The following is a 144,179-nucleotide window of genomic DNA, read 5'->3' on the forward strand; positions in this document are numbered from 1 at the left end:
GCACATATTTTGATCTTCTCTCTCCATGCTTTCTTAAAGGGGACAGTCTGACTTTCCAAAGCACTTTCTCCCCCAACTCAGTCTCTCTTACTATATTTGTTATGAATGGGATTGATCAAAGGAACACCAAATCGGTTTCTTGAATTTACTCAAGAGGGAGTATGCTTGCTTGTTTCTTTCCATAAGGTTCTGAGTTCTTCATTGTTTAATTCTGTGTGGGTGTTATTGAACCCTTTAGTAGTCTGGTTAAGCCTATGGACCCCTCCTCAGAATTTTTAAATACATAAAATTACAAAGGAAAAAATTATATTGAAATGCAATGATCAAAATAGATTAAACCACAAACAAAATCTCCATAAATAAAACAAGATCTCTCCCTCTGTTAGTCTAGTCTCCCCCCAAAAAACAAAACCAACCAAAAAACTCCTGTGTGGTTCAGAAATGGTGAGGGGGTCACCATTTAAAAAAAAAAAAAGCTGGAGAGATCTCTAGAAGCAAAGCAATGTTTATTATACATTCTCGCAAGAAGGGTGTCCCACACATTGAGCAGACAATCGAAGAGGGAGGGTCAACACTTTTAACCCCCTCCCACCACTGACCCTCATCTTTATTGGCTGAGGATCTTACATTCTAAATGGGGGAACTACCCAAGAAATTGAACTTGACCATTAAGTACATAGCTGCCCATATTTGACGGAAGGAGACGCTGATGTCATGGGAGGATAGCAGGAAGGGCACTTAGGTAAGTCCTTAAGGTCTACTCAAACTCTGAAACAAATGTGGAAATAGTTGTAAAAACCCTTAACATAGTGTCTGGCATATAGTAGGTGCTTAATAAATGCATATTCCTTTTTCTAATGAAAAAGACAAGCTTCAGAATATCAGAGGGTTGAGCATGACTTATAAAAATGATTACCTAAAATACCCCGTAATGAATCTAAGGGAATGTAAGAAGGGAATCTAGAGCCAAAATTTTCAATGAGACTGTTGTTACATGACATTTTCCCAAAACCATACAATCAGAGTTGGAAAGAACTTTATAGGCCCTCTCCTCTCTGAATCATATTTTCCTCTTCTTTAAAATGAGGGAACTGGACAAGGACACTGAATGATAATGAGAACTAGAAAGAAGCTTAGAGATTATCTAATTGGATTCCTTCATTTTAGAGATGAAACAGGTAGAGATAAGTGTAATAACTTGATACTAATGTCCCATATGCTTTAAAAGCCTATGACTAATTCTCTGAGATAAGGGAATTGGTATTAGCATTGTGTTCATCTCTCCTCAAGTTAATAGCTCTTTAGTGGCCTGTGCAACAAATCTCTGGAAATTCTCTTAATTGTTATTATTGCCTTATTATATTGTGCCAAGTTACCCAGATCTTGGGATGGTTAGATATGTGCCCTAATGTCTAGATGAAAGTGAGAAAAAGGGAGCTTGAGCTTAAATTGTGACATGTGATGATAGAGATTGTCATCTTGAGCAAAATTCGTTCTGGATCTTGGTTTCACCACTATTTTATTTTGGGACCTTGAAGTTGAACAAAAAACTTCTTTTTTTTGCTCTGATTGGAAGCTGAGAAACAGCATACAATGAACACAGACAAAGTTGTTATAAATCAAAGGTGACTGGGATAATTTGGGAAACAAAGTAAGACAAACTTTCTCTATGTAAAATACCATGGATAATCATTTTTTAAAAAAGGTGCTTTCACAGAAGGTAGTTCTTAAGATAATAATTGCTTCAAGATTTACAAGAAAATCTTTTGTTTTTCAGAAATGATAGATTTCCAATGATAACCTATTATAACTCAAACTCATTATTTGTAATTTGATTTTTTTTTCTTTTTTTTTTTAAGCAATTTCTTTAAAAAAGTGCCAAAGTGTGACAGAAGAGTATCATGTCATCTGTGAGAATTCTTATTGCTATTAACAGACTACATGGAAAGGGAATGTTTTCTGTACTCTCCAAATTAAGGGTACTTATTATCTGTTAACATATTTTCACTAATTTCCCTTCTCTTAAGAACCAACTGAGAAAATGAGAGAAACTTATTGGAGAATTCAGAAAGGATAGAGAGCACACTCAAGCAGAAAACTGCTTTTAAAATCTTTCCAATGTAGAGGGAATCACCTAGTGGCAGGAATAGAAAATACTTAAAAAAAAAGTTTTATGATCTCTTTTAGTTCATTCAGTTCATGCGACTGCTTGATCTTTTTCATTCTCCTAATGGAGTAAATTAATTCTTTCAATGAAATGAATGAAATATTTTTCCAATATTTCAAAGTACAGGTCAGTGAGCAAGCTAAGTTCTTGCGCAAATATGGGTGTAAATCCCAGTGACATCAGACGCAAGTTACAGAGAATTTATCTTGACTCAATGATGCTATTTTCTCTAAGATGAGTCTATTTAAATCTATTTAAGAAGATGCATTTGAAGTATTCTAGCTGGGAATTCCATGATGATAATTCAATATGCCTCTAGATTTCTGCTACATGAAGTGCTTGAGTTGATTTACTCTTAAAATCTCTGTCCTAATTAAAGAAGGTCCTGGTAGGGAAGGCATTCAAAGTGGAATATTTCTTCCATAACACTTTGGCCAAAGTAGCTACGAACAGCAGAAGTCCTCTGATTCTGTGTGGAGAAAGGAGGGAGTCTATGTATACTGGCTAAAGTGTTCAATCAGTACAAGGATATTGTCCATGTACTTCTTTTTTGTTTTAAAGAATTGTCCCTTTATTTGCCTCTGTATTCTATATCTTCTTTAAAATTTTTTTTACAATTAGGTATAAAAACAACTTTTAATATTTATATTTTACATTTTGAGTTCCTGAATGTGTCCCTCCATCACTTCTTCCCTCCTCACTCCTTGAGGAGGCAAACAATTTGATATAGATTATAAATGTGTAGACATGAACATCTCCTTCTGATTCCTTTTCAGAGTAGTCTAAGTACAAAGCCTTCAAAGTTTTACTAGTCAGTCAATAAACACTGTATGCCAATTATGTACTAAACACTAGGGATATAGATAGAAATAAAAACAAAGATAGTTCCTATCTTACAGGAGCTTACAATCTAATGGTAAAAGACAACACAAAGAAACTGAAAAATTGGGGGGTGATGGGGCTCATTCAAAGTAGGGGGCATGTTGGAGAGTTCTAAAGAAGTGTAAAAGCAGTGTAGCAATGGAGGGGAAAAAAAGCCCTGTCCTTAAATAAAAGCCCTGGAGCTAATGGCCCTGCCCATTAGTTTGAGGGGCAGATGGTACTGATGACTTATGAATACTGGGCAGATTCATTCTATTTAGTACTACTGTTAACAGTCTGGAAAGGCTGGGCTAACTGCCTCCAAGAATACATACATTTCTGAACAATGTATTTTGTTTAAGCTGAGAAGACTCCTGTCATGGAATCATGATAAGAGGCAGCATGAGAAATCAGTCTGGGAGAGTGGAGCTTCTGGTAAAGGGAGACTTTTTAAAGCTCTCTTTGATGGATGTGGTGGTACATACCTGTAGGTCTCAGTTACCTGGGAGGCTAAGGCTAGCTGTTATCTAAAATTAAGTAGAATTAGTTCGTCATCAAAATGGTCCAATGGGAGTTGGGGCATCGAGTAGCCTAAGGAAGGGGAGAGCTCTATCAGTTTGGAAATGGAGTAAGTCAAAGCTCCCATGCTGATCAGGTAGTATAATTGGCACATGCCCACAGGTTCTGCATTTCCAGTCTGGGTAAATTGGTGAGATTCAGTCCTTAGAAAAAGAAAGAAATGAACTGATGCTGAGCAAAACAAGTAGAACCAGGAATACACTGTGTACAATAACAGCAAGAATATGCAGTGATCTTCTATGAAAGATTTGGTTCTTCATAGTGGTTCAGTGATCCAAAGCAATCCCAATAATTGGGATAATCCCAATAGACTTTGGACAGAAAATGCCATTTTCATTCAGAAAAAGAACTATGAAGACTGAATGTAAATCAATACATGTTATGTTCACTGTTTTCTTTTTTTTTTTTCTCTCCTATGGTTTTTCCATTTTGCTCTGATTTTTCTCTTCCAATATGATTCATAAAACAATATGTATTAAAATAGATGCATTTTTTAAAAAAGAAAAAATCTTTCCGGAGAATGACGAAAAAAGACTTGGAAAAACTTTCTAAGAGACTTTTTTTTTTGTCTTAGCATAGACATTTACTAAGAAAAGCTCGTGAAAATCGTAGCTATAAAACCTCTATATTCTTCTTTCCCTATTCACATGTGATTTCACAAAATGATTCTAGGAAAATTACTTAATTTCTCCTTTCCTCAGTTTCCTTATTTATTAAATAGGAAAAATAATAATATCTACTTCATAGGATTGTTTTGAGATAAAATCAGTTAACATTTATAAAGGGATCTGTTAAATAAAGTGCTTTATTGCTATTTTATCATCATTCTTTTGAATAAGATATATATCCATCCAGAAGCATGTTATAGTCATGAGTCTCATCTCAAGTCTTAATGATATTTATGAGATAAAATTTGCTTCCTTATGTTAGAATCTTCAGTTTACCTTGCTTATTATCTATATAATTTCCTCATCTACTAAATGAGCTGGAAAAGGAAATGGCAAACTACTCCAGTTTCTTTGTCAAAAAAATCCCGAAGTTGTAGTCTTCTTCTGAAAGTGAACAGGGTTAAGGGATCACCTTTAGATAGTGTCTGAGGCTAGATTTGAACACAGATCTTCCAGATTCCAGGGCCAGCACCCTAACTTATTGTACCACCTAGATGTTCTTCCCTTCCTTTTCCTCTTAAGTTCTAGTCCTTTAACTTCTCTTTAAAGATGCAAAAATGTTTTGTCATTCCATTCAATTCCCAACCTTATTTACAATTTCAAAATCATTTAAATCATGTTCATAACTTTTTTTGAGTTTACATCCTTTTTCTTTTTTTTTACTTTTCCTTCTAGTACTTTCTGTTCCAGAAATTAGAGATAGAACTCTTTAAGAAGATGGTGTCTTTGACTACAAAATAGTACTTATTAAAACTACCTAATCCTTGATTTTTTTTAAAAAAATAGCTTTTTATTTTCAAAATATATGCAAAAATAATTTTCAGCATTCACCCTCACAAAACAATTGTGTTTCAAATTTTTCTCCCTCCTTTCCTGCTACCCTCTCCCCTTGCAACAAGTAAACCAATATAGGTTAGACAGGTGCAATTTTTCTATACATATTTCCACATATATCATGCTGCATAAGAAAAATCGGAAAGAAAAAAAATGAGGAAAAAAGTAAACAAACAACAAAAAAGTGGAAAGACTATGTTGTGATCCACATTTAATCCCCATAGTGCTCTTTCTGACTGCAGAAAAACTGACTTTCTCCATCACAAGTCTATTTGGGATTGCCTTGAATCATCTGGCTCTTTTAAGAGCCATATACATCACAGTTGATCATCACATAATCTTGTTGCTGTGTTCTTAACATTACCATCAGTTCATTTAAGTCTCTCCAGGCCTTTCTGAAATCATCCTGCTGATCATTTCTTATAGAACAATAATATACCGTAACTTATTCAGCCATCTCCAACTGATGGGCATCCACTAAGTTTCCAGTTCCTTGCCACTACAAAAAGAGCTGCTATAAACATTTTTGCACACATAGGTCCTTTCCCCTTTTTAAAGATCTCTTTGAGACACAGACCCAGTAGAGACACTGATGTGTCAAAAGGTATACACAGTTGGATAGTCCTTTGGACATAGTTCCAAATTGCTCTCCAAAATGATTGGATCATAGTAGTAAGATTTGCAAAACTTTCACTGTTTCTTACCATATCATGGAATTACTTCGGCCATTTCACCCTTTAACCAGCATTGTCCCTTTATATTTTATGGAACTCAACTGCAGGCAGGTCAGATAGACCCAGAACATAGCAAGTATTTTGTTTTTGCTAGGTAGTGTCTTTCAAATGGACTCCAATTCTAGCAAATTTGCAAAATATACAAAGCTAAAAAGGATAGATGACATCTAGTCTAACAGTAAGTTTCTTAAAAGATTTCATAAGACTAGAAAATTGGGTTGAATTTGCTACAATCGAATTAGGAATAAATATCACTATCGGACACTAGGTGTCACTGGTGAACAAGGCAAGATGAAGTGTCAGTTCCCTGATCTGGAAGATTTGCCTGAAAGCCTGGCTGAACAATTTGGTCCTTCTCCCTTTGAATGGATGGAGCTTCCCTAACTTCCATTAAGGTTATTTCTTTCCCTTTCAAAGTTACTCGTTCTCCCTTTTGTGGAGTTATGGCTTTATTTTCATACCATGTCAGCCATATCACTATAAGCAGGGAGGAAAAAAAGAAAGGGAAATAATTTTGTTTTTGCAACCTAGGTTTATTAAAAGTTCTTGATTTCAAACTCAATATTCCTAGAGGTTTTTTTTAAAGATATTTTTTTGGGGGAAAGTTTGTAACAGTTCAATCTCATCTCCTCCCCACCTCCAAAAATATATATATTTTTAAACTGGGACAGTTAGTGTAGTGGATAAAGCACCAGCACTGAAGTCAGGAGTACTTGAGTTCAAATCTGGCCTCAGGCAGACACTTAATACTTCCTGGCTGTGTGACCCTGGGCATATCACTTAATCCAATTGCCTCAGCCAAAAAAAAACAAACAAAAAACAAACTAAAAGCCAGTGTGCAGGAGCCAGCTAATACTGGCTCTCTTTATCTGATTAATTTTCAGTGTAAGTATTTAAACCTTAGAATTTGGCAAATGTTATAAATTAGGGCTTGATTTATTGTTATATTTATTTCTACCTATTGATTTCTAATTTAAGAAAATTATGGAGAAAATGTAAATAATGTAATTCAACTTAAAAGTGTGTCATAAGTTTATAGAAAGCCAGTTACCAAGATGATTCTGATTCAGGTCTCCAGCCTAATTTAAAAAAGATCATCTCTAGATGAATTTGCTGGGGTTTTCCCCCCAGCCTTTTTCATTTAAAAGCTTGGGCACCAAGCAAAGCTGTTTATCATCATCATCACCATCATCATCACTATGCATTTTCACAGCTAGAAATACTAGAAACTAAAGTAAACCTTCAAGGAAAAGACATGAGAGAAGAGGAAGAGGAGGAAAAAGAGGAGGAGATGGTGGTCATGATGAAAAAAGAGGAGGAATAAAAGGAGGAGGGCATTCGCCTTTTTTTGCTACAGATCCTAAGTCAGCAACACAGAGATTCTCAAGTTTCTGTGGATTGCAATCTGTTCTGATCTGTCCTTCTGTGTCATCCTGTTCATCATTTTACAATCTACTTTTTTTCTTTATTTTTTGCTTTCCCATTCCATCTCTTTCTCACCTTCCTGGTTCTTCTGTCCTCAAGAACCTTTTCTGAAGTTTGGTGAGCAGGAGGAATTTGAGATTCAATTAGTTATCCAGTGGCCACAGTTACCAGATTCCATTTCTTCCAATGTCTTGAATTATTGTTATCTGTGGACCTGACCAAAAGCTGCTTATTTACATAAAGATTTACTAAGGATAAAAAAAAAAAATCAACCTCAGAAGTTAAAATAGGGGAAAGGCTTACCTAGAAAGTCCAGAAGGCAGGTATTGTGGATATAGTACCTGCCCTAGAGTCAGGAGGACCAGTCACAGACACTAGCTAAGTGACCCTGAGCAAGTCACTTAACCCTGTTTGCCTCAGTTTCTTCATCTGTAAAAAGAGCTGAAGAAGGAAAGGACAAACCCCTTCAATGTCTTTTGCACCAAATCAGTGAACGAGATGAGGTGAGATCTTTCAAGACAGTTGTGAAAATCAAGTAACACTTCATCTATGAATTTCAGAGTTTGAGTAGGCCTGAAGGACTTTCACTGAGTCAAGGGCATACTTAAGTTCCCTTCCTGCTATCCTATGACATCAGTGTTTTCCTTTTCGGTCAAATATGGGCAACGATGTACTTATTGGTCAAGTTCAATTTCTTGGGTAGTTCCCGTTTAGAATGTAAGATCCTAAGGATCTTACTATAAGGATGAAGGTCAGTAGTGGGAAGGGGTATTTGCGTTAGGGATTAAAAGTGTTGACCCTGCCCCTTGAGGTGCTTCCTCCCTTCCATTATCCGCTGGATGGGTGGGATGCCCTTCTCAAGAGAATGTATAATAAACTTTGCTTTGCCTCTAGAGATCTCTCCAGCTGTTTTTTTATTAAATGATGACCCCCTCACCATTTCTGAACCACACACCCCCAAATGGGCTTATAGAGAGTTGAACATAACCAATTGACTAATCAATAACAAAATAGCTAAAAAACAGTTTGTGTGTGTGTGTGTGTGTGTGTGTGTGTGTGTAATTTCAAGGTTTTAGGAGATGGCAAACCCAGTATGAGTCAACAATATTGATGAGGACAATACAGCCTCACCCAAAAGAGCCTCTACATTCCCTGGGAAAGACTCTCTTCCCACACATTATGTACCTTTTGGATGCAAAACCTACATTCCCTGTGGAAGACTCTTCCCACACCCTATTTCAGTATGTTCCTTTCCGATGCAAAACCTAAATTGTTTTGTTTCTGTATAAAAATAAGCACAGAGAAAATGTCTCTTTGCAATTCTTCGACATTGCCCACTAAGTGAACATCTTAGTGTCTCTCTCTTTAATAAAGTGCCTTTTCTTATCACAGCCTTTTGTGTAGCGTTTCTCACTGTGAACCTGCCCTAACTTGATATTCTAGAGAACTGGGAGACCAACCCATATTCCTTCCACGATCCATACCTCATCAATATGATATAGAAATCAAGAGAGTTTAATATGATTTTATGTTGCACTTTGAGAGTCTAGGACTAGGCAGATATGTTTCCTCCATATTCTACTGTGATCAAACTACACATGAATAATGATTTCACATCACTTATGAGTATCCTGAGCATAAGAAAGGCACTAATAAACTGTAGAATATCCATCAGATACTTATAAGATAAAGAAGAGCCTCAAGTTTATGCCATATGAGGACTGAAGGAACTGAGGATGTTTCTCCTGGGGAAAAAAGAAGACTTAGTTGTGAGAAGGGACATGGTAGATATTATCATATTATTTGACATAGATTGTTGGGAGGGTTTTGTTTTGTTTTGTTTTTTTGGTCCTAAAGTGGCCATCAATGGGTGAAAGTGGCTAGGAGGAAGGCAGACTAAGCAAGTTCAGTAGGGTTTAGGTGGGTGAAGGTAGGCACTAGTTTCTGCTGAAAAAGCATGGAAGTAGCTCCCTTCTCTCTCTTCAAGAGTTGTTTTTTAAAATTCAGTGGAAAAGCCCTAGTAACTCTCACTGAAGCAGTGCTTCTGATTTCCTGTCTCTTTTATCCTGAAACAAAGAAGCATCTAGGGAATTCTGAGGCTTGGATACAAGTCTAACACCAATCCCTTCACTTTCCTTGTCATCTCTTTCTGAATATCAGCCTGACCCAACTTGACAGAAAATACCTCATCTCTAAAACAGAGAAATTTTGTTTCTCATTACCTTAACTATCTTCTCTGTGTCTCTGTCTCTCTCTGTGTCTCTGTCTCTTTCTCTGTGTCTCTGTCTCAGTCTCTGCTGTCTTTCTGTCTCTGTTTCTCTGTCATTTGTCTGTGTCTCTCTGTCTGTCTCCAACATATAGAGTGCCAGGCTTAGAGTCAGGTAGAACCTGAGTTTTCTGACCTCATTTACTAGCTGTGTGACCCTGAGAAAGTCACTTAACCTATGTTTTCTTTATTTTCCTCATCTACAAAATCAGAACAATAATAGCAACTATTACCCAGGAATGTTATGTATGCTTGGGAGATAGCAAGTGCTATATAAGTGTTAGCCATCATTATTATCTGTCCGAATAAGCATTAAATAAAATACAGTAATGTAGGGTTTCTGCTGGTCAACACATTTTATATTTTGAAAGTTCAAGAATGAAGGTGAACCTTTAGAGAAAACATTGAAACTTTCCTAGTCTTTTTAGCTGCCTCTATTGTCTTTGATGGTAAGATTCTGAGGGGACACATGTATCATCTTTTAGTTAATGCAAACAGTTTATCCTTATTTATTTGCAAGGCAATTGGGCTTGTGACTTGCCTGTCCCACAGCTAGTAGTAGGTGTTAGGTGTTGGATTTCAATTCTGACTTCAGGGTTGGTACTTATTCACTGTACCATCTAGCTGCCCCAATTTATCCTTATTTAGTTATCATTTTTCATTCATGTTTATGTTTTCATGTTTCCCTTCACTCTTCTGTTTGAATTGTTAGTACACAGCTCTGGTCTTTTCCTCAGGAAATCTTTTCAATCAGGAAATTTCATTAATGATTCCATTTTTTTCCTCTTTAGGATTATAGTCAGTTTTTCTAGATAAGGTATTCATGATTGTAAATCTGTATCCTTTGCCTTCTGAAATATTGTATTCTAAGCTTTCTGCTTTTTGACAGTGTTGGCTACTAAATCACATGTGCTCTTGACTGTAATGTCTTGTAATAGGAATTCTTTCTCTTTAGTTATATATATATATATATATATATATATATATATATTTTTTTTTTTTTTTTTTTTTTTTTTTTTGCCTACCCCTAATCCCTACCTAACTTGGCTTTGCGTATAAAAATATTAGTGGTTTACTGCTGAACTCAGCCACTAAGAGGTACCTGGGAAGCTCTGCTGGTTCAGGGTGACAGAACCAAAAGCTTCCCTTTGGTCTAGGGATTCTTGATATTTTGGCCAGTCAGAAGCCTGGAGTCTAGATGTGAGACTTGCTCCAGGGGTCCAACCCACTCTGCTGCTGCTTATTTCTGAATTTTCTCCTTGCTTGGTACATAGCACAGCATCTGCTACTTCTCCTTATTCCAGAATTCCTGAGTATAGGTCCTTTCCTTAGTCTGCTTTGCATCTGTTATCTGGGACTTGATTAGTGATTCACTGTAATTTTTTTTTCCCCTTGTATTTTCTCATCCAGATTGGATCTGTTGTTTTTTCCAGATCTGTTTGGAGGAGTTGGGGCAAGGGATGAGGAGGGATGGGTCCATACTCATTCCAACCTACTCTCTAACCCTTTCAGTTCCATCAATAGCAATCATAAACAATCACATCAAAACTATAATTCTACTATTGTTATGCCAAAGGTCCCTTTTAATGGGGTGACCAGTTCCTCCAATTGTCCTATTTCATAATTCTGCCTTAGGTTATTAACATCCCCCCCTAATGGTTGAGATAAAGGTTTTATAGCTATTCCTTAATGTTCGACAAGATAAAAGTTTATCCATTTCAGATGTCATTAGAATATTAGTAATGTCATTATTGTTGTTATTCCAGAAAAGGCTTGCTGTCCCGATACTCTGGGCTAGATTCTTTGAGATGATGAGTCTCATCTAGTCCTGGGATCAACTGGTCCCAGTATTTTTCTCCATTTAATAAACTATTGAATTGGTCTCTAATCTCTGCCTTGCTTAGTTTCTTCTGCATTTACACTATTGCCTCTGGAAAAGATGTGGCAATAGATGCCTCATCATTCCTGTGACCCCCAAACTGAAATACCCTTCTCTGGTAACACTCCCTTAGGTGTATGGTCTTGATGAAACAATAGGTCAAGGTAACCTCCTTGAACCAGGGATTGTTTCCTTTGTATTTGTATTTCCAGCTTTTAATAGTTTTTGGTACACAGTAAATCAATTCCATTTGTTCTTTCATCCATTTCATGTGCTATGGTGATTTAACCATTTAAAATTTTTATTCATTAATTGAACTCTCAAGCGCCTTCTTGCCCTAGAGTTTCTAGTTCTTTGGATATTGCTTTGCAAATATTAAATCATCTTGCCAGAACAATACTACTTTTCCAGTGTTTGAAAGGGAAGATAGGTGGTTCGGTGAATAAAGTGCAGGGTTTGGAGCCTCAGATGCCTCTCAGTCTCATGTGTACCTCAGTTTCCTCAATTGTAAAATGAGCCGGAGTAGGAAATGGTAAACCATTCCAATATCTTTACCAAGAAATCCTCAAATGGGTCTCAAAGTGTCAACTAGAAATGATGAATAACAAGAGCGTATGTGAAGTGAGGGCATAACAGGAGACAGCTGGCAAGTCAGAAAGTAACGCAGCACAGCTTTGTCGAAAACACAGCCTCGTTATATGGAAAGTGCTTTGCAAATCAAAACATTCTACATTCAACCCTAAGTTATTATTTTGTGTGACTTTAAAAATGACACAAGACTGTTCCATTGGAAATGATTTGGTTGATCTCGTTGCTGAGGATGGCCTGGTCCATCAGAACTGGTCATCATATAGTATTGTTGTTGAAGTATATAATGATCTCCTGGTCCTGCTCATTTCACTCAGCATCAGTTCGTGTAAGTCTCTCCAGGCCTTTCTGAAATCATCCTGTTGGTCATTTCTTACAGAACAGTAATATTCCATAATTTTCATATACCACAATTTATTCAGCCATTCTCCAACTGATGGACATCCATTCAGTTTCCAGTTTCTAGCCACTACAAAAAGGGCTGCCACAAACATTCGTGCACATACAGGTCCCTTTCCCTTCTTTATAATCTCTTTGGGATATAATCCAGTAGTAACACTGCTGGATCAAAGGGTATGCACAGTTTGATAACTTTTTGAGCATAGTTCCAAACTACTCTCCAAAATGGTTGGATTCGTTCACAACTCCACCAACAATGCATCAATGTCCCAGTTTTCCCGCATCCCCTCCAACAATCATCATTATTTTTTCCTGTCATCTTAGCCAATCTGACAGGTGTGTAGTGGTATCTTAGAGTTGTCTTAATTTGCATTTCTCCGATTAATAATGACTTGGAGCATCTTTTCATATGACTAGAAATAGTTTCAATTTCTTCGTCTGAGAATTGTCTGTTCAATATCCTTTGGCCATTTTTCAATTGGAGAATGGCTTGATTTTTTATAAATTAGAGTTAATTCTCTATATATTTTGGAAATGAGACCTTTATCAGAACCTTTGAATGTAAAAATATTTTCCCAGTTTATTGCTCCCCTTCTAATCTTGTCTGCATTAGTTTTGTTTGTACAAAAACTTTTCAGACAAAAAAGAAACTGAAATTTAAGGTACTTGTTCATGGTCAAGCAGCTAGATAACTAAATGTCTTAACCATTGATCCTAATTTTTATGCTTTGAAAATGAAGGGAAAAAACCCCAATAAAATTTTTTTGGCATACACTTTAAAAAAAAAAAAAAGACACAAAAATGTCAGAATATGCTTTTATCCCAACTTTTTTTTCCCATTTCTTTTCAATACTCCACGAAGCCAAAACAAAAACAAAAACAAAAAAACAAAACAAACAAAAAAATACTCCACGAAGCCAAAAAAAAAAAAAAAAAAAAAAACCCACAAAAACAAAACAAACAAAAAAACAAAACAAAAAAAAATACTCCACGAAGGCTTCCCGAAGCTTCCATTTCCCCACCTGCCAAAGGATATGGTTGGATAGCATCCTTACAAGATTTTATAAATTAGTCCATTAGTAAAAGGGACAGTCCCTGGTTTCGTTATCTTAGCTTAAATGTTGCAGTTATCATGTGCAGGGGGGGGAAATGCTAACGCGGATGAGCCTCGTGGGGGTTTGTCAAAAGGGATTTAAATGGGTCAGAAATGATAAATCGGAAGGGCAGAAGGAGGGCGGGAGCGGGAAAGAGGGGCTACAGGCTCCGCGGCCCGGGAGCCGCCAAAGGCTCCCCTGCTGAGGATAAAGGTCCGCGTCAGCCCTGAGACCCCGACCCCAACCCGCCGCCGCCGCCGCCACCCAGCGGCAAACACAAGAACAACACCCGGAGCGGCCCGGAGCGGCCCGGAGCGGCCCGGAGCGGCCCGGAGCGGCGCGTGCCGGCCAGAGCCAGCCTCCGCCGCTAGGCCCAGGCCGATTGTTTTTTAAATCCATACAAATGCGCCAATCAGAGGCCGCGCTCCGGGAGTGCGGAAGCGGATTGGCTCGGCCTCGGAAGAGTGGGACCAATGGGCTACAAGATCGCTCGGCGCTCCGTACGCCGCGGGGGGAGGGGGGTAACTGACGTAGCGGAGACGGCGCCGGATTTGACTGTCCAAGTTTTTGTCTCGCTTTTCGGGGTTAGTGTACGCCGCGCCAGAACTTTCAGGGCCTTTGTGGGAGGCCCTCTGCGCTGGGGAGTCAGGTAAGGAGTGGGACGGAGGTTGTGGAAGTCGTCGTTTGCTGTCTGTGGGAAACGTGCCGTTCCCCCCCCCCCCCTCCCCCCCGGTCGTTAAGGAGGAGTGGGCCCTGGACCCTAGGACCTGTGGAGTGGGTAAGATAGTCGTCTCCCACTAATTCCCCGCGCCGTGTAGTGAAGAAATCCCGGCCTCTCCCTCCCCTGAATGTGTGTCCTTTTTCTCTCCTCGTAATGAAGTATCGCTGTTGCCCATTCCTCCTAATGAAGGTATTCCTTCCTCTGCCTCCCATAATGAAGGTATTCTTGTCCCTGCCCCCCATAGTGATGCCCCTCCCCCATAATGAAAATATTCTGCCCCTCCCCCCGTAATGAAGGTATTCCTGCCTTTGCTCCCCATAATGAAGGTATTCCTTCCTCTGCCTCCCATAATGAAGGTATTCTTGTCCCTGCCCCCCATAGTGATGCCCCTCCCCCATAATGAAAATATTCTGCCCCTCCCCCCGTAATGAAGGTATTCCTGCCTTTGCTCCCCATAATGAAGGTATTCCTTCCTCTGCCTCCCATAATGAAGGTATTCTTGTCCCTGCCCCCCATAGTGATGCCCCTCCCCCATAATGAAAATATTCTGCCCCTCCCCCCGTAATGAAGGTATTCCTGCCTTTGCTCCCCATAATGAAGGTATTCCTTCCTCTGCCTCCCATAATGAAGGTATTCTTGTCCCTGCCCCCCATAGTGATGCCCCTCCCCCATAATGAAAATATTCTGCCCCTCCCCCCGTAATGAAGGTATTCCTGCCTTTGCTCCCCATAATGAAGATATTCCTTCCTCTGCCTCCCATAATGAAGGTATTCTTGTCCCTGCCCCCCATAGTGATGCCCCTCCCCCATAATGAAAATATTCTGCCCCTCCCCCCGTAATGAAGGTATTCCTGCCTTTGGTTCCCATAATGAAGGTATTCCTTCCTCTGCCTCCCATAATGAAGATATTCCTTCCTCTGCCTCCCATAATGAAGGTACTCTTGTCCCTGCCCCCCATAGTGATGCCCCTCTCCCATAACGAAGGTATTCTGCCTCTGTCCCTATAATGAAGGTGATTCCTTCCTCTGCCTAATGATTCCTTCCTCTGCCTCCCATAATGAAGGTAACATTAGTGCCCCAGCCACTCCATAACGAAGGTATTCTCTTATTTATTTATTTATTTTGAAAAAAAATGTCTTTACATTATCCCTTGCACTCACTTCTGTTCCGACTTTTTTCCCTCCCTCCCCCAGATGGCAAGCAGTCCCATACATGTTAAATGTCACAGTATGTCCTAGATACAATATATGCGTGCGGAACCGAACGGTATTCTTTTATTTTTTAAAAGTATTTTATTATAGCTTATTTACAAGACATGGCATGGATAAATTTTTAGCATTGACCCTTGCAAAACCTTCTGTTCTAACTTTTCCCCTCCTTCCCCACAACCTCTCCCCTAGTTGGCAGGTAGATCCATACATGTTGAATATGTAACGAAGGTATTCTTGTCCCTGTCCCCCTCTCCATAATGAAGGTGTTAGTGTCCCACTCTTCCTAACCTCCTCCCCATCAAGATATTTTCCCCGATCCTATCCGTATTTCCTCTTTTCTCCCCCTCCTTCCCCTCCACTTCCCACCCAGGAATCTTTTCCTCCAATCCTCCAAAGTGATGGAATCCCTGTTGTTTGAACTTCCCTTACTGTCCCCGTCCTACCCCGCATTGGAGTAAGTTTGTTGACAGTTTTGTGGGTCCCTGTTCTCAGAATGAATTCTGGCCCTGGCTTTGGATGTGATTGGGAGTTCAAATTCTATTTTTTTTTTTTTTTTAATTTAATAGCCTTTTATTTACAGCTTATATGTATGGGTAACTTTACAGCATTAACAATTGCCAAACCTCTTGTTCCAATTTTTCACCTCTTACCCCCCACCCTCTCCCCCAGATGGCAGGATGTCCAGTAGATGTTAAATATATTAAAATATAAATTAGATACACAATAAGTATACCTGACCAAAACGTTATTTTGCTGTACAAAAAGAATCAGACTCTGAAATATTGTACAATTAGCTTGTGAAGGAAATAAAAAATGCAGGTGTGCATAAATATAGGGATTGGGAATTCAATGTAATGGTTTTTAGTCATCTCCCAGAGTTCTTTCTCTGGGCATAGCTAGTTCAGTTCATTACTGCTCCATTAGAAATGATTCGGTTGATCTCGTTGCTGAGGATGGCCAGCTCCATCAGAATTGGTCATCATATAGTATTGTTGTTGAAGTATATAATGATCTCCTGGTCCTGCTCATTTCACTCAGCATCAGTTCGTGTAAGTCTCTCCGGGCCTTTCTGGAATCATCCTGTTGGTCATTTCTTACAGAACAATAATATTCCATAATATTCATATACCACAATTTATTCAGCCATTCTCCAACTGATGGGCATCCACTCAGTTTCCAGTTTCTAGCCACTACAAACAGGGCTGCCACAAACATTCGTGCACATACAGGTCCCTTTTCCTTCTTTAGTATCTCTTTGGGATATAAGCCTGGGAGTTCAAATTCAAAAATTGTGGTTTACAACTCCATATAGGGTCTTGGTGTTCAATATGGGAATCTCGAAGTTAGGATTTTTTTTATCAGTATCAAAAGTTTGAAGTAGGATTGAGAATCCCAATTTCAAATCAGATTGTGAAAGGACTTTTAAACTCCCAATAAAGGCATTTCTGTTTTATCCTAGGGACAAATAAACACTTTTTGTTTCCCATGCTAAGTATAAAATTTTATTTTGTTGGTGGGATAAAAGTATATTCTGATATGTTTTTGAATCTTTTAAAATAGCACAAAATATTTGCTGTTCACAATATCAAATTGTTTTTCTTAATTTAAAATTAAGCATTTAGTTTCTCTTCAAGTCTATATCCCCAATAAAATAAGAAAACATAATCATTTTACCAAATATAAATAACCACACATAGTCAAGCTAAAAAAATTTCTCCATTGGTCATGCCCACAAATGTTTGTCTCATTCTACAATTTGTGTTCATCAGGTCTTTCAAAAAGTGGGTAGAATGCATAATCATTGACTCAGGAATTGTGGCTGGTCACTACACTATATCAGTCAGAGTTTTTTAGCCTCATCCTCTGAGTTAAGAGTGGATAAGGGACACCCAGATAAGTGGGACAAGATCCCAAAGGGCCCTTCCTTAAACAGTTCCTATTCTCCTCTCCTAAGACTGAAGAGAGAGATAAGGAGCTGAAAGGAGTTTTCTATTGGTTTCCTCTTTCTTCCCAATAAGCAACAGTAACTCTTCTCTAGTGCCTGATTAAAAAAGAGATGATAATATCAGTTTGTTTGACTCATTGGATGGTTGTAAGGAAAGTGCTTCACAATATTCAAATCTCCTTATGAAAGTGGACTATTATTATAGAAATGGTGATGAGGCCTGAATTGTTGACTGCTCCTAACAGTATCCTTTTCCAGTGTTACTGACCTAGTTTATATTCCCTGTTTCTAGAAAAGGCCAAACTTGTAAATAATAGATTTGTTCTACCTGTGACTTTTTTTTTTTTTTTTTTTTTTAAAGTCAGCATTTTCTTAGGATCCTAGTGATTTGGGGCATTATAGGTTATTTGAAAAATGTTGAAGTTTTTGGGTTCTACTGATTGTATCTCATCAGGGTAGATCAGCTTGGTTGGAAGAAAAGGAAAGATGGAGCTATACTTTTTTTTTAGGGTTTGATTCTTAATGAATGAGCTTGGTTCTTTTATCTCTTATGAGTTTTGGTTCTTTCACCATTTAAAAAAAGACTTGTTTCAAAATTTGATACGTTTTGTTTAGTCTCAACAAATACCCAAATAAATCTTCAAAGTACAGAAGGAAGCTGTGTGGTTTTTAATTTTTACATTTTAGTGCCAACATAGATTTAAAGTATTTAGTATAGTATTTAAAGTTTTATTTCCTCTAGATAATTTATTTACATTGTTGTCATTGAGTATGTCATTTTTTGGCTTGACTTTCTTCAGTCTGTCATTTCACAAGAGTAATCTCATGTTTTTTTTTTTTTTTTTTTTTTTTTTTTTTAAATTACTCTTGGTTCTATTTTATAGTGAAATATCATGGAATTTGAGAGTTAGAATGGAACTCAGTAGTGGAGGACTAGTCCAACCCCTACACAAAAGTAATCCCTATCTTAGCAAATTGTACAATTAATTATTCTATCTTTCTAAGTAGTGTATTCCAATTATGCACAGCTCTAATTGTTAGAAATTCCTTTCCTGACATCAAAACTAAATTTGTCTTTCTGCTGCTTCTGATTCTGCTGCCTGGAGCTACATAAAACAAATTTAATCTCTTTTCTACATGACAACTTTTCATATACTTGAAGTCAGCCATTATGTCTCCCCTGAGTCTTGTCTTCTTTAGGCTAAACATATCTAGTTCTTTCAAATAATTCTCTTATGTCATGAACTCAAGGCCCTTAACTGTCTTGAGGTTGTCCTCTGGATACTCCAGCTTATCAGTGTTCTTCCTAAACTTTTGTACTTCTAATGAAATGCTTTGGGTGATAAGCTTTGATGAGGGCAGATCTGGTATATCTCCCTATTTTTAGAAGCCATCCCTCTTTTTTAATGAAGCCCAAGATTACATTAGCTTTTTCTTGGACTGCTATATCACACTGTATATACATTCATCTTGCAGTCCAGAACTCTTAGTTTTTTTCAGAGCAACTGCTGTCTATCCATATTCCCCCATCCTTTATTCATGAAGTTAATTTTTGTACCTAATTAAATTATTAGATTTAATTTCTTTTTTTTAAATAGCTTTTTATTTACAAGTTATATGAATGGGTAGTTTTACAGCATTGACAATTGCCAAACCTTTTGTTCCAATTTTTCCCCTCCTTCCCCCCACCCCCTCCCCCAGATGGCAGGATGACCAATACATGTTAAATATATTAAAGTATAAATTAAATACAAAATAAGTATACATGTCCAAACCGTTATTTTGTTGTATAAAAAGAATCAGACTCTGAAATATTGTACAGTTAGCTTGTGAAGGAAATCCAAAATGCAGGTGGGCAAAAATATAGGGATTGGGAATTCAATGTAATGGTTCTTAGTCATCTTCCAGAATTCTTTCCCTGGGTGTAGCTGGTTCAGTTCGTTACTGCTCCATTGGAACTGATTTGGTTCATCTCATTGCTAAAGATGGCCAGCTCCATCAGAATTGATCATCATATAGTATTGTTGTTGAAGTTTATAATGATCTCCTCCTGCTCCTGCTCATTTCACTCAGCATGAGTTCGTGTAAGTCTCTCCAGACCTTTCTGGAATCATCCTGTTGGTCATTTCTTACCAAACAATAATATTCCATAATATTCATATACCACAATTTATTCAGCCATTCTCCAATTGTTGAGTATCAACTCAGTTTCCAGTTTCTGGCCACTACAAAGAGGGCTGCCACAAACATTCTTGCACATACAGGTCCCTTTCCCTTCTTTAAGATCTCTTTGCGATATAAGCTCAGTAGTAACACTGCTGGATCAAAGGGTATGCACAGTTTTAGATTTAATTTCTAGTTTCTAGTCTGTCATGATCTTTTTGGCTTCTGACTCAATCATGGTGTTAACTATACTATCCAGTTTTGTGTCAATAAATTTATTGAACACTATCTATCATATTATTCATTTCATTGATAATAACATTAAACAGCACAAGGCCAATCACAGATATTGAAATACTTTTCTAGAGATCTTTTGTAAAGTTGACAGTGACCTATTAACAACATTTGGATCCAGTCATTCAAACAGTTCTGAATCTATTTGATTCTATTCTTCTAAGGTCCACATCTCATATCCATAGCATGGGGTAATCCTTTCAAAAAAGAAAATGAAGTTAATCTGTGATGATCATTTTTTTTTATAAAATAATAGCTTTTTACTTTTCAAAATACATGCAAGAATAGTTCTCAACATTCACCCTTATAAAACCTTGTGGTCTAAATTTTTCTGCCTCCCTTCTCCCCTCCCCTAGACAGTAACCAATCCAATATAGGTTAAATGTGCATTTTTTTCTAAACATATTTCTACATTTATCATGCTGCACAAGAAAAATCAAAACAAAAGGGAAAAAATAAGAAAGAAAGAAACACAAGCAATAACAAAAAGATGAAAATATTGTGTTGTGATCCACATTCAGTCTCCACAGTATTCTTTCTGTCTTCATCACAAGACCAGTGGAACTGGTCATTTCAACTCATTGTTGAAAAGAGTCATGTCCATCAGAATTGATCATCATGTAGTCTTCTTGTTGGCATGTACGATGATTTGGTTCTCCTCACACTTAGCATCAACGTTCATGTAAGTCTCTCCAGGCCTCTCTGAAATCAGCCTGCTCATCAATGATGATCAATTCTTGAGGAAATTATACTGATTATAGCCACTGCTTTCTTTTCTAGGTATTTGCCAGACATATTTAGTGAATTATTCTAGAAATTTCCTGTGAATAACAGCTAACCTCACTGGCATATAATTTGTGGACACTTCCCTTTTTGAAAACGGGGATATTGTCTTTTTCCAATCTTTTGATACATCTCTTATTTTCTTGATCTTTCAGGGTAGTGTCCCAGCAATCCCCTTTGCCAGTTTTTTAGTACTCAGGGATGTCTTGGCCAGATGACTTGAATTCATCAAAGAAAGAATAAGTATGCAGTTTTAATAGCTTTATTATCTTGGGCATCACTTGTTAATCAAGTGTTTTTTCATTTCTATATTTCTAAGTCATTCTTGGTAGAGAAAGCATCAACACAAAAGAATTGATTCTTTCTTTTTTCTGTTGTGGGTTATCATGATCCTGCTCACCCCAAGCAAAGATTCTATCTCTTGTTTTCATTTTTCTCCTCTTTTACAGCAACCTCTGCCTCTTCATTTTATAGCTGTTGTCTTTAGCTTCCTTCACCAGTCATTGCTTATTCTGAGTTTTAGCGTTTCTGACACTAAATTTCCAGGATTACGCCCTGATCTTGTATTTATCTAATGTACTCTGGCCTGTTTCTGTACATTTCTTTTAGAAAATCTCAGCTGGTTGTTAAATTCCATGTGCATCTCCTTAGTCTCTGTAGACAATGTGATGCGGTTGCACTCCTTGGAAAATTTTTTTTTTTTTTAATATCTTCAGGACAGTGATATTCTATGACATTGACATACTGTAATGTTTTCAGACACCTTACCTCAGAAATTGGAAGAGATTGATGGCCACCTATTTGACTCCCTAATTTTACAGATAGGGAAATTGGGATCGAAGGGAGGAGTCTAAGGGACTGGTGTAAGGTTCCCAGAAGTAGTGTCTTAGGTGGAATTTGAGCAATTTAGTAACTTTTCTTGTATAATTCCAGAATTTTCTAAAAGGTTTGATTTAGTTCACAGCTCTTCAGCAGCTTGTTGGGTGCTTGCGTTGTCTCTAGCCATAAGTTTTCCCATCTTTTGTGAATATGAGGTATTATTACTTCAGGCTAATTTTTATTTTGTATTTATATTATTATTGGTTTTCACTACTTTTTAACACATAGCACTTAACAAACAGTACTGTACTCTTTAGCCCCTTGTTAGTTTTGATGATGATGCTAGAAAGGACATAAATCCCAAGCTCCTGGGGAGAGAGGGAGAGGTAGGGAAACATAACAGAAAATAAAGTTTTAGAGTTATCTTGGTCGGATTCAACCAAACTATAATAAGCTGTGTATCGCAATAGATTATAAACCTGAAGTTACCTTTTCTATCATAATAGCTTTATTGTCAGGTACCTCAAGTAAAGGACTAGAATATTGTCATTGCTACTACTTGTTCCCCTCTCCACCCCATTCCCCAAGAAAAAAGAGATCATGGTCATTATAGTGGCTGAGAGGGAGATAGAACAATTTGGAATACAAACTGCTGATATAAACAAAGGACAATCCTGGTATTGGTATCATAATGGAGCTTTGGAGTTTGCATTAGTGATAACTTGTTTTCTTTAAGTACTAAAGGAAACCTTTCCTTTACAAAAAATGTCAAATTTTTTTATTATACTAATAAATGAAAAATACTATATATGAAAAATTTAATACTTGCTTTTTTAACAGTGGAAAAACAGAAAACTATTTAAGAAGGCAAAATTAAGACAAAAGATACAGGGTAAAAGAATCGAGGACAAAAAGTAGCATTGTCATTGTACCCTGCCTAAATGAGTCTATTCAAAATTATTGTTGTTGATTTAGTAGAAAAATAACTCCAGCTCAGACTGGAATCTCATAGCCAGGTAAATTAGATGTTTTATGCCTGGGATATGGCATTTAAATACCTGTTTGGGAGAATTCTGTACCAACTGGCCATTATTTATATTTATGAAACTGTCTTATGAACAGATTATATACTCTTTGAGAATTGAAAATTTTTAATATTATATATATATATATATTTAATATCACAGGAGCAATGGTTGGATTCAACTTATTTTAGAATTTTAATTGGTGATTGAGTAAGAAACAAGATAGAACAAAATGAGTTGGGCTTTAGAGGAATGGAAAGATGGTCTGTCTACCAGAGCCCTTCAAAAAATTCAAGAGCTTGAAGGACAACTAGACAAACTAAAGAAAGACAGGCAGCAAAGACAATTTCAGCTGGAATCCTTGGAGGATGCCCTGCAAAAGCAGAAGAAGAAGGTAATATATGATTGATTGAAGTATCACTGGGGGTATGGGGAATATTATAATTTGTTGATTACATTTTAATTTTCATATCTGATCAGACTTGTATAAGTTATGAGTCAATATTATATTTTGAGGAAAATGCTTTTGTTGTTTTATTATAGGCCACTTTAAAAAAAAACTTTTTTTTGTCCTTCTACAATTCTAAATAAAAAGAGATCATGAAAAAGCAGAAAATTGCTTCTGGCTCATAAAAAAATTAAAGAGACATTTAAAATAAAAAAAAGTATAATTACTTGGCAAGTATATTTTTTTGTTCACAAATTTTAAAGTACCTTTGTTTCTAGTTGGCATTTAGAATAATTATGTCACCAATTAGAAGACCAAGTACATCATTAGGAGATTGCCACTCATATTTTAATTTTCGGGCCATAAATTGCTTTGTTTTTAATTATTCTGAGATAAAAATCTAAGATGCTATTCTGTCCACTTAAAGACAAGTCCACTGTTTTGTCAACACTGATTTGATATATCAGAATCTAAGCCAGGAATTTATGGTTTATTAGTCAAGACTTCTGGAGTAATTCCCAAAATTAGCTGAATGGGACTCAGGAACTCCCAACATTAGCAAGCTAAGAAATTTTGTTCATGGCACTAGAGGAATATGATCACAGGACTGTTGAACACTGAAATAGTTTTCTTTGGTTTGGAGGAAGTTTCCTTTTAGAAGTATTTTAAAAATACAATAGTCTTGTTTATCTTCAATAGTATGTATAAAGGTAACTTTGCTTTCAATAGATAACTATTATGATGTATAATTTTCTTAAATCTTAAAGACATTTTTTTTAGGATTAAAAAAATGTTAACCTGAAAGTTTATTTCAAAGAAATAAAACATGATTTATTAATAAACTACTGTAGCAGTAAGTGTTTTATTGATTATCACTTTTAGTGATTTATTAGATTGTAAATTCCTCGGACCTTTGCATTTCCCTCAGAAATAGAAAACTAGTGACTTGTATATATCAGGCACTTAAATTTTTGTTCAGTATGTTACTTATTTATTAATGAATGCTTTAACTTTGGCAGCAAGTTTATTTTATTTTATTTTTTTTTAATTTAATAGCCTTTTATTTACAGGATATATACATGGGTAATTTTACAGCATTAACAATTGTTTGGCAGCAAGTTTAGTTTAAATTCCTTAAATTATTTCTGATGATTTAAATTAGGTTGAAGATCAAAAGAATGAAGGGGCCACCCTCAAAAGGGAGAATCAGAGCTTGATGGAAACATGCGAAAATTTAGAGAAAATGAGGCAGAAGATTTCTCATGAGCTTCAAGTCAAAGAGTCACAAGTGAATTTTCAGGAAGGACAGCTAAATTCAAGCAAAAAGCAAATAGAAAAACTGGAACAGGAACTTAAAAGGTAACTCTTGTAATGAGTCTTTTAGAAAATTGTTACAGCGTTTTGTTTTTAATTAAATTCATTTATTTTTATTGGTGGAAGCTTGAATATTTTAATTTGAGAGAAATCTAATAATAAGCCATTAATTTAATAAGGTATTAAAACTGTAAAACCACTCTTTTTGGCATAGCCTATATTGGGAATTTGTTATATCATAATTTATTACATAGATTGATTCAATTGAGAAGCATATTTTCAAATATATTTATTTTCAAAATATGTATATATTGAGAAATATAATATTTGTATGGGATTTGAAGTCAGACTCCCTAGGTCCTTAAAATTCTAGCTTTTAAACTTACTATTTGGGCCAGGCATAATCTCTCTGTCTTTTAAGCCCTTCCCCACTCCCTCCCCCCCCCCCCCCCCCCCCCCCCCAGCTATAATTTATATGTCTGTAATGTCTGTTCTCAAATCTTGACCAGATGTTTACGGGAGGGGAGAGGGGGAAACGGGACACCCTTTCTATGGTTGGATTTTAAGATCATAGATTTAGAGTTTGGAGGGACCTTAGAAATCTTGAATTTTTGCATATGAGAAATTTTTGTAAATATAATTTTGCATATGAGGAAACTGGCTCAGGGAGATCTGGAGAAAACATTTTACGCCTCTGGACCTTAGTTTCATTATCTATAAAGTGAAAAGTATTGAATTAAATGGGCTTTATATCCTAAATTGATACTTCTGTGACAGCTAAGTGACTGCGGATCAGAGGATCCTAAATTTTCAATTATCTGACTCCAGATCCAGTATTCCTGCCATCGTACTACCTTTGTGACAAAATTCCTTAAGCTTTTCTCTACTAAGGTAGCTAGATAGTGTCACTTGGAGTTCAGAATACTGAGTTCAAATCCTGCCTTAGACATGCTTTAGCTTTACATACCTGCCATATCACTTAACCTTGCTCTGACTTAGTTTCCTTATCTGTAAAATGGGGATAAAATGGAAACTTCCCTGGGTTCTTATTGAGGATAAAATGTTTGCATGATGTTTTGCAAATCCTGAAGTTGTATATATGTTAGCTGTTACTCTATTATATAGAACCAAACCTTGATATAAAATATGTGTACATTAAAAGTTATATCTGTCCTTGGTATTCACGACCAGTTTTAGGAAAGTATTTTATTTAGTTAGCCAAATAATTATGGAAAGTTTCAGCATTTGACATTTACATTTACTGCTTGTTTTTCACTACAAAAATTGAGGAGTACCATATTCCTTAAAACAGTTCTTGATGTATGTAACAAACAATATACTAATGGACTCAGGTTGAACTGGTTGGACTTGGAAATCATGATCCAGGTAACTTTTTCTGGTCCCTTCCTCCCAACAAAATATATTCTTGTCAAAATAAGAAACAATCATAGGAACTGAAGTACTGCTTTAACTGGTTTTCTCAAATTCAAACTTGGGAATTTTTATTAGGAGTATCTCACAATTACTTTTTCCCTCCCTCATTTCTCTCCCTCTCTTACTTTTAACTTCTCTATTTACTCCTTTCATTGTTGTTTTCAAACATGCCCAAATCTTTCTTCATCCTTAAGAAACCTGCAGTAGGCTCAAGTAAGGCCACATATTAGTAATGTTGCTGTTTGGAACTTTTTGAAATTGACCACATATTGTTCTTAACATTTTTAGTGGTAGCTATTTTTCCTTTTTGAGGGTCAATTTGATTTTTTGAAAGCAGCCAAAAGTATTTTGGAACTAAGGCTGGTAAGCAGTCAAGTGATCAAAGAGGATCTGTGCTGACTGAAAGGGTCAAAATTTGCCCAAGATGAGAAGGCACAAATGGATTATATGTGTACCTTTGGAGGATTCAAATTAGATCATTATTCATTCTGAAAGCAGTTTCTCAAAGAGTTTCAAAGCTGTTTTGAATAGCATTCTAGCAGTCATATAATCTTCTATAATTTATCTGAAGCATACACATTTGGATGTATTATGATAAATAATATCTAAAATTTCAGTAAAATCTTAAGGGTTGCAAATACTTTAAAAATATTTCATGAGATAGGTAGGAATGTTACATCCTTTTTTATTTTTATTTTTATTTTTAAACAAATGAGGAAACAGGCAGTGAGAGGTGCACAGGGTCTCATGTGTATCTAGAAACTTATTAGAAGTTTCAGAAGATTCAGAAACTTATCTTCCTACCTTCGAGACTACCATTCAGATAGTACTGTGATAGCCATCTGATTAACAATATGCTTGGGTTGGGGTCAGTTTCAGATAATGTGGTGACTAGAGACAATTTGTATCTTTGAAAGTCCCCTTTTTTCAGTCTAAGGTATGGAAGTAGTAGGGGAATGTTATTTTGGCCTTTACTTTTCTTTGCAAAGATGCCAATGCTATTCTAAGAATATCTGTGCCAAATGTTAATTTGCCCCGTTTCCCAGTAATTCTCCTTCCCATTCATTTCTATTTTCTATTCAGCCCGTTGTCTGACATGGGCCAAATGTGGAGCCTTTATTAGGAAAATAGTAACAATAGTAAAAATTATCAGTTATTTTCTGTCTGTAGTGTCAGGAACTAATATTAGATAAAATTAAACTATGGGCTAGATCTGAGGTGGAAACTTGATATTATCCATTCGTTAATAGGTTTATATTGGTCTCAAGTTACTTTATTGTTTTCTCTCTTTGACAGTAGAGATTGTTTTCTGTTTTTGTATTCCTGGGTGCCTGGTACATTGATAGTAGGTACTTATGAATGTGAATCAATGGATTTAATTGCTTGGGTATCATAGTACTAACTGGCTTTTTGAGAATGAAGAGGCTTCTATTCTTATAGGTTAATTTTGTTGTTTAATCTTGTGCAACTCTTAGTCACCCCATGTATCATTTTCTTGACAAAGAAATTGAAGTCGTTTGCCATTTCCTTCTCTAGCTTATTTTACAGTTGAAGGAGACTGAGGCAAACAAGATTAAGATCACTTAATCTTGATCATATAGATAATATATGGGTCATATAGGTAATATAGGTAATAAGTGTTTGAGTAAAATTTGAGTTCACTAAGACAGTCTTTCTTACTCCAGGCCCAGTCTTCTAGCCACTGAATTGCCTAACTATAATATTCATATTTTTCTTTTCTTTTTTTTCCATGTTCTTATAAATATGAAGTAGTTCTGTTTGTTTTATAAATAACAAAAAAAGTAGGACATTATATTGGTATTTTCATTTTGTACTTGGTAATAGTCAAATATCATATGTAATATCAGTTTTTTTTAGCAGGTTTCAGTTTTCCAGCTGATTTATGGGTAATTAGAAATATATAATTTCTGTAATTTCTCTTCTATTTTCTATAATTGGGGAACGTTTGAAAAAATTTTTTTTTTTTACAGATATAAATCTGAACTTGAGAGAAACCAATTGGCAGTGTTGCCAGGAGATGTCTCAACACTAAACAGTACACCACAGAAGAGTTCTGCTCCTCCTGTACAATCAAGTCAAAGTGGTATGGATTTGGTACTTGGGTTGTAAGAGCTTAGTGCAAGGACCTTAGACATAGGGGAGAGTATGAGTACTATGAGTAATGTACTAGAATTCCAGCATACAATCCTATTTGAGGTTTTCTTTCCTTAATTTTTTCCCATAATAACTTAGAGTTGCTGGAACCTCAGCTACCTCTCTTAGTATCTGCATCCGTGTATACTAGAGGGACAGAGAGAGAACTGAGATTGTGCATGTGTCTAGTTTGAGAGTTCCTCCCTCCCACCTGCCTCCCCGTATCTTTTTCTTCTTTTCTGTCTGGCCTCCAGAAATCTCACATTTTCCCCACCTGAACCATACATGAACACACAATTTTTTTTTCCTTTGAGTTATTTTGGTTATCTTTTTATTCCTGGGGTTTAGTATATACATACATACATATTCACATACATACATATATATATGTGTGTGTGTGTGTGTGTAGATACACATACACACAGTACCATATAAATATAGTATTGAGTAAAAGCATGATACATCATGATTTTTGAATTAAACTAAAGGAAAATGGTGGAAAAAATTTAATTTGTTTAACAGGATGAAGAACCTTGATTGTCAAAGTTATCCTGCTCTTGCTCCTATCTATTATCTAACTATGTTCAGCTACTCTATTCCTTTTTAGAAAAGTAGCCAGCCTTTAATTCACTTCCAAGGCCCCATTCTAGCTTCTGTTATTTTCCAGATTTAAGCTGGTGATCTTTATTATTTTTTGGGATCAGAGTATCTCTAAGCCATATGATTTTTTAGTTTATTTGAATAATTGGGAAAGATAAGACATTAGCTGGTTTCTATAAAACATTTCATATCTGTCTTAGCCCAGTTTTTAGAGATAATAACTGGGCTAAGACAGAGGTAAAATGTTTATCTCTAAACACTTCTCTCTGCACAGTTTGAATTATGGAACACATTTCTCATCCTTTTGACTCCCTTTCTCCTAAGTGTCAATCTAGTGTTCCTATAATTTTACAATACCACATACACAGCAATAACAAAATGTCATTTCCGGCAACATTTTGAGAAATGTTATTTCACTACAATTTCCTTTTAGCCTAGAAATTGTTGATTTGCTGATTACTTTGAATGTTTTTCTGTGCTCAATACAAGAGGAATTTTTCCAAACTATAGCAGGCAGGTGTTTTAGAGACCTATTCCCATAACAACAATAAAACTATCCTCCTTCCAAAAATCATTTCTCATCTATAATAAGGGTTTTTACAAACAGCTGCTTTGTAAAAATCTGTCCTCACAAGCATTTATCAGAAGTATACAATCTCACACTTTTAAGCATCTCTGTCCGTAAGTTACACAGAAGATGATAGTTTATCAATTTAAGGTAATTTAGGGGAAAGGAATAAATCTAAATTTTTTCTATGTGCCAGGCACTGGGTTAAGTAGCTTTTACAATTATTATCTCATTTGATCCTCACAACAACCCTAGGTAGGTGCTATTATTATCTTGATTTTATAGTTGAGTAAAATGAGGCAAACAGTAAATGATTTGTTCAGGGTCATACAGTAAATGAGGCAAACTCAATTCTTCTGTCTCTAGGCTTCAATACTTCAACTACTGCACCACCAGCTGCTTCTGTTATGCTCTTTATACTTCAAATCTTCTCCCTGGAAAAAAGGATGTGAAAACATTGATGTTGAAGTCTTAGGAGTTGGGTCCTTTAGTAACTTAATTTCAAAGTTTAATGAAAAAACCTTCAGTTTTAAAAAGACTAGATCTCTATTTTTCCAATTCCAAGTTGTCTTTCTAGGATGAACAAGTTTTGTGAAAATGTAATTGGATATTCCTTGAATAGGAATTTTTGGTATCCCAATTCCAGTATTTGCTCTAACTATAGTAATTGGCAATATAATCTTGAAAAGCACGTTTTCACATTTTACATTAGTTTTTAACTTGTTGGATGTAAATGGCTAAGACTAAATAAAACTTTTTAAAAGATATGCTCCAAGATCTTGTTATGAAATTAATTCAGATCTGACCTTTAATTTTTCAAGTCTTCAAAAGAAATTTTGATTTTTGTGTATGTGTTTATAACCCTTAAGAAATTTTGCTGAAACCTGTGTACTTAATATTTTTCATTCTACATATATTTTTAACTTCTGTTAAGTAATATGTTCTCTTATTATGATAAAAATCATTTTGTTTTCATTTGGAATTTGAAATGTTAATATTCAGATTCTTAAGTATTGGGATGGATACTTTGTGGATTTTACTTTGTTAAGCTGAAATTCTTTACCTGAAATTTGTTGTCCTTCATGTCTGATTTTAGCTTCCAGGTATGAAGAATTACAAGAAAAATATAGTAAAGAAGTTGAAGAACGAAAAAGGTTAGAGGAAGAGGTTAAAGCTTTACAAATTAAAGTAAGTTTATTGTTTGAAATGTATACGCAAAAGCTTATTTTGTTATAGTTTGTTATAAGATTAGAATTTATTTTTCCCCCCAATTATTGACATGTTTTCATTAACTTAGGAATGTAAGTTAATTGCTTTAGTAGTCTGCATTATTTTACATTTAAAAAAAAAAGGAATTTAGTAGACATGTGCAAAATAAGTTAAGAGTTGTTGCAATACATAGAAACTGTTGGAATACATGGGAGCCACCTGACAGTATCTGCTGGAAATCCAACCCAGACCTGCAGAATGGATATCGTCTTGTGAGAGGATGATATAAGGAGACTGAGAGGCAGTTGCTGTTCTCTGACTGAAAGATTGTTGCATTGCTTGATTTCTCTCCTATTTCTTCCCTCTGCCTCCAATTTATCTCATTCCCAGTCCGCAACATCTGTGTCAGCAAAGGCTGCTCTGCAACTCCTTCACATGTTATGATCCACAGCTGTGGAGGATCTTGGAGAATTGACCTGTAACAAAGGGTGATAAATGGAGTGGCTACTTTTCTTCACCTCCATGTATAAATCCTAATGGAAGCACAAAAAGCCTTCCATAATTTGGTTTAATAGACATATATGCAACTATTTTTCTAGAGAGTGAGATGTTAACAAATGAAAAGATGATTGGGAAGACCAAGATCTCACTTGATTTAATTTGTTAACATGAGCCAATTCCTTCACATGTTTTATTATTTGTAGAAAAAGTTCCTTACAATTTATTTCAGGAATATTACTTTCTTACAATGCCTTCTACATTTCATATTTGTGAAGTTTCTTTTTTTTTTAACCGCCAAGTATAAGAAAGACCAGTTTTAAACAGTTTCCAGATATGATGAGGATACTGTCTGCCCTTCTATCTAATTCTTTGATACAATTCTTAAGCATAATAGCACCAAGCATAGATTATTGAAGTATATTCCGAGGAAGAATTCCATTTGGCATTCCAATCCTGCCAAATTGACATTGAATCATTAGTGACTAGTACTTGGTAATTCTAAATTTGGTCAATTGTATTATCATCTCTCATGTTTTACATAAGAATGGCATGAAAACCATCAAAAGCTTTCAAAAAACTGAGGTGAAATATATCTGTAGCATTCTTCTAATTCCTTCTGTAATTCTATTAAAAGAGGCAACACATTAGTCTGGCAGAATATGTTCTTGATGACATATGGTTCTTTGTAATTGTCTCTTTTCTAGATGTTCACCAACCATCTCTATTGATTCCTTATAGAATTTCCTTGGGAGAAAGTCAAGCTCACAATCCTTTATACTACAGAGATTCTTTAACATGTTTTGTCTTTAATTCCTTTGGCAGTTTGATGATGAAGCCTGTAGACTTTTTAGCATAATTTTTTTTAATGCAAAAAAAAAATATGGAATTACAAGAAAAGCAAGAAAATCCCAAATACAGTTATTAAAAAATTTAGAAAACAAAACAAGTTCCTGAAGCATAGATTGAAAATTGAAAATTTTAGGTTGCTTTAGAATTACAGATTCTTTCTTTCTCTCTCTGTTTGTCTCTGTTTTTCTCAGGTTGGTATTCTGTCCTCTTTAAATTATGTAGTACCTTATTTTTCATGATCCTTCCAATATCAGCAATAGTGGCTTAATAGTCACATATATCTCTATCAGTTTTTTTTTTTTAAATACCAGAATATGTAGTTCATATGAGTCAGAGAAATTGAATTTATCAAGGGTAACTAAATGTTCTCACTTATCTTGGGTGCCAAGATGCCTTATTAGCCATTTCCATTCTGTCTTTTCTAGTGCATGACCATTTTACTTGGCAGAGAAAAAAAGAGAATGAAAATTTAAAATTGATCATTTTTAGTTCTTCCTTTCATGTTTTCTTTTCTACAAACAACGAGCCTCCCCTTTCTGCTGGGTGTCTTTTTTTTCCCCCTCTTACTGTAGCTAACAGTTTCTTTTTCTTAATCTTTTTTTTTTTTTTTTTTTTGCTGAGGCAATTGGGGTTAAGTAACTTGCCCAGGGTCACACAGCTAGGAAGTGTTAAGTGTCTGAGGCCAGATTTGAACTCGGGTCTTCTTGACTTCTGGACTGGTGCTCTATCCACTGCCCCACCTGGTTGCCCCTACTAACAGTTTTTTATTGACTGAAATTTTCATTGTCGCCTTCAGCTCATTCTGAGTTTTATCAGTTCTGACACTGACAACCAGGTGCCATATTTAGTCTCTTGCATGTATGAATTAAAGAATGAAAAACATTTATTAATAACTGCTAACAGAGCACTAAGCAGCTTATTGAATTCTGGGGATGCAAATACAAAAAAACATGGTAGGCCTCACCTTCCAGGAGGTTGTATTAGGGGGGAATCGCACATAGACAAGTTCTGGCTAAGAATCAGTGTTGTGGCTTGAGTGGAGCCAGAGAATAATTGATCAGTTAGCCTGGGGACTTTTGCCTGACATGAGCCCAAGTCTCCATGACTGGAGCTGCAGTTGTGAGTGAGGAGGAGGGTTAAGCCAGGCAACATGGCATCAAGATAGCTCTAGGGCATCAGAATGGGTCTGCAAGTATGGAAACATGAGCACTACAAGGCTCATAGTGCCCCAGACTGGGCAGTGGAGAGTCTGAGGACACAGCAGCAATGTGCCTGTTTCAAGGGCATAAGTCTCAAACTTTCACCTTCATCTAGTTAATCTGCTTAATGAAGGAAAAAATTTGTTATATCTCTTATATCGTATCCTAAATCAAACTATAATGCAGACAGATGAAATTAAGGGGGCCAAATCTATTACTGTTTGTCTGTTTTAAACTGACAAAGTGAGCCTTTGTAATGGCCAACGTAGCCAAATCCCAGAGCCAGGTTTGCTCCAAGATAACCGGATATAAAAATATTGTCCATCTTTTTCCAATATAGGCTGAGAACCATATCTCGTGTAAAAGTGAATATGTCTCTTATTTCCATGTATATCTTCCTTATATTATCTTTGGCAGCTCTCTTCCAAATCTCTCATTTGCCAGTATTGTGCACCTTGGTGTGATGAGTGTTTTTGATCCATTCCTTCTGGTTACTTTTGAAGTCTCAAAGAGGCCTCACTTTATAGTTATGATGTAGTATATGTGTATATAATTATATAAATAGACCAGTGTGCCTTTACTGCCTAGAGACTTACTTCCAAAAGTAATGATTTTCCACCACCTATATAATAAACTTTGATTAATCCTACTTATTAACAAGACTGTGATCTTTTGTTTGTTGTGTTCCTGTTATTTCTTTTCCTCCCATCTTTCTGTGTGTATTTTTGAAAAGTAAGTTGTTTGATAAGTTCCTTGTGCTTTATACCTTGGTCTGATTGGTTGTAACTTAATGTTGTAGATTTGTGCCTTGGAGATGTTTCTCTCCCAAATTTTGAAATGCTGAAATACATATATATATTTTTTTAATAATAGCTTTTTATTTTTAAAATATATAGTTTTCAGCATGCATCCTTGCAAAACCTTGTGTTCTAAATTTTTTCTCCCTCTTTTTTTTCCCATCCCCTTTCCTCCCCTAGACAGCAAGTAATCCAATATATGTTAAATGTGGCAACACATATGTTTGTAGAAAAGAAAATAGATGTTGATATTTCTGGTTCTTAATGGTAATTTAAACCTAGTTGTTTTAGGAATTTGAATATATGTGATTGTGATCTTTATGTAAAAATAAACAGTCTTAAATTTGGTGACTATATTATTATTTTTTTGTTTTTCTTTTGCCTCTTTTTATTTTCTTTTTTGTTCATGTTTTAATATTTTTGTTTTCCAGTTACATGTAAAAAATTTTTTCGTTTTTAAAATTGAGTTCTAGATTCTCTCTCCCCCTACCCCTGCCCTTGAAGAAGATGCATGTGAAGTTATAAAAGTATTTCCATGAAAGTCATGTTACAAAAGAAAACATAGGTCTTCTTGCCCTCCCCAAAAAAGTCCTCAAGAGAAAAAAAGTTTAAAAAATGTGCTTCAGTTTATATTCAGATGCAATCAATTCTTTCTTTGGATATCATAAGTTTTTATCACAAGTCCTTCAGAGTAATCTTGCATCATTATATTGCTGTGAATAGCAAAGTCATTTGTAACTGATCATCCCACAACGTGATTATGCACAGTACATTTCATTTGGGTTCAATATATGTAAGTCTTTCCAGGTTTTTCTGAGAGCATCCTGCTCATCATTTCTTAAAGTCTAATAATATTCCATCATCATCTCATACCATAATTTATTTATCCATTTCCCAATTGAAGGGCATCCCCTCAATTTCCAGTTCTTTGCCCTGACAAAAGAGTTGCTATAAATATTTTTGTACATACAGATTCTTTTTTTGGAGACATTTTTAAAAAAGTCTTTAGTTATTTTATTATCTTTTCACAGAAAGCAAGTAAGACAGTTCCCCCAAACAACATGAGTCACAGGGAAATTGCTCGGCATCAATCTTCTTCATCAGTATTCCCATGGCAACAAGAAAAGACACCTACTCGTCATTCAGCTAATGCACAAGAAACTCCCTTTAGGAGAGGTTTTACTGCCTTACATGTTCCATGGGAACAGGAAACAACACCTAATAGGATGCCAAGTTGGCAAGATACTAATTGTAGTTTCCATGAGAACCCTAGTGATCCTCACCTGCTGGATCAGATAAAAGCCCAGAACCAAGGTAATTAATAAATTTTTTAAAGTTTAAATTGCAATATGATTCTTAGAAAATTTTAAGAAGTTATTCTAGAACTTTTACTAAAAGTATTAAAAAGTTTCAAGTTGTAGAATGGTCTTAGAAATAAATATTAGGAATAACATTTCTTTCACTTCATATATGAAGAAACACACAGAATGAAGTAATTTTCTCCCAGTTGTTAATAAAAGACTTCAGATCTCCTCTGTCATCTAGTTAGTAAAATTGGCACTCAACAGTGTATCTTGTTATTACTTTAGTGAGCTTAAAGATTTTTTTTGAACTTTTAATATATATATAAACATATATATATATATATATATATATATATATATAATTTTTTTTTTTTTTTCAGGTAACAAACATTTTCTCTTCCTCTCATCTACTATTACTCCATTTAAAAAAAAGAGCAAAAAAAATTCTTGAAACAAATATGCACAGTCCAGCATATTTGGCTGTATACAAAAGTAAATATTTCATTTTGATTCTTGAGTCCACCATGTCTTTAAAACATTTGGATTGGATACTTCATCATTGGACTGTGTAATTGTGATTGGCATTAATGAGTTCCTAAGTCTTTAACATTTGTTTTTGTTTTTGCAGTGTTTTTGTTTTTGTATAAACTGTTCTTATTATATTTATTCATCACATTGCATTCATATAAATCTTTCCAAGTTCTTTGGAAACTGTCTTTTTAATAATTTATTATGGCATAATGTTATTCTATTACACTTATTTACCATAATTTGTGCAACCTTTCTCCATTTGATGGGCACTGTCTTTATTTCTAGTTCTTTGTCACCACAAAAAGTTATTATAAATATTTTTGTACATATAAATTCCTTTTAATTTTTCTTTGCTCTCTTTGGGTGATTGGATTAGTAGTGCTGTTGCTGCATATTCCCTAGTTGTAAAGTTAAAGTGAAAAGTGTATTGTTAATCTAAAATTTTCAGTGTGCTTTTTTTTTGTTTTTGTTTTGTTTGTGGTTGTGTGTGTGTGTGTGTGTTTTGTGATTTAAGAGTTAAGGTTCAAAGTTAATGAACTGGAGCATCGACTGCAAGGACAAGAAAAAGACATAAAAGGACACATGAATAAATGGCAAGAAACACAGCTTCATCTAGAGAAAACAAAATTGGAGTTAGTGGAAAAAGAGAAAGTTTTGAACAAAACCAGGGATGAACTGATGAGATTAACCACACAATTTGATCAGGCAACAGCCAAGGTACTTCTGGGGGATTTTATTTTAAAATTTCCATTCAACTAATCATTCTCCTGCAAAAGTATTATATGACAAGAGACACTTAGTAAATGTTAGTAATAACACTTAATAAAGCAAATTATAGGAAAGCTTTTAGGATATATGAAAATATAACTTTTAGACCTAAATGAAATTAAATTGCTCAGCTCATCTTCTAGTGTTCAATTGAAATCATAAAATCTTAGAGTTAGAAGGAAACCATGAAGTCTCCACCTTCTCACTCAATTCTTCTTTAATATTCTTATTTCTTGATTATGTCTAGTGACTTTTGCCCTTAATAAATGAATTTTTATTTTGTTAATTTTGATTTTAATGTTGAGCTTCCACAGGAAGATTCACCGTAATTAGAGGGCCTTGAGATAATGTCATAAAAGGATTGATTGAAGAAATTAGGAATGTTTACTCTGGAGAAGGAAATATGAGAGGTATCTTGTATTAGTTGAAAGTTTATCACTTAGAAGAGGAATTAAGCTAGTTTTTCTTGATGCTAGATAAGAATATTTTCTTATCTACAGTGTTTGACAATTTTGTAGCGTCTTTTCATTTAAATGTTAGGTGGAATCTTCACAATTAGAACTCTGGAGGTAATAGATTCCAAAAGTTTTCAGTAAAGGATGAATGAATACGTTTTTGTGAGGTTGGAAAGGGGATTTTTGTTTAAATATGGGTTGGACTCAATATTTTAAGAATTTTTTTCCACCTCTATATTTCTGTGCTAAGGCAATGGAAGACTTGACTGATGGGAAGTAGGTGAGAGATAATAGAATCGATGATGACTGAGGTTAGGATATTGACTAACTTGAGGGTGATGATAATATCTATAACAGAAAATAGGAACTTAAATTAGGAACCTAAAATGATTATTTGGAGGACCAGATTTGGAGCTAGGGTAGAGAATTTCCAATCTGTTTTAGACATGTTTAATTTGAAGTCTTAGTGAGATGTCTAGCATTGAGTTGGCATGGTATTGGTGCTTAGGAGAGAGAATAGGGCTAGCTATATAGATTTGGAAGTTATTTGTATAAATAACACAACAGAAGTGGATGCTTTCACCAGAGACTGAGAAGAATAGAAGACCAAGATTGAGAATATAATTGAGAAGAACAGATTATTATAGATACAAAGCAGAAATAGACCTTAGAGGCCAGCTAGTCTCATCACATTTTAGGAATGAGGGAAACAGTAAATGAGAAAACACAGAGGTAAGTTACTTTCTTTCCTGAGATCACTTAAATAAATGTTATAGGCAGAATTTTGAACTCAGATCTCTAATGGTAGAAGGATTATGAGTGGGAATAGTGATAGTACTAAGTAGAAAAGCTGAATAAATCTCAAGCGTAGATATCAATTTGCAAAAACACCAGTTGTTTTAACATTAAGGAGTGATTGGTAAACTTTGAGAGATAATTTCAATAGTGGATAAAGAGGTTTTATTGAAGCAAGATTATAGAAAGTTGAGAAGAAGGTGATGAAATTAGTATATAGAATAAAAAGAGTGATATATGACAGTTTTTCAGGGCATGATAGAGTCATTTTAAAAATATGGGAGCTAACAGATTTGTTATTAATGATGAATCCTATATATAGGGAGATAGTGAAGATGGCAGGGCAGTTAGATTATCCATTACTCATAGTACTGAACTTGGTATCAGAATGATTTGAGTTCACATGTAGCCTTAGTGACTGACTAGTTCTGTGACACTGGGTAACTCTTTACTTCTACCTTGATTTCCTTATCTAGAAAATGGGTATAATAAAAGCACTTACAGAATCATTAAGATGGACTGAGATAATTATAAAGTTCTTTACAAACCTTAAAGCAGGGTATAAATGTTAGCTATGTAAGATGAGAGAGGGAATGATCAGAGGATGTAAGTGGTAAGGTCTTATTTAGTGTTGGTGCCCTTTATTTTATTTTATTTATTCTATTTTTATTTATTTATTTTCTTAGTTCACTATTTTAAATTATTAATATCGTTTGGGGTCTTGACCATGACCTAATATATTCTTTTTAAAAAAAATTTTTTATTTAATAACTTTTTATTGACAGAACCCATGCCAAGATAATTTTTTACAACATTATCTCTTGCACTCATTTCTGTTCCAATTTTTCCCCTCCCTCCTTCCACCCCCTCCCCCAGATGACAAGCAGTCCTGTACATGTTAAATAGGTTACAGTATATCCTAGATACAATATATGTGTGCAGAACCAAACAATTCTCTTGTTGCACAGGGAGAATTGGATTCAGAAGGTAAAAATAACCCAGGAAGAAAAACAAAAATACAAACAGTTTGCATACATTTCCCAGAGTTCTTTCTTTGGGTGTAGCTGCTTCTGTTCATCCTTGATCAATTGAAACTGAGTTAGGTCTCTTTGTCGAAGAAATCCACTTCTATCAGAGTACATCCTCATACAGTATCGTTGTTGAGGTATATAATGATCTCCTGGTTCTGCTCATTTCACTTAGCATCAGTTCACGTAAGTCTCTCCAAACTTCTCTGTATTCATCCTGCTGGTCATTTCTTACAGAACAATAATATTCCATAACATTCATATATCACAACTTACTCAACCATTCTACAATTGATGGGCATCCATTCATTTTCCAGCTTTTAGCCACTACAAACAGGGCTGCCACAAACATTTTGGGTGCCCTTAATTTTAAACTATTAGTTTTTTTTTTCCTCTCCTGGATTGGAATGAGAGTACAAGTAGAGGGACTTAACTTGGGAAGGAGAAGGGACACCTCTTTATCAGAGATAATAGATGTTCAATTCTGATGTTTAAGACATTGAAGATAATAATTACAAATCTAACATTGTGCTTTTTCGTTCTCAAATCAATCATTTTTCCAATAAATGCTGCACAGTTGATTAGTTGTGGGTCTGTCAGTGTAGACAATGTACAAAATAGTTTCAACTAATTTTTAAAAATAAAAGTATTTACATATTAGTACCTTTTATTAAGTAGGGTGAGAAGATATAAAGAAAGCAACAATGTAATTGACACCCTGCTATGAAACAAGTATCTACAAGCCCAATTTTAATTTCAAATCCTAAATCCCAAGTACATAGAAATATGACTAGCACATTCTCAAATTCCAATTTATACCTATAATAGTCCAGTTTTGTCCAAAATTTTTAATAAAATAACTAATGGAGAATTAAGGCATTTGCAAATTGAGCACTACAAATTTAAAGCTAAAAATTGAATTAAAAATAAAACCTCTCCAAATAGGGCTTATAAAAGTTAATGAGTTATTCAGAAAACATTTATTAAACACTCTGCCAAATAATATTCTAACCTAGAATATTAGGAAAGACAAATGATAGCCCCTTTTCTCAAGGAGCTTAGTCTAATGAGGCAGACAATATCCAAACAATACACCGGATACGTTGTCGATGATCACTAGAAGGAAAGTACTAGTATTGAGGACATTAGGAAAGTCTTCAGGAAGATGAGATTTTTATCTGGGACTTGAAACCAGAGAAACCATGAGGTAGATAGTAGGGGAGAAAATTCTGGATAGGGATTGTAGCCAGTACAAATGCTGAGTGAAAGGGCCAGCTAGGTGGTGCAGTGGATAGAACACCAGCCTTTAAGTCAGAAGGAGTGTCTGGCTTCAGACACTTAACACTTCCTAGCTGTGTGGCCTTAGGCAAGTCACTTTACCCCAACTTCCTCAGTGAGGAAAAATTCAGAGTGAGAAGACAGTGACTTGTAAGTAATAGCAAGGAGGCCAATATCCCTTGAGTATCGGGGGTAAATAAGATGTAAGAATACTTAGAGGGTGGGAAAGACATGGTTTATGAAAGGCTTCAAATGCCACATAGAGCATTTTGTATGTAGTAGAGAGCTATTGGAATTTATTAAATAGGGAGGTGACATGATTAGACCTATGAATTAGGAAAATCCATTCAACAACAACTTAGTGGAGGATACACTGGAATGGGGAGAGCTTGTGGCAGGGAGAACCACTAGCAGATAATTGCAGTGGTCCATGTGATGATGATGTGATCTCCGCTGGGTTGATGGCAGTATTAGAAGAGAAAAGATGACTGGCCTCCTTTAGGTCTCCTTGAGAAAAGGGACTGTCATTTACTTTTTCTAAGATCCCAGGTTGATATAATATGTGGAAGTTTTTACAATCCAGGGGAGTGAGACCTGTTGGTAGAGCCATACTTATCAATGGTGGGCTGATGATTATAGACCAAAAACTGGAGGCCCAATTGAAAATAATTTATTAGCATGCCAAGGAAAACTGCATCAGTTTTGAGACTGATGACAGCCTTAATTTCTTAAGGTATAGATTCATTTTTTTTATAATTTTTTAGTCCTGCTTAGAGTACAATGGCCAATTAATAGTTTTTTAATAACAGCTATAATTCAGTAAAAGTAAGAGGGGATAAAGGAAAGGGGAGTCATTTAAGGGAAAATGGAGGACATCTGGTTTAAATGTTTTCCATATAACTGTCAGCATTTATTATCAGAATAAGAAAACATTCCCTTTTCAGGGGCTGGAGATCATGGAAGATGCCAAAGTACTTTTACAGTGGTAACAGTGAATTAAGCATGACAATTAGGGAGAGAAATTGGGAGATGACGGGTCAAATACTGTCCCCTCTGTCAGGAGGTTAATAAATTCACTTGTAGAATTTTTTTTTAAATGCCTATAGAACATCTACTTTGAGACTAAAAGATTATGCAGAATCTTATATGTCACTTTATATTTTCTAATAATTTCCCAGTTATAGAGCAGTTATTGATGGTAATGATATCTCTTACATCTCTTTAAATAACTTGGCCTAATTGTTAAATTTTGAAAAAAAGGTGATTTGAAATTTTGATATTAAATTTAAAAAGATAGTCAATATTAGTATGTTCCTAAAAGTTGTTACAAAAGATTTTACTGAAAATATTCTTCTTAGTAGTTTGGAGAGTTCGGTCCTGCAAAAAGTTTTAGAACCATAGTGCCCTACTGCCTACCAGTAAACAAATAAAAAAAACCCCAGCATAGTTAGGGTACTCTGTCAGCTACCTATGAATTCAACTTTTGTTTTCTGTCTTTACACCAAGGATCTTGTGATTTTTGTCAAATATTTTGTAAAATATCAAGATACATTATGTCTACCATTTTCCTGACATTTTTAACCAAACCTATTTACAAAAAAAAAGAAATTTTACTTAAAAAAAAAAAAAGACAATAGAAATTAATTTTTAGTGACTTTTGCTTTTTCAAGTACTCAAAAACCATCTCTTTCAAAATTTTAGTCAAGCTTGGAGAATTTTAGTTTAAACAGTTTTCTTTCGTTTTCTTTGAAAATCAAAACAATTTTTACTTTAGTCTCTTGACTTCTTTATTTTTGTCCTTGAACCTTCATTATTATTGATGGAAATCTCCAGTTATAGCTGCAAATTTTCATTATCTTCAGATGTAGGTACAGTCATTTGAAACGACTTTTTTATTTCTGTTTTTTCACCTGTTTTGGACTTTGTTTCTGATTGCTAGAAAACCTGGAAGTAGAATAGGAGCTGAATGTCACAGCCTTGAAACTTACCCTGGGAGGCACTTGTGGTGACTGGCTATCCCTGCAGGTGCTGTATAGCTGAAATTTCAGAATGTCAGTGCTCAGTTGTATTTTAAATCCCTTTTAGAAGTCTGCCTATAGTCCCTCTCTTTTATAGAACACCTGTTTGGAATCAGAAGGCCTAGATTCATATTTCCTTCTCTGTAACTATAGGTAATTCACCTATCTTTTCTGACCTCATTTTCTTCATCTGTAAAATGAGGGAGCTGAATTAAATTAGGTAAGGCTCCTTCCAGGTCTAAGTCTATTAAATCAGTCCCTTCTTAGATTTTCTTCTTGCTTGATGAAGTGCGTCCAGTGGAAGGAGCCAAGGGCACCCAGTTAATTTTCACTCCTGTGTTGAATTGTGAGATGGAAGCTTTTAAAGGTTAGAAAAATTCATATTTTCATGTTGGTTACCATGCCTTTACCAATTTCTGGAGGAGTGATGGAATTTTATATTGCCATTGAAAACTTTTGTAACTTTTTTATTTTTCAGCTTACCTGTGATTTATAGGTAAATATATGAAATATATGGTGATAACCTGGCTATTCAGCAGATTCTTAAAATAAAGTTTTTCTTTTGTTTTAACACTATTAATTTTTTAAAATTGTATTTCATTTGATTTTCATAGCCTAATTATTTCTCTCTCTACTCCTTGACAAAACAAAAATACACAAAAAACTCCCTTGCTGTAACCTTTTACAAACATATATAGTCAAGTGAAACAAATTCCCATATTGGCTATGTCCAAAAACAAACAGAAAAATTACTTGTATATACACTGAGTCTATCACTTCTCTAAACTGTAGATATTTAGCACATTTCATTTGGTTAAACTGTAGTCTTTTAGGTTTTTTTTTTTTTCTCCCTTAGCATATAGATTGTTAATGGTATTAACCCATAATTACTAAATTGTCAATATTTAACAAACTCTTCTTTTAGGGAATGGTTTTGTATTTCTATGTTAATCTTTTTACTTGAAGAATTTTAGATCCTGTTCTTTTGACTAATAACTTACGTTTTTGTTAGGGGCCTTTTAGCTTTTAAAAATTATTTCATATCTTAATTCTTTATGGGCATGTGAGATAAGGTAGAGTTGACTTTTTGATTTAGTCTGGACCTTTACATCATTGGCATAGATACTATTATTTCTATTTTCTTAGATGAAAATACTTGAGCATGAAGACATTAATGAGAGCTTTGTTAGTTTGACAAAATAAAATAAACTTTTAGTTGCATCAGTTTGTTTGCCTCTTTAATAGCTTGTGGGATTGTTGACTTGAATCTAGACCTAGTGTTTATAACTTAGGAAATCTTGTAATACTTTGAAACAAGTTGTAAAGATGATTATCATCAAAAATTGACTTTTCATATTTCTCTCAATATTTCTGTCCTCAAGCTAACTAACTGTTCTAGTACTATTTAAACAAGGTAACTCTAAAGTCTTGTTGCAGTCCACTTTTTAAAATAAGCCTCAAGAGTAACTAGCAATGTTAAATAGAAGATTAATATCTTACATTTAATAATATCTTCCAAAATAAGAGTATTTCAGAGTGAGAGATTTTGATTTTAAGAATCCCCTATACCATATTAGACTATTGCCAAAATATCAGACTCAAAATTATAAAAGGAAAGAAAGGAACCTCTGTATAAATCAGCTTAAGAAGCTTTTTAGTGCTTTTAGACACTTTTGCCTTCTATATTTTCTGATGTTCTTTGCAATAGGAATGCTCTGATTCTCTGAAAAAATCCATTTTGCTTATTGTACATGTAATTTGATTCCCTTAAACTAGAATGCTATTTATTTTGGTTTATATTGATTTGATAGTTGACATTGAAATTTGTGATTTTGGATTTAAAAAATGACAGTTTTTTTTTTTTTTATGTTAACTATAGACTGTTCCTGCTTTACGTAAATTTATATTATGCAACTTTGATTTTACATAAAGAATTCTGAAAGAAATTCTCATTCTAAATAACCCCTATATTAGTTTTATTATATAGTACTCTGCTCTTCCCACTTCTGTCCCTCATCTTGGTGCTCATTGGCCGCTTACACCTTCCCCCCAAATCTCCCCAAAACTAAACAAAAACTCATAAAGAAATGCTCTAAATTAAAATATGCTAGGCATGGCATGTCTTTCCCTAACCTCTCTATGTCACCCATTTTCATATGGCTGTTCCTGGTCCTCTGCTCTTCTTACTCCCACTTCTCTGTCCATGTGCCCTACTTACCCCTTGAATTGTGTGTAAATTCCCTCTCTTAATGGGTGGAGTTTTTCTTTCTGCCTTTCATCCCTATGTTGTGGGGCAAATTTACATTGCATAAAATCGTTTTATGTAAAAGTTTGCTTAACTGTCTACTTTGATAAAGCGAGAAATGTCTTATTTTAATTCAGATTGAATCTTATAAAACTCAATAGTAAAGTTTAAATCTCAAGACAAATTATTATTACCATGAATAGGAAATCCAATTTAAAAAAACGCACTATTTGATTGAGTTGAAAAACGTTTTCATCTTTTAGTGAATTCTTTTATTTATTGTCAGTGTACAACACTGGAGCAAAAATTGAAAAAAATTTCTGAAGATTTGAGTTGCCAAAGACAGAATGCAGAAAGTACCCGATGTGCTTTGGAACAGAAAATCAAGGACAAAGAGAAGGACTATCAGGAGGTAAGAAAGAAAGAACAAGCTATTTAATGTTCTTGGTGAGTTTGTGCATGGAGGTAAGTTTGTAATTCTGTGTGTTTCTATGGAATATATTCTGGTTTTGGTGGTCATGGCACACAGCTAGGAAGTATTAAATGTCTGAGGCCAGATTTGAACTCAGGTCTTCCTGACTTTAGGGCTGGTGCTCTATCCACCTAGCTGCCTTGGCAATGGCACTTTTAAGGCATGATATTCTGTGAAAAGTTGTGACATCAACTTGATGTCATAAAATAATCAGAGAAATGGTTTTGTGATTCTAGTCAGCTTTTTTATCATTTTTTAATTATCCTGTTAATCTTTCCATATGATTTACTAAATTGTTTAATGTTAGAATAAGTATAACGTATAAATTCCTGTGGACCTTTCTTAGCTCTACGAAGGGTAGATTCAGAATGTTGTTTCATTTTTCTTCATTTGAGCCCCATGTGATCTTTATATTTTATCATATTTACTTTTGATATTTTAGTGTAGAGTTCTTTTTATTTACATTGTTTTTGGTAATGGTCCTGATGGAATCCCAGAACAATTCTATGAAACTTTTAAAGAACATTTAGTACCCATAGTTCACAAATCATTCTCAAAAACTGAAGGCAACTTTCCAGATTCTTTTTATGAGACAAATAGAGTTCTAATATTTAAGCCTGGGAAAGGTAAAACACCAAAAGAAAACTTGATAACATTATCCTATTATTAATGAACATTAATTTAAATAATTTAATCAATCTCTCAATTTTATTTTGTGCATGCTTTTGTAAATGTATTTCTTGTAAGCAATGCAGTGTAGGGTTTTTTTTTTTCTCTCTTTGTTGGATTGTTTAATCTCTTCATATTTAAAGTCAAATTAGATTTATAGTTTTCCTTCATCTTTCTCTATAATTTTTTTTCCCCCCAATTATGATTTTTCCTCCTTTAATGCTGTGAATACAGCCTTTTGTTCCTTTACATATTTTACTTTAAACTTTTTTTTTTTTTTTAAAGGTGACATCTTTCTACTGGCAGTCTCTTCCCTTTTCTCCAGGTTGCTCTTTTTCCATTTATAGTTTTGTTGTTACCTCTGTCTTACTTTTATCTGGTTATAGATTTTTGTCTTCCCTAGATTTTTCTTCTTGGTCAAGTAGATTGCCCTTCTTTTTCCCCCTTTGCTACTCCTTTTCATTGTTTTTTTAATTTCATTTTTTGTTCTTTCCAAAGAGAATTTTTTACTCTTCACTTTGTGTTTTTTTTTTTTTTAATTTTAGATGCATATTTTCCATTGCATGATCCTTATAATCATTTGGTATCTCTTTTTTTCAGTATTCTTTTATAGGATCAAATCTTCTAAGATATTAGGTTCTGCTCTCTAGGTGCTTTTTGTCGTTGTCTTGTTGGACTTACTCCATGGATTCTCTTTTTCTGTTGTTCTTAGTTTCAGAATAATGTCAGTTATTGCAGTTGTCAGAGAGGACAATGTCCCATGATAAGATTCTTCTCCATTGTCCACCCTCATACCCTTTTTTGTTAGCCCCCCCACCCCTAGAAATCATCCTGTGTCTAAGCTCTACTACTTCTTTAGGTGTGAGTTTCCTCCAGGGATTTCACTTTCCCTCTTATGACAAGCAAATTTTTCACATTTCAAATCCTCTTGGCCTCATGAAGTATCAGATCTCATCTCCTTTCATCCGTTGGAGCAGTCAGTGGTGGGTATCTCTCCCAACTTCAGTATAAGGCCCTCTGCCCTTGCCCCTTTCCTTTTTCTTCCCTACCTCCTTCCTGCTGTGCTGTATTCATTTTGAGATTGTAGAGATTGTTACCTTTCTCAATTTGCTAGTTTTGTTTTTACCCAAGGGCATCGCTCATTCCTCTCTTTCTTCCTGCTTTCCTTTCCCACTGTCATGTACCCTTCCAATTTTTAATTTTAAAAGAAGCATTTATGTGTAGACAGGATATTGCTAGGTTCTGTACATGGTGCTCCTGTCTGTTTCTTCATTGTTAATTCTACCAGATTTCTTTCACTCTGGTCTCCTTGTATACCTTTAAAAAGTCTTACTCATATTTCTGTTGTCATTCTGTTGCTGTCTTCAATTTAGTTACTGCTACAATTCTATTATTTGGGGTGTTCTAAAAGCAAATAATCTTGATTTTCTTTCTGAAAATGTTTCAAACTTTTTAAAATTATTGAGTATTCATCTTTTACCTTATATAGTTAAACTCAGATTTATAAGATAGCTCATCTTAGGTACCACTCTGAACTTTAATGCTCTTTGGAATAATTATTCCATTTCTGCTTCATTTTTCTGGAGTAATATTGTATTATTTAAGTATCTTTTCATTTGTTTTTGATTTTCTTTTTCCCTCATGGCTTGTGGAATTTGTTTCTGAATTGAATCATTAAATTTAACCACTATGAGTCTTAGAATTTGCCACTGTGTCTTTTTTCTGGAGACTTGCAAAATTTTTTCAGTTAAAATGTCATTTTCTGTGTGCAAAAATTGTGGGCAGTGTTCTGTTATTTCCTTCATTTTAGTGTTAAGGTATTTTAGTCTGTCGTGTTCTTCTGGAAAGCCTATGAGTCTTCTATTGGGATTAAGTGACTTGCCCAGGGTCACACAGCCAGGAAGTATTAAGTGTTTTTAGTCAGATTTGAACTTTGGTCCTCCTAAATTCAGAGCTGGTGCTCTATCTACTTTTTTTTTTTTTTTTTTTTTTTTTTTACTGGATTTGACTGCCTTATTTTCTTCTATGTTTTTTTCTTGTTGATTTTTCTGTTTTTGTTCATGTCTTTGAGATTTCTTCTTCCTTAATTCTTTGCTATTTTCAGTTGTTTTCCCTCCTCTCCTTATTTTCCTTGTTACTCAGTTCCTTAATCCTTGCCTTTTCCTTATGGTTTCCTTGGAATTGGATCTCAAAGCTTCTTAACTTCCTCCTACAGTGGGAAATTCAAGAGTTTTCTTTTCCCACTTGACTTTTGGGATGGTCCAACTGGCTCCAGCTGAATGCTATGCTCTTTTCTCAGGCTTGGTGAAGTGCTGCATCCACAGACAGGGATTGTCTTGGTGGCCTATCCCATTCACTGTTTCTTAGTCCCTGGAAGTTCAAAACTTGGCAGTATTGGTACTTCTAGGTTGCAGGTCCTAAATAGGTTTTGGCTCCTGAAAGACAATAGGCAGCCCCACTGTTGAGGACCAAGGATCCCAGATCTGGGGACTCTAAGAAACTGGAAACAAAGAAAAGGGCTTTCTGGGTACAGGGATAGGTTTTTAGATAAGTGTGTTATATCACTGGATCTGCTAGTAGCAATTGAGTGCCAATAGCAGGTGAGCAGAAACAGTGTTGAGTGTACTCGATCAGTGAGCATCAGTCTGTAGTTGCTCCCCTGCTTCTTTTTTGGGAATCTGAGTATCCTAGGTCATGAAAACAGTTGAAGTTATTTTATCTTTGGTGCATAATTTCTGATTTTGAGAGATTGATGAAGTTGTGGGGATTGAGAATGTGTCTAGTTCACCATCTTGTTGCTTATGTGATCTGCAGTATTTTAGAACTTGATGCAGTTAATAACACAGTCATTTAGAAAGAGAAACATCTGGAGAATTAAACTACATAAACTCTCTTCTTTTTTGGAAGCCTTTTACAATCAAGTTCCAGCCTACTTTTCCTGAATGAATAGACAATATTTTCTTTCACATAATATACAGTCCAACTGAACTGACTTTTCTGTTCCTCATTGATATTCCATCTCCCATCTTTACCTTTGTACATAATGTCTCCAGTATCTGAAATGCATTTATTACTTCCTATAAACTTTAAAATCTCTAGTTTTCTTCAAAATTCAGTTTCATTGCCACTTCAATTCCTCTTGTCCCTGTATAACATGCATTTTTAAAAAAATTATCACATATACATATTATTTACTCTGGTAAATTCTAAGCTTCTTGAGAAAATGAGGTTTTTTTTTTTTCTTCCATTTTTATCTTCTTTGTCCAGCAGCTGCCATGATAAGTGCATATTGATAATGATTCTGTTTAGACTTAACACTGGATATCATTTTTTTTTTTTTTTAAATTTTTGAGGCAGTTGCCCAGGGTCACACAGCTAAGACATGGTAAATATCTGAGGATATATTCGAACTCAGGTCCTCCTGACTTCAGGGCTGGTGCTCTATCCACTACACCACCTAGCTGCCCCTGGATATTATTTTTGATAACACAAACCTTTGATGGGCAAATTCTGCTCATTTTGTGTCTCACTTGTTACCCGTCAGGATTGTGAATGAATTTGTCCTGTGTGATCTTTCATTTTATCTTATATGATCTTAATGTGCATGGGAAGAGGAACCTTTAATGTTATATTTTAGAACTATCGAATCAAATGCATATTTCATATTAAATTATAAACAATAGGTAATGTCTTATATTCTTTGCTCTTTGGTTAATTATATGACTGTAAAATTATCTTTTCATAAGCTTCTCTATTTTTTCCTCATTTTCATGAATAGTTTACTCAATATTAATGCTACATATATGGATTTTAAGTCTTTTATTCTGCTTGAGCAGAATTGTTAATTTTGTTAATATCAGATATATTCATATATTTGAACTGCAAAAAGGAGTTCTAAATACACTCTGTTCTAAATAAAAGAGAAAATTGAATTAAGGTAGTGGACTGACAGATTACTCTGAATCTAGATTACTATTTATATAGTATTAATACTTGTTTATTCCCTACCTAAAAAGACCTGAATTTGATTACCAGAACCAGTACTAGTGTTAATTATATTTTCTTATAAAATTGATGGGAAGTCTGGCTCCCTGGTGTCTGTAGCTCTTTTAGTGTACTGATCAAATATCTATATATTTTTTTAAATTCTATTTTCTTCTGAACAACAGCTATTGTTTATTTATTTTTGTTGTTTTTATTTTCAGGAACTCTCTCATCAGCAACGTACCTTCCAAATGTTGGACCAGGAAAGCACTCAGATAAAAACAAGACTAAATCAAGAGTTACAACAAGCCAAAAGCACTCAGAACATATTGCAAGCTGAACTTGATAAAGTAAGTTGATCTTTATTTTTCTCTGTCTCACTGCAATTTTGCTTCTATATTCTATCCTTTAAAAAAAAAACAAACAAACAACAGACCAATTTTTGAACTCATTTAAGAAGATTGTTTTATGTTTTTCTCAATACTGTTTAGTCAAAACTGGAAATGAATTATTTTGGTTTGATCTTTTTGGTATTCAAGTTTCTTTAAAAAATTCTATTTTTTATCTTGAATTCTTTTCCTTATCTCTCCCTTCTTTCTTAACTCATTGAGAATGCAAGAAAAATGAAACTCATTAAAAGTATGTATAGTCATGTAAAATCAGTTCCTTCATTAGAGATGTCCAAAATAAGAAAAGAGAAGGATAAAAATGGATAATAAAATATGCTTTAACATGTCCTGTTAAGTTCATTAGTTTTCTATCTGGATGTGTATATCATTTTTATTTAGTGTCTTCTGAGGGCTCATTTATGTTTCTTTATCTTTGTTTTTGTATGCTGAAGAACCATTTCTTTTTGGTTATAAACATATATCATCTTGCTTTTTAAGAGCAAGGTTTCCTCATTTAAAAAAATTTTTGTTAGCTGAAATTTCATGTGATCTTAAGTGGAACTCTTTGACACTTGATTTTTTTTCTTTGTAAGTGATAGTTTTTGGCTTTGTTGTTTTCAATTTATGGTTGTTTTCAGTAAGGTAGGGGAAAAAAATTAAGCCTATATCTGTCTGTCTCTCTATATGTACACACACACACATACAAACACACACATAGACACACACACAAACACACACAATCACACAATGTGCTTACTAAGAATTAAGCGTGTGTGTGTGTGTGTGTGTGTATGTGTATATGTGCTTATTATTTGCCAGAAACTGTACTAAGTGATTTACTAATATCTTATGTGAAGGGCCCCATGGATTCTGTTTTCATTTTTACCTTCTTTTAAACATTTTATTATATTTTTTCTTCAGTTAATATTTTTTCTCCCTTTTACCATTTCAGCTCCCCTCCCCCAAATGAATAAACAAAACCTTACTAAAAACGTTTATGCATTAGTCATATCCAAAAATAAATCTCCACATGTCTTCAGTCCACCTCTCTGTCAGGAAGGGGATATTTGCCTCATCATCAACTATTTGGATCTTGATTTATTTTTTTTTTTAATGGCCAGACTTATTTTTCTTGGGACAATTTTTAAAATTACATAGTTATGTTTATTTCATTCTGCATCAGTTCACGTTAGTCTTCCCCAGTATCTTTTTTCTTTTTCTTTTATCATTTCCTATAGAATAATAACATCTCATTACCTTTATTTCCCTATTTATTCAAGTATTTCCCTGTATCTTCTTTCAATCATTTATTGAAAACAAAAAGAGATCCTGTAAATATTTTATGTATATTTATCTGTCTATCTATCCTTTCCTCCTTTGATCATGTTTATAATCTAGTCCTAATGTGGTTAACTCTTATATTAAAGGACATGTACAATTCAGCAGTTTTTATTTTCTACTTTTAAAAGGCTTTAAAGTAGATTTATTTCTAATGATATCTTGAAATATAGTCTCCTTCTTGGCTTTGGCTTTTTTTAAAAATTATAGCTTTTTATTTACAAGATATATGCATGGATAATTTTTCAGCATTTACAATTGCAAAACCTTTTGTTCCACTTTTTCCCTTCCTTCCCCCCACCCTCTTCCCCAGATGGCAGGTTGACCAATATATGTTAAATACAATATTATGTATACATGTTTATACAGTTATTTTGCTGTACAAAAAGAATCAGATTTTGAAATAGTGTACAATTAAAGAGGGAGTGGGAATTTTATGTAGTGGTTCATAGTCATTTCCCAGAGTTTTTTTTGCTGGGTGTAGCTGGTTCAATTCATTACTGCTCCATCGGTACTGATTTAGTTCATCTCATTGCTAGAGATGTCCACGTCCATCAGAATTGATTATCATATTGTATTGTTGTTGAAGTATATAATAATCTTCTGGTCCCGTTCATTTCATTCAGCATGATTTCATATAAGTCTCTTCAGGCCTTTCTGAAATCATCCTGCTGGTCATTTCTTTCAAGTTTTAATCTCATTTCTATTTCTTTGGCTTTTAAATAATTTCAAATATGATTTTTACAACTCTTCGTTCATTTCTTCTATGATTTTAACTGATTTTGTGTTCAAATTTTTTCTTTCTTTTCTTTTCCCCTCCTTTCTTTCCTTCCTTCTCTCCTCTCTTTCTCTTCTTTTTTCTTTTTTCCGTGTGTGTGTGTGTGTGTGTGTGTGTGTGTAAGAGAGAGAGAGCCACACACACAGAAACAGAGAGAGATTCATTTTACAGATGTTGTAGAGTTACTTGCTTCCTCTGGATTATGTATTAATTATCCTTGGGTCCATCAAAGAGTTGGATGTAAAGAATACTTGTTATATAAACTTATGATTCTATTTAAATATCTGTTATACAATTATATAAAGATTTGACAACTGATTAGATTTCTCGAATGAGGAGGAGTATAAGGTGAGCTTTAGTTAGGTTGTTGTGGGCATTTGATTCTTAAATTATATAGTTATTAAGTCTTTTTTAAAATAAGTTTTTGATAGTGGATCACTTACCTTTTAATAAATATTTTTTTAGTTTTTAAATTTTTTTCCCCTTAATATTTCTTATCCTGTGGAGTAATTCCCTTCTCCCCCCCACCCCTCCCCCCTCCCCCCCATCATTCATTTTTTTCAGGAGTTCACTATTTAGATAAGGTTTTCCACCATGTGTAGTAAGCAATTTTCCTTCCATTATTTTCATATGGAGCTCAAATTCCAGCTTCTTTTGGCTGAAAATTGTTTTTCTTTAAGTTTTACTTATAATTGTTGTGGAAATAATCTTTTCTCTGGGTTTTTACCAGGCCAAGGCCTTTTTTAAAACTTCATAGTATTTCCTTTTTCCTTTCAGTGTTTTCTTCTATTCACTCAAATTTCTAACTTCCCTTTCTGGATTGCTTTTTTGTGTTAGGGCTAGACTGCCCTGTCTCATATATTTTTGGGTAGTAGAGGCAGACCCTGCTCGGTTCTGACCCCTCTTTTTGAGGCTGCTGACATTCTTGGTGTAGAATAATTGATATCTGCAGGAATCCCTTGCTCCCTGTTTGTATCCTGGTGATCCCAGTGTAGCTTTTAACTATGGCTTATTCTTTCTTATACTTGCTTTATCACCAGCCAAAAGTATTTTCCATTCCTTATTGTCTCCTGACAGATCCTGGGTAAGGCCCTCCTTCCCTCCACCCCTTTTCTGGACCTATCCCTTGTGGTTGTTTTTGTAGGACCACTGGCTTCAAGCCTTTTGGAGAGTACATTGGTAGTAGGATTGTGTGAGTTTTGCAGATTTTGTCTCTTCTTCTGATTGTGGTGCAACATTACCTTTAGGTCTGTTTTAAGAGGGTTTCTTAAATTTTTTTCCACTTGTAATCCCTTTTCACCCAAGAAATTTTTATTTCATCCCAGGTATATAGGGTAGGTATACAAATGAAACATTTACTGATAATAATTTTATGACTCCCACATTGTTTTGAGACCTCATATGGGTTGTGAAGTGCAGTTTAAGAAGCTGGTCTTGGAAGGCCCCATGTGTAGTTGCATTGCTTTCCTGGTTTTCCTTCTTTGGCAATCTTTAAATGTTGATCCTGGGTCTTATTGCTTTTGACTGATCAGAGGTAAAATTTTATTGGCTCTAGTACTCAGGCCAAAATACATGTTTTCCCTCTTCTTTTCACTTGTTTCTTTTCAGAACACTTGTATTTTTAGTGTATCTTTTTTCCTGTCACACAATCTTTTAAGTTGCTGCCAAAATCTTCTTAATGCATCTGACCATCTTAAAATATTTGCCACAGTGGTGATTCAAGGCTATTCCAATTCAACTTGACATGGAAAATGCCATCTTCATCCAAAGAGACTGACTGTGAATCAAAGCACAGTATTTTCACCTTTTTCGTTCCCCCCTCCCCTTTTTCGTGTTTTTTTCTCCTTTTGTTCTGATTATTCTTGTACAATATGACAAGTATGATGATAGATTAAATTATAATTTATGCTGTCTTGGGGAGGAAGAAAGGGAAAAAAATTTGGAACGCAAAGTTTTATAAAAATGAATGTTGAAAACCATCTTTAATATTTGAGAAAATAAAATGCTAGTGGAAAACTATTTGACTTAAACAAAATTAATGCATTTAGGATACTTAAGAGTAAGCTGTCACATGTGAAAAAAAATTTCATATTTAATTACTCCGATTAGGGCAGGATTTGGTTTCCAGGTATAAACAGTTCATTCACAGACGCACAAATATGATTAATTAAAAACTATTCTTCAGTAGAGAAGTAGTTAAAGGATATGAGCAAGTAGTTCTTAGAAGAATTGCCAACTCTTAATAGTCATATGAAAGGATGCTCTACTGTCTGATAAGAAAAATGAAAATCAACATAACCTTGAGGTTTTTACCTCATATTTATTTATTTTTGTTCTTGGTGTTTTTTTTTTTTTTTTTTCATTTACAATGTTGTAATTATTTTATATATTTTCCTTTGTCTTGGTTTCACTTTGTATCAAACTTTTAAAATTATAATTTATTTAACCATTCCTTAATTGATGAGCATCTACTTTGTTTCTCCTTCTTTACTACCATCTGACTTTAAAATTACAATTTGTTTAGCCATTCCCTGATTGATGGGCATCTACTTTGTTTCCACTTCTTTACTACCACAAAAAGTTCTGCTAACAATATTTTGACCTCCTTAACAGAGTAATTTTCTAACAGTGGTTTAAATAGAACCAGAGATAGAGAAAATCATAGTCTTTAGCATAAAACAAACCAGGGTAGGTGTAAGGCCTTGGCCTTTAGTTTTAAAAATTAATTAAATTATAAAGAAAATTTAAAGAAAATAAATGACCAAGGAAGCACCAGGTATCCAAGCTGTCATCTTTAAGTGATGGCAGGAGTGTAGCTAGTCAGACTACATCAAATCCCTTTTATCAAGGGTGAGTGGAATCTTCATTCTGAATAAGGACCCAAGCCAGGTAACCTTTATTCCTCTCCTGATTATGCATCTGATCCATAATTTGCCACCATGTGGTTATCTCCCCTTCCAACTCCTTTTTAGCTGTCTAGAATTTAAGCTTTTTGAAGGTAGGTTGTCCTTATTTTTGTATTATTTCCAGTGCTTATAACTGGGTATGACGCATACTTAAGTGCATATTGAATGCTTGTTTACTTCACTTGAAACAAGCCATAGGGGAAAGAAGTATAAGGTCAGCACCTATTCTAGAGTCCTGGCATAGCCAGGAGTTATAGAGTTGTCAGGCTCAGACCCAAGAATAGGCTTCAGAGCTTTGTAAGAAGAACGTGGAGAAGGGGAGGAGACAATGGCAAAAGCACCAAATGACTGAAGCAAAAATCCTCTAATTCCTGGAGAAGATAGAACATAGCATTTTTATCTATGATCAAGCAGCGTTTGCACACAGCATTCCAGAGTATGGGAGGGAGCAGTTTTTGACTCAATCACAAAGCCCTGATAAAGAAACTACAGGCAGAGATTCTGGTCTGTAGAAATTAGAAGAAAGGGAGCTCACAAGTCCAAATAGCGCTTCAGAAAAAAGAATGCCTGGTCTATGAGACTTAAACGAAAATCTGAAAGAATTGAAATAATTTTTAAAATGTACTATTAAAGGAAATCATTCAATTAGGAAAGAATGTCAAGAAATGTTAATCACTGACAGCCAGACAGTAAGTAATCTTCTCAGGAGCTTCATAACCCAGAACTTTTAGGTCTAGAAAAACATTACTGCAAGTCACCAGAGAGAAAGATTTCAAGGATAAAGGGACTGTGGTCAGTATCACAGAAAAAATCAGCTGCTAGAGAGAGGAGCTTAGAATATAGTCTACTAAAAGGCAAAAGATAAGGGTTTATAATGAATAAATTATTTAGTAAAATATTTATGTATTGTCCTTTCTAGAGGCCCCAAGTTGAGGTGACAAAACATAATGTGTTTTCTAGAGTCTCCATACCAGATTGTTGTGTGCTTTCTAGAGCTTCCATGCCAGGGTGATTAAAACACACTGTTTTAGTAGGGGAGTGATGAAGTGAGATTCCCAAGGATGGTTAATATATGAAGTCTATTTATTCCAAATTCTCTCATCTTTATATACCCCCATACCCTTATATAACCAAAGTAACATTGCATATGCATTAAGTATATACTGTGCATGTGGGAACAAATAAACAACTTGCCATCATATATAGTTTGTTATCTGGTATCACTCTTCCACCTGCACAACACAGGTTGGCACTGTTCCCTGACTTCTCAGAAAAGCTGAGGGTCCTTAGGGGAGATGGGGAGCCGAACCAGATTTTATTAGTAGGTTCCCTCTGGACTGAAGGGTCTTATACCTCACCTAGAGTTCCCCAACAGTCTGTGGGCCTCTACATATTTATAAAGTCCTAAAGGGAAAAATGTGGCTCATTAATAAAATAGAGCGCTTCTAAGTATTTTTAATGAAAAGATCAGAACGGAATATAAACTTTAAAATGCAAAAATCAAGACACAGAGAATAGTAAATACATTTGATCAATTGGAAGAAAGTATTAAGATGGTTATTATTTTTATTCTTAATAGGGCAGTCAGAAATGTTTCCTTTCAAAATTCTAATGTCTTTAGATGTTTTAGAGGAAGTGAAATAAAACTGACAAAAAGCCTGCATATGGTTTTGTTTTCTTTTAATAGTCTTAGGAGCAGAAGGAAAGAAGAAAAGAAGGGGAAAGAATTAACTTTTTTTTTTTTTTTTAACAAAATTAGGGTACAAACATATGGGTAAGGGCTTGAGTAAAACAAAAATGTAAACCCAGCAGATGAAAATGGAACACATCTCTCCACACAAAGTATGGTACATAAATAAGATAAATTCATTAGGGAAATAGATATGTGGACAAAGGAGGACAGGATAGGTGTGTCATAAGTAAAACAAACTGCTATTTTAAAAGTGCAGAAGAAAGCTTGAAATAAAATGAAAAATGGTATCAATCTGTGATGAAGTAGTTATTGAATTCCAATTTTTAAAGAACTGAAATTGCGAATTGCCCAGAAGATTGTAGACAAGCAAAAATGCTACATGTGAGCAGGCTGCAGGATGTTAGAAATGAAGAATTAAGCACACTATTTAGAAATAATGTGAAGGAAGTCAATATTACTATTCCTGGGGAAAAAAGATAAGCTGGGAAAATCTGGGAATGACCTGTAGATCCATAGAAGAGCTTTTACAAAGTAAATTTCCCATTTTAAATTTTGTACTTGCAAATATTATTGAATAAATCAATCTTTTGTGTAATATGTGATAAATTTGACTTGAGAAAACTTCTTTGGAATGAAAACTATTTAAAAGTGAAATGAATTGTTTTTAGAGATGGTGGATGGGCTCCAACTCATTAGAAGTCTTCATCACAGCTTGTATGAGAGTTGTTGATAATGCCATTGGGAATTATTGTTGAGGCACCTACACTATACACTGAGTGGATTTTAGGGTCCCTTCTAAGTTTTAAAAGTTGGTTGTAATTGGCATAAATTATGCTTTCTCAGATTTTTTTTTAAATATCCACTCAATAAATATCATAGAAAATAAATTGTGTTAATGTGTTATTTGTAAGAAGGAAAAATGGAATATGCTCTTTCTCGTCTAGGTGGTAGCAGTGAAACAGCAACTAGAGAGAAATTCAGATGAGTTTAAGCAGAAGCTCAGCAGAACTGAACAAGCATTGCAGACAAGTGAGACAAAGGAAAATGAGCTGAGGAAGAACCTGGAGGTAAGTGAGAAGTAATGGTCATAATGCATCATATAGCAGATCAATGATGGGTGTTTGCATAGTTCTCTATAGTTGTATTTGTAGGAGGCAGCATTTTTTCTTTTTTTGGATTTGCTTTCTGCTTGCTTATTTTAGATCTGTGGATTATGTTTTTTAAGTAAAAAAGTATCAAAAAAAATTATTGAATTTGTATTCATCCCATCAAGTGGAACTTTAAAAAATTACTAAATTATAGAAATGAAGAAATATGTAATTTGCATGAAAAGAACATGACTATTTGGTTTATATTAAGTATGTGATTCTTTGAGGAGAGAAGTGAAAATGAAGTTTTTAAATATAAGTGATAACTCTTAAAAGTAACAAAAATTCCAAGAACATTTATTCCAAGAAATATTGTCAAATAAAAGAACCTATGTTATGCTTTTCAAAATCCCATTAAAATTCAAGGCACAATTTGGATACCACTTCCTCTCTGAAGCCTTTGGGAACCCCTTTTGTTAATAAAGACACATGTCCTTTCTTGGATTACTTGTACATATCCAAGTTTTTAAAGAAGGAGTCTGGCAATTTTGTTTTTGTACGAAGTTCCTTGAGTATAATAGAAATTAATGTTTTACCTCATAGAAGTAAATGGAACATTGGCTTATGCCTGTAAATATGATTGTTTTGCATTAAATTTCATAGGTAAAACTTGTATTAAAACAACTATCTTATGGTATGTATAGCATAGGAAATTAATCTAGAGTTAGCATGGCTTTCTGTGTGTTATACAAGTTTGATCATTGGAAGATTCCCACTGGCAAATGTATTAGGAACAACTGAATGTATTTTTTTCTCTGCATCATTTTCTACTGATATAGCTCATTGATTTTATGCAATTGATTTGGAAGTTTTATTTTGTGGCTTTAGTCTTTTGAAGATATTTAATAAACTGATGCTATAATTTTGAGGGAAGGAGTAGCAAGCAAATGACACTTTTTGCTCTAGTAAAGAATGCTTGCAAGTTACATGATATAGTGGAGTTCTGGTCCTTGGAGTCAGGAAAAATCTGAGATTAAATCTGCTCTCAGACTCATTAATTGTTTGATGCTGAATGAGTTAAACTTAGCCTCTGTTTGCCTCAGTTTGCTCATGTGTAAAATTGTGACAACCATAAAACATTTAGATCAAGGTGTGGCACATAGTAAATATCATATAAATCTTAGCTATCATTATTAGCTATTAGATAATTTTGAAGTGATAATATAAGTGATTAATATAAATGATAATTCAGGTACTTTGTTTTACCAAGTCAAAATTTTCCCTGATTTTTATTGAATTGTTAATTGTTAAATGTTTATGGAATTTAGAGCTATGAAAAGCACTTGGCTCTTTTCAGCAATGAAGTGATTTAAGGTAATAGAGGAGAAGACGGAATATGAATCACAGCATAGTATTTTCACCTTTGTTGTTTGTTTTTTTTTCTTTTGCAATTTTTCCCTTTTTGATCTGATTTTTCTTGGGTAGCATGATAAATGTAATATTTTTAGAAGAATTGCACGTCTAACCTAAAAAGTAAATAAATTAAATAAAATTAAAAAAAAAAAGAAATGAAAATCATCTTAGAAAAAAACTTTGAAATCTTTGTGGCCTAGAAATATAATGTTGGGGTAGAAATAAATGGTTTCCAAGGAGTGTTCTGTATGAAGAAGTAAGTGAAAAGCTGCCAGAGCTCAAGTAGAAAAAACTTCAAATCAAATGTTGGTTTTATTAGCAAACATTTTGAAATGGAAGTGTTTGTTTCAACAAAACAAATGTTTGCCTTTTGGCCAGGAGGATCTACTAACAGATGCTTCTGCTGACATAGCCACAGGCAGACTGGCACTGAAAAGTGTCCTCTGTGAGCTTTGGTTTTTGCCAGTTCTCATGTGATGTTACTGGCTGCTAGTGAAAACATTTTGTAAAAACAATAGATTGATTAGAATGGTTAAAAACACTTACAAAAACTGTCTTCTTGGCCAAATTATGGTGGCCATCTAGGCATTCTTGTAGGTTTTTTTTCTTACATCTTTTTTACATTTTAACTTGCCCAAGATATAAATTGCTGGTTTAGATATAATTGCAGAATAGCTAGCCACAATTATATTCTAGTTTCAGATGTTTCTAATGCCTAAGAAAAAATTAACTGCAAAGCCAAATCCAAATTTTATACGATAATTTAACATTGTTTTCTTATAAAAGGGTGTAGGGTTTAGGGATGATTGGTGACAGATTATTTGCACTGTGAATTATGATCTGGGATTGAAAAATGATTTAACAAGTAAGTGGTCTTTTAAGTATATTAAGCGGCTACAACAGCTATTATATTCCTTCGTTTTTGCTACTATTAAGCTAGTAATGTTCATTCTTACCTATGGCAATAAAAAAACTATGGTTAGGCAAAGCACATTTTACATAAAGTGAACATTTTAGATGAAGTATGTCTTTCTGCCCTTTTGATCTTGGTAAATGTATTTTGAATGGCATGTAATTCTTATAATTATAAAGTTTTGTATGTTTATAGATATTGAGTACGGAAATATTTTCTTGTTCCCATTTAGTAAATAAAATGGCACAATGAGAAATTATCAATATTAGAATTGCAATTTAGTGGTCTAATCATGGATAAAGTTACCCTGTAGTATCAAATCAAATATAATACAGAAATAACTTCAGCCAGGTTACAGTGCCAACTCAGTAGCATTATGATGTAGTGTAGTAAAATGCTATCATGTTGACAATCCAAATCTATGAACATTTGCCTGGGGATTTTTCCAGGCATGGAAATGTGAATGACTAAGTACTCTGAGGAGTTTGTCTTGGCACATAAGGATGGGTGAGACATATAGAAGAAAAATAACCCTTCCAATCCACATTTCCATGATGATCCAGCCTTCCCCCATCAGGAGAAATTAAATTTTATTCTTGGATGGAGTTAAAAAGTTCCAAATAGAAACCAAAATTTGCCTCCTTTAGCCTTAGGAAATGATGCCTCCCTTGTTTCTCTTAAAAATAGTAGAATCTGGGTGGTTTTGCTTGCTGGCACATAGTTATAGGGATTTTTGTTGTGTTTTTCTAGGAAAGTACTGCAGTTTTGCAAATTATGTGAGGATGCCTAGGAGAATATATCCTTGTATCCTTATCTCATTGTTATTGACAAGCTACCCAATCAAGTTTAAAGTAACTGCAGCCACACTGAAACTAATTACTCACGGATGCCAGCCTGAAATTGTATTTTCAGATGTTCACTTTTGTTAATCTTAGGTTTAAAATTTTTTTGGATTTCATGACAACTTTATTTTTACTAGACTGTTGGCTGTAAGATTAGCTTTTTTTTTTTAATAAACGAGTTTGATGAGATAATTAGCTTATAGTTGAGGTTGGCTTTTTTTCAACAAAATATTTAGGAAAATACAAGTGCAGGTAAAATTCTTTGTGCATTTGTTAGCTTTTTCAAATGACTTTACTTCAAAGAACCTCTCCCTCCTCATCCCTATCAAGACCTTTAGAACAAATAACATTTGTTATATTATCATTTCAGGAATTAAGAAATTATTGCACAAATATCAATAGTTAATCTGTGGTTTGAGAAACCTTTAAGCTTTATTTAACATCATTCAGTTATTCTTCCCATTAATCAGAGAGGTCTGGCTAATGTTTAAATGTTGGTTTGAATAAGGAATGTTGATTTTCTCAATTTAGAGATGTGGTATTTGTGAAAATTTCTATTGTGTAATGATACAACTATAATGATTATTTGTTATAAAATTTTATCCAGAAATTTCTTATACAGAATTATCAATCAGATAATCTTGACATTTAGTGTGACTTGATAATTCACTCCCCTGAGCTTGAATTGATGGTAGTGTCATTTTGGTCAATAAAGGGACAGGGACTAAGAAACAAATAATTAAAGTTTGATGAGATTCCATTTCAATAGCAAAATTAAAAATATATACTTGAACAGACAGCTGCCAGTAAGTTTCCAAGTACTTTTCCCTAGTCATTCTCTCTTTTCTTGCATTTGGCTTTCCTACATTGGTACCCATCTGCTAGTAGTAACTAGGCTGATAATTGAAGGCAGTATTCCAACATAACAATGTCAACACCATCTGTTATCTAATAGTATAGCAGGGTGTTGTAGGGAGGGCAGTACTTATATTTTTTTCTTTTAAGAATCCGTTTTATTTCATTTTTTGAGTAGTCTTGGTGTGAGGCACTTAAAAAGTATAATTGCAAACAAGCTAAAACTTGAAGTTCAACAATTTCACAAGTGCCTCTCTTATTTTTCCAACTTGTTTATAAACTGGAGGGAAAATTTCAGAATTAAGCAGTAAATCTCTGTAACTGTCCTATATTCACCTAAACAACCACAAAATGCTCCCAAAACAGATTCTGCAATAGCAGAACCAGCAAAAAGATGATGTGAAACTGCCTTTTAACTAAAGAAACCTTCAAGATTTGCTGAAAAGTCTCATTTGTGTATGAAGGGGAGCATAATGCAGGACAAGAAAGTGTTCCGGTGAATCACAATTAAGCCCTACCTCAGCCAACCTGTAGGAGATCCTGAGGCCCAGTGTGATGGAACAGGCACTTATCGATTAATATAATTAATATTATAGATTTTTTAGAAATATAGATTAATATAGAAATCTATCTTACCTCACAGGAAAGTAGGAAGGGGGAAGAGTAAGTGAAACAAGTGGAGAGAGAGAGTCCTGACAATGAAGAGTGGGGAGGCAGTAGCCAAAAGTTGGAAAAGGAAAAAAAAAAGTGTGAAAGGAGTGAGAAGACAAATGGGAGAAAAAATAGGATGGAAGAAAATACTCAGTAATTATAACTTCGAATGTGAATGGGATGAATTCTCCCATAAAATGGAAGTTCACACATAGCAGTGTGTATGAAAACCGAGATTCCTACAATATGCAGTATAAAGGAAGCACACTTGAAATAAAGAGACTTGTAGAGGATAAAATTTTGCTTGAGCAGATTCTGTTTCAGCTGAAGTAAATAAAGTAAGGGTAGCAATTTTGATCTCAGACAAAGCAGAAGCAAAAATACTTATTTAAATTAAAGAGAGCCTGAAGGAAACCACAATTTGCTAAAAGGTACATTGACAATGAAGTAACATTAATACTAAACATATATGCACCAATTGGTATAGCATACAGAATCTTAGTGAATTTGCGTGTGTTATAGGCTGGGAAAATTGGAAAACAGTAGTACACAAATTAGCTATAGACTGACATTTCTCACCACATACCAAGATAAGATCAAAATGGGTATATGATTTAAACATAAAGAGTCATCATAAATAAATCAGAAGAGCAAAGAATTGTTTACTAGTCATAGCTATGGAGAAGAGTAGACTGATCAAATGAGAGAGTATTTTGAAATGTAAAAATATATAATTTTGATTTAAAAGCTTTTAGACAAACAACATCAATAACAACCAGAATTAAAAGGAAAGGGGAAAGCTGGAAAACAATCTTTATAGCAAATGTCTCTGATAAAGGCCATATATAGAGAATTGAATTAAATTTATAAGAATATATGCCATTTCTCAGTTGATTAATGATCAAAGGATATATGAATAGGCACATTTAAGTTGATGAAATCAGCACTATCCATAAGTATGTAAAGAAGTGCTCTAACTCACTTTTGGTTAGAGTAATGCAAATTAAAACAACTCTGAGATACCACTTTACTCACTTTAGATTAAGAAGAAGAAAAGGTAAATGATAAACATTGAGGTTATGGGAAAATTGGGTCATTAATGAAATATCAGTGGAGTTTTGAACTGATCCAACCATTTTGGAGAGCAATTTAAAACTGTGGCCAAAGGACAACCAAATTGTGCATTTGATAACCACAACTTGGTCTGTATCCAGAAGAGATCATTAAAAAAAGAAAAGGTCCTACCTGTGCAAAAATATTTTTAAGAGCTCTTTTTGTGGTGACAAAATATTGGAAATTGAGGGGATGCCCATCATTTGGGAAATGGCTGAACAAACTATGGAATATGAACATAATGGAATATTATTGGCTGGTTGGGGGGCTATTATGCTTCATTCACAAAGGTCATTAGCACTTCTCTAAATCCTTTATAGTTACCTTCATAGTCCTTTATAGTTTTATGTAACCATATAATTTTTTTGTAGTCATTGTTATACAGCCAATATGTGTTGTACATGAGATTTGAACTAGATTTTGCTGAATCTGGAGTCATCTCTTATGATTAGTTATACTACTCTCATACCTAGTTGTCATAATTTACTTTTTTGATCTACATTCAGAAAATTTTTTAAGATCTCATCATAACATTCGTTATATAAAAAAAAAAAAAATTGTTATATACCCAGAAAAAAGAGGGGTATAGTCTATTGTAGGATAAAATTATTGTAACTACACAGTATTAAGTTTTGCTTTATTATTCTTTAAATTATCAAATGTTTCTCTGAATTCCTTTATTTAGTTTCTTAAAGCACAATAATTTTCCGTTATTCATATGCCACAATTTGTTTTGATATTCCTCATTATATTGGTATCTCTTGCATTCTTGGTACTTTGCTGATGTAAAATTGCCACTGTAAATATTTTCATATATAATAGACCTTTATGTATTTAACCTCTTTAGAGGTGTAGGATCCTAGCAATAAAATCTCTACTTCAAAGGATATAAATGTTTTATTCACCTTTATTTCTTAATTCCTAATTATTTTTAGTAATTATTGGGCTAATTGAAAGCCTTTATACAACTGTGTTTGTCTTTCAATATTTCTCAAGGAACTTTTATTTAATGAAGTACCAAAAGAACACTGTGATTAGATGATTTCTTTTATGTAGTGACTCCCATAGATGACTTCTAATGATAGCATTATATTGAGGTTATTAAATTTAATTTTTCCTAAGTGAAGACGAGCAACATTGAGCAATATTTTGCATTGTAATTGTGGGATTTATGTTTATTTAGGAGTGGCTGTGTTGTTTGCTTTTTAAGTACTTTTTTACCTACTTTCTTTGTATCCCCAAAAGAAACTTCAAATAGCCAACATTTTTTTGCATGTGTGCTGCTATTTACATGAAAAAAATACCTATCATCAGACCTTTACCTTCTACTTTTAAGACATTTTTGTTCAAATTAAGATGTCTACGTTCATTAAGGAGCATAGCCTAAAAGTTTTTATTGTATTTGTATCCATTGGTCACAATTTCATATCCCAATACCACACTAAGGTAGAAGCAGTTCTTTTAATTTGCAGTATCCAAATTTTTAATTAATTTTATTTGTTCTTTTAGAAAAATGTTTTTTTGACTTGTATTCAAAAATTCTTAACAATATTTTAGGAAATGATGCAGGAAAAACAGCTCTTCAGTCATCAGTTAGATAAAAGAACAAGAGAAGTCTACCTACTGGAGGAAGAACTCAAGAAAACTAAATATTGTCTAAAGCAGAATCAGAATCTTGCAGAAGAAATGAAAGGTAAATTAGATGACTAGTTGGTATATAAGTTCTTTTCACTATGAAAAAACAACAAATCTTTAAATATCCTGAAGTTGAAGTGAATTGTTAATGTTGTTCTTGGATGATGTCCTTTGTTTTTGATTAGAGTAGGGAAGAGATTGAGACTTTGAATGCACAGTGCATAGTTTTACACATAATTTGTTTTATGGTAATTGGGATTATTTAAATTCACTATTCCCAACTGGCTGATTTACAGTTCTTTGGAAGCTAAATGGCAAATATCTTAAAAACAGATCACTATTTTTATTTTCCTCACAATACTGTTTTATATGTCCCAAGTGTGTTACTTATACCATGGCTATTCTTTTCATCATTCATAATTTTTCTTATGAAAATGGAAAAATCAAAATAGATTTTATTTTGTTACTAATTTTATTTTGTATCACTGCCTCTTATTTCTGTAACTGTCTTAACTTTCCCAAACTCTCAATGACCATTTCCTTAGATTTCTTATTTCATCAAAGATTTTTGCATCCCAATAATGTTTCCTTTATAATACATGAATTTACAATTAATTTTTTGTGTGTAATAGTAAAAGAAACTCAGGTAGATTACCATTTCCATTTTCAAAAATAGACTGGCCTGATGTCATGCATCAAAGATCTCTTATTACCATTTTCCTAGCTATAAAATATCGGTTATTTGGGACAGATTGTGGAACTTGCCCTCATTATAATTGGTTTGAATTTTCAGCTGTCATGTTGATTTCTGACTCTTTATGACCCCATTTTAGAGCATCATTGTAAAAATATTGGAGTCATTTGCCATTTTGTTCTATAGCTCATTTTACAGGTGAGGAAACTGAAGAAAATAGGATTAAATAACTTGAGGTCACACAGTTTGTAAGGATTTAAAGCTATATGACTCCAGTCCTGGCACACTATCAACTTTGCCACATAGTTGTTCTCCATGCTATAATACCATTTGCTATGTTTGCAGCTGTGTTTGTTTTGTAGTTATAGGTGAATCTAGCAGCATATTTCTCAGGAGTGGCAGGGACAAATCAAACTTTCAGATTATTTTGAAAAAACACAATAGATTATGGGAACTATGCATTAGGAAATGTAATTATGAAGGTGGTCCCTTCCTGGCTTTTCTGTAGTCTGTTTTTTTTTTCTTTAATTTCCCAAAAAAGAAGAATGGAAAAGCTTTCAGCACATTGAGAAGGTTTATTTTCTAGTGTCATTTTCTATATTATTTAAATTACTGATCTCCTTTAAATGATATTTTCCTTATTAAAGTATATAAACCTAAATAATGAGTTCACAGTAGTCTAGAATGCTATATAATTAGTAATTCAGTATAATCTGGCCTATATAAATTTATTGTGCTACACATCATAACTAATTAAAAGTGTTATTTTTTTTTTAGAAAAGAATGCCACTCAAGGGGAAACTTTAAAAGCTCTTCAAGAAAAAATTGATCAACAGGAAAAGTCTTTCATTTTAGAAAAACTGAAGCTTGCAGTGGCTGATCTAGAGAAACAACGGGATTGTTCTCAAGATCTGCTGAAAAAAAGGGAACATCATATTGAACAGCTAAATGATAAATTAAGTGCAACACAGAAAGAGACATATGAATTACTGAGTACCTTGGAATTAAAGGAGAAGGAATGTGAAGACCTCAAAAAAGAGACAATTATATTTTCTCAGTGGAAAAGTGAGAAAGAACCACTTTTGAATCAGCTTTTGTTAGAAAAAGAAGGTTTAGAAGGCAAAATTAATCATTTGGAATTATGTCTGAAGACTCAGCAGATGAAAAATCACGATGCCAATGAAAGCTTCAAAGTAATGGAAACTGAAAAAGAAAACTTGGGCTTGGAAATCAGAAAACTTCAGAATGCAATAGAAGTAAAAAGTATAGAATTAGAAACACAGAAAAGAGCTTATGATGAACTTCAGGAAAAATCTGAGTGTTCAGAACAGAAATATAAAAAGGAAATAGAAAATCTTTCTTTGAAAATACTTCAGGTAACTGAGGAAGATGAACATCTGAAACAAAAGCTACAATTGATATCTAGTGAAATCATAGAGAAAGATCAGCGTTATGAAGAATTGTGTATACAATATAAAAGGATCAATAGTCTAGTAAAATCCCAAAATATTTGTCAGATGACAAGTGATGATCATTGTGGGGATCTTTTAACGTTTGAAGAACCAGTAACGAACAATTCTTTTACAAATATACTTGAATTTCAAGGAAGCTTACCTTTAGAAAGGGGAAGTCAAAAAATTAAGTTATGTTCAGGAGATGAGAGTCTAAAAAGTGCTGCTTTACTACACCATGAAGTTTCTTCATTTCAGTTTTCAGTAGAGTCTGAAAAGCAGATGAACACAGACTCACAAAAACATTGTGAAGAGTTGGTACCAATCGAAGGTAAAATAGAAGAAAATATTTTTAAAGCAGAACATATGCATGAATGTTTTGTGAACAAACAGTTTCAAATGCTGAGTGAACAAGCAGAATCTGGACAAGTAGAGGATGAAGATTTAAAAACCAATAAGCTTTCATTTGAAAAGTCAGTAAAGGAGCTACAATTGATGTCTGAAACCCTGAATTCTGAGAAAAAAGAAATTAATTCAGATCTCTTTCAAAACAAGAAAGAAATTGAAGAACTGACCCAAGAAAATCGCAATCTCAAGGAAATTAATGCAATTTTAAATATTGAAAAAATGAACTTAATACAAAAAAATGTTGACTTTTCAAACTGCTTAATTCAAAAAGAGAATAATATTTCAGAGTTATCTGATAGAAATATGGAGGAAAAGCTTCTTTTGGTAAAGAGATGTGAAGAAGCTGAAAAGGAACTTGAACTTCTTAAAGAAAAATACAAATCATTGGAGAAAAAGAACACTGAAATGGGATGTATCCTAAGTGACCATTCTCTTACTCTTTTTGGAGACAGAAATAATGAATTAAAAGACCTGGAAGGAGCTTTTGCAAGAGAACGTGAATATTACATAGGCAAGCTAGCTCTAGCTGAAGAAAAAAATGAGAAATTAATTTTTGAGATGGAGACAATACAGTGTGGACTGAGAACTGAGAATGCAGCCATTCAAAATAGTTCAAAGATTGAAGCTGATTGCTTAAGACAAGAAATTTCAAATTTCAAGCATGAACAAAACAAAATACAAGAACAATATCATGACTTGCTTCAAGAGAATGGTCGACTGATGAAATTAATTAAGGCAAAAGATGTGCAAATGAATGCATTGGTTCTTACTGGCAGTTCAGCTTCTGAACAAATGAGTGAGTCTGAAAATCAAAGTGAAAATGAAACAGATAATTTTAAGATGATTAAAGTTGAAATGTTTCCTATAAATCTTGATGCTAAAGACAGTTCTATAAATACTTGTAATCCACAAGTGGTACGACTTGAGGAAGTTATTAAACATATGGAACTAAGACTTAAAGAAAGTGAAAAAGAGAAAGAGTTCTTACAGAAAGAATTAGAAATGATTAGGAAAGAGTTAGAAATTAGGGATTCAAAGGTAATGGAAGCTAAGCAATATGACCAGTCATTTGAAACCAATAGTTATGAGGATTGTAAAAGAGAAATGGATGAAAAGTATATTTCAGTTCTACATGAACTATCAACAAGCCAAAATGATAATGCACAATTGATGACTTCATTGCAGGGAGCAGTCAATAAACTAAATGAATTAGAGAAAATGTGTGACATTCTTCAAATTGAAAAATTAAAATTAACATCTGAGTTGAATGATTCAAAATCAGAATGTATCTTAGCAACTACCAAAATGGCGGAAAAAATGGAGAAATTGGTAACTGATATTAAAACACTAAATAATAAAAACAGTAACCTTCCTGGTGATTTTAATGAACGTAATGATAAAGATAAATTTGGGGAACAATCTAATGAACAAATGTCTGTTTCTTTAAAACTTCTAGAGAGCAATATTGAGGCTGGTGGTGACTATGAACATTTGAAACTATCAAATAAAGAAGTTCAAATGCATTTTTTTGAGTTACAAGAAAAATTTTCATCTTTAGAAGTTGAACACAGAATTTTACATGAACAGCACTGTGGCATGAACTCCAAATTGTCAGAACTATGTTCTTACATTGACACACTAAAGACTGAAAATTCTGTATTGTCAATGAATCTTAAAAACCTACAAACTGATTTGATGAAGCAGTGCTCTCCTGATAACGAAGAATTTGCACTAGAAGAGGGTGGATCTTTATCATCCTCTTGTATGAATGAAATCCCCAATCTTACAAGTTTTGTGGAATCTTCTTTTTATAAAGACTTATTTGAAGAACCAAGAGAAACATCTTCAAACAGTTTAGAAGAGACTATTTTAAACAGTCAGTCCAGTACTAATATACATGAAACCTCTCTTAGCAGCTCTGTGGTAGAATGCATAAGTAAAAAAATTGCTAGATCTGATCCCAGTTTGAATATTGAAGAAATTAAAACACTTTGTCAGACTTATCAGATATCACTGAAAAATCTCGTAGAGAAATATCAACGTCAAGAGAATATAAAAGATAAAGAGATTCAAGAACTTAAGCAACTCATAGGTTCTGAAAGGAAAGAATTACAATCCCTCAGAGAGCAGTATTTAGCAGAAAATGAACAGTGGCAACAGAAACTTACAAATGTGACTGTGGAAATGGAGTCAAAGTTGGCAGCAGAAAAGAAACAGACTGAGTACTTGTCGCTTCAACTCGAAGTAGCAAGACTTCAACTTCAGGGTCTTGATTTAAGTTCCCGTTCTTTCCTTATTGCTGAAAGTGAAGATGTAAGTATGTTCAACAAGATTTTTTTCCTCATATATAATGATATCAAAGGAAAAAAGGGCCATTAAATTAGATCTGGCTTGGTTGGTTTACTATATTTCTAAATTCTGTTTTTAAAATTTGTTAAGAACTATATTCCTACTGTATAAAAACAGTCATCTAATTCATGTTTTAACAAATTAATACAGTGATTGATATTATCACAACTATACTATATTGATGGTGACTGATTTTTAAGAATGGTATAATGTTTGAAGAACATTTGAGGAAATGAATATATGTTACTTATCATTAAAAGTGTGGTGATCTATAAGCATATCTTGCCTAATATTATTGTTTCCCTGATAAGATTTCAAGTGAAGAAAAATATTTTTGAATCATTTGCCAGATTACATCGGTGATGATTATTTAATATCTTCTAAGGACTAGTTGAACATTATGAAATGTTTAACTTCACAAAATGAAGATTTAATAACATATTTTGTGAAAATCTGATTAAAAATAATGACAATTGTTAATTGACCTTGGTTAACAATGTTAGGAAATTTGTGTTTCTACAAATTTCTCATGACAACAAAAGATTACATGATGGAGTTGACACCTCCAATCACTTTTCAGAAATAATATATTTTTGAATTAAAGATATTAAAATATTTCCTTATAATTAGTATATGTAATTGAAAACTTTTGGCCTAGTGAGTTATTGTTACATACCTGATTTAGTTCTTATTGCTTTAAAACATATCTTTCCTTCATTGGTTAATTATTATTCAGATATGTTTTTATTTTTAGATACCTTTAGATACATTCATTTTTGTTTCAAATAGCTGAAATCTTATATATATATAAAAGAATAAGTTAAAGCAATATTTGCTAAGTGAAATATGAATTGGTTAGAATTTACCAATTTTTTTTTTTTTTTTTTTTTTTTTGGACAGGAAAAGGGAAATTTTATTTTACTATTAATGTTTCCAACCTACTTCAATTGTATCTGTTATGTGTGTGTGTATATCTATATCTATATACATATACATACACACATGTGAAAAATTAAGTACCTTAAATAAAAAGATAACATTTAAAAACATTTAAAGAGACTCCTAATGGAAATCTGAGGACCATTTTGGGAGGTGAAGAGGAGGAAAGTGGTATTTTAAACTTCCTTATTGTGGTAAAATATATCTAGAAATTAAATTTTAGATTACTTCTGTATTCCTTTGTGAAAAATAAAATGCTTTCTTTTTGGTACTTTGTAATTACAGGCAATTACGGATGATCAAGGTAACAGTGTCTCAGATAACTCAGAAGAACATAATTCATTCACTGATGAAAAGATAATTAAGAGTGACAGTCTGCACATTTGTGAGGAAAATGTTCAGCAAATCTTACATTTGGAATCTGAGAAAATAGCTGAAAATGAGGGTGTCAGCTCTGCAGCAATATGTTCTAGGAAACTGAACTTAGAAAATGAATATAGAAATCCTTTAGATAAAACCCTAAATAATTCCGAATGTATTCATGAATTATCATTTTCTAGTAATGATACTACAGTAGCCATGGATTTCCTAGAGAATCAGGTTCTCATTCAGAATCTACAAACGAAGTTGAAAGAGACTTCAAATGAAAACTTGAAGTTAATTCGTGGCATAGAGGAAAGTAATAAAAAAGTTGACAGCTTGCTTAGTCGAATCAAAGAATTAGACTATGAGTTGGACTTACAAAAGACTGAACTAACTGCTAAGATATGCAAATGTTCAGAATTAGAAAAAGCAATTCAGGAACTTCAAAAAGAAAAAGTAGATCTAAGTGACAAATTGGAATCCCTCTCTTATGATAATCATCAATTACTTCAGAGAGTAACATCTTTTGAAAACTTAAATTCTTGTTTAGCTCCAGATAAAGTTATATTCACAGATGCTACAGATATTGAAGAAAACATAGCAGTGATGAGTAAAGATTGGAAAGAACAATTTCTTGAAATTGAAAATGAATTGAAGAGGGTAAAATCTGAAAAGACTAACATTGAGAATCATGCCATCTCCATTGAAGGTGACTTGGAAGAACTTCAAAGAAAGAATCTGAGTTTAGAAAAAGATAATGATAACAAACAGAAAATGGTGTCCAATCTTGATGAACAATTGTCTTTGGTTATAGCTGAGAAAAACCACCTTAGTGGAGAACTTGAAATTGTATTAAAGGCAAAAATGCAAATAGAAGAAATATGTGAAAAATTGAAGGAAAAAATTGAAGTGTTAGAGTCAAATCAAAGGGAATCCCTGCAACATGTAGAAATAATGGAGTCTGAGGTAAGAGATAAAACACAACTTCTTCAGTCTATGACTTGTCATGTAAACCAACTATTAAAAGACAAAGAAGATCTCCAAGAGCAGCTTCAGAATTTAGAAAAAGATAAACAGAAACTTAGTTTAATAAAAGATAACATAAAACATGAATTTGGTCAGCTGACCAATGAAAAAGAACTTCTTATAAGAGAATTAGAAAACATGAAATCTAAGTTGAATGAATCAGAAGCAGAAAATGTAAACCTTTCTAAGGTTTTGGAGAGTTCTCTAATTGAGAAAGGAGAGATTGCAGCAAGATTGAATTCAACACAAGAAGAAGTACATCAGCTGAGAACTGGTATAGAAAAGCTAAAAATTCGCATAGAAGCTGATGAAAAGAAAAAACACTATGTTTTAGAAAAGCTAAAAGAAAGTGAACGAAACGCTGACTCATTTAAGGATAAAGTTGAAGCACTTGAAAGAGAATTGCAGATGTCAGAAGAAAATCAAGAAGCAGTGATTCTAGATGCTGAGAGTACAAAGTCTGAATTAGAAACACTGAAAACACAAATGGAAGAGTTAACCAAAGGATTAAAATGTTCAGAGTTAGAATTATTTGCTTTAAGGTCAAAAAATAATACAGAAATTATTAATTTAAGGGCAGAAAAAGAAAATATATTGAAAGAGTTGCAAGAAAAGCAAGATCAAGTGTCTCAATTGGAACAGTTGGCTTATAACTTAAAATTTGTTTTGTCTCTAAGCTCAGAAGAAAACATAGTGAAAGAAATACAAGAAAATACAGGTCAGGGGTTTGAATTAGAAAATTTGATTCAAACCTTAAATTGTTTAAAATCAGAGCTTGTTGATTTAAAGTCAGAAAAAGAAAATGCTTTGAAAGAACTACAAGTGAAGGAAAATCGGGTGTCTGAATTAGAAGAGTTGGTCCAAAACCTTAGATATGAAGAACCTGAAGTTGTAACTTCAATTTCAGAAAAAGGAAACATGTTGAAAAACCTTCAAGCGTCTCGGGAGGAAACTTCTCAATTAGAAGAGTGGGGCAAAACTTCGAAATGTTTAGAGTCTGAGCTTATCACTTTAAGGTTAGAAAAAGAAAATATGCTGATTGAACTACAAAAAAAGCAAAATAGATTATCTGAATTAGAGGCATCAAATCAAACGCTAAAACATTTGGAAACAGAACTTATTGCCTTAAACTTAGAAAAAGAAAATTTATCAAAAGCACTGGTAGAAGAAAAACAAAGTAAAGTGGTTGAATTTGAAAAGAGTAATAACAATCTGAAATTAATGGAAACAGAAATTTTTGCCTTAAGGTCAGAAAAAGAAAATATTTTAAAAGAACTTCATGAAACTCAAAGTCGAGTGTCTGAGTTAGAAGAGTTAACTCAAAACTTGAATTGTGTGGAGACTTATGCTTCTTTAAGCTTAGAAAAAGAGAGAATGTCTATTGAATTACAAGAAAATAGTGATCACGAATTAGAAGAGTTAGCCAAAAACCTGAAATCTTTGGAGATGGAGGTTGTAGTTCTAAGGGAAGAAAAAGAAAACATGTCTAAAAACCAGCAAGAAAATCACCTGATTGAATTAGAGAAATTGACCCAAACCATAAAATATTTAGAATCTGAACTTGCGGCTTTGAGGGAAGAAAAAGAATCCATATCAAATGAAGTACTAAAAGAAAAGCAATATAGAGTATGTGAATTAGAAGAGTTGACCAAATCCCTAAAGTGTTTGGAAATTGAGGTTGTTTCATTAAGGTCAGAAAAAGAAAGTATATTGAAGGAATTACAAAAAAAGCAGAGTGAAGTTTCTGAATTAGAAGAATTGACTAAAACTTTAAGATGTGTAGAAACTGAGGTTGTTTCCTTAAGATCAGAAAAAGATAATGTGTTGAAAGAACTGCAAGAAAATCAAGATCAAATATATGAATTCAAAGAATTGATTGAAAGCTTAAAATGTGTAGAAACAGAAGTTATTGCCTTAAGATCAGAAAAAGAATATATCTTGAAAGAATTAAAAGAAAAACAAGATCAGGTTTGCCAGTTAGAAGAGTCAATCAAAATACTAAAATGTTTGGAAACAGAACTTGCCCTTTTAAGGTCAGAAAAAGAAAGTACACTTAGGGAATTACAAGAAAATCACTATCAAGTTTTTGAACTAAGAGAATTAGTCCAAATTCTAAAATGCCTAGATTCAGAACTGATCAGTACAAAGTTAGAAAAAGAAAATGTTTTGAAAGACCTACAAGTAACACAAGATCAAGTGTCTGAATTAGAAAACTTGACCATAAACTTAAAAGATTTAGAAACTGAAGTTGTTTCCTTAAGGTTAGAAAAGGAAAATATGTTAAAGGAATTACAAGAAAAGCAAAGTCAGGTGTCTGAATTGGAAGGTTTGACCACAAACTTAAAAGTCTTGGAAAGCGAAGTTGCTTTTTTAAAGTCAGAAAATAAAGATGTGTTGAAGGAACTACAAAAAAAGCAAGATGAAACTCGTGAGTTACAAGAATTGACGATAAAGTTAAAATGTTTAGAAAGTGAAATTATTTCCTTAAATTCAGAAAAAGAAAATACATTAAAGGAATTACAGAAAAAGCAGAGTGAAATGTCTGAATTAGAAGAATTGATCAAAAGTCTAAACAGTTTGGAATCTAAAGTTGCTTCTTTAAAATCAGAAAAAGACAACATGTTGAAAGAATTACAAGCAGAACGTGATCAAATTTGTGAATTAAAAGAAGTGAATATAAACCTAAAATACTTGGAAACTGAAGTTGTTTCTTTAAGGTTAGTAAAAGAAAGCATGTCAAGGGAGTTAGAAGAAAAGCAGAGTCAAGTGTCTGAATTTGAACAGTTGACCAAAAGCCTAAGGAGTTTAGAAACTGAATTTGCTTCTTTAACAACAGAAAAAGAAAATCTGTTGAAGCAGCTGTGTGAACTAGAAGAATCAACTAAAAATTTGGAAAATGAAGTTGTTTCCTTATTATCAGAAAAAGAAAGTATTTTGAAAGAACTTCAAGCAAAGGAGGGTCAAGTGTCTGATTTGGAAGAGTTGACCAAAAGTCTGAGGTCTTTAGAACCTGAAGTTACTTCTTTAAGGTCAGAAAAGGAAAGCATGTCGAAGGAACTGAAAGAAAAACAAAGTCACATTTGTGAATTAAAAGAAATAACTTCAAATCTAAAATGTTTGGAGATTGAAGTTGCTGCTTTAAGATTAGAAAAAGAAAATATGTTGAAGGCATTGCAAGAAAAACAAGATCACATTTGTGAATTGGAAGAGATGACCAAAAACCTAAAATGTTTGGAGAGTGAACTTGCTGCTTTCAAGTCAGAAAAAGACAGTATGTTGAAAGATTTACAAGAAAAGCAGGATCGAATTTGTGAATTAGAAGAGATCAATGCGAGTCGAAAATGTTTGGAAACTGAAATTATTTCCTTAAGGTTAGCAAAAGAAAGCATGTTAAAGGAGTTAGAAGAAAAACAGAGTCAAATATCTGAATTAGAACAGTTGACCAAAAATCTAAAGTGTGTGGAGTCTGAAGTTGCTTCTTTAACTTCAGAAAAAGAAAATCTGTTGAAGAACCTATATAAATTGGAAGAATCAACTAAAAACCTGGAATGTTTAGAAAACAAAGTTGTTTCTTTATCATCAGAAAAAGAAAACATTTTGAAAGAACTACAAGAAAAGCAGGGCCAAGTGTCTGATTTAGAAGATTTGACCAAAAGTCTAAGGTCTTTGGAACCTGAAATTGCTTCTTTAAGGTCAGAAAAAGAAAGTATGTCAAAGGAGCTGGAAGAAAAACAAAGTCACATTTGTGAATTAGAAGAGATGACCAAAAACCTAAAATGTTTGGAGAGTGAACTTGCTGCTTTCAAGTCAGAAAAAGACAGTATGTTGAAAGATTTACAAGAAAAGCAGGATCAAATTTGTGAATTAGAAGAGATCAATGCGAGTCTAAAATGTTTGGAAACTGAAATTATTTCCTTAAGGTTAGCAAAAGAAAGCATGTCAAAGGAGTTAGAAGAAAAACAGAGTCAAATATCTGAATTAGAACAGTTGACCAAAAATCTAAAGTGTGTGGAGTCTGAAGTTGCTTCTTTAACTTCAGAAAAAGAAAATCTGTTGAAGAACCTATATGAATTGGAAGAATCAACTAAAAACCTGGAATGTTTAGAAAACAAAGTTGTTTCTTTATCATCAGAAAAAGAAAACATTTTGAAAGAACTACAAGAAAAGCAGGGCCAAGTGTCTGATTTAGAAGATTTGACCAAAAGTCTAAGGTCTTTGGAACCTGAAATTGCTTCTTTAAGGTCAGAAAAAGAAAGTATGTCAAAGGAGCTGGAAGAAAAACAAAGTCACATTTGTGAATTAGAAAAGATGACCAAAAACCTAAAATGTTTGGAGAGTGAACTTGCTGCTTTCAAGTCAGAAAAAGACAGTATGTTGAAAGATTTACAAGAAAAGCAGGATCAAATTTGTGAATTAAAAGAGATCAATGTGAGTCTAAAATGTTTGGAAACTGAAATCATTTCCTTAAGGTTAGCAAAAGAAAGCATGTTAAAGGAGTTAGAAGAAAAACAGAGTCAAATATCTGAATTAGAACAGTTGACCAAAAATTTAAAGTGTGTGGAGTCTGAAGTTGCTTCTTTAACTTCAGAAAAAGAAAATCTGTTGAAAAAGCTATGTGAATTAGAAGAATCGACTAAAAACCTCAAATGTTTGGAAAACGAAGTTGTTTCTTTATCATCAGAAAAAGAAAACATTTTGAAGGAACTACAAGAAAAGCAGGGTCAAGTGTCTGATTTGGAAGATTTGACCAAAAGTCTAAGGTCTTTGGAACCTGAAATTGCTTCTTTAAGGTCACAAAAGGAAAGCATGTCAAAGGAGCTGAAAGAAAAACAAAATCGTATTTGTGAATTAGAAGAGATGTCCATAAACCTAAAATGTTTGGAGACTGAAGTTGTTTCCTTGTCATCAGACAAAGAAAACATTTTGAAAGAACTACAAGAAAAACAGGATCAAATTGCAGAACTAAAAATGTTAAATGTTTCATTTGAAAGCCTACTTGAAAAAAAAGAAGAGGAAAAGAGAAAACTTAAAGAAGAATCCAACCATACAGTAGAGTTGCTTCAAAAACAATTGAATGATCTAAATGAGAAAATAGAGACTTTACATGAAGAAAACAATATATGTAAAGTTAATGAACATGATCTAAATTGTCAAGTAGATTGTCTAAAAAATGAGAAAATTCATTTGATGCAGCAACTGGAAGAGAACAAAAATAATAATGCTTTGCTGAAATCTTCTATGAATGACCTTATTCAGGAAACAGAAAACAACAAACAAAAATTAGAGAAGGAGACTGAAGAAAACAGAATCCTTCAAAAACAAGTTGAAGACCTCAGAAAGCTCTCTTCTATGCTGACCCAGATGGAGGCACAGCAGCAACTCTGGGAGAAAGAAAAATTACAGATGAAAAGTCTTATAGTGGAATTACAAGAAAAGATTAAAGAACTGTCCAAAAATGAAACTTTGTATGACAGTTTAGAAGCTTTGCAATGTTCATATGCAAATCTGGAGAAGGAACTTGAATCGACAAAGAGGGAAAACTCATCTCTTCTTGAACAGGTAAATTATGTAAAAGTGAATTATGCTATTTGCAACTTTGTTGGTATTTCATAGATTGTTTTGAGCAGAGTACTTTGAAAATTTTTAAAATTGATAATTTTGAATAATAGTGAGAAAAGCAGTCCAGAATATCATACTACAAAACTAGTATATGTAATTTAAAAATTTTGTTTAGATGTAAGATTACATTGGTGTAAGGGACTTCCAATGTGGAAACTTTTACCAATGCAAATGGTAACTCTTTTGCAACTTCTAGTCTTAGTCTTAAAGCAGGCTGTTTAAAAATCAAGTGACTTTCACAGTTTCATACAGTCAATATATATCAGAGGTAAAACCTGAATGTCATCCTGACTGTCCTTCCATCTTTCTACTTCTTGGCTATTTTGTGTTCATAATATAGACCATCATGATAATGAGAACCTATATTTGTGTGTACAAATTGAAGTTGAGGGATTGTAGAGGAATCGAGAGCATTATGGATAGAAATATCTACTCTTGATGTCAAGTAGTATCTTTTGACATCTACCAGAGTTATGATAAAATGTAAATTTGATGAAAACGTTTGATGCATTATTCTGCTTTTTAGGAGAGACTAGTTATAAGACAACTTAAATCAGATACATGTTTTAGTATTGGCATGGTTTTTTCCAGTATGTTAAGCCTTCTACCTTAACATAATTCTGTCTTAGAAATTGATGTTCAGGATGCAGACCTTGGGTTCGTGATCCTTAATCATCTAAAAAACATTATGTTCAATATGCTTTTATTATTAAAACAAGAAAGGTTGATTATATTAAGGTAGAACTTTATTTCCTTCACACTATTCCCTTTCCCCTTGGATTTTTTTTTAGCCACACTGAACTATTTCCAGATGAATTCCTATTTGTATCTATCCTTATATTTATTCAGGATGTCTTATGTGACAAGAACTTGTTTTTTCCTTTGTGTTTTTACCTATTGAAATCTTACTGCAATGCTCAACTCAATGTTATCACCTTAATAAAACTTTTGTTAGTATGACCTTCTCTCAATTCCTTTCTGCCTTTGCTCCCTACTTCCTTTTGATGGAGGCTTCTGGTGTTAGAGTGATTAAAGGCTTGGGACTGGAGTCAGGGAGACTTGACATTAAATTTGGCCTCAAGTGCTAGTTATGGGAACGTGGGCAATCATGGAACCACTGTTTGCTTATTTTCAGAATTGTAAGATGAAAATAATATTTAACCCTTTATATTGTTAGTGAAGATCAAATGAAATATTTGTAAACTCTATAAAAAGCACTTAACATGGTTCCTGTCACATAGTAGGAGCTACATAAATGTACTCTTTTTCTCTCCTCCCTTGCTAGAAGTGTTGCTTACCTCCTTAATTTTTTTAATCTCTCTATACTATTTGTACATTCTTCTTTACAACCTGCTTTCCCGAATTGAACACAATTAACATATATATGGGATTACTTGCCATCTAAGGGAGGAAGTAGGGGGAAGGGAGAGAGAAAAAGAATTTAGGACACACAAGTTTTGCAAAGGTTTATGTTGAAAACTATATTCATATAGCTTGAAAATATAAAACTTTATTTAAAAAAATCCCTACTTACTTATGTAAATGTTTCTTTTGACTCCCTAAATTATTGTGTATGGTCTTTGAAAATTATTATATTGGTTTTTGTTTTTATATGACCAGTGACTAGAACAGTGCCATGGATGCACAGTAGACACCTATTGCTTTTTTATTCCTTAATAGCAAGGGTAACTATTATTGGAACTAGTAAATCAAAAAAATTCAATTATGAACATCTCTCCCCATCCCCCCCCTTTTTTTTTTTGCAAGATTATTAAGATTAAGTGACTTGCCCAAGGTGACCCAGCTAGTAAGTTTTAAGCTTCTGAGGTTGTATTTGAACTCAGGTACTTTTGACTCCAGGGATAGTGCTCTATCTACTGTGCCATACCTCCTTTTATTTAAAGCACTTTAGGGCTTTTCTGTACTATTAGCCTGGATTAGCTGTTATTTTGGAGATGATTAAGCTAAGTGTACATAAAGATAGTGTTCTTAAACAGGTTTTCTAATAGTATATTTCTTTTAGATCATCACATAATGGGGATTAGCAATAAATCTAGAGCTGATTAAATCCAAGAAATTGTTTCATCGAGTATTTTTAGTTCATATGTTTTCAGTAAAGTTGCTTGTATTTGTATTGGTATGTTTGTGAAAGATTTGAAGGATTAGTAGTTATCCTTTGACATTATTGTTCTGTTGTTTTCTGTTAGGTCTTTAATGAGAAGGAAACAATGTTTTAGTGGGCTTTAAAAATTATTAGAATGGTTTAATAAAGTGAGGATTTATCAAGTTAATATTATATTTTGAAAGGTAAAATAAATATCCATAATACATAGTTAATTTGGTAAAAAATCCAAATATTACATAAGTATTATTTGGGAGATGAATAAAAACTTCTATTTTAGATAAATAAAATGACACATAATGAAGTTCTCCTGAAGAAGGAAATGAATGAGATGATGCAAAAGATGACAGTTTTGCAAGAAGAATATGCTGGAGAGAAGAACAGGTTTACTGATCATGTAAAAATTACAGAAGCAGAAGCAGAGAAGAATAAAGTAAGTTACTCTCTGAAATATAATTAAAATAATTTCAAGTTAATAAAGCCTTCTGTACTATTTAGGAGGCCTTTTTTGATAAATAAAACATTTAAAACCATTGCTTTGAAATTCAGTGACATCTACTCCATCTTTTGACTAGACTTTTCAACCTTCTCATGTTTTAGAAATGGACTTAATGGTATTTATCAAATTTGCTTAAAAGACTTCTTGTAAAGCCCAAATGAGATAGTGAATGTAAAATATTTTTCAAATCTTAATACTGTAAATAAATATCAGCTGCTGAATGGTTATTTCTATTTGTACTTCACAACCCAACTAAAACTCTACAAGAAATAAATTTAAGAAGACTTAGAAACAGTAAATTAAGTATTTCTTGGGGGAGAACTCCTGGTGCCTCTTGACTGATGTGAGATTTTATTTTTTATACAGTTCTAGTAATCTTGATAGCGAGTTTCTTTGCTTAATTCAGGTTAAAAGTTGGAGTATCACGAAGGGTAGACATAAAGGTCACTTTCAGTGAAGAAAAGATAGCTGTGAAAGCTCAGCTGTTTAGAGTCATTTTGTTTAGGGGCAATGCCTCTATTCCAATTTCTAAGTGCAATCTTATTTTGATATTTAAAATAACCTTGAATCATCAAGCAAAGTTTAAAAATATATTTAGACACATAAAAACAATTCATGTATGCTTTCATTCAAAATGTTTAAGAATTAAAATGTATTAGAGTATTTAAGGAATGATTTTTCCACTTATCTCAGGAATTTCTTATTGGCAAGTAATGATCTAACAGTGTCAAGTAAATGTGTTCTTGTAAAAAATAGACACAATTTGAAAGGAAGTTAAATTAGTTTTTCCCAAATTCACTGAGTTTTCTAAACTTTGAAAATAACATACTAGCTTATGTTATTGTTGTTTCAGTTATTCAAAGTCACTAAGATGTCAAGGTGGATGATGAACATTAAATTGAAAAAAAAAATACCCATGACTTACTAGTATAGTCATATTGTTTTCATATTTAACTAACAGCTTTCTCTGACATTTAAAATAATGTAAAAATTTTGTTATGATATGTTAATTGACATGTGATATTAGTTCAGATTTAATCTTTTTTTTTTTTTTTTTTTTTTTTTTAATTATAGCTATAACATACGACTAGGTTCTGCTTATGTTCCTTGGCAAATTTTCTTCCCTTCAGAAGTTTGCATTTCACAGCTATTTACTTATGCTTTTTCATGTTTAAGATTCTTTAAAATTTAATTTAATTTTTAAATTTAAAAAATAATAAAATTGTTAAATACCATTTTTGCATTTAGATGCAGCTGGATGAGCTAATTTTGGAAAAGTGTGAACTGAAGAAGAGTTTGGATTGTTTACAAAAAGAACTGGAGGAAAGAGAAGGAAAATCAAGAGATGAAATATCAGATTATCAGTGTAGGCTTGAGAATGCCAATAAAAAATATGAAGCTTTACTCAAGGAAGCAAATAAAAAGGTAAAAAGCTTTAGTTAGGGGGATATGACACGTAGATAGAAGATATCTTCCAAGATGACAGAGTAATATTGTTACTTTCATAGTTATCTATGGAACTATAAGGAGATAGGTTTTAGTTCTTTATAAGGAAAACAATTCCATATAATCAAAGCTGTCTAAAAGTAAAATGGATTGGTCACTTTCCTTATTATAGTTTTCGAACTATAATAACTTTTCCAAGTTGATGTAACAACTTATTTTTGTTTTTAATTTAATTTTAGCATTTTTCTAACTAACAAATATGTATAGTCAAGCAGTATTGATCAAGTTATCCTTCTGGCTAAGACCACAAAAAATTTTATATATATTTCACTCTGTATTTTAACTCTATCATCTCTGACATGACTTGGGCTATTTGCCTCATTTTTATTCTTGTGCAATTTTGATTTGTCTTTACATTTATCAGAGTTATAAAGATTTCTAACATTTCCAATATTTTAAAAAATTTTATAATTATTGTATCAATTATTCCCTTAGTTTTATTGGTTCTTAAGAATCTCCCTAGTTTCCTATGAAACTATTTCATCATTTTTATGTCTAATAATATTACAATCATATACCATGGTTTGTTTAGCTCTTTCTGAAAAGGTGACCCATCATCCCCTTAGTTTCCAGTTTTTAGCTACTATGAAAAGAGCTGCTATAAATGTGCGTGTATGGGTCCTTTTCCATTTTCTTGGATCTCTTGGAGGTGTATACCTAGTATTGGTATAACTAAATCAAAGGATAGTGACTTTGGGGCTTAATTCTACATTGCTTTCAAGAGTGATTTTAGCAATACATAGTTCTATCAGGAGGCCATTAGTGTGCTTGTTTTTGTTTTTTAGCTGCATCAACATTTATCATTTTTCTTTGTGTTCCTTCCACTCAGAACCTCTTTTCACCTGATTTTTAAAATTCTAAAACAGATATAATTTATTATCAATAGATGTTTAGTTTTTATAAGTTATGCCATATGAGGTTCACTGTAGAACCTGTTATTCTGAAGCCCAGAATTCCAGGTCATGAAATGATGTTTTGTTTTGTTTGGATTGTGAGATGTTGTATAAACTTGTTCTCTTGAGCTACTTGACCAAAATTATATTTTATCTTTTTTAGCATGAAATGGAAATTGAAGCATATCAGGAGAAATTAATTTGTAAAGAACAGGATCTCAGTTTACACAAGTCAGAGATGGAGATTTTAAAGTCCAATAAAGAAGAATTGACTAAGTCTTTGAAATCTACTAGTAAGATTTTAGAAGAATTGAAGAAAACCAAGGTATTTTCCACAATAATGTTCAGCTTATGTTAAGGCACATTTTAGGGACATTAATGATATAATGACACTTAATTCAAGTATTTGTTTTACATTGAATTTACAGTGTTGAAGTTAAATGTTTTCTGCTTTTCACTTAATTTTATAAATAACTCATACTCGGAGATACTACTATTGAAATCACTGGCTGTATTGCTGAATATACTGATAAATGACTAGCTATCTTTTCCAATCTGTGCACATGTGTAGACATGTGTTTTGACAGCCTTTCTCCCCAAGTTCTCTTGTTAACGCTATTGTTAAATCAATTCCTTAAGTTTCATCGTAGTTGTCTGAGGTTTATGTGGAGATAACCAGGTCAGTAATTTGTACTTTTGTGAAAATTTTATTATATTAAACCCAGTAATAGTTAAGTGGCAGAATTAAATGTGTTTTTTTTTTTAATTTCAAAGATATGTAAGAATTTAAAACAGAATAATGAAACATTTGTTAAGAATTTTTTTTCCCATATGTGTACATTATTTTTTCCTTTATTTAAAACATGATGTAAGTTACATGTTTTTTGTTTTTTATTTTTTTTTAAATCTCACTATTCCTGAGTTGTTCTGGCAATTGAATACTTAAAAGTATATGATGTAATGATTTTTGTTGCTTTATGCCAGTGGTCAGATAGTATGGTGGCACAGACTATATAGCAAGGAATGGGGCATCTTAAACTTTTTCTACTTGTGATTTCCCTTTTTGCCCAGAAAACTTTTAGGTAATCCTGGATATTATAGGTACATAAAATAGGTATATAAATAAAAAGTTTACTGATCTAATATATCATAATTTTCCAACTTTCACATTCAATTGAGATCACATATGGGGTTCTGACATGAAGTTTAAGAAGCTTTAAGTATAGAAAACAACTGAATAGGAGGACGAGTTTTGACTTAGTCACATAAATGGTATTATGTTATCAACTAAGTCACTTAATTGTTATTTCAGTTTTCCTGCCTAAAAGTGAGTGGTTTCACAAACCATAAAATGTGGATTTTCATTATAGTTGGAATGTTTTTGTTTTGTAGATGGATAATATGAAATATGTAACTCAGTTGAAGAAGGAGAATGAAAATGCTAAAGGAAAAATACAGTTGTTGATCAAAACCTGTAAACAGCTGGAGAATGAAAAGGAAGCATTACAGAAAGAAATTACTGGCTTTGAAGCTTTACAAGAGAATCAGAAACAAAGTAAGTGCTAATTAAGAGGAATAATAATCAGAATTAGTAGTTTTTTTTTTTTTTTAAACAGAATGCTTTTATTTTTGAAATATGGTGGTATTTTAGACACATGTCAATTTATATTCTTCTGAATTTCAAATTCTGCTTTCAAATTTGCTATTAAGAGGGAACTACATTTTTCATGCTGTAATAGCTTCATGTAAAATATTTACTAAACACTTCAATTTGTGCAAACATTGTTCTAGGATCAAGGATGAAAAGTCATATCTTGTCTGACTTTTAAGGAGCTTTCAGCCTGGGGAGGGGGATTCTAGCATGTTTTATATACATATATAATAAAGTACACTGCACAATAGAGAGTCTCATCGATGAGGTAAGATAAAAGTCTATGCTAAGTTTAAAAAAAAAAAAAAGTTGGAGGAGAGGATTCTTTCATCAAGGGATACTTCCTTAAGGGATGAAGATTTCAGAATGTGAACACATAGAAGTGAGTAATAAATGCTTTCTATTTGCCCAAATACACTGTAGCTTATTAACCTTGTTAGTCTGAAATGTATATTTAATGAAGGGAAGCATTGTGATTTCATACTGAATAGTTTAATTGGAGGCAGTTAGATGGTGCAGTGGATAGAGCACTGACCCTGAAATCAGTAGAATCCGAGTTCAAATGTAAGCTCAGACACTTAGTACTTCCTAGCTGTGTGACCCTGAGCAAGTCATTTAACCCCAATTGCCCTGCAGGTGTTCACCCTAAAATAAAGTTAGGTTGGTACCAAATCTTTAAGGATTTTTGAGATGAGAGCGATGGGGTCAGACCTGTGCTTTAGGAAAATTATTTGCAGATAAGAATATATTGAAGAAGGTAAGATTGGAGGCAGAGAGACCATTGAGGAAGGGACAGCTTCTGTTGTACAAGTGAGACTGATGAAAGGTAGTGAAATATGAGTAAAGAGGAAGACAAAATGTGGAGAAGTTAGGGTAGATAAAAGACAGTAGTCTGAGGGAATAATAAAATCAGGGAAATTTATTTTATGGTAACTTGTAGAAGCAGTGAGTTGATTAAAATTTTATCCTATATTAATGACAAAATCAGAATCACCACTGTGGACAGCTTTGCCTTCTAAAACATTCATGTAGTCCATCCCTACATCCATGACACAGTTGAAAAAGATTTTATGTATGGCCATGATCACTGGAGAATGTATTCCTTGGTATTATTACACTAAGCTAATAGACTACGCAAAAGAGTGTGTGTATGTGTGTATATTATTTAGGACAGTCTTATTTGAGCCTGTGTCAGGACCATTTCTTCCATCTCCTTTTCATCTTTTCATTGTTCATTATCATTGTGAGCAGAAAGTGTGGGTAAAGTAAGGAGTGAAATTCAGACTCAAATTTTGTCTTCCTCTTTACTCATTTGGCTTTGTAAATAGCCATGGCAAAATATTTTGTAGGAGTGGAGATCTGATGATTTAGCTAAGATCAAACAAGTTGTGAATCAAACTTAATCAAACCATTAAGTTTACATTTTCAAACTTAATAATCAGGGATTTGGCTGATCTGTATTAATATGTATTCTAGTAGATTTATTTTTGTCCTAAGGCAAATGTTAATGATTTATATTAACAATCAGAACATCTTCAATTAATTAATTCTGATATGACATTTCCTTTTAATAGATAATGCTCCAGGTGTTAATGTAGAAGAACTGATGTCTGAGGTGAAAGAACTGAAAGAAACTATTGAAGAAAAAAATAAAGAGACAGATGAATACTTGGATAAATATTGCAACCTTCTTGTTAGTTATGAAAAGCTAGAAAAAACTAAAGATATGTTAGAAGCACAGGTTACTTTCCTGAGTTCTTTGCAAGGAAAAGTTACCTCTCAGAGTTCTCCTATGCTAAACTCAGCTGATTCAATACACTCTCCAAATTATCCTGTTCCTGAAAAGAAGACATCAGCTAGTCAAAGTAAAGTTTCAAATAAGAGACCAAGGTCCTGTGGCATCAAGGAAAATGATGGAGAATCAATGTCTTCCACACCAGAGACTTTTACTAAAAGAATAAAAAAAGGAGTGACACCAAAAGGTATCACAAGCCTCTCAAGGGGCTTGGAGAACATTGAGTATGAGCCAGAAGGACTCCCAGAAGTGGTAAAGAAAGGTAACTCTTTACTTCTGAAATAACTTCCTGCTTTCCCTGCCTTCTGCTTTTTCTCTGTGTGTGAAATAAAATCCTATCTAATGTGAAGTATGTATCTCTAAAGCATTTGTAGATATCAGTATTTGACCTTTGATTTGCATTGATTATTCAAATTTATAGACTCTTCTCTCCTCCCTTTTTTGTGATAGATAAAACAAAAAATGGCGGGTTGATTTAAATGACTAAAGAAGAACAATGGTTTGGATTAAAAAGCTACAGGTTTTAATGATCTGAATTTCTGTGCTAGGGACTCCCCCAATCAAACCTAGTAACTCAGTAATATCTTGATCACTTGTCATTTAGAAACCTGGTGTTCCAATGGGATAGTATTGGTGATCTCAATACCTAATGTCCCTACTGTGCCTTTCACATTTTCTTTTGTTTCATCCCTGGGTATAAGTGATAAATAGTTTATACTGTAAAATATCCTATCAGAAAACAGGAAATATCTTTAAAAAAATTAACAATGCTCTCATTGTGACCAAATGGCCAGGAGAAAACTGGTTATTTTAACAGACAGTCATAAATAAGTTTTTTAGTCAATCACTATTTTGTACCTACCATATACCAGGCACATAGGTCCTTAGAATACAAAGACAAAAGAGACAATTCCTGTTCTTGAGGTCGTGTTTTCTACATAGTAGAGAGGAGCAAAGTGCCTGTTAGCATTTATCTATTTATTTAAATATTGTTTTCAATTCCAGGTTAGAATGGAGCCCTTATTATTCCTACCTTATCAAAACCAATCATATTTTAAAAAACAAACAAACTTGTGTTGCAGGATTTGCTGATATCCCAAAAGGAAAAACAAGCCCTTATGTCTTTCGGAGAACAACCCTTGCAACCAGGGCCAGCCCCCGACTTGCTGCACAGAAGCTGTCACCTCTGAATCTACAGAAGGGACAGTCAGAAAATCTTGCTGAGACCTCCAAACCAACAGCTGGTGGCAGCAGATCACAAAAGGTAACTGACTGCTGCAGAGTGGTCATGTCTACAATCATAGGAGACCTGTGCTTGTATTTGGGGGAGAACTAGGCACTTGGCTTTCAGGCCCCTCTGCTTATTGATTTTTGGTGTCTAACATTTCCTATAGCACGGTGTAAATAAATCAGTAAAGATAAGCCCAGTGAAAATGCCTAAGAAAAAAAAAATGCCCTGTTATTATTATATAGACCAATCCTTGATCATATAGGTCACTGCAGTGTTAAGTATAAATGGTTAATAAGAAATAGTATTACCTCAGACTCCCAAAGAAGATGGTGAGAAAAAGATTTCTAAGGCAGTAAAGAGGACTTTAGGGCAGTGAAGTGGCACAGTGTATAGAGAATCAGGCCCCAGGAAGACTGAGTTCAAATCTAAGCTCAGACACTCATTATCTGGGTGACCTTGGGCCAATCAATTAACCAGCCTTCTTTGCCTCAGTTTTCTCAATTGGAAAAAGAGCTGGAGAAAGAAATGATAAACTACTCTAGTATCTGCCAAGAAAGCCCTAAATAGGATCACGAGCAGTTGGACATGACTTTAATTGATTGTTTAACAATGTGGGATTTGAGGCTTTTCAGTTTTGTGTAACTAAAATTGTCTTTATTATGTTTTGAGATTGTCCCCTGTATTCCATGTTTGTTTAAGATCTCTCTATTAGCCATGTTTGAGAGAGAATAATTGATTTAAAGTTATTTAGGGAATTTAGAAGTCTAGTGCAACCTCCTCATTTTACAGTTGAGAAAACTGAGACCCACAAAAAAGATATCTTTGACAAGCAACACAAGATAGAGTCCACAAAATGAACCTAGGTGCTCTGATTCCCAATGTAGTTCTCTTGTCAGTGCACCACATGCCTTTACTGAGATGACTTTTAACAAAACTGTCGCTACTTTACTTTAGTATGAGTTACTTGAATTCCCTTTCTTTTCACTTGATATAAACTACATAATTTATGTCCTGCCTGTATTAAAAACTGGTTTCAGCTGTATAGCAGAGGAAAGATTTTTTAAAAATTATTTGATCTTTTTACTTGATTAATGGGTGCCTTTAAATAATAGTTTTATTAGTAACCCATTATGTTCCAAGTATATAGGCTATATACTATATATAGGCTAATATATAGGCCTCTTCCTTTTGCCTTCAAATTCAATCATGAATAGCTTTTATTGATATTACTCCTTTTACACATTTTTTCTTTCTCATCATAAGATCCACAAATAGGCCTATTTCTTTCCATCTGACGTCCTTGTCCCCTTTCATCAATTTATTCAACAGTTCTTAAACTCTTAGTTTTTGAATTAAGAGTTCTGTGAAGACAGACTTCTAAACTCTAGCACACCTAACAGAAGTTAGCATGTTAAATGTTTGAATTGAATTTTAAAAGTACGTTCTAATTCAGTACAGGGAGAAGTTCTTTTCCTGAGAATTGTCATCAGACAGCCATCTTTCTGTCAATGTTTAATCATAAATGAAGAACATTTCTAATACTTTAAAAACCTGTACTTTAAGGTCAGGTAGAATGTCTTTTGTATATTCTTTATAAATCACTGAAAAGAATTATTAGAGTTTTAAGTTTAGATGTACTATTGTCAGCATTGGATAATGGAAGCAACATTTGCTTTGGGAGTCAAGAATCCTAGGTGGCACATAATTGATTTTCAGAGAACAGCCAGGATTCAAACTGGGATAAAATCATTTGACTTCCAAGTCTAAGCTTTTCTATTACCATACTGCCTACTCTATTATGCCATACTTTTTTCCCCTAATTTCTTCCCTGATAAATAGTCTTATGTTTCAATAAATGAAAAACAAGAACAGATTGTTTTAGAAAGTGTTGACAATTTAAAGTTATTCGTTGTTTTCCTGTGTTTTTAATTTTGCAGAAATGTTTGTATATATTAAAATAAAGGTATTTCTGTTGCAGGCAAAAGATGACCATCAGCACCAAGTGCAATCACTTGTGACAATCATAGAACCCACAACAAGATCTCCTCTTTCTGAAAATAATCTTTCAAAAAAAACTTCTGCTGACATCCCTAAAGAAAGTATGAGAACCAAGAGAGTAAAACATTCCCCAAGCAAACACACTGTACCTGAACAAAACAAAGAAGACAACTGTAGGGTTCAATAAATTTTAACTGGTTTTTGTAGTTTATCAGTGCTATACAAGTAAAGAAACTTTTTTTATAAAGCTTTCCATAGAGATTTTTGTTTAGTCAGTCTTACAATTGTTGAATCTGGGTTTTTAATTTTTAAAGACGGAAATGTTAGAACAAGAATGATTGTCTTGTCTTTGTATGTCATTCTCATTGTTGTTCCTCCATGTACATAATGTAAATCCTGTATAAAGTTATGTAGAAAAAGTTGTAAAATACTCCAAATAAATAGGGAATGATGCATTGAATCTATAAAAACCATTTTATGTTATATTCATTAAAGTGACCAATAGTATCATAAAAATGCTTATTGTTTCAGTCTGTGGTAGGAGACAGATATTTTGAGGAAGGAATTATAATGAGTCATATCCATTTGAATAAATAAAAAGAAAACCATGTATTTTAGGAGTAAATAGAAGATGTATATAGATTGTTTATAATAAAACTGTCATTTTGAAGTGTCTATAGCTAACATATATGATTAAAAATAAAAAAAAAATTACTTGTGGAAATATAGAATTCATTCATTCTTGCTGTTGAGCCTTGGTTTGAGTAGTAGAGAAAGAAACAATTCTGTGAGAATGCTAAATAAGAAGTAATTAAAAGAAGGCACCAGAATTAAGAGAAATTGAGAAAGGCTTTTTGTAGAAGTTGGTATTCATAGGAATAAAAGATGAGGAAGGAGAGCATTCCAGGTGTGGGGAACAGCCAGTGAAAATGCCAGAATCTATGAGCAATCTGTTCATGAAATAGTCAGAAGGCTAGTGTTATCGAATAGAAGTAAGGTATTAAAAGATCATTGGTACTGTTAGAAAGAGTACTTTCAGTTGAATTATGTGCCTGGAGGCCAGATTGCAGAGATTTAAAGGAGTGAGGAAAGGAAGCTGCATCAATTGTAGATATCTTTAGGAGATTAGGAAGGAGGAAGAGAGAAATTATGATAACAGGAATGGATAGATCAAGGTAAGGTTTTTTAAAAATGGAGGAAGAAAGAGAGGCATATTTGTTGGCAGGAGAGATTAATGAAAAAAGAGAGCAGATAAGAGGTAGAATCACTGAAGGAGAAAAGATGAAAGGAAATTTCTGGTTTACCTCGACAGGGGATAGAACCTCCTCTTCATCAAAAACAGGTAATGTTAGAAGTCATTTGGAAAATACAAGATAAAGAAGATGGAAGGAGGGAGCTCTTGGCTAAAGACCTGAATATTTTTCAGTGAAATATGAGGCAAAAGTTCTCAGCTGAGAAAGTAGGGAGGTCAGAGGAGCTTTGGAGGAGGGAAGAAAAGATTTGGAAAAGACACTATGGTGAATGGGGTAGTGATTTAATTGCAGGACTGTGGAAGGATTGCCTTTATTTAGGTGCCCTGTTGAGATTATATTATGATCTTATACACATTTGTAGGCGATCCAGGTAGCACAGTTTGATGATTTTTCCCAGCTTTATTTAGAAGCATGTATAGGAGCAATGGAAGGAATAAAATGAGACAGATAAGAGGACAAGGGATTCAGGAGAAGACAGAAATTGAACTGGTTCACCAGAATCAAGATGGGAGAAGAGTTAGTTAATATAGGGCTGGTGGCTTGGGAAAGAACTGAAGAATAAAGGGATTGAAGGTCACAGTAAGGAAAAAACTTATTTGGAAGTTGCAAATCAGAAGTGAAATTAATGATAACAGATTATGATCAGATAAAGAAATTTCAAAGTTCATGAATATAGAAGGGATACCTTTGTGGGTGATGGCAAGATGATTATGATCATCTTTGCAAGTGAGGTGGGATGGAAATCACAGGAAAAGTTGAGGAACTGGGAGATTAGGATATTAGAAGGAATATCAGAATATATATTGAAGTCCCCCAGTAGGACATGAGGAATTGGAGAAGAGAAAAAGATTATGATCAAGGACATCGAGGAAAGGAGAATCAGATGAATATTGGTAGATAATAGTAACCAGACTCTTAATTGGGTCATAAATATGTGTTATATGAATCTCAAAAGAAGTGAAGTTACTGAATCTGGTAAAGGGAGCACCTAAAACTGCCATTGTAAACAAGTCATTCCAATCCTCCCACCATGACCAGAGATTTGGAGAGTATGAATCAGCATGCAAGAACTGGAGAGAGTATCCAGGAAAACTCATAGAAGAATCAATTGTAAGTAGAAGATAAGGTTTTAAGATGAAAGCTCATTTGTTATCTGTGGAGTAGTCAGGCATTCCTGAGAGCATTGTGGAAGAAGTAGGTAGCTTTGAAGTCACACCTTAGAAGGTTTGGTTTGAGGGGAGATAGGAATAAATGAGCAGTTAAGTGAGGTGCCAAAAACCAGAGTTTGGACAGTGGAGCTGGGAATTCAGAAACAGACATGGATGGAGGGAATGATGAGGTGGGAATATGCATTCATCATTAATAAGTTCTATTGTTCAGGATCAGTCTAGGCCTGGAGTTGTCCTTGGGTAACTGGCAGTAGTGTGCAGAGGAACTGGGGGAGGGGGTTGCTAAGTCATAGGCAATGTACTTGCTGTGTAGGCTGGGCATCCAAAGGGAGTGCTTGGAGCCTGCAGCTAGTCAGGTAAGCTGGCTACTATAGAACTTGGACTGCCAGAGACTCTCTGCTAGGCAAGCTGGAAAAAAAAAATCTATATTGATATTGGATCTATACATATATTCACATATATTCCTCTATAGATGATTGATGATATGCATATCTATATTTACTCTATCTAGAAATGAAGTGAATTTCAAAGGACAGAGTCACTAAAGTAACAAATAATTCTCTTTTCCCCCCCAGGATTATTTAAAAAAAAAATCTGAAGAGATTGATATTTTTTTCATTTTTTCTACTTCTTCCTCTCCCCAATTACAATAATTTTCACCATTCGTTTTTGTAGAATTTTCCAAATTTTTTTCTCTATCCCTTCTGGCCCTTCTCTCCATTACAGCAAGTGATCTGATATAGGTAACAAATAGTCTAATTTCTCTTTTTGTCTGTATGTGTGTGTAAAAGGTCTGTCTTGAGGGTGTGATCAAAAATACTGTTTTCTGAGGAGATCCAGGTTTTCATGATTGCAATGAACAGTTAAAAGAAGAAATTTTATTTTACTTTATTTTATTTTTTTGATCTTATTTATTTTTTAATTATAGTAATTTTTTATTGACAGAACCCATGCCTGGGTAATTTTTTTTTACAACATTTTCCCTTGCACTCACTACTGTTCCGATTTTTCCCTCCTGTCCTTCACCCCCTCCCCTAGATGGCAAGCAGTCATGTATGTATGTATGTTGAATATGTCGTTGTATATCCTAGATACAATGTATGTGTGCAGATCCAAACAGTTTTCTTGTTGTACAGGGAGAATTTGATTCAGAAGGTAAAAATAACCTGGGAAGAAAAACAAAAATGCAAACAGTTTACATTCATTTCCCAGTGTTCTTTCTTTGGGTGTAGCTGCTTCTGTCCATCATTCATCAATTGAAACTGAATTAGGTCTCTTTGTCAAAGAAATCCCCTTCTATCAGAATACATCCTCATACAGTATCCTTGTTGAAGTGTATAATGATCCCCTGGTTCTGCTAATTTGACTCGGCATCAGTTCATGTAAGTCTCTCCAAGTCTCTCCGTATTCATCCTGCTGGTCATTTCTTACAGAACAATAATATTCCATAACATTCATATACCACAATTTACCCAACCATTCTCCAATTGATGGGCATCCATTCATTTTCCAGTTTCTAGCCACTACAAACAGGGCTGCCACAAACATTTTGGCACATACAGGTCCCTTTCCCTTCTTTAGTATCTCTTTGGGATATAAGCCCAGTAGAAACACTGCTGGATCAAAGGGTATGCACAGTTAGATAACTTTTTGGGCATAATTCCAGATTGCTCTCCAGAATGGTTGGATTCGTTCACAACTCCCACCAACAATGTATCAGTGTCCCAGTTTTCCCGCATCCCCTCCAACAATCATTATTATTTTTTCCTGTCATCTTAGCCAATCTGACAGGTGTGTAGTGGTATCTCAGAGTTGTCTTAATTTGCATTTCTCTGATCAATGGTGATTTGGAACACTCATATGAGTGGTAATAATTTCAATTTCATCATCTGAAAATTGTTCATATCCTTTGACCATTTTTGTCAATTGGAGAATGGCTTGGTTTTAAAAGAAGAAATTTTAAAAGGAAAATTAAACAATATGCAAATAGAGGGTTCTTTATAGAGCACTGTGGAAAGGGATGAGAGAGTGGAGCAGGAACCAAGGAGGGATAGGTATAGTGGTGAAAGAGAAGCTCCAATAATAGGCTGCCTGAACCAAATAGAACCATTGGGCAATAAACTTTTATCTGGTTCCCAATAGCAATGATTATGTTTATTTGGCTTTTATTCCCTAAGAAAGGAGAAAGTTTGAGGATGTGGAGGGGGAAGCATAAGGGTAGATGGGAAGATTGGTGTTCTGGTGTTTGCATGGGGAGGGACAAGGCTCAAACTGGGGCTTCTTATGGACGGTTGAGGTGTGGTTTGATATATAACCCACTGAAAATGTCATATTGGTTTTCCTGGGTTTTTTCTTCCTATTTATTTGAGGGATGGAATGTCCTTATTAAATATATGCCAAGGTTAATAACTGATCAAGGATATGTGAAACAGCAACAATATATGGTTCCAGAGAGGGAAGGTCATCAAACTCAATTGACTGATTACCAGTACAATGGATGGAAGAATACATTCTATGGTTGTAGTGAATTCATAAGGTCCTGAAATACTTACATCTTATCTTGGGAATGACACCAAAAGGGAAATCAAACAAATCATTTCTTACTACTTAGAAAAGCAATGAAGAATCTGAGTATGATTCTAATTGTCATTCTTTCCAAGAATTGTTCATAGTATTACTAAAATATTTAAATACCCCTTGGTCAGCTCTAAGATTTAATCTTTTCTTCTCAATTCTCATGGCAAATATGAAAAAGAAAACCCCTATTCTTAAGCATTTATTGAATATCCACTGTAGGCAGCTCATTATATGGGATGAATAACAAAAAATAAAGAAGGTATTTCTGTCTTAATAGATTTTATAGTCTAGTAAAGAAAAAAAAAAACATGAAACATTTTTAGATTTCAAATGTATTGGTGAAAAGCAATTTGCCAGCAAATTGGTTACAAAATGTATAGTACACACTAAGGGAACCATCAGTAAGTTAGGGAATAATATTAAAAAGTTTTTATAAAGGCTACTATTTATTTTTCTTTAAAATTTTTTTCCTCATTTTAATTTATACTTTTTGATTTCATGTGAATACCTTTTCAGAACTCTTCTAATATTGGCAAAGATGGCAATAGATAGAAATAGTCAACTTTCTTGGGTGTGAATTGAATGAAACTGCAATTTTATTTTTTTGGGAGGGTGTCAAATTTTTTCATTTTCATTTTTTAAAAGCTTTTTTTTTTTTTTTTTTTAATGCATATAGTTTTCAACATTCACCATTGTAAAACCTTGTGTTCCGAATTTTTTTCTTCGTCCTACCACTTCTCATAGATGGCAAATAATCCGATATATGTTAAACGTGTGCATTTCTTCTATATATATTTCCATAATTATGCTACACAAGAAAAAAAGATCAAAAAGGAAAAAAAGAAAACAAAATGCAAAGAAAGAAGTTGTTTTATTTTTAAACAAATTTTTTTTTGTTTTCATGTTATCATTAAAAAAAAAAAAAACTATATCTTTCCTTTGTCTGACTCCTGAGATGTATTTTGTAAGAAAAAAAGAAAAAATGTGGGGAGATAAAAAGCAGTTCAGCAAAATTAAAAGCCTCATGACATATGTAATATTCACATAGTCCCAAATCAGAGATATTTCTCCTAAGAGAGGAAGAGATGTGTTTTCTCATCTCTTCTTCTTGATCAAGCTATATCATTAAAATTACTCGGCATTCATCTTTTTAAAAAGCATCAAATAGCTTTTCAGAAACCAATTCCCAACTCTATCAATAGCATTTTAAAGTGCCTGTCTTTCTATGGTCCATCCCAAATTGACTATTTCCATTTTTTGTTTTTTTTGCCAATTTCATTGGCATAAGGTAAAATCTCATTTAGTTAATTTGATTTATTTTTCCTTCAAATATCACTGATAGAGGTCTTATGTTTAATATAAAGGGTTAATTGACACAAATATATAAGAATGAGAACCATTCTTCAGTAGATAAACTGGCCAAAAACTAACAGTTCTCAAGAGAATTGTACACTCAATAATCACCAGAGGTTAATCCAAATCATTAGTAAAAGAGGAGTTAGGGACTGGATCTCTGCTTTTGTTCATAGAAGGAACACTGGAGTGATGGAACTCCCTCTATTAACACAGGTCATTACCTCCTTAACACCTGGAGAATTACCTAGAACACTGATACCTAGAATACTGAGGAAAGTTAAAGTAGTTCAGGGCTTTTTCACTGACAATGCTCTTTCTTGGCTGCCAGGCTTCCTTTTAAGTGCCAGCTAAATTCTTACTTTCTACAGGCAGTCTTTCCCAATTCCCTTGTAATTCTAGTGCCTTTTCTTTATGGATTATTTCCAATTTATTCTGGACATATTTAGTGTGGACTTTTATTTGCATGTTGTCTTCCCCAAGGGACCATGGGGACCTTGAGAGCAGAAACTGTCTTAACTTCCCTTGTATAATGGGGTAAATACCCATTACATTATTAATTATTAAATGGGTAAGTCCCCTTACATTTGTATTCCCAGCACTAAGTATCATGCCTGGCACATAACAGGTGCTTATTAATATTTATTGAGTGATTAACATTTGAATTCTCTCTTGAAGGATGGGTAAAGTATCTACCAGAAGATTGGAGGAAGGCTTTCCCAGAGGATTAAAGATGTAAAGGTGGGTATGTGGTAATCAGGAAACAAGAACTTTGGCTGAAGCCTAGGGTGAATAAAGAGAAATCAATAAATTTATAAAATGGTAGTTTGGGGAAAGATTATCGAGGACCTTGAAAATTAGGTTAAGAAATCTGAATTTCAGGGAGGATTCTGGGAAGATGATAGAATAGGTCAGAAAATTCCAAAGTTTTCAGATATATCCCACAAACCAGACAAAATAGTGCCTGAAGGTGAACATACAATATGGTTAAAAACAAACTGAACTGTTATCTTCCTGGGACAGAGAAGATCCAAAAAACAAACAAACAAACAAACAAAAATACCAGGACAGAGATGTGGCTATAGAACACATCCAGGCTAATTTTGCTGAAACAGCAAAGAATCAATTTTTGGGGCTAGCAGGGTTAGGAGGCAGCACCAGTCACAGGAATTTTCACCTCCCAGGTAGTGTGAGGAGTTGAGTTGGGAAAGATTGAGAGAACCTCTGCTGATAAGGAATGGCAGATGCAATGTGCCTGGGGAGAGAAGGAACCGGTACATACTTGGCGAGTATAAGAACAGTGGGGCAGGAATATTGCTGCTTGTGGGCACTAATAAAGGGCAGAGTTCTCTATTTTGTATTTTAGGCCATATATATATATATATATATATTTTAAATGAACTAACAAAGGAGAAAGAACCTAGTTACAGAAATTTACTATGTGGATAGGGAAGAAGAGGGTTCCCTTTCAGCGGAGAATACTAAAGCAAAAAAAAGCCTTTTCTACCCCAAAGAATAATGTGAAATGGTCACCTGGCCAAAAAAAAATTCATAAAACTCCACAAAAACTTCAAAAATCAAATGAAAGATTGAGACAAAATTTTAAAAAAAATTAAGGAAAATAAGATTATGAAAAGAAAGTCAACCAAGTAGAAAAGGAGATCTAGAATCTTAAGGAAGAAAATGACTCCTTGAAAATTAGGATTAGATAAGGGGAAAAAGCCATGAAGTTATAAGAGACCAAGAACTAATAAAATGTAAAGAATGAAAAAATTGAAGAGGTCTAGTAAGAAAAACAATTGATCCAGAGAACAGATAAAAAAGAGAAAGTATAAGAATAATCAGACTACCTGAAAACTACAATCAAAAAAAGAATCAATGCAAGAATACAAAAAACAATTAAAGAAAATTGCCCTAAAATATTAGAAGAGGGGAAATTAGAATTAGAAAAAAATCCAGCAAATACCACTTGAAAGAGATCTTATAAAGAAAACCTACAGGAAAGTCCTAGCCAAAATTTGAAAGTCCTAGGTCAAGGAGAAAATATGAGCAACAAGGAAAAAAAATTCAAATAGGGTGGAGCCACAATTAGAATCACACAAGGTCCAGCATTAGCTACATTATATCATATCCAGCAAAGTTGAGCATAATCTAGGATAGATTGGAATATGATTTGATTCTAAAAAACAAAACTGTAGGAAAAGATAAATTATATTGTATGAATTAGGTGAAACAGGAAAAATTGACAGGATTTAGATGGGGCTGGCCATTCTCAAATCCTACTCGTGAGGAATGAGTTAAAAGGAACAATACATATATATCCAGAAAAGTATAGAAGTCTCAATTTATAAAGAAATAAAACTGGGGGAGAGAATAGATTATAGATGGGGTTGTAGCTTAAAGGGAATGGGATACTATTAAACTCTGCATACCCTTTGATCCAGAAGTGTTTTTACTGGGCTTATACCCTAAAGAGATCTTAAAAGAGGGAAAGGGACCCACATGTGCAAAAATGTTTGTGGCAGCACTTTTTGTAATGGCTAGAAACTGGAAAATTGAGTGAATGCCCATCAATTGGAGAATGGCTGAATAAATCATGGTATATGGATGTTGTGGAATATTATTGTTCTGTAAGAAACAACCAGCAGGATGATTTCAGAGAGACCTGGAGAGACTTATGTGAACTGATGCTGAGTGAAGTGAGCAGGATCAGGAGAACATTGTACACAATAAAAACAATACTATATGATGATCAATTCTGATGGACGTGGCTTTTTTCAACAATGAGATGATTCAGGCCAGTTCCAATGATCTTGTGATGAAGAGAACCATCAACACCCAGAGAGAGGATTGTAGGAACTGAGTGTGGACCATAACATAGCATTTTCATTTTTTTTGTTTTTGTTTGCTTGTTTTTTTTTTCTTTTTCCTTTTTGATCTGAACTTGTGCAGCATGATAAATGTGGAAATATGTATAGAGGAATTACCCATGTTTAACGTATGTTAATTATCTGCCATCTAGAGGAGGGAGTCTAGGGGAAAGGAAGGAGAAAAATTTGGAACACAAGGTTTTGCAAGGGTGAATGCTGAAAATTATTTTTGCATATATTTTGAAAATAAAAAAAACTTTTTATTTTCAAAATATATGCAAAAAGTCTTGTGCTGAAACTGATCTTAGGTCATCAGCAAAGAAAGCATCCAAAAGTTTGGACAATGATGGTACTGTCTCACAAAACCTTCTGAGCTCCTTCCCAGTTTTGTGAGCATGACTATGAGGTCATAGAGGTCTGGAAGAGGTCCTTAAAGTTACCAAATTGCCAAATCTTGGCATAAAAATAAAAAAAAAACTATTAAAAAAAGGGGAATGGCACAAACTGGGAGGGAAAAGGGGGTGAGAAGAGGGAAAGGGAAAGATCCTTAGAGGGATAGGTTAAATGATAGCAAGGCAAAGTAGCAGGTAGAAGTAAAACAGGGGAGTCATCAGGGATAGGAAATAAGAGATACATACAAACATAATAATGATTAGAGATAAAATTCCCTAGAAAAAAATCAGGGGTAGTAATCATTGATCCCAGAAAAATAAAAGCAAAATAGATTTAATCAAAAAGGAAGAAATAGAGAATGACAGTTGTAGTAATTAATATTGTTTTAGACTATTTAAAATAACTAGATAGCATCAGGTTGGAATATTGCTATGATGTAAGTAATGATGTTGGTAGATTTAGAGAATTATGGAGGACTTGGACTTATGAAAAATTATGTTATCCACCTTCAGAGAAACACAGAGCAAGCATAGTATGGCCTTACTAAGATGTATATGAATATTTTTGTGTATATATGTGTATAATCATATAGAGAATATAGATTATCGTAGAGGGCCAAAACTCTGGAGAAGTATACTTGAAACAAGGAAACTTACAACAAGGTGTTAACTCAGTGGAACTGATGAGATGATAGTTCTCTAGTATACATATACTTAGTACTTAGCATGGTGATATAATGATTCTCTAGTTTACACATAATCAATATGTGGTAATGATGTAATCAGACCAAGGTATATAAAGGCTGAGAAGGACTGGAAATGAGACATTCCATTTGGCTCTCCTGCGTCCAGCACTCATCCACTAAGATCAATACTGGGCCAGAATAAAGACTCTAGACTCTATTCCTGACCATTCTCCTGGAGTCTATCCTGTTGAGACCAAGGCCTATCCAAAGGACCTCCAAAAAGCTAGCCTGAACATTACAGATTATATATATATATGAATATATCCATGCTTAATTATATCCTTCTTGACATAGGTAGGGGGAGAAAAGGGGAAAAAAGAATAAAGTAAAATGTACACCACAGAGAACAAAAGAAAATCTACAAAGTAGAAAAGATAGACAACTCTGAAACAATGGGTAGTATTTATTATATAGGCTTCCTTTTGTATTTAAAATAAATGAAAATTTTAAAAAAGATTCTGTGATAGAAAAATATTTGGAAATATTTTTCAAAATTTTTGTTTCAGCAACATCCAAAATTTCTTTTACCTCAACTATTGTTATATCAGTGTAAATTTTGGGGAGACATGTAAATTCATAATATATTTATGCCCAGCTCATTAAAAAGCAATCTTGTAAGGTTAAAAAAAAAGAAAATGAATGCAAATATATTTAGTTAAAAATATTAGTAAATGTATTTTAATTAAAAATAAAATGTTAAAATGTTAAAGGTTGTTAAAATTTAAGGACAAGATATATATAATCTTTGTACTTCTGAGTTTTTTGTTGGTTGTTCTTAGCAAAATGAAAGCTGTTTTTATTTTGTGTGAGGCCCTTATAATTTAGCTATTGATATATAAACAAGTTATTGGGTACACTTAAATATGATGCTAAAAATAAAATGAAGTCTGAACTTTATTCAGTAGATAATAGGAAACCAGGACATGTTTCTGTATAGGAAACAGACATAATCAAAGATATGTTTCAAGAAGACGAATCTGGCAGAGGGTATAAAGGATGGGATGGATACAGAAGAGACTAAAACAGATGGGGAGAGATGAATTAGAAGTCTGTCACAACATTATAGATAAGAATCATATAGGGTCTGGATTAAAGTAATGAAATAAATGAATAAAAATAGATGAGTAAAAATGGTAGGATGAATGGGAGAAGGGATTGATTATAGCAGATTTTGCCATTGAATGGTTTTAGTGGATTGGGAGAAGGAGAAAAAAAGCTAAGTGAATTTCTAAGACATATCCCAATTAGGAAGAACATTTCACCTATTTTCTACTTGACTAAATTTCATTATTTCTTAAAGAGGTGGGTCAGTTCCTATATTCTCCATGATGCCTTTCCAACTACTGCAAACTGATTCTTCTGTTGTGTCTTACTCTTGTGATCCGATTTGAGATTTTCTTGGCAAAAATACTGAAGTGGTTTGTCCTTTCCTTTTCTAGCTCTTTTTACAGATGAGGAAGCTGAGGTAAATAGGGTTAAATGACTTGCCCAGGATCACATGGCTAGTAAGTTTCTGAAGCTGGATTTGAACTCAGTTTTTCAAGTCTGGTACTCTCTTCATTGTCTTGGATCATTGTACTGTTGAGAATAACTGTCATTCACAGCTGATCATCTTACAATGTTGCTGTTACTTTGTGCACAGTACATTTCACTTTTAAATTGCAAAATTTTTTGAAGCAGGTCAGGATTGTCCATATGTTTCCAGAGGTCCAGCGATAAAAGGTCAAGAAGTTAGAGATTTGGGTTCCTTTTTAGACACATTAATCTCTAAAACAGATTCATCCTATCTCATAATTGGAATAGACCTCAGGGATCTTGAACAAAAGTTTGCTCTATGGTGGAGTGTTATAGGCTCAATGGAGGCAGCTAAATAGTACAGTGAGTACAGGATACAGTTCAGGAAGATGTATTTTTTAGTTCAAATCTGGCCTCAAATAATTACTAGTTGTGTGACCTTGGGCAAGTCCTCAAAAACCCTAACAACCTTAGAAAACCCTAAACAGGGCCCTGAAGAGTCATATACAATGGAACAAGAACAATAATAATAGACCCATACAACTATATGCTATAGGTAGTGAGACAGGTAATCTACTTGATTTGAATTCTTTGGTGACAAAGAAACCCACCATCTTTTGCCTTTACTCATACCACTTTGAGTTAGCTCTAATTTTTAGAAAATATATCCTTATATTACCTCTCTATAACTTTTCCCCATCACTCCTACTTCTGCTTTCTAGAGACAAGCAAACCAAATTTAATTCTTCTCCCACATAATATATTTGAAGGCTGCTATCATGTTTCCTAAGATAACTTTTCCCTGCCTCAAGTTAAACATCCATGGCTCTTTCAACAAGTACTTATCTAAACATTTGGAATTTGTGACACAAGTAAGACAGTAATTAAATAGTGCAGTGGACAGAGAACCAAGCCTGGAATCAGGTAGTTCAAATGAAGCCTTAGATGCTGATTAGCTGTTTGATATTGGACAAATCACTTAAGCTCTGTTTGTTTCAGTTTCCTTAACCATAAAATAATATTCATAATAACATAATAATAATAATAGTATTTATTTTCCAGGATTGCTGTGAATGTGAAATGTGATATTTGTAAGGCACTTAATGAAGTTTACTTTTTCATTATTTAGCAAGAATGCCTTTTCTAAATAAAGGAATAGCATTAAAAAAAAAAACCCACCCAGAAATAATGCCTAACCTAATTTTAACAATAATAAAAGCCATGCTGATAAATATTTAATAATTAGCTCTCCAGAAAAGAAAATGAACATACATCTTTAAGCTGAATCTGTTTAGTTAAAATTTTCTTCATTATTTTCTTAAGTGGAGGCAAACTATAAATAAAATCCTGATTTGTAGATTTGTCTGATAAAGTTATAATAAAGATGTAGTAAATGATCTCATCAAAAATTTAACTCCAGCTCTGTTGAGCCAGTTTGAGCTGACTGCTGCATTCCACTTATTGAATTGAGCTTATATTTATAAAATAGCTTACAAAGTTTTGCCACGTAATGACATATTGGGTAAGGTAGTATAGATAGTGTTACTCAGAAAGGGCAGAGTCCCACAAGGTCATACAACTAATAAGTAGAGGAATTGGAACTCAAATCCAAGTCTTCTTACTTCAAATTAACCAGCTTTTAAGTATACTAGCAACATCTATTTAATAATTAATTTGCTTACTGTAAATTGTTTTTACTTAACTAAACATTTTCTACTAGCTTCTCCCAAAAAAAGTTGTGGGAGAAAGTACAATAGAAGAGAGAAGGATTTGAGCTGAATTAAAAGGAAAAGGAAGTTTTTTTTTAAAAAAATAAAAAATTAATTAATTTATTTAAAACAAATAGCTAAAATAGAAAAAAAAAAAAACATTGTCATGTGTGTAACAGTCTCATTGTTAGCCATGCTCTTTCAGTGTCAGATGTTTCTTAGGTCTTCTCCTTTATTTTGAGGTTTTTTTCTCTTTTTCTGTGCTCATTGGCACCCATCTGATTCCTTCTCCATCTGTAGAGATACAAGCAAACCCTTCCCCCAAAGCAGTTAGAGCATATAAAGCTGGGACAAACTCAGCCAGAGACATTTCATCTTTGACATTCCTGATGGCTCTCCTGGGTGACCAAGAGGCTCGGAGACAGACTTGGAGAACAAAAGGACTGGAGGCAGGAGCTCAAGCTCTCGGAGCCAAGGAGAGAGATTCATTCCATCTTCATCAGCCTCGTGGTGGCTGGCCTGTCCTCCTGCTCCCCCACTGAAACCAAAGCTGGTCTGAAGGGCCTCCAGAAAACTAACCGGGCCCCAGGCAAGGAGGCAAGAAAGAATTTGGTCTTTGGACTTTAACATTTGGCTATTCTTGTGATGATTATTCAACTGAAACGAAGACCTCCAAAAAACCAACAAAACACTACAATGGAGAACCTGAGAAGTTTTGGGGAATTTAAGCAAAAGTTTGAGACTTAAAAAACATAGAAAATATTCTACTAAGTGAGATCTTTGATGTAAAACTTCTTGAACATTCCTCAATGAACTGCAGGTATAGGAGGACAGAAGGTGAGGCAAATGTAGCATCTTTCAAGGACCAGGGACCTGTGTAACTGTATAGTTCTCCCTATTTAATGTAACCCTTATATCTCCTAATTGTAAAATTGTATACTTAGTGATTTAAATTATTTAAAGTATTTTCCCATAGGTAATGCATGTTTGTATGTTTTAAATGGAGAACCAACTGGTAAATGAAAGGAAATTCTACATGGGAAGAAATTTGTTGAAATCATCTTCAAAATGAGATCTCCTGGAACAAGTTATAACAATATATACCTTCATTTCCACCATGCCATTTGGCAACCCCATCAGTTTAGGATGATTGTTTATCAGTTTCATTAGCCTGTGACTCTTCACCTCCATGCTGTCCCTAATTGGAACTGCTGAAAATGCTTCCAAAGTCTTCGATGCAGGAATGATAGATTATGACTGGAATCAGCTTAAGCATTTTGCACTCATTCTAGATTATCTACCTACTGAAGGATGATATCAAGTTTTAGGTGAGGGGACTATGATGCATGCAGGACTACATAAACAACTTGATATTGCATGTAGATGTCTCTTTGCCACCTGGTATCACTCTGCTTTAATCACAACACAGGTTGTCGCTGCTCCCTGACTTCTCAGGAAGGCTGAAAGCCCTTAGGGGACATGGGGAGCCAAACCAGACATTATCAGCAGGTTCCTTCTGTGCTGAAGAGTCCTCACCCAGAGTTTCCCCAGTATCTGTAGCCCTCTACAATTTACATTTCCACATGTAAAGCATACATAATTTATTCTTATCAAGTCCCTTGTCTTTGAAGTTTACTTTATATTTCTGTTGAATCTTATATATCCAATTTTTTATTGAGGGCAAGTTTTTTGGCATCAAAATTCTGAAATTCTGGCAATTCACTGAATGTCCTTTTTTCCCAATTTAGTTATGCTTAACTTTGCTGAGTATGATATTTTTAACCACAACCCCAGTTTCAATTTTTTTCTTTTTTGCTAGATCTTGTGTGATTGTAATTTATGATGTCCAGACTAGCTCTCGGAGGGCCTCAGGATCAACCAGAGTCAGGATAAATCAAAGTCCTTGGTCTTTAAGGGGACAAGTGAAGGAGGCAGGCAAGCTCCCATGTGCCTTGCCAAAGATGTATCCTGGATTCTGGAGTCCGGAGTCTCCAGCTTCTCTCCTCCTTGTCCTGTAGCCAAGTGCCTTTGACTCCTCTCCTCCAGCCCTCCAATTCTTCCTATGATTAGCTCACTACCACCTATTCAGCAAGTGCCATCATGAGGAGAGCCATCATTTAAATATATGCTAATAGAGCTATTATCTTGCATCAAATAGGTAATTAGTCTTAAGTGTTCTCTTGTCTGATTCAAGCACACCTTTTCCAGAGTTTCAGCCCTCTACAATAATTGTGGCTCAACCATATTTGAATTGTTTTTCTTTTTTTTCTTGTTACTCATACTATTCTCTTCTTGACTTTGGGGTTTTGGATGTTGGCTATGACATCTTGTATATTTTCTTTATAAGATATCTTTGAGATGGTGATTGGTAGATTTTTTTCTATTTAATTATTTCTCATTGTATCAAGATTCTATTTTTGATTGTAGTTTTCAGGTAGTCTGATTATTGTTTTCTCTTTGGTATCAGTTCTCTGGATCAATTGTTTTTCTTATGAGATAACTCATATTCTCTTTGATTTTTTCATTCTTTATATTTTATTTTATTACCTCTTGATCTCTTATAACTTCACTGACTTCTTGTCCAATTCTAGTTTTCAAGGAGTCATTTTTTCCCCTTAAGATTCAGAATCTTCTTTTCTAATTGGCTGACTTTTCCTAATCTTCTTGTTTTTCTTATATTGTTCTTATGCATTTTATTTAAAATTTTTTCCTTAATCTCTCTTATTTGATGCGTAAAGTTTTGTTTGAGTTTTTCTATGAATTCTTTTTGACTAAATGAGCATTAATGATTAGCTCACTACCACCTATTCAGCAGGTGCCATCATGAGGAGAGCCATCTCTTTGGAGTAGGAGAAGTTTTTTTTTTTTTTCTACAGTATCCTCTTGTGAAGATGAATCCCAATTTTTCCTATTCCCATAGCAACTTTCTAGGGTTGGGTTCTTTCTCCTTTCTCTGCTCATTTTTTGTTTATTTGTTTGTTTTATTTACAGCAGAGTTTTGGTGTAATCATCTCTAGTCCTGGGGGCTGGTGTAGGATGCTTCTGTTCTCTGGTCCTCTGGTTCTTCCCTTTGACTTGGAACCTCAAATCAAGAACTTCACCCTCCTGTAAGTGCCCACAGCTAGTAGTGTCCCTCCCCTACTGCTTCTGCACTCACCAAGAGTGTGCCATGATTCTTTCTCTCCTAAAGGCCGCTGGGAGCCCAGCACAGCTGGACCTGGCATTCCTTATTAGCAGAGATTCCCTCAGTCTTTTCCAACTCTTATACCCATCTCACACACTGTCTGGGAGGTCAAAATTCCTGTGGCTGGGGCCTAGCTCCTACCCAATCCAGCTAGCCCCAGAGCTTAATTGCTTGCTGTTTCAGCAAAACTTACTAACTTCCCTTTTACTGTTGAGGGGACTACATGTTTCTAGTCTCCTAAATTCACAGTTGCTATCCTTAGCTCTTAGCTCTCACTCTTTCCTTCTCTTTCCCTCCATATCCAAAGTATTATCAGGGCCTACCAGTTTTACTGTGGTAACATCTTTCAAATGTTCCTCCTCCTGTTCTCTGACATTTGCTACCTTCTTAGTATGGGTCCTCATTATCTTATACATGGACTGTTATTGTAACTTCCGGTTGGGTTCTGTCACAAATCTCTTTTCAATCTATTTTTCACTCAACTGTCAAAGTAATTTTTTTATATTGTACATCTGACCATGTCGTCTTGATACTCAATAAACTTCAGTGACTTCCTATTGCCTTTACGATCAAATACAGTTATCATTTCCACGTGTTGACTTTCCCTATCTTGATTTTGACATATTGTAGATTGGCATAAAAAATTAATTGGGAATTTTTTGGCAGAAGCTGCAGATAACATGTGAAGGGCAATAGATGACATGGAAAAAGTATTGAATCCCGGACATGCATAAAATAAATTTTTAATATTGTATAATATCAACATACTTTATCTTTTAATACTATAGATACTCCATAAAAGAAAAAGAAAAAATTCAGACATCTTTTCTGGGATGAAAGGAGGTCCAAGAAATTTTCCAGAGCGCAATGTGGAAAGAATAACCATATAAAACTCTCTGTTTGGCTTACAAAATTGTTTGTAACCTGCCCTTCCCTTCCAATCTTTTTACCTCTAATACCCACACATACTCTGAAATCCAGTAACACTTACCTCTTTGCTGTTACTTGAATAAGACTTTCCATCTCCCAATTCTGGGCATTTTCCTTTGGCTTTATATATATATATATATATATATATATATAGGCTCTACCATCTTCAGCTCTACTTCTTGGCTTCCCTGGCCAATTAAAATCTCTCCTATAGGAATCTTTTCTTGATCCCTCTTAATTGTAATGCTTTCTCCCTATTGATTATTTCTACTTTATCCTGTATATTACTTATTTGTACATATATGTTTACTTGTCTCTTCAAGTAGATTGTGAGTTTCTTGAGAACAGAGTACTATCTTTTCACGTTTCTTTCTATCTACAGCAATTAGCATAGTGTCTGGCACATAGACAGCACTTAATGAGTGTTTTTCAATTGACTGACAGTGACAATACCCCAACTTGAATCTGGCTCTTTCAGTGTGACCGATTTCCCCTCATGTACTGTGAATGTTGTATCTTTTGTCAGACAGTGCTTTATAATATTTTCCTGTTCCTTCCTGTGATTGCCCTTGTGAGATTGCTATCAGCTTGGCAACATTATGTATGAATTCAATTCAATTCTTCAATGGCTCAGTGGATAGAATGTGGACTTGGAGTCAGGAAGTCATATCAAATCCAAACTCTGACATTTACTGGCTCTGTGATCCAAAGCAAGTCATTTAACCTTGTTTGCCTCAGTTTCCTCATCTGGAAAATAAGCTGGAGAAGAACATAGCAAAGCACTTCAAAAATAAAATAAAAACAAACCCAAATGGGGTCACAAAGCATTATACATGACCGAAAATGACTGAACAACAACAATAAATAGATAGAAAAATAACATATTTGTGAAAACTTCTGTCCAAGATGTGTTGGAAAAAATATAGAAGGAAAAGGAATCATTAATCGTACCTTTAGAAAACCTATAGAAGATTAGTAGATACCTAGTAAGTATTGTCATTTTAAATGTTTAGTATTGAGAAAGGTAAAAACACATGGAAAACGAAATAAAGGTATAGAGGCAGGTCACTGAATGTGATTGTTAAAGCTGAAGAGAGAGACCTTACAGATCATCAAGCAGATCATCAAGATCATTAGCATTTTTTTGGTATTATGGAGCCCTTGGCAGATTTCTTCCAGAATAATACATCTATGAAATATATAACATTATTAAGAAAACTGATAATGTTGAAATACAAATATAAAATTTTCCCATTCAAGGTAAAAGTTTCACTGAAATCTATCAAAGGAACCCTAAGGAGTTCATGGATTTGAGGTTAAGAATGCCTGATTTATTTAAGTCCCTTCATTTTTACACATAAGAACACATAAGTTAGGGAAATAACTTGCTCTAATCATGCAGCTAGATAGTGAATGCCCCAACACTAGAACCCAGGTTTCCTAACTCCTAGCCCAAGGGAGAATTGGGGCAAAAGGAGTGATCAGGAGATCAGGAGAGGAAAGTCTTTATAAAAGAGGTAAGTTTTCTTTAATTTTCTCTAAACTTTTTGTTTTTACATTGCTTGAATTTCCACAAGTATCCTATCCCTCCCCTTTACTGTTTTCTCTAGAGAACCATGTTTGGTAATGAATAAAAGAGAGAAAAAAACAGTTCAGAAAAATTAACCAACACATCAATAAGGTCTGACAATATAGGTGATGTTCTTTTCCCATAATCTCCCATCTCTGCAAAGAAAGGAAGAAAACACTTTTCCCCTCACTTCCTCAACTGAGAGGACCAAGTTTGATAATTTTGACAAACTACATTTAATTTCATTCCCCCTCTCATATCTGTTGCTGTAATCATGTTTATTATATTCTTGGTTCTATTTATTTTACTTTGCATCAGCTCATATGCTTTCTCATGCTTCTTTAAATTCATTATATTAATTTTTATATTGTTGTAATTAATATTCTATTACATCCACATATCACAATTTATTTAATCTTTCCTCATTTGATGGATAGTTAACTTCATTTTGAGTTCTTTGCTATGACCAAAAGTGCTTCTATACTATTGTGTTATAAGAAAGGACAAGTAGCTAAATCACTATTGATTAGAGAAATGCAAATTAAAATAACTTTAAGGTACCACCTCATACCTATTAGAGTGGCTAATATGACAAAAGGGAAATGATATTTCTGAAATTGGTAAACTTTATTTAAAAAAATCACATTTTCATTACCCTAAGAACAATTAAATTTTTTGGTAGTACTGGATTTTTGTTGTGGAAATCTTTTTGATATATGAAGATTTTCATTGTAATTTTTACTATTTTAATAGCATTTTAGCCAAAACTTTAAAAAATACTACAGAATTTTGAAATGTAGATAAGAATTTATTTGAATAAGGTTCCTTCTTCTATTTGTAAAACTAAGGTGTTAAGCCAGGCATTTTACTAATCAATTGGACAAATTTATGAGAGGGAGGATATTTTGACTATTCAAGATTTTTGAAAGCATCTTTTTATGGAGTTTATGTATATACACATTTGAATTTTGATGTGGGGACTAAAGAAATCTAAGTTGTTAGTGACTAGTTTTGCTCCAAAACTGAATTGGTTAGATTGGAGCTCCACGTTGGTGCACCTGGATAATTGATTTCACTGCTGGGGGCTGTTCCAAGATGAATGAGATGAATTAGGCTCAGGTATGGGGAAGGTGTTTCTTATAGGAGAAGCCACCCCTTTGTGCTAACCTATAAAGTGGACTCAAGTAAGACTCAAGCTTTACCCTGTTCTTTTCTTTTCTTCTGTAGAGATCTTGCAAGTATAACTAGTTTCATTGGGATTTTGCATATTGAATTTCATCCATAGGATTCATCCATAGTACCTTTTGAGAGGCAGATGACAGAGGCAGATGTATAACTGACCATATTGTCTACACAATGAGACCTAGGATTTCTGAAGGATAGTTCTCCGAGTCTCAAGTTTGAGAATCCTGGAATCTGATGTAGCTAAAGAAGGGAGAGGGAACCAGATTTCCTGGATTCTACCGTTTTAGGATTTGCCTTATGAGTAACCCTTATATTGAGAATTTGGGAATCTATCTTTGTATTGAGAGAAGAGGAATTTTCTGAGCAGTATGCCTCTTGCAGAGAGGAATGTTGTCCACATTGACTGTTAGTGTTAGTGGGAGAAATCTGAGTTACTACTGCCACAGAATATTCAGGTAAAGGACCTGCATTTTGTATTCTACAATTATGGCAAGTTATTTATTTTGAAAATGGTTTTATTTTTTCTGGTTATACATATATTAACTTTTAAAATACACATTTCTTGATGTAATAATTCTGGGATTTAGCTACAATATTCCTTGGAGTTTTTGTTTTGAGGTCTCTTTCAAGGAGTGATTGGTGGGTTCTTTCAATAGTTATTTTACCCTCTGCTTCTAGGATATCAGGGCAGTTTTCCTTGATGATTTCTTGAAAGTTGTTATCTAGACTCTTTTTTTCATTACGGTTTTCCAGGTAGTCCAATAACTCTTAGATTGTCTCTCCTAGATCTATTTTTCAGATCAGCTATTTTTCTGATGATGTATTTTATATTTTTTCCTATTTTTTTTGTTTTTGTTTGACTGATGTTAATTGAGTCATTCACTTCCATTTGTTCAATTTTTAGTGAATCATTTTCTTTTTTTTTTCTTTTTTTTTTTTTTTTTAATTTAATAGCCTTTTATTTACAGGATATATACATGGGTAACTTTACAGCATTAACAATTGCCAAACCTCTTGTTCCAATTTTTCCCTCTTACCCCCCCTCCCTAAATGGCAGGATGACTCAGTAGATGTTAAATATATTAAAATATAACTTAGATACATAATAAGTATACTGACCAAAACATTATTTTGCTGTACAAAAGAAATCAGACTCTGAATTATTGTACAATTAGCTTGTGAAGGAAATCAAAAATGCAGGTGTGCATAAATATAGGGATTAGAATTCAATGTAATGGTTTTTAGTCATCCCCAGGGTTCTTTTCTGGGTATAGCTAGGTTCAGTTCATTACTGCTCCATTAGAAATGATTTGGTTGATCTTGTTGCTGAGGATGGCCTGATCCATCAGAACTGGTCATCATCTAGTATTGTTGTTGAAGTGTATAATGATCTCCTGGTCCTGCTCATTTCACTCAGCATCAGTTCGTGTAAGTCTCTCCAGGCCTTTCTGAAATCATCCTGTTGGTCATTTCTTACAGAACAGTAATATTCCATAATTTTCATATACCACAATTTATTCAGCCATTCTCCAACTGATGGACATCCATTCAGTTTCCAGTTTCTAGCCACTACAAAAAGGGCTGCCACAAACATTCGATGCACATACAGGTCCCTTTCCCTTCTTTATAATCTCTTTGGGATATAATCCCAGTAAGTAACACTCTGGATCAAAGGGTATGCACAGTTTGATAACTTTTGAGCATAGTTCAAACTACTCTCCAAAATGGTTGGATTCGTTCACAACTCCACCAACAATGAATCAATGTCCCAGTTTTCCCACATCCCCCCCAACAATCATCATTATTTTTTCCTGTCATTTTAGCCAATCTGACAGTGTGTGAGTGGTATCTTAGAGTTGTCTTAATTTGCATTTCTCTGATTAATAATGACTTGGAGCATCTTTTCATATGACTAGAAATAGTTTCAATTTCTTCATCTGAGAATTGTCTGTTCATATCCTTTGACCATTTTTCAATTGGAGAATGGCTGATTTTTTATAAATTAGAGTTAATTCTCTATATATTTTGGAAATGAGGCCTTTATCAGAACCTTTGACTGTAAAAATATTTTCCCAGTTTATTGCTTCCCTTCTAATCTTGTCTGCATTAGATTTGTTTTGTACAAAAACTTTTCAGTTTGGTATAATCAAAATTTTCTATTTTGTGGTCAGTAATGATCTCTAGTTCTGCTTTGGTCATAAAGACCTTCCCCTTCCACAGGTCTGAGATGTAAACTATCCTTTGTTCCTCTAATTTATTAATGATTTCATTCTTTATGCCTAGGTCATGAACCCATTTTGACCTTATCTTGGTGTCTGCGTTAAGTATGGATCAATGCCTAGTTTCTGCCATATTAGTTTCAATTTTCCCAGCAATTTTTATCAAACAGTAGTTCTTATCCCAAAAGCTGGGATCTTTGGGTTTAGTCAAAGACTAGGTTGCTATATTTGTTGACTGTTTTATCCCTTGAACCTACTCTATTCCACTGATCAACTAATCATTCCTAGCCAATACCAAATAGTTTTGGTAACTGCTGCTCTATAATATAATTTTAGATCTGGTTAAGCTAAGCCACCATCATTTGATTTTTTCATTAATTCCTTGAAATTCTTGACCTTTTGTTTTTCCATATGAACTTTGTTGTTATTTTTCTAGGGTCATTAAAATAGTTTTTGGGAGTCTGATTGGTATAGCGCTAAATAAATAGATTAGTTTAGGTAATATTGTCATCTTTATTATATTTGCTCGCTATCCAAGAGCATTTAATATTTTTCAATTGGTTAGATCAGACTTAATTTGTGTGAAAAGTGGTCTGTAATTTTGCTCATAAAGTTTCTGATTTTCCCTTGGCAGATAGATTCCTAAATTTTTATATTATCAGTAGTTACTTTAAATGGAATTTCTCTTTGTAACTCTGACTGTTGGATTTTGTTAGTGATATATAAGAATGCTGATGACTTATGTGGGTTTATTTTTATAACCAGCAACTTTGCTAAAGTTGTGGATTATTTCTAATAACTTTTAGCTTAGAATCTCTGGGGTTCTCTAAGTATACCATCATGTCATCGGCAAAGAGTGATAATTTGGCTTCCTCATTGCCTATTCTTATTCCTTTAATCTCTTTCTCAGCTCTTATTGCTATAGCTAGCGTTTCTAATACAATATTAAATAGTAAGCAGTGATAGTGGGCAACCTTGTTTCCTCAGATCTTATTGGGAATGGTTTGCAGTTTGTCTCCATTACATATGATGCTTACTGATGGTTTTAAATAGATGCTGCTGATTATTTTAAGAAAAAGTCCATTTATTCTATACTCTCAAATGTTTTTAATAGGAATGGATGTTGGATTTTATCAAATGCTTTTTCTGCATCTATTGAGATGATCATATGGTTTTTGTTAATTTGGTTATTAACATGGCCAATTATATTGATAGTTTTCCTAATATTGAACCAGCCCTGCATTCCTGGTATAAATCCTACTTGATCATAGTGTATTATCTTGGAGATGATTTTCTGTAGTCTTTTGCTAATATCTTATTTAAGATTTTAGCATCAATATTCATTAGGAGATTGGTCTATAATTTTTCTTTCTCTGTTTTCAGCCTACCAGGTTTAGGTATCAGTACCATGTTCGTGTCATAGAAGGAATTTGGTAGGACTCCTTCATTCCCTATTTTATCAAATAATTTATATAGCATTGGGGGCCAATTGTTCTTAAATGTTTGGTAAAATTCACATAAATCCATCTGGTCCTGAGGGATTTTTTCTTAGGGAGTTGTTTAATTGCCTGTTCTATTTCTTTTTCTGAAATGGGACTATTCAAGCAATTTACTTCCTCCTCTGTTAGTCTGGGAAGTCTATATTTTTGGAGGTAGTCATCCATTTCACTTAGGTTATCAAATTTATTGGCATAAAGTTGAGCAAAATAACTCTTATTATTTCTCTAATTTCCTCTTCCTTGGTGGAAAGTTCTCCCTTTTCATTTTTAAGACTACTAATTTCATTTTCCTCCCTCCTTTTTCTAATCAGATTTACCAAAGGCTTATCTATTTTATTGGCTTTTCATAGAACCAACTCTTAGTTTTATTAATTAGTTCAATAGATTTTTTTACTTTCAATATTTTAATTTCTCCTTTTAATTTTAGAATTTCAATTTAGTATTTGATTGGGGGTTTTTAATTTGGTCTTTTTTTAGTTTTTTTAGTTGCAAGCCCAATTCATTAATCTTTTCTTTCTCTGTTTTATTCAAGTAAGCCTCTAAGGATATAAAATTCCCTCTTATTACCGCTTTTGCTTGCATCCCACAAATTTTGGTATGATGTCTCATCATTGTCATTATCTTGAGTGAAGATTATTAATTGTATCTATAATTTGCTGCTTCACCCAATCATTCTTTAAGATGAGATTGTTTAGTTTCCAATTACTTTTGGTCTATTTCCCCTAATTTTTTGTTGAATGTAGTTTTTATTGCATCATGATCTGAAAAGAAACATTTACTATTTCTGCTTTCTTGCATTTAATTTTGAGGTCTTTATGTCCTAATATATGTTCAATTTTTGAATAGGTTCCATGAACTGCTGAGAAGAAAGTATATTCCCTTCTATCTCCATTCAATTTTCTCCAAAGATCCAACATACCTAATTTTTCTAATATTCTGTTTACTTCTTTAATTTCTTTCTTATTTGTTTTGTGGTTTGATTTGTCTAATTCTGAGAGTGCAAGGTTGAGATCTCCTACTATTACAGTTTTGTTAGTCATTTCTTCTTGCAACTCTCTTAACTTCTCCTTTAGGAAGCTGGTGCCATACCACTTGGTGCATATATGTTTAATATTGATATTGCTTCGTTGTTTATGCTACCCTTTAGCAGGATGTAGTTTCCTTCCTATCTCTTTTAATTAGATCAATTTTTACTTTTGCTTGATCTGAGATAAGGATGGCTACCCCTGCTTTTTGACTTCACCTGAAGCATAATAGATTTTGCTCCAGCCTTTTACCTTTACTCTATATGTATCCCCTGCTTTAAATGTGTTTCTTGTAAACAACATATTGTAGGTTCTGACTTTTGATCCAGTCTGCTATCTGCCTCCTCTTTATGGGAGTTCATCCCATTCACATTACTGGTTAGAATTACTAAATCTGTATTTCCTGCCATCCTAATAACCCCAGATTGTGCTTACTTATTCTTGCCTCCCCAACCCTCTTTCCCCTTTTAAACTTATGTACCCCTCTTGTATCACGATACTTATCCTCTTTATAATCCCTCCCTCCCCCTGAGGTCTTTCCCCTTCCTTCCTTATTACTCTTTTCTTTTCCCTTTTCCTCTCCCGTTTTAATAGGCGAGAGATTTTCTCTAAAACAAATGTCAATTATTTTTCCTTTGAGCTAACTCTGATGAGTAAGATTCACACAATGTTCCTCCCCCTCTCTAAATTCCCTCAGATATGATAAGTTTCCTTAGCCTCTTTGTGGGATGTGGTTTCCCTCTTTTTATCCCTCCTTCCCACCTTATTCTGCCATCATCCCTTTTCCATATCTACTTCCCTTTTTTTATGTTATATCAGTACTATCAAATTTTACATGTATTTTTTTTGTATATCCACAACAGAAATACAATTCTCAAGAGTTATTTTTACCTTTTTCTGCATCTCTTGAGTTCTATTCTTGGAGATCAAATTTTTTGTTTAATTCTGGTTTTTTCTTCAGAAACAAATGGAATTCATTTGTTTCATTAAATGTCCATCTTCTTCCCTGGAAGAAAATGCTCAGCTTAGCTGGGTAGTTTATTCTTGGCTGCATCCCAAGTTCTTGTGCCTTTCGGAATATCATATTCCAGGCCCTTCTTTCCTTTAATGTAGAGGCAGCCAGATCCTGGGTGATCCTTATTGTGGCACCTCGGTATTTAAATGGTTTTTTTTTGGCTGCTTGTAAAATTTTTTCCTTTATCTGATAGTTCTGAAATTTTGCCACAATATTCCTTGGTGTTTTTATTTTAGGGTTTCTTTCAGAAGGTGTTCGATGAATTCTTTCAATGCCTATTTTACCTTCTGATTCTATTACATCTGGGCAGTTCTCTTTGATGATTTCTTGTAAAATAGTATCTAGGCTCTTTTTTCATCATAGTTTTGGAAAGTCCAATAATCCTCAGATTATCTCTCCTAGATCTATTTTCAAGTCTGTCATTTTAGCAAGTAGATAATTCATGTTTTTTTCAGTTTGTCATTTTTTGTTTTGCTTGACTGATTCTTGCTGTCTCAATGCATCATTAGTTTCAATTTGTTCAGTTCTAATTTTTAAAGAATTATTTTCTTCATTTGCTTTTTTTAACTTCTTTCTGTATATGTCCAATGTGAGTTTTTGAATGTATTGTTTTGGTCTGTTGAATTTTTTCCATTTCACTAATTTTTTTTTAGTGAATTATTTTCTTTTTCAGTTCACAGATCCTACTTTCTTAGCTGTTCTTTGTCTTTTCAATTCACGGATCCTACTTTCTAGTGAATTCTTTATTTTTCCAATTCACAATTCTTACTTTCCTGTGATTTTTATTTTTTCCAATTCACCAATTTGCACTTCCTGGAATTTTTAACTTTTCAATTCGTATTTCAGGAAGTTCTTGCTCTCTTATAAGGCTTCTCTTTCCTTTCCCCATTTATCTTCTAACTCTCTTTGAGACTTTTAATGGTCTCTTCTATGAGAGCATTATGTAAAGGAGGACAGTCTGATGCATTTTGCTGTTTGAAGTCTCTTCAGGTTTGCTGACCTGCTCTTTTCTGCATAGAAGCTGTCGATTGTTCTTTTCATCTTTTTATTCATGTTTTAAAGCCTTTAGGGTAGGGTCTCCTAGGCAAGGGGTTACCAGCTTCCTCTGCAGAGCAGGGAAAGATTTAAAGCGTTCGGCTCGGTATGGGAGTGCTCTGGGTGAGGAGTTTTCCCTTCCCCAACAGGAAGTGGATTCAGCACTGCCGAGCTATCAAACAGCTAGTGGGGCTGATGGATTTCGATTGCCCTAGGCTAGAGACTAAGTGGTGAAAGTGTCACTGCCCCAGGCGGAGCCTCTTGTGGGACTGTGAGTATTAGCAGCTAGGCGCAGACCGCGAACCGCCCGAACTCTGCCCCAGTGTCTCTGCCCAATCAAATCGGCCCTGGAAAAGCTCTATGGCCCCAGCCGAGCTCCCCACTGTGCAGATTGAGGCTAACTCGGGCTGCGTGCTCCTGCCGTGCAGGATCACAACTGCCCAGAAAAGCCCTTACTGCGGGTTGGGGCTGCGCGCTTGTGCTGAGATCTGTGCTTTCACCCTGGTTTGAGACTCTCCAGAACCTAATTTCTCCCGTCTGCCGATCTCCCCTGGCTCCGTAACTCAACCTTTTTGGCGAGACTGCAGATTTTCTTTGGCCAGTGAGTTGTTCTACTTCTTATCTTTCCGAATTGTAGCAGTCAAGACTATTTTTGAGGCTCGATATAATATTGGTAACGAGGGTAAGAGAAGAGCTTAGAAAGTCGCGTGTGTCTTCTCCGCCATCTTCGAATCATTTTCTTAAGTTAACTTTTAAAAATCTCCTTTTGCATTTGGTCAATTGAACTTTTAAAAGAGTTTTGTTAGTTGGATTTTTTTTTCCATTTCACAAATTCAGTTTTTCAAGGAGTTTTTTACATTTCTCTAAAACTAATCTTTAAGGATTGATTTTCTTCAGACAACTTTTGTGCTTCCTTTTCCAGAGTTCTCATTTCCTTTCTCCATTTTTCTTCTATTTAAGATACTTTTTGTATTCTTCCAAGAGAGCCTTGTGAGATGGAGACAAATTTATATCACCTTTTGAGGCTTTATCTAGAGATGGTTTGCCTTTAGTGTCTGCAGGGTTTGAGTCTGTTTTTTTCCTGTCTCCATAAAAGCTATTTATGGTCAGAGCTTTTTTTTTTCTTTTTGCTTTCCTCCCACTCCCCTCCTGATTAAGAGAGACCTTTTCTGAAGTTCTTTTAAAATATTTTCTGCTGAAAATTTGTTATACTTCAAATATTTGTGGTTTTTGTCCCTCCAAACCCTATTCAGGAGCTTGATTTGGTGTTCCAAAGGAAGCCAGGACCTGTCTATTCTTGGCTCTACCCTAAATACACATTTCTTATGAATCATGTTGGGAAAGAAAAATCAGAAGAAAAACCACAAGAGAAAAAGAAACCAGAAAAAAAGTGAACCACTATGGCAAGTTATTTGGACAGTGTGGTTCTAATAGGAAAGACATTCCCTTTATAACAACCCAGAGTACATTTCTTTTCTAGTCCAAGTCCTCAGAAAGTGGTGCTGATGGAAGGGTATGAAAAATTGTTCATTGCAATATTGTTGGGGTCTTACCTGCAGCCTCAAGTACATTTCTTTCCGAGAGTCTAAGCAACAGAGACTGTTGTGAATCTTGGTGCAATATTATATAGTGCCCTTCCAAGTTGGGGTTTAAATCATAACATGGTGATGAATCTGGAATTTATGTTGTTGCTGAGCCATTTCAGTACTTCCTGTGATCCCATTTGGGTTTTTATTGGCAAAGATACTGATATAGTTTACCATTTCCTCTTTTAGCTCATTTTATAGATGAGGAAACTGAGGCAAATTGTAAAATAAAGAGTAAATTGAAAAGTAAAAAGTAAAGAGACTTGCTCAGGGTTACACCTCTATTAAGTGTCTGAGGCCACATTTAAACTTGGGCCTTCCTGTCTCTTGGCCTAGCACTCTAACCACTGCAGTTGTACCACCTAGGTTCTGAAGACATGAAAAATAAGACTGGGAAGATAAGAGCATAGTACTGATTATGGACAAGTGTGCTTACTTTGTGTTTTTTATATTATTTTTTTCCATTGAATCCTTTTTATCTTCTGAATTTTCAATGGGTTGTAATAATAGCTATCTTTTTTCCAGTATCATCTGTTATCTTTAATATGTGTAAAGGGTCATTTGGGAAACTTAAACGTGAGATATTCTGAGATTTCCCAGAGTAAATTCCAGATGAAAGTATAATGAGCCAATAAAAGATAAAGAAAATAATCTTTTGCATTGCCTTTCAAGATATGACTCGGTCTAGATAAACTCATAGCTAAAGTTTTCTAGGCTGTGGGTTACGTATACTTTTTCTTTTTATGACAAACTTTATAATTTTCTCAATTTTCTTAAGAACCATTATGCCATTGCCTTAATTCTTAAATTAGCTTCATTAAGTATGTAAATGAATGCCAATAAGTTAGAAAATCATTGGGTGTTTCTGTTCTTTTATATCCATGAAATTATTAACAAGGATGATTCATTAAATATATTCTGAATATTGTGCCTTCATAAAATATATTCTTCCAAGAAAGGAATGCTTATAGGAGGCAAAAAGAATCCTAAAAGTTGCTTCCTCTCAGGTATCACATTCTCTGTGATTTGCATAGGTTATACTAGGCATAAACCAGCAGATGTGGTCTTTGCTTTAGGCCTCAGTTTCCTGCCTCAAATATATCTATATAAGAACTCTTGAAGATGCAAAAGACTTTGTGTTGGGAGATTATAGAATATTAGACTTTAATGAGACTTGGGTTACTAAAGTCCATTACCCTCATTTTGTAGGTGAAGAAACTTAAAATGGTTTGATCAAAGTCACACAGCTAATATCTGAACTGGGACTTGAACTCAGAACTTGTGACACCAGACTGATGTTTAATTCATTCTTTCCTACTCCCTAATAATACCTAATAATTGGAGCTGCCAAAGATAGACTGCTTTTAGTAGTGGTGTTTTCAATCTTTTGAGCTCTTCAAGCAGAAGTTGGATAACAACTTTTTGGGGGGAAGGTGAAGGGGAAAAGAGGAAGTAGAAACTTTTTTTCTGTATGAAGCTATAATTTCTCTACAACTTGAGGTCCTAGAGAATTGTCTGGGAGTACTTCTATAATCACAAAGCCTGCATGTATTAGAGATAGGTCTTGATGTATCTATGCTGTTTTAGACTAGCTCTTAACACATTTATACCTAGTGGCCTCCCACCCTTTACTAATATGAAATTATCCCATTTGTGGGCCACTACAGAAATCCAATAATGCAAAGGCATTATGACTTTTTTGGGGGATTGTTTAGGGTTGTTGTTTAGGCAAAGAAATTTAGAACAGGAATGTAAGAAAAATAAGCTTTTAAATATTTTAAGCTTTTAAATCTATTTCAAAAATTAGCTTTTTAATTTTTACCTTCTAGTTATTTGTGTTTCTTAGGAAAGTGAAAGTGTCTTTTCTATAGCATTCTTTTTGCAATGAAACATTCTATTTCTATTTAATTTTGCATCAATTCTGGCTAAACAGAGCGCCAGAAAGGACTTGAGCATTTAAATCCAGTGATCAATTATAAAGGACAGTGTCCACTTATAGCTGTCTTACATATATTCTATTATATATTCTAACTAGTGTAAGGGAAACACTAATTAGAGTTACACTTTTCATGCAAGGAAACTTTGTTAGTAGAGACAAACAATACAAACAATATCTTCCAATAAGAATAATATGCAAATAGGAAGAATAATAAAACTGAATGTGTTGTCCAGTGTGCCACCTTCAGTCAATAAATATTTAATAAGTGACTACTGGGACAACTATGTGGCACAGTGGATAGAATGCCAGGTCTGAAGTCAGGACAATCTGTGTTCAAATGTGGCCTCGGCCACTTGGCAACTGTGTGACCTTGGACAAGTCACTTAATTTTGTTTGCTTCAGTTCCCTACCTATAAAAGAAAAGTCAAAAATTCCAGGGTCACATTCTCATAGATGTGTATATCATTTCTTTTCTACCTTTTCTCTCTTTCTTGTTGTTTGCAATAAAGCTTTTCACTGAACTAACTCCCTTTGTATTACTATTATTCTCAGTACCAGACATTAAAGGACCATTTTCTCCAACATATCTGGCTGATCTATGATGCTTTCTTTTGACAAATCTGGACAAAGACTTAACCTATTGTGACAGATGTACTTAAATGGAAGGTGAACAACACAATGAGCTCAATTGTAGAAAGTAATGGTCTTTCCCTTCTCATAGAGGAATCCCATATCTTCTCAGTAGGGATTCCAGAGAACTGTCATATAACAGTCTGTGCACACAGTAGGTGCTTAATAAATGTTTCTTCCCTTCACTTTCTCCTCTTCTTTATATCTTTTAGCTTTTGTGTACATAATTGAATTCAACTGAATTAGAACCCCACAATTATAAATACTCAGCAATCATTTATTATATCTCTACCATGTAAGGGGGCAACAAAAATAGTCCAGTATGTCTTCCTGCCTTTAGTAAGAATTGACCTTAGATGGCCACTGGACCATCCATATTTTTTTCTTTTTCTTATGTTTTTATTTACCAGCCTCAATTGTGCATAGCAACTTACTAGGGACAGAATTGTACCTATCATTTTGACATTACTGCCCTGATTTATATGGCCTGCTTGTTATTTTTTTCATAATTTTAAAAAACATTTTCTCAAACATTCAGGTCAGGATGACATTTTATTCTGCCCTTCCAGTCTTCAGCAGTAACTCACTCTTTCTGGGATGCAAGAAGAGACATTTCCTTTCCTTGTGGTTACAGGACTCAGCAGAGAGCAATGGTAGGAATGCAATTCTGATTTCTCCAAACAAGGCCACCATACTATAAGCACTCAATAACTATTCTCAACTGACTGATTCCTGCAAAGCAATTGACCAGTTCTACTTTTTATCAAAACCCAAGCACTCACCATTATTATTATTTCCTTCTCCTTCCTTTTCTCAGTGGAAATTGACCATAGTAAAATCTGTCTTTAAATGTATTTTTTTCTTCTCTGATTCCCTAATAAATTGCTGGAGAAGACTAACTACTGATCTACTTCTCCTTTTGACTTCATTGTCCCAACATTTGTTCAAATGTGAATCTACCTAGTTCAATAGACATTTATTAAGTACCCACCTTATACTAGACATTGAGCTAAATGCTGGATATACAAAAAGAAGTAAAATGACATTTTCTGCTCCCAAACAGCTCACAATATAATGGAAGAAAATATTATTTGTTAGGTATTGTGCTAAACTTTGGGGATACAATAAATAAAATGAAACAGTGCCTGTCATCAAGGAGCTTACAATCTAAGGGGGGGAGGGGGAAGATGACACACAATAGGAGGCAGGAAAGTGGGGAATGGATACCCAGCATGGAGGCACTTGTTCTATGAAATTAAAACTAGGCAAAGCAGCTGATATAAAGTGGAGTGAATTAAGAATCTAGTATCTGTCCTCTATTTAAAAAAAAAGCATTGGAAGGATTTTGGTATTCCACATTTCAATTGTCTAGTTCGAGGGAGCTGAAGAAGGTGGCATCAATAAAGTCTTGAATTATTAGCATGTGGGGAGTTTAGAAATAAAGAACTTAATCTAGGAGGGGCATCTTGTTACAGGAAGTTGAAAGCAGACAAAGAAGTAGCTGATAAGTATATCTACAAACAAGCTATAGGATAAATAGGAAATAAATAGAAAGAAGGTACTAGAATTAAGAGAGGATGGGAAAGGTTTCTTGTTGAAAATGAGACCAGCTCTTTTCACTATGTCATTTATGACTCTTATATGGCTTTTAAGATTTATAAAATGATTTAAATGCATGCTCATTGGATCCTCACAATGTTCCTGTAAGGCCCAAGTTGCTATTAATACTAATGATGATGATGATGATGATAACTAACATTTATATAATACTATGTGCCAGATATTAAATGCTTTAAAAATATTTGATCCTCCCAATAACCCTATTGGAATACTATTGTTATTCCCATTTTACAAATAAGGAATCTGAGACAAACGGAACTAATGAGTATCTGAGCCTAAATTTGAATTTAGACCTTCCTGATTCAGGCTATTTTCCACTGTTACCTAGCTGTCCTTTCTATTTATTAGGTATGAATCATTACCAGTATCATATCAGCCATTATTTAAAAAGTGAAGTTATAGATTGGGAAGGAAAAGTTAGTTGTGTTTCCAAATCCCTTTTTAAATGTTATTAATGACAGGGAGAGGGGAAGAGAGATTTAGAGAGAATGATCTATCTATTTATATAAAAAGTTCAGAGACTTGGAGAGACCAGGGGAGAGAGGTTCAGAGACTGGGAGAAGGGGGGAACAGAGGGAGATGATGCATAAATATAGCAGATTTTTTTGGTGACATTATCATAGATTAAGGATATGCCCTAATTATATCTAACTTCTCATCCCCTGCTGAATTCTAACTCCAGGATTTGCTAAACTGGGTTATCGATTGTATGCCACTGTCTCTTTGAGATCCCATCTATATTATTGCCATTTGTAAAATGGGAATAATACTCGTGTAGTTGAGGTCCTTAAGAAATGACTAAATTGAAGATCCACTGAGCTCCAGTGAAGTAGGAAATGTGTGTGGCCATAAAAGGCCCAACGATCTGTTTCCCTTTTGCTCTTGAAGAGACTTTCCATCATAACTTTTACAGTTTTGGCACTTGGGGAAACAAAAAGAAATGCCAGCTTAGATTCTCTTTTGGGATTTTTTTCTGGTATCTAGAATGGGAAAAGGAATATGAAATTGCTGTCTTTCTATCCAAGTAACATAGAGTAAAAGCAAGAAATGATATTATTCCTTAAGTGCTATGGAGAACACATGAGGGGAACTGCAGTGCTGAGAACTTGGACTAGGAAGAACAGATCCAGAAGAGACTGGATTGAGATTTGAGGCTGAGGCAGTCATCAACAAAAATGGTCACTGCATTAATCAGATTTCTTATATCTTTCAAAATTGTTTTATATCACAATATCTGATCATCATATAAATTGTTTTCCTGGTTATGCTTACTTCATTCTGTGTCAATTAATATAGATCTTTCTAGGTTTCTCTGAATCTGCCCCCTTTGTAATTTCTTATTGTATAATAATGTCATTAAATTTATATATCATAATCTGTATAGATTGATGGGCACCCTCTTCCCCAATTTATGGACACCTTCATATTTTCCAGTTCTTTGTCACAACAAAAAGTGCTATTGTAAATATTTTTGTACATTTAGATACTTTTCTTATTTTTGTAACTAACCACTTCAGAGATATATGCTTAGTAGTATTTACATGTATCAAAAGTGTCTGCATAGTTTAATTTAGTAACTTTTTAGGCACAGTCAAATGGCTTTCCAGAATGGCTGAAACACTCATCTCTACCAAAAGTGCATCAATATCTATATTCTCCCAAAGATCCTCTAATAATTGTTACTTTCCATTTTTGCCAGTTATAAGTATGAAATGGAATCTTAAAGTTGTATTGAATTTCATTTCATTTATTATTTGTGTTTTGAGACATTTTATATGGTTGTCAACAGTATCATTTCTTTTGAGAACTGCTTGCTAGGATCCTATAAATGTTTAATTATTATCTCGGTTTTTTTTGTCATAGATATTAAACCATTTTCAGAGAAAATTGTTGCAAAGTTTCTTCCTAATTTAAAGAATATAATTCTACCCAGTGATGAGCTTACTACTTCCCCTCCCCCCATTTTCTCCTATCCACTTTGTCAAGGAAAAACTTAAATAATCAAGATCACAATACAAAAGAGGAACATTAAAGAAAAGCCCTTTTGGATGAAGTTGTTCTAATCTCACAGTCCCTACTAGTATGAACAAATGAGCTTAGGGGTCCAGGACAGTATGTACTGTCAAATAAAATGGACAGATACAACTGGCCTTGGTTATATGCCGCCCTTTCCTCCCCTCCTTCCCTGAGGGCCTCTCCTGGAAAATAAGCTATCCTCTTCTATCACTTCATTTCCCCCCTTTCTGCAGGAGTTCTTGTCCTCCTCCCAAGTATGTGTATTTTCCAAATAAACATAGGGTAGCAAACTTAAAATCCACGAAGAATTAATTCATTCTGATAGTAAACATAGGGAGAATCCCCATAGAGAGAAAAGACAGTACCCTAACTGTTCACTAATCATTCCTGTTGTGGTCCAAGAGGATCATTTGTCCACACACAACTTTTTGACCAAGTCTAAGGAACAGAGGGTCAAGTAAATCCCTTTGGACCAATGAGGCAGGTTACATGTAACTCCTACATTAATTCTGTTAGATTTGTTGCCAAAAGTAACTGTCACATAATTCAAACTTTCTCTATATGGCCCTAGGATACATTTCCTTGATTCTGGATAAATCTATTGCATATAGTCATTGGGACAACTTTTCTTGTATTCTTTAGCTGTTAGTACTCTTATCTTTTAAAAATTATCTCATATCTAGAGTAAATTTAGAATGGAATGTAAAGCCCTTGATGGGACTGAATTTTGCTTTTTACATAATAGGTTGTTACATAAGCTTGTTACATAATAGGTATGAAATTGTTGAGAGGCTTGTTGAGAGAAGGGATGAATAAAATAATAAATATAGCATTTTCAGTTTACTTCGCCTTCTTAGGCCCAAGTTTCCTTCTCTAGAAAATGAAAGGGTTGTACCAGATGATCTCTAAGATTCATTCTATTCCAATCCAATCTCATCCAACATACAATTTTGCAGATGAGGAAACTAAGGCTGAGAGAGAGCAAGTAACTTGCTTAGTATCACATAGCTAGTAAATATCTAAGGCAATAATTGAATCCAGATTTTAAAAATTTAAATATAGCACTCTATTCACTATGCTTCAAAGATATATAACTAGCAGGTGACCAGGTAGTTTTGTATAGCCCTCAATAATCTCCTTGATTTCTGCTCAGCATTTGAGGCTGTTGACCGTCCACTTTTTCTAGATATTCTCTCCTTAATGGGTTTTTGGGACACTGATTTCTATTGACTCCTGTTTTATCTGACTGGCTTTCCCTTTTTATTTTCCTTTGTTGGATCACAACCCATGTCATTGCCCTTTACTATAGGTGGAAATCATGGGTCTGTCCTGGTTGTCCTTTCCCACCTCCCCCTCTATATCCTATCACTTAGTGATCTAATTACCTTCTGTAGATTGAATTTTTATATGTATGTAGATGACTTCCAAATATCTATATCTAGTTTTACTTTCTCCTTAGCTCCAATTTTCCATTACCAATGGCCCAGTAGATATTTTGAACTGGATGTCTCTTAGACATCTCAAACACAACACATTCAAAACAGAATTTATTTTTTCCCCACCAAATATCTTCTGAACTTCTCTATTACTGTCAGATCACCACAATTCTCCCATTTACCCCATTTCACAGCCTTGGTGTCATCTCCAATTTCTCATTTTCCCTTACCTCATACATCTAATCACTTGACAGATCTTATGATTTCTTTTCCTCTAACATTTCTAGCATCAACCTTATCTATCCAACCTTCTTTATCTGTAGTCACCATCCTAATTCAGCCCTTACCAATTCTCACCTGGTCTATTGCAATAATCTACTGTTATAACTGGTCTTTTAACCTAAAATTTCTTCCCACTGTAATCCATCTTCTTCATTGCTGCCGAAGTGATTTTTTCTAAAGTACAGGTCTGACCATGTCACTCCCTTTCTCAAAAAATTCTAATGGTTCCTCATTATTTTTAGGATCAAATATAAACTCAATTTGGCATTTGAAGCCCTTCACAATTGTCCCTCAGCTTGCCTTTCTAGTTTTATTATTCATCTTTCACCTTTTCATACTCTGTGGCCCATCTTTTCTTCTTCTTATTTCTCATACATGGCACTCTTTTCTTCATCTCTGTGATTATTAATTGTTTCTCATGCTTCCAACATATTCTTTCCTTCCTTCTATGTCTTAGGATCCACAGTTGCCTTTTAGATTCAGTTCCTGCATCTCTTCCTGCAAAAAGCTTTTTCTTTGTCCTCCCCCTTCTCCAATCACGTTCTATCTCTTTTGTATATCTTAAGTATATGTCTCTATGTGTACACATTGTTTTCCCTGATATTATACAAATTATGGGAGAGCTGTATTTCTATTTGTATTTCCCCTATTTCCCACATATCTATTTGTATCTCTATTTGTATTTCCCACATATCACAGATTGCCTTCACTTATTTAATAAATGCTTTTTGAATTGGATTGAATTGAATTTTAGCTAAACCTAGCCCCCTGAGTGTTACATAAAATTAAAACCAAACTAAAAGCCTCTGGAAGAGAATTATTTCTCTGCAACTATGTGTGGTTTCCTCAGTGAAATGAGTGGTGATATGTATATATGCCAAATTGGAAATCAAGTGAATTAGGCAAGATTGTACTGGTAAGTGTTTAACAAATGGCTCCAAAAACCGTGACATACTTTTAAGTTTAAGCTGCAGTTAATACCTTTTAATAACCCTTTCTTGATCACTTAATTATTCAATCAACAACAGCAATGAATTAAATCTTAATTTGTAGTGTTGACTGATTTCAAGCTGTGTAAATATAATGGGAAATTTAACAATCATCTCTCATGAAGCAATAGAAGCTGGAATCAGCACAGTCCTACATCTATGCCAATGTCCTGTCATTACTTCTCTAAGCAGCTTTGTGACTTTGGGAAAAATTATGTCATATCTTTGTGCCTCACTTTACTCACTTGTGAAATTAGAGAGTTGGATAGCACAAGATGTTCTTTAAGGTTTCCTAATATTTTAGGGCCTATGTTTGGGAAGTTGGAGATTAACAGATTACATCATGATGTTTCATGATGACCTTGGATAGAAATAAGGAATATGGACTTGCTTTTAGACTTATTACATTGATTGCTCTCTTTAAATGTATCCATAGTGATGGTGACTGACAATTGAAGTAAAATTGATGAATTGTGTACTCTGTACCTATGAAATCATGTCTTTACTCAGGACAGGCTCTGAACACCATGTCCTAGATATAGCACTTAACTGCTCCTATTATAATGAAGTCTGATGAACTAAGAGCTTTCAGGGGTTTTGAAGGGGTTCATTTGTTTGGCTGGTCATTCCTGTTTTGTATTTATGTTTCATAAGATGCCATTTTCTAATTTTTAGAAAGAATTCTGGTAAGTGAGGTTGAGGTTATATTGGAAAATCAGTGATGATGAAAATTATATAGAGAGCTTCTAAAATATGTTTACAAGTTTGTCACTGGAGACCACAGATTTCTACCTGGGGGGTGAAATATTGGGACTTAGAAATCTTTGATTTCACTAGGCAGTTCTAAATAGCTGATTTAGTCCCATTGTTCTGACAGTTAGCTATGGACCTAGGGAAGAAAATGGAGGTTTTCACATTCCTTGGCCCCATCAGTGGTGCAAAAATCTAGGTCAGAAGGAAGGGAAGAAAACTTAGTTGGAATCTATGCATGCTTTCATGTCTTCTCTGAATGATTTCCTTATGGCCAAGACCTCTTGAATCCAACATCCCATTTTGGTCTTTATTCAGTTACATTATTTTGTAATCTAACTTACAAGTGGTCTTTGATAGCAAGGTTTTAGAGAGCCACACAAAAGGCACAGACAGTTAAACCTGAACAAGTTGTGTGTCAAAAAGTTGAGTTTTAGTTAGGAAAGTTAGTTCTTTTATTTTTTATAAGAAAAAAATCTTATTTTTGGTACCTGCCAAATTTTGAGATACTCATACTGAAATTTTTAATGAGATTGTAATGAGCTGAAGTTCGAGTTGATGCACTAAGGTCCCAAGCACGTGAGGATAAATAGTAATTGGACCATACTCTATTAATCTATATGCTTGGAGAAAGAATGGCCCTCACCCACTCTTTGTGCAAGTCCTGATGTGTTGTATAGGAAATGACGATTTTGATGGGTGGAGGCAGAGGGGCAGGAAGAGAGGTGGAGAGAGACTGCTGGCTGGCTTCTTGTCGCAGCTGCTCACATTGCTATCATGATTCCCCTTCACTTCTGATCCCCTTTCACCTCCGATCCTTCTTCATCTCCACAGAGAATAAAGATTGAAGATTTTTACTTAAGCTGAATTCCTGACTCCGGCTGATTTTAAATATACGGTCATCACATGAGATGATAAAGATCAAATGAGGTAAGTATTTTGCAAATCTTTAAGTTACATAAATGCTAGCTCTTATTACCTTGATAAATTTAAACATTTATTTATTTAAAATATTTTCTTCAATTAATAAGTATTTATTTTCTCTCTCTCCTCCAATCCTTTTCTTCTTTAGAAAAAAAGAACAAAACTTTTGTAACAAATATGAAAGGTAAGCAAGGCAGTTCTCACATTGGCCATAACCAGTAATGCATGTCTTATTTTAATATCTTGGGTCTATTATTTCTCTCCATCAGAAGGGGTGAGTATGCTATTATTGCTTTCCTTTTTTGTCAGTTTTGATGATTTGATGGGTACGAGTTAAGATCTTAGTTACTTTAATTTGTATTTCTATAATTTTCAATAATTTGGAATATTTTTACATGGATATTGATAGCTTGGATGTCTTCCTTTGAAAACTACATATTCTTTGGCAATTTTTCAATTGGGAAATTAGGGGATGTCTACCCCAAGCATGTGAAGATTTCTCCTGGTAGAAAAGGTTAATGAAGAAGATATTGTGGAATTTTTATTCTGGACTTTGATGATTTTGAGTGTGATTTTGCAAAATTCCCATTTTATTTTATGTATAGTCTTTCTATTTTCATCTTTTCATCTCGAGATGAAATTCTTAATTGCATATTTTGCCAAGTTATCTTTCAACTGGTTTTACCTTTTACTGCTTCTCACTTATTTTGTGAAATTATACTTCTTTTTGTTTGTTTGATTTTTGTTTTGAGGCAATTGGGGTCAAGTGACTTGCCCAGGATCACACAAGAAGTGTTAAGTATCTGAGGCTGCCTTTGATCCTCCTGAATTCAGGACTGAAAGTCTATCCACATCATCTAGCTGCCTTCAGAAATTATACTTCTTATAATTGTCCAACATTCTTCTTTGTAAGATTTTACAAATGAGTTTACATTCTAACCTAGTGTTGCCATTGTCAATCATCTCTCTCCATTTGGGAAATGTTAGATATTTGCTCCTGATATTAGTCAAACTTCCAAAAAATTAATAGAGTTGTTATTAAAGTCACTTCTATTGTCCATTTCCATTTTTGATTTTCAATTGCCTATTTAAATTGTTTAGTGTTAAGTTGTTTCAATTGCATACCATTTTTCTCATTATACTTTTAGGTATTTTTTCCTATTCCTCTATTAGCGCTGACATGTTGATGGTCTTATTGTATCCGGATGGCTGACTGAAGTGCAATTCCAAATCAGTAATGAGTATTTTCCTGCCTATTAAAATAGAAGCTATTTTATTCTTTTAAAATTATTCATTTCTTTATTCTGTGAGAAAAATTCCAAGTGCCATTCTAAGTCAGACATATGTAAAGTTATGTGCTAATGTAATTAAATGACATAGTTAATCATAATCGTATTTTTTATTCCATAAACACTTTGTAGTATGTCCTTTCCAAGGGATAAGCTCACATGAAGGCTGACTTATTCAGTATCTGCTCTATAGTTTTCTAATCATGTTCTGCATGAATATTTTTCTAACAGACATGCTGTAAAAATTCTGGAAATACACCTCTGTATAGAAAATATTCATGAACAGAACTTCTTGATTTTGATTGTGTAACCTGTACGGATGAGATTACTGGTTCTGGGGAAGATGGCTGTCATAGCTTATGAGTTAATAAAAATGTTTGTTACTTACTTCATGAACATCTTTCCCTCCACAGTAACTTTTGCCAAACTGTATTGTATACATTTGTATTGTCCCCCATGTTGACATGTACCAGTCCATTCTTTCTTGTAAGGCCCAAATAGATCATCCTGTCCAGCCTATTTCCAAATTTCTTCAATATCTGTTATGCTGTAACAACTTCATGCTTCAACTTTATCTCAATTTTTTCCCCCATTTAGATTGCCTAAATATTGAACTCTTGTCAGGCAATACTTGTGGAAGATCTAATTTATTCCCTTAAAAATCAGAGGAGTCCTGGAGATAGCATTCATACTATAAGTCTTTCCTATATCTTAAACCTCAACAATTTGTATGGATTCACTCACACAAATTCAGATTGCTTCTGAGTCGAATACTTTCATCATAACTGCCTCCCAGAGCAATTAGAAAACCCTGGTCTATTCAATATCCCTGAAGTCAAGTAGGCCATACACATCTCCACATATGCTTTCTTGATCATCAGGTCAAACTTTTCATTAATTAATCTAAATCTAATTAAAAGTCTGTTGGACCTTGTATAACTATATTGTGTTGCCATCCAATCAATTTTCACTGAATTACTCCTTCAACTCTTCATTATCTTAAATCTGTTTCCTACTCCTAACATCACTAGTTTAAATTCTATTCCTACTTCTCTACATTTTAAGGGGAACTTTTATATTTTTGAAATCAACTTCATGAATATCAAATGACTAATTTATCTTCAAATTTACAATTAGTAGGGCTGCAAATTCTCTTTCAATAATGAATGATGTTGTTTTGTCCTTTTTAAAGCCATCTAAATCAAGGGTCTTAGTCTTGGCAAACACTGTGAATATATTGAGAGACATTAAGATGTAGAACTTTGGATCTTTACTCAAAGGGTTGCAGCATCATCCCCACTAACTCACTGTAAGAGAAAAACCCAATTGCCAACTTGGGAAAATATTTTGGTTTCTGTTCTTTGCTTTCTTTCAAAAGAGTGACCTTTGGCCAGATCATTGAATAAATAGCCAAAATAACTGCAATTATATCATCCTAAGAGCAGATTTCTCCTAAAAATGCATGCATTGTATTTGAAAAACCAAGGCCCATCATTTTCTTCTGGAATATTTGTGCCAAATAGTTCTAGTTTCTTTAATTTATGTAAAATTTCTTGAGGGGTTTCACCATTTCAATAAATTTTTTGTGAAAGTATTTTTTTTTTTACTGGTTTCACAAACTGCTCAGTATCATTTAATTCATCTAGAATCAATTCTATAGAAAGGAAAACTTCATCCTTCTCAATGTTCTTCAAGAATAGCTCATTGGAGTAAGTTGGGGTCTGCAGGCCCATTACTGGCCTGCTGAGGATTGTTCACTATTTGCCACTAGTACTCCACTCTGTGAGGGCCCAACGACCTTGCCTGAAGCTCATATCTCTCTATTCCCATTTCCCTACTCTCCAAAAAACCCAAATCACCAAGACATGCCTAGCTCTATTTAATTCTTTAAGTGTTATTTGGTTTTCTCCCTGTACAGACCCTCCCAATTATTTTCTTAAAGAAAATGTTTATGACATAGGGATGTGAAACTTTTTTGTATTCTGTATGTCATAGGCCACTCAATTCATCCTTCATTCACCATGCTTTCCTACACACACACACACACACACACATACACACACACACACACATATATATTACCATCTATATCTTTTCCTGGCTTTGCACTGAAGTCACCAAGTATCAGAGTATATTCATTTCAGTTTGGGTCATATTAAATTCTTCGTGGAATTTCTGTCATTTCATCCTCTATAAACTGGTAGATACATAAGGCATAATAATTTTTATGGTGATCTTTTAAAAAATATTCATCATTAGTAATACAATATACCATGGCTAAATATTTCATGAAATAAAATTTCTTATTGCCTTTGGGTGTCTGATAAAACTTACTTTGCCAGTTCTTTCAAAAGAATAAAATACCAAAGATGTAGAAAAAATCTTGGACCTTATTAATAATAAAAAAGTAACTACGAAGATGAATGAGTACTAACCTATATTCCTACTCTTCCATCTATTCAGGGCTGGCAATTTATTGAATTGCATCTTTTTTTCTCTTTTGTCTTTGTGCATAGCAAAAGTGTCAAAATTGAGATGATTTATTTACTTTAGCAGGGGTCTCACATTTGGGATGACAACAATTAAAGTTTATTGATAGTTCAAAAACTGATTCTTTGTCCATGATTTTCCTTTGCCAAACTGGAAGAGGGTTCTCATAGTGCTGAAGACTACTTCTTACTTTTCTAAGTTTCAGGGACAATCCCAGGTCCAAAACAATTCGTCATTAGTTGGCCAATCAATAGACTGGTGATGTGCTTCTCCATAGCTAGTACAATTAATGATCTTAGTCTGTTACTAGATCTATAAGTATAACTGAAGTATGGCAGAATCTTCCAGAGCTTACCCTTTGATAGTATAGCCTTTTAAAACCAAATACCATTCAATAACTCCACTCCATGATGAGACATCAGAATAGTACTTCATTGAATAAACCATGAAATTAATTTAGGCATTTTAGGACAAAAGTCCAGGAAAGTAATTACTTAATTTTTTAGAAAGAGATTTATTCATTACCTATTATATAAACAAATTCTTTATTAGAAGAAATTATTTATAATTACAAACAAGTTTATTTCAATAGGGATGAATGTTAAAAACAGGGTCCATTTTCAATATGATTGGATTTTCAGAATTATTTATCTTGGCCATAAGCATTGGAAGTCCACAACCTATTATTTAATGCAGTCTTATGACTATAACAACTGAAATTGTCAGCAAATTAATTCTGTTTGATGCTCCATGGAGATATATACTACCTTATAATGTATTTACTAAGAAACACAGAATCATAATCCACTAAATCTTCTTCCAAGAAGACAGCCAATATTTAATTCAAATGGACAAAGAATATTTACATGTAATTCCATTTGCCATCAATTCTCCAATAAATTCTAAATTCCTCATCTGACATTGAACAAATAAAACAAAAGATGTAGCTCTAATTTTATCCCTCTGGTTTTTAGTCAATTTTGTAAAAGTATTTCTTGAAATATGAGATTTTGTACTGGTTTAAAACTCATCTCCCTCCAAGGGATCTTTTCATTTGTGAATTCTCATAGCTGCTCTTTCCACTGATGTCATGTATATTTGAGGAAGAGTGTGAGTCAATTTCATGGAGATTTTTTTTAGCATACAATTTTAGCAATTTTTTTCTTGAGCTAATTATGTCCCCTGGATAACTAATAAAAAGATTATTACATCAGTGGGAGCTAGATTATTGTAGAACAAGACACATAGAAATTTTCAATCTGGGAAAGTTATCCCCAAAAGAACCTAACCTGTGACTCATTTGATTGCAGGAGCCTGAAGAGATGCTATAATTATTGGAATTGCTCCTTTTATTTTATACCTTTCTGTAATTAGATACATAGAACATGATATATTTTATATGGATTTAGGTAACCCTAACTTTATTGAGGATTTTTAGGATTTTTGTCACATCATTTTGTTATCTTTCTCCAGTTTCTTCATTTATAAATATTTGATCCCTCAACCCGAAGAGAAACTCTCAGAATGAAGGGACTGTGTTTGTACTACATTTCTTTTGTATCTTTCCAAAGTAACTAATACTCTGAAGAGGAGATATCAATGCATATTTATTAACCAGTTTAGTGTTAGATCCAGGAGAAACTTATAATAACAGACTGTGGGGAGGGGTTGAGTTTATACAGTGGGCCAAGACTAAATGATTGTTAGATCAAACCTGTGTGGGTTTTTTTTTTTTAAACACCAACTCACAGAAAAGCATTTGAAAAACAGCCCAACATTTGGAGGTGTATGTAGGAGGGATTTTTAAAGGAATCAAACAGTTCTGATGGGAGTCTGGAAAGGAGCAAAGTGCAAATCATTGCAGGCACTCAATCTGTCTTCCCACCAAGTTCCTTTTGTCTGTAAAATTAAAGTTGAATTAAAAAGATTTCAGTTGATTGTTCTTCAAGAGACTATTCACTGCCTACTTTGTGTCACTCAGATGAATGTCTAAACAGTCTCTGCAAACATTGATTTTCTGCTAATTGATTTCTCTTTAAGAACCCAAGATTACTTTCTGCCTTTGGAGCACTTTAAAAAAATGTATAGATGGTGATTTAATTTCCCTATCTTATGCAAATTTGATGCCCACATATCTATCTTATGGAAAATACATAAACCAAGTACCAGGAATTTTGCTCTTCCTTCTGCTTGTGGAGAATAGTTTAGATATTAATTCTTGCAAGTTTCACTTAGTTTCTCTGCTTGTTGAAGTCCTTGATTTAACTTAAGATGCTGCAACCTCTATATGGTCTTCCTTGATTTCCCCATCTATAAATCATCTTTTTCTTCTCAAATTTTCTTTAGCACTTCAATCTTCACTAAAACTCCTATATCATTATACTTCATATTAAATTACTTATGTGTACTTATCATCCCTTCTTTTAAGTTGTAAGTCTCTTGAGGCAGAGACAATTTTGATTTTCATTTTTATATTCCATTAAGTATCTTCATTATCTAGCATGGTACATGAACACAGTATTTAAATAAGGTTAATTGAATTATCTTTCCCTTCTAAAATTTCTCATAGCATCCTAGCCTGGCTTTTTCTATTCAATTATAGCATTCTTCTTTTTATCATTTTTTTTTTTTGTTCACATCTTTTCTCTGGTAGAGTGTAAATTTCTTGGGGGCATGTTATGTCCTTAGTGTCTGGTGTATAGTGGATGTTATATTTTGGAATGGATCTGTTATACCATGGGTGTGAAATAAGATTTCATTTTGAAAATTCCCTCTACAGAAGCAGATGGAAGCTTGTTTGTAATTCATAGTCTTTTGAATTCTGCTTGGGCCACTGAGGGATTAAGTTATATGTTTCTTGTCAAATAACTAGTATGTGTCAGAATTAGGACTTGAACTCAAGTTTTCCCGATTGAAAAACTGGCTCTCTAGTCACTATGCTAAACTCTTTTTGGACATAATAAACTTTTAATAAATATTGGTTAAACTGTGGAAAAAAGTGAATCTGATCTGTCTTGAAAACTGAATCCAATTGATTTTACACCTAGCAGTGTGTTCTTGTTTAGTCATTTGTTAGTCATGCCCAATTCTTTGGGATCTCTTTTGGGGTTTTCTTGACAAAGATACTGGAGTAGTTTGCCATTTCCTTTTCCAGCTCATTTTATGGGTGAGGAAACTGAGGCAAAGTGAAGTTACTTGTCAGGGTCATATAGCTAATAAGTATATGAGACTGAATTTAAACTCAGTTTTTCCTGATTCTAGATTCAGCATTCAACATTGCATCACTTTCATGCCCAAAGTTTAGAGCCATCAGTAATACAATCAGCTTATGTTTTAGGAAAATCACTTTAGTGGCTGAACAGAGGATGGACTGGAGGGGGAGAAAGACTGGAGGCAAGCCTGAAGTCTTTCTACACTAATGCCGTTCTTGTCTTTTCATTAGAACACATCCAATCAAGCAAAGAGGACGAGCTTTGCTTTGACCATTTAGTGCCTTTTAAATACACCCTATTTCTGGATACACAGCCAATTAGAAGTCCATTTCTTCATCAAACAATGAGACAAATAGAACCAGTTACCGAAAGTCTGCTCAGGGAGATAAGCCCATGAATTATGTGTCATTATGCCTTTTCAAAAGTAGGTTTCTCAGTCTCTTTCACATGTGGAATTGCATCAGCCAAATCCAAATCCACCCCTGTGAAACTAATATAAGACCTAAACTACCATGATCTCAAACCCACAACATCAGAATCAATCAATCAATCAATAAACACATATTAATTGATTTTACTATTTCAGATGACATAAGAATACTTAAATTAAAAAAATATTTTGGGAGTCCTATCTTGTGTTCTTAGGAAGAAGAAGAGAAAGAGAATTGTGTTTGGAGTTAGAGATCTTGGATTCAAATTCTAACTCTGTGAACTACCTATCTCCTAATTACTTGGTATATATTTTTGAATTTAATTTTCATGTGCATTTTGTTTCTCCTAGTATAATACTAGTTCCTTTAGGACAGAGACTGTTTTGTGTCTGTTTTTATATCCTCAGCAATTAATGTTGTCATGAGTGAAATTTAACAATAAAGAAAATTGAGTACATTTTTTGAGCAAGATGATAACTTATTAATAGAATATCAGACTTATTAATAGAAGATTCATTGGATGTCTCAACTTTTGATCAAAATCCTTTAATAAAAGGGCATCTCAACTTTTATAGGTTTTGGGGAAAACAGAACAAGAAAGGAATAGGGGTATCATGAGGTTTAGGGAAATATGAATGATTACATAGTTGGGAGGCACAGGGAATAATATGATTGTTTGAAAGTAGGGAATGAGAGATTAGCAATAACCTCCTCCTTTCATCCTTTGTCTAAGAAATGATTATTCTTTGAGTCTACCTGTAAGGTAGCTTTTGGATAGCAAACCAGATATCCTTGGTAGTGCAAAGATACAAGACCCAACTCTCTTATGTTTACCTGCATCTTCCAAGGATAATAGAATTTTTTGAGGCAAGAAAAAAATAATAAGTGAGAAAAATGAATTTCTAAACTTAATCCATTACAGGCTGGCTGAATGCTGAACCAAGTTCAAATACAGAGAAGTGGTTACAGAATCTATTTAATTTTCTCAATATTGAGCCTGGTACAAAATAGTTACTTAATAAATGAATGAAAGAAAAGAATAGCCTCATTTCCCAAGACAATCTAGATTGTTCTACTCTTGTTTTATTCTGGGCCCAATTTATTATCCATTTTCCATGCTAGTTCCAGATAGTCAATGAATAAACTTTATGTTCTGTCAACTGAACTGCATAGCATAATCTGGACAATTGATATTCTTCCCATTTAGAAGTAATGATCTGGGGCTTGATATAATAAAAAAGACGATAGCCATAAACATGAGCTTACTACCAGTAGGAAAATCTTTGATCTGTACTGGGTTTCTTCCATGAGAGTAGTACTACTATCTCCTTGCTCTATTTCTTTATTGATATTAGTAATAAGGGTTTTCAAACAGTTTTTTTAAAATCACATACTCATGGGAGAAGTTTTGTTGGAGGAGAACCTTTGAAGCAACTTTCTGTTCTACCTGATCAAATGCCCTTTCAACAAATAGCAAGCACAGTGGGATCTTATGTTCTCTATACTTTGCATCAATTATTTAACTATAAAGATGTGTTCTACTGTGGGGTATTTGTTTGTGAAAGTATTTTTATTCCCTCAAAGACCTTCATCAAGTTAGATGTAGATTTCATGTATAGATTAGTCTTATGCAAATTTTATAGAGATGGGAAATTAGAAATATGGGTTGGTAATTAGTGGAATTTTTTCAGTTAACTTTTTGAGGTAATAAGGTCTGACTTTTTTTTTTCCAGATCTGTATTTTCTTGTTGGTCAAATACTTTGAGAATCAATTCCCATTTCCTCTCAAAATTATACTTCTTTTTGCTTAAGATTCTCTGTGTACTTCATCTATTCCAGTTGATTTAAAAAAAAAATTCAGTACCATTTCCAGTTCTTCATGTGGCACACTTGGAAATGTCAATCAGCCAAGGACATTTATTAAATGCATAGCATGATCCAAACTCTGTGCTAAATTCTGTGGATATAAAGAAAGCAAAAACAGTCTCTGCCTTTAAGCATCTCACAATGTTGTGGGGGTAACAATGTATAAACAACTAAGTGTACCAGATAAAAATAGAGTAGTTGGATAGTAATATCAAAAGGGAAGATACTAATAGCTGGGAAAACCCTCATGGAGAAAATGTAATTTAAGCCATCTGGAAGGAAGCTAGGGAAACTTACAGGTGGAGGAAAGAAAGGAGAACATTCCAAAAATGGGAGAGAGACACTATAAAAGATGTGATATAGATTGTCATGTTTGAGGAACAGCAATTGGGGCAGTATATCTAGACTATTAGAGTTCAATTTGTGATGGCTCTTCTGTCCTTAGAATGAGAGATTGCCACTGCATTATAAAGGCTATTAGTCCTTTCTATCTGATTTATAGATGACGCTGGGTTATAAGAAGCTGTCCCAGCTGGGTGAATATCTGACAAGTTTTATTATAATTTATTATAAATAATAAATTATAAATAAGTTTCTGAATAGGGTCATGACAACAGATTGTTATCTACTATCTGGTCAGCCTAGCTAATTTAGGAAAGGCGTATTGCTTCTTAGGCTGGTCTCAATCCTTCAAAAAAGGATTTATTAAGGACCTACTCTGTGCCAAGCACTGTATGAGGCACTGAGAAAAGGACAAAAATTTCTCTCAAAGACATTATATTCTAATAAATTACAGTACCATATTAGTTTCCAATTTTCCCAGCAATTTTTATCAAACAGTAAGTTCTTATCCCAAAAGCTGGGATCTTTGGGTTTGTCAAAGACTAGGTTGCTATATTTGTTGACTGTTTTATCCCTTGAACCTAATCTATTCCACTGATCAACTAATCTATTCCTTAGCCAATACCAAATAGTTTTGGTAACTGCTGAGCCAATACCAAATAGTTTTGGTAACTGCTGCTCTATAATATAATTTTAGATCTGGTACAGCTAAGCCACCATCATTTGATTTTTTTTTCATTAATTCCCTTGAAATTCTTGACCTTTGTTTTCCATATGAACTGTTGTTATTTTTTCTAGGTCATTAAAATAGTTTTTTGGGAGTCTGATTGGTATAGCTATAAATAAATAGATTAGTTTAGGTAATATTGTCATCTTTATATATTTGCTCGCCCTATCCAAGAGCATTTAATATTTTTCCAATTGGTTAGATCAGACTTAATTTGTGTGAAAAGTGGTCTGTAATTTTGCTCATAAAGTTTCTGAATTTCCCTTGGCAGATAGATTCCTAAATATTTTATATTATCAGTAGTTACTTTAAATGGAATTAAGATACCACTACACACCTGTCAGATTGGCTAAGATGACAGGAAAAAATAATGATGATTGTTGGAGGGGGATGTGGGAAAACTGGGACATTGATTCATTGTTGGTGGAGTTGTGAACGAATCCAACCATTTTGAGATAGTTTGGATCTATGCTCAAAAAGTTGTCAAACTGTGCATACCCTTTGATCCAGCAGTGTTACTACTGGGATTATATCCCAAAGAGATTATAAAGAAGGAAAGGACCTGTATGTGCACGAATGTTTGTGGCAGCCTTTTGTAGTGGCTAGAAACTGGAAACTGAATGGATGTCCATCAGTTGGAGAATGGCTGAATAAATTGTGTATATAGAAAATTATGGAATATTACTGTTCTGTAGAAATGACCAACAGGATGATTTCAGAAAGGCCTGGAGACTTACACGAACTGATGCTGAGTGAAATGAGCAGGACCAGGAGATCATTATATACTTCTACAACAATACTATATGATGACCAGTTCTGATGGATCAGGCCATCCTCAGCAACGAGATCAACCAAAAACCAAATCATTTCTTTTTTTTTTTTTTATTTAATAGCCTTTAATTTACAGGATATATACATGGGTAACTTTACAGCATTAACAATTGCCAAACCTCTTGTTCCAATTTTTCACCTCTTACCCCCCCTAAATGGCAGGATGACCAGTAGATGTTAAATATATTAAAATATAACTTAGATACACAATAAGTATACATGACCAAAACATTATTTTGCTGTACAAAAGAATCAGACTCTGAATTATTGTACAATTAGCTTGTGAAGGAAATCAAAGATGCAGGTGTGCATAAATATAGGGACTGAATTCAATGTAATGGTTTTTAGTCATCTCCCAGGTTCTTTTCTGGGTATAGCTAGTTCAGTTCATTACTGCTCATTAGAAATGATTTGGTTGATCTCGTTGCTGAGGATGGCCTGATCCATCAGGACTGATGCATCATCTAGTATTGTTGTTGAAGTATATAATGATCTCCTGGTCCTGCTCATTTCACTTAGCATCAGTTCGTGTAAGTCTCTCCAGGCCTTTCTGAAATCATCCTGTTGGTCATTTCTTAGAACAGTAATATTCCATAATTTTCATATCCACAATTTATTCAGCCATTCTCCAACTGATGGACATCCATTCAGTTTCCAGTTTCTAGCCACTACAAAAGGGCTCACAAACATTCGTGCACATACAGGTCCCTTTCCTTCTTTATAATCTCTTTGGGATATAATCCAGTAGTAACACTGCTGGATCAAAGGGTATGCACAGTTTGATAACTTTTGAGCATAGTTCCAAACTACTCTCCAAAATGGTTGGATCGTTCACAACTCACCAACAATGAATCAATGTCCCAGTTTTCCCACATCCCTCCAACAATCATCATTATTTTTCCCTGTCATCTTAGCCAATCTGACAGGTGTGTAGTAGTATCTTAGAGTTGTCTTAATTTGCATTTCTCTGATTAATAATGACTTGGAGCATCTTTTTCATATGACTAGAAATAGTTTCAATTTCTTCATCTGAGAATTGTCTGTTCATATCCTTTGACCATTTTTCAATTGGAGAATGGCTTGATTTTTTATAAATTAGAGTTAATTCTCTATATATTTTGGAAATGAGGCCTTTATCAGAACCTTTGACTGTAAAAATATTTTCCCAGTTTATTGCTTCCCTTCTAATCTTGTCTGCATTAGTTTTGTTTGTACAAAAACTTTTCAGTTTGAGTATAATCGAAATTTTCTATTTTGTGATCAGTAATGATTCTAGTTCTGCTTTGGTCATAAAACCTTCCCTTCCACAGGTCTGAGAGGTAAACTATCCTATGTTCTCTAATTTATTAATAATTTCATTCTTTATGCCTAGGTCATGAACCCATTTGACCTTATCTTGGTGTTCGACGTTGTATATGATCAATGCCTAGTTTCTGCCATATTAGTTTCCAATTTTCCAGCATTTTATCAAACAGTAGTTCTTATCCCAAAGCTGGATCTTGGGTTTGTCAAAGACTAGGTTGCTATATTTGTTGACTGTTTTATCCCTTGAACCTAATCTATTCCACTGATCAACTAATCTATTCCTTAGCCAATACCAAATAGTTTTGTAACTGCTTGCTCTATAGTATAGTTTTAGATCTGGTACAGCTAAGCCACCATCATTTGATTTTTTTTTTATTAATTCCCTTGAAATTCTTGACCTTTTGTTTTTCCATATGAACTTTGTTGTTATTTTTTCTAGGTCATTAAAATAGTTTTTTGGGAGTCTGATTGGTAACCAAATCATTTCTAATGGAGCAGTAATGAACTGAACTAGCTATACCCAGAAAAAGAACTCTGGGAGATGACTAAAAACCATTACATTGAATTCCAATCCCTATAGTTACACACCGATTTTGATTTTACAAGCTAATTGTACATAATTCAGAGTCTGATTCTTTTTGTACAGCAAAATAATGTTTTGGTCATGTATACTTATTGTGTATCTAAGTTATATTTTAATATATTTAACATCTACTGGTCATCCTGCCATTTAGGGAGGGGGGTAGAGGTGAAAGAATTGGAACAAGAGGTTTGGCAATTGTTAATGCTGTAAAGTTACCTATGTATATATCCTGTAAATAAAAGGCTATTAAATAAAAAAAATTAAAAAAAAAAAAAGAAATTACAGTACCTTTTGAGCAGTGATTGGCTAGGGAAGTGATTTTTGATTGTCACAGAGATTGTGTATAGAGACAAAGGTTCTGTAGCAATGAAGCTGTTAATTTTCAAAAATTATTTTTATTTATTTATTTTTAATAATGGATTTTTTATTTTCAAAATATATGCAAAGATAGTTTTCAACATTCATCCTTGCAAAACCTTGTGTTCCAAATTTTTCTTACTCTCTTACTCCATCCCCTCAGATAGCAAGTAATCCAATATATATTAAACATGTACAATTCTTTTATACATATTTCCACAATTATCATGCTGCCAAGAAAAATCAGATCAAAAAGGAAAAAAAATGAGCAAGAAAAAAAGCAAGCCAACAACAACGAAAAAGGTGAAAATATTATGTTGTGATCCATGTTCAGTCCTCATAGTTCTCTCTGTGGATGCAGATGGCTCTCTCTATCACAAGTCTATTGGAATTGGCCTGAATCACTTCATTGTTGAAAAGAGCCAAGCCCATCGGAGTTGATCATCATATAATCTTGTTGTTGCTGTGTACAATGTACTCTTGGTTCTCATTTCACTTAGCATCAGTTCATGGAAGTCTCTCCAGGCCTCTCTGAAATCATCCTGCTGATCATTTCTTATAGAACAATAATATTCCATAATATTCATAAACCATAACAAAAATTATTTTTAGAATAAAAACAAAGAGTAGAAAGGAGTGATAGTGGTACCCATGCCCTTTGGCATGGATATATGATTGGGGCTGCTTATGGCTTGGTGGATGGCTGGAGAGAATGTGAAATGTGGTGTGATCTGTGGTAAGTATCCCAGAAGATACTTAAACAAGATCTATGGTGTTCTTATACTTCTGTATTTTAGTTTCTTGATCTCTAAAACAGGGAAATAGGATCCTCACAGGAATTTTATGAGGCTCAAATGAAATGGTTTATGCAAATTGATAAATACAAGTCAAAAATAATTTCCAAATAAAACTACATTAAACAGTTGTTTGGTTACCATCTTTTCCCTTTATCATATATTGTCTTAAAATAGGATTTTATAATTTTTTTAGATGAAAAAAAGGTAAACTGATTTAAAAAAATTCCTGGCATTTTTGCAATTATTTATTAATATGTTCTAAATATGTAAACTCTATAGATTTATGAAATTTGTCAGTATGAACAAGGAAGACATTTTAAATGGAATGTATTTTAAGCATATCATTAATAGAATTGCTATTTTTTTTCAGCAATTTTGTTCAAGGAATCTATTCATGGTGAAGTTTCCATTCTATATAGAGTTATGAAATAACCATTTTCCCTTTATTTGCTTCAAGAGCAGAAAAATTCATTTTCTCTTTCCAAGTTTTCTTTCACCATCAACTTTCCCCCATTTGTTATTTTATTTTCATTTCTTACCACAGGAAGTGATTCTCAGCAAACCTTAAAATAAAGGCCAGCTCTCTATGCTTTTCTCATACTTCAAGGCAAAGCTTTTGAAGTTGAGGGAACTTCAAAGTTGGTTGCTGAGCTTTGAAGTTCATCTGTTTATCGACCCATTTTTTTTTAACAAGGGGATTTTGTGCCTTGTTCTCTCTGGCCTGCTTCAGCAAATGACAGAGAAGAGAAATTTGTAACCAAAAAAAATTCCCCGCTCTGAGAACTAATGGAATTTAAGATTACAAGCCCAGTAAATGGTTTACTACTAGTGTGGGGAAGCATTAGCAGGTGTGTACGTGTAAATGGAGGAGAGTATAATGGAAGAGACTTTTTTGGCAGATGAAAAGAGAATGAAGGATACAAGAAACTGTCAGATTTGCAAGTGTTCCCTGAAAGACAGATTATCGTGCATCTATGTGTATGCAATAACTTCAGCTTTGTGGGATTTTTTCCCTCATGCTCCTTTTTCTTTGGTACAGAATATATATTGGAGACATGAGGTAAAATGAATAGAAACATCATGAAACAATAGAAAAGATCATGAGGAAAAAACACCCAACATCCATTACCTTATTAAGAGGGTAACACACTTCGTACTGGAAAATATTGATTGGCTCATTGAGTCTGGTGATATTGCCATGAGCTCCGTTTTCATCTCTGCTCTGAGTTGTTAGGTCCTCAGATCAAAGTTATAATCATTTTGTTTCTTTAAAGCGCTCTAATGCCCTTGATTCCAAGG

The 144,179-nt window shown here is 33.9% G+C and overlaps 1 protein-coding gene across 2 annotated transcripts; it reads left to right on the forward strand.

Moving 5' to 3' along the window:
* The first annotated feature begins 13,970 nt into the window (after positions 1-13,970).
* CENPF (centromere protein F) lies at positions 13,971-89,946 on the forward strand. 2 transcript variants are annotated; one of them, XM_023501964.2, is made up of 20 exons: positions 13,971-14,143; positions 22,617-22,848; positions 24,065-24,261; positions 27,642-27,754; positions 30,069-30,160; positions 34,559-34,841; positions 35,877-36,079; positions 44,236-44,361; positions 49,296-49,424; positions 57,123-57,245; positions 64,611-64,746; positions 66,160-69,554; positions 70,815-77,477; positions 79,940-80,092; positions 81,407-81,583; positions 82,721-82,882; positions 83,950-84,112; positions 85,783-86,265; positions 87,086-87,267; positions 89,213-89,946. In XM_023501964.2, the coding sequence occupies exons 2-20, from the start codon at positions 22,687-22,689 to the stop codon at positions 89,417-89,419; spliced, it is 13,149 nt and encodes a 4,382-aa protein (XP_023357732.2). In that variant the 5' UTR covers positions 13,971-14,143; positions 22,617-22,686; the 3' UTR covers positions 89,420-89,946. The 2 variants fall into 2 exon arrangements, with proteins under 2 accessions (XP_023357732.2, XP_023357733.2); XM_023501965.2 differs by lacking the exon at positions 22,617-22,848 and having other exon boundaries at positions 13,999-14,143.
* Positions 89,947-144,179: the final 54,233 nt, after the last annotated feature.

This window comes from Sarcophilus harrisii, chromosome 4, assembly GCF_902635505.1.
Source record: "Sarcophilus harrisii chromosome 4, mSarHar1.11, whole genome shotgun sequence".
NCBI classification, from domain to species: Eukaryota; Metazoa; Chordata; class Mammalia; order Dasyuromorphia; family Dasyuridae; genus Sarcophilus; species Sarcophilus harrisii.

Excerpts from the sequence above, each read along its gene's own strand:
- CENPF (XM_023501964.2), top strand. The coding sequence starts at position 22,687 with ATGAGTTGGGCTTTAGAGGAATGGAAAGATGGTCTGTCTACCAGAGCC. Across the intron at positions 30,161-34,558 it reads TTAAAGCTTTACAAATTAAA|AAAGCAAGTAAGACAGTTCC; the intron begins GTAAGTTTATTG and ends ATCTTTTCACAG. Across the intron at positions 57,246-64,610 it reads AGCTGAGGAAGAACCTGGAG|GAAATGATGCAGGAAAAACA; the intron begins GTAAGTGAGAAG and ends ACAATATTTTAG.